Source organism: Eriocheir sinensis, chromosome 28 (genome assembly GCF_024679095.1).
Source record: "Eriocheir sinensis breed Jianghai 21 chromosome 28, ASM2467909v1, whole genome shotgun sequence".
Lineage (NCBI taxonomy): Eukaryota > Metazoa > Arthropoda > Malacostraca > Decapoda > Varunidae > Eriocheir > Eriocheir sinensis.
Window position 1 is genome coordinate 11,578,066 of NC_066536.1, and position 132,340 is coordinate 11,710,405.

The following is a 132,340-nucleotide window of genomic DNA, read 5'->3' on the forward strand; positions in this document are numbered from 1 at the left end:
TGAACCATCAGATGCCAAAGAACATGGGCTATGGGTAGTAATTAAGGTAGTTCCATTGCTACCGAAATGTGTCAATAGCTTTCATTTACTGTGGCGTGCAAACATAGTTCAGTGCAAGGATACAAGATTCGTGTAAAGTAGAAAAATCACTGGAAAACCATTACATAAATATTTTTTCACGATGCATATTTAACAATCACACAAGTATTGCCTGGGGGTTGGGACGGCATGTTCCTCCCTTCTCCTTTGTTGTATACCTGCAACAATAAACTATCAATCAATCAATCATCTAATGCAGTTCCTAAATTTCCTACTCAAAAAGGAACAACCAAGGAGAGAATAGAATAGTCTACTTTGTATATGAGGATTCGAAATGGGTCCTGAGGGAAAGGCTTAATCAAAACAATAAGGTTGCAGTGAGAATTTTTTGAAGAACACTGCACTACTTGTATGCCATTCATGACTTACGCTTCTTTCTCTCGGGCCAGTCCACCTCCTCCACCCTCTCGTCCGTGAAGGGGATGTTGCCGAAGTGCATGATCCAGCGGCTCACCTCGCCCAGCCCTCGCCCGATGAAGTAGGTCAGCTTGTATTCAGCCATATCGTGTTACCAAGGTCGGGAGTCGAGACAGATCTTGATCTTGCGTGCTACAATGAGGGACAGAAACGAAGGGATAAAATGTTAAACAGAGAACTATTATTATTATTATTATTATTATTATTATTATTATTATCATTATTATTATTATCATCATCGTTATTTAACACCGTGTCGTCGGCTGGCGTGGCGGATGCTCTGCCCGCCTGCCGGCCTGCCTTCCGCCAGCGCCGTGTGTTTTGCCCTCCCTGCAATGGGTAGGGAATAGCTGGTTTAATGTAAATTGGAACTTGCTAACTGACAGGACTAGAAAAAAAAAAGATCGTTTAAGAAAATATAGTAAGACATTCAGTTTAAGTAAAAGTAAAGTCAGGGACATAGACTATACCGGCCCTTATGCGCTGATCTCGGTGCTCATCTCCGCCTCAGCCCTTGAGCCTGCGGTGGGTAAAAATCCATTATCCTGGGACACAGGGCAGGTGTGACATCCGGGTTATCACAGCTTACTTTCCCCACATACCCTTTTGGGTAAACTGCGATAACCCGTATGTCATACTGGCAAGGTGGCCCGGGGTGACTCTTTTTATACCCACCATAGGCTCAAGGGCTAATATTGAGACGGATATGAGCACCGAGGCAACGCGCAGCTATTGCGTATGCCCCCATGTTAACTTTTTCCTTTTGACTTTTCTTAAACAACCCGAAAGAGGATAAACAGTTGGATGAGCTGGGCGTTGATGGAGGCATCGACTCCGGGCTCGCGGGTTCTTTAGTTCTACACACACACACATACATACACACACACACACACACACACACGGAGCTCCGTAGTCCGTAGTGCAATTAGTTAATTAGCGCGCTCGCTTCACAACCGAGCGATCCTATAGATTCGATTCTAGGTCAGAGAGGAGACGGATAGGTTCCCCCTGTCTACCCAGCAGTGAATGGACATCGGGTGTCAGTTGGAACTTTAGGATTGTGTTACGCAGGAATTGAATCTGGATTCGCTCTGTTTTGCTTTCTTTTTCTTTTTTCGGTGCTGCCTATATATAGCGCCGGTTGGCTCTCCTTAGGGGATTCTCGGACAACTCCAGCTCGTTAGTGGCGCAGGCGAATTTTATTTATAGTGAATGCTTTAGTAACATAAATGACTCGTGATTGGCCCATGCTACTCCCCGGTGCTCCACTTGAACGGAGTTGTTGAAGTTAGGGTTGACTGAAGATCTGACCAACAAGTGGGTAATCTTCAACCACTCGGCGATAACTGAAAACTGTCAGCGTCATTCGGTGGGACTTGACTTTGTCTTGGGGCTCTCTACGCCCGCACGCTGAGCACTCCGCCAGCGCGTTAACCATTGCACTACGGAGCTCCATATAATGTGTGTGTGTATGTGTGTGTGTGTGTGTCGGTCGGTCACGGTAGTTAAAGCACTTACATTGATGGAGCAATTATTGGTGATGACGAAGTGGTGGTAGCTATAAAGTGGAGTTCGTGGTGGTGGTGGCGAAAGCAGTGAGGGAGCGGACGTGTGTGTGGCACGCTTCTTGGGTTGGCTGTGGCGGGGAAGGGCATGAGGAGGAATATATAGGAGGCAGACCAGTAGGGGAGGAGCAAGTGGAAAGAGGAGGTAGATTGCGAATCATTATTATGGCGGTGAGGGCCTGAGGGGTTACGTAAAATGACAGTGCAAATCGAATTGGTGGCGTTGAGGAGGGGAGATGTCTTATCAGGGGTCATATAGGTGTTGGAGAAACTGATAGAGAATAAGTAGATTCTGAAACCTTCCCCTTCCTCCCACCCAACCATTAATTCCTTGCTGACACGTGATATAGCTGACGGTGAAAGCTTTGCATGAAGTTGTTATACTGTTCTTGATATATAGTAGTATAGACTAGTAGTAGTAGTAGCACCATGACATGTAAAAAAGGAGGCTTCGTCTGTATTCGACACGATGAAGTAAGGGATCTGACAGTCAGCATGCTCGGGGAGGTATGCCAAGACGTCACTGCCGAGCCGGCACTGCTTCCCCTGGACGGCGAACACCTTCGGTACAGGACGGCCAATACCTCACAGGAGGCACGGGTTGATGTAAGTGCCCGCGGATTCTGGGTACGCGGACAGCGGGCGTTCTTGGACATCCGCATATTCGACCCGATGGCTGCCTGTCACCGTGAGCTGCCCCTGGAAGCCGTCCACCACAGGAACGAGCAGGCGAAGACAAGGGCATACGGTGAAAGAATCCATCATGTGGATCAGGGCAGCTTCACCCCCCTCGTCTTCACCACATCCGGCGGGATGGGTCCCAGGGCCCAATGCTTCTACGCACGCCTCGCGGAACTAATCTCAAAAAAGAAGCATCAGCCAAGGAGCCACGTTGTCGCCTGGATGAGGTGTCGCCTCTCGTTCTCCCTGCTCAGGTCGGCCATCCTATGTCTCAGGGGCACCAGACACTCTTGCCCAAAAGCCACCAACATCTCCAATATGGAATATGAAGCCACAGTGGTGGAGAGTGACATTAGGGTGGGTCAGGAGTGACTTGAGTAGGGAAGGAAAGGGGGATCTGGACGTAATAGATGATAGGTGATTTAGTGCTAGGTAGTATTAGTGATATGGTTGGATGCCACAGTCATTAGTAGTAGTAGTAGTAGTAGTAGTAGTAGTATACATAGTAGCTGCCTTAATTTTCCTCCTCTTACTTTTCCGTCACTCAGAGGTCCTCCATATGGCATGTGTCCTTGAAACTGTACGTATCTATGGTCCACGACAGTGCTACTCCACACTTACGCGCAGTCATTGTGAGATGTGAAAGTATAATAGTAGTAGTGGTAGTAGTAGCTAGTAGGCCTAAGCCACAGAGCATGTTTTTAACATTACGAAAAGCGGTATACTGCCATATTATGACAATATAATTATACTCAATCATCGTGTGTGTGTGTGTGTGTGTGTGTGTGTGTGTGACAGTGACATAAACGGAGATGAATTGAGGAAAACCAATCATAAGTCACTGAAGACCAAATAAAGGAATATAGGACATGTATTTTTATTATTATTATTATTATTATTATTATTATTATTATTATTATTATTATTATTATTATAAGCAAACAATATTGATCTTGGCTACATTTGAGAGAGAGAGAGAATAGGGAAGGGTCGTGGCTTCAAGGCAGTCGTAATAAGGAGTCGCTTTTATTGCTCCTCGTGGATAAGGTCGTAGTTCCTCAGATTCTCGTGGGATTATCGACATAAAGATCAAAGGGAGCGGGGGAGGAGAGGGAAGGGAAAGGGGAGGAATGACCGAGGAAGCAGCGAGGGGAGATCTTGAATGGGGCTAGGGGATGCAAATGTTGCGCACAGTAATGCAAAGTCACGGTGATTATATAGTGTGAAATATAAAGGCGTCATCATTACTTCCAAATCATCGTGTACAAGAAACTCAGCATGATGCTCAAGAATCAAGGTTCAGGGCGAAGCTACACTACTAACGAGACAGGAAATCACCTATTATGTATTAAATAATTTTCTAATAGGATTAAAGTCTCTCTCTCTCTCTCTCTCTCTCTCTCTCTCTCTCTCTCTCTCTCTCTCTCTCTCTCTCTCGGGCAACGAAAATGATCCCTTCCTTGCGCAACAAATCCTACGAAGAAAGGCTTTCTACCCTTAACATGTTCTCTCTTGAGAAACGTCGCCTCCGAGGAAAACTGATCGAATGTTTTAAAATACTTAATGGTTTCACGAATGTAGACAGATCAACATTGTTTATGATCAATGACGTAAAACTCAGATGTAGACAAGTAAATTCAGACTGCACAAAATTTTTCTTCACCAACGTTGTAGTGCGAGAATGGAATAAGCTTCCACCATCAGTGGTCCAGTGTAACACGATTGACTCCTTCAAAAATAAGCTCGACCGTCACTTCCTTCAACTTAATATCAACTAGAGTAGAAGTGCAACGTTTTGGAGTCTTCTGATTAATGTAAAATCACTTAGGTTTAAGGACAGACCACCAAGTCTGGACCATGGGGTCTGTGTGGTCTGATTTTCTATGTAAATCTATGTAAATCTCTCTCTCTCTCTCTCTCTCTGAGTAATAAAGTACGTTAAAGCACGTTTTTTACCTACCCATTTGCGAATAAATAGAGTATAATATTATGTTCTTTAAATGGAATTTTTTCATGCACATTTTAGCATAAAAAGCAAGTAAAAAGTACTTAGGCTACCTTTTTTTACACCCACGCCAGATATAGGCAGACGGGGAGTGTAGGGTCCGTGTGAGTGAGGAGCTGGGCGTTATCGCGATAAGTTATCGCGATACTTTAATCATCGCTGATAACAAAATCGGGTTATCGGGCATCCGCTACTTATTTATTTATTTATTTTATTTATTTATTTATTATTATTATTATTATTATTATTATTATTATTTTTTTTTTTGTATTTCGTTGGGGATATACCCCAAGGGAGGAAGGCGGTGCATGCCGCGCAACCACCCAGACGGCTGGAGGAGAGATACCCAATTCTTTCAAGGAGGCCCAACAACGGGTGAGGTGTCGGAAAGACCCCACCTTTCCACTCCCATGGCACCGGACAGGTCTCGAACCCATACCTACGTTTCAGCACCCTGCCGGAACGCAAGGCGGAGACTCTACCACGGGACCACGGGAGTTAAAAGGGTGTACGTGAAAGTGTTAATTGATGGTCGGGTAGACCGCACGCTGAAGCGGCACCTAAGAAAGTATGCAGTTATGTGCATTTTTTATGAAAATTTTACCCACCTCGAGAAAATGATAGTGTCGAGGTAACTTTATTTTTATGGTTGCACACCCCTTCCAACTTGCCATCCTAAATTAAGTTTTCAATCTTTTTTTTTTCATTAGGCAATGAAAACAGAAGATCTAATTATAATTTATTGATTAATATTCACTTTTTCTGGCAGAGAAGTGTTGGTGTTAAGTGAGTGTTCTAAGCGCTAATTGGTTCACGGATAGAGAAAGTCAATATCCGTCAGGGTTGCTCTATTATAAAAAAAATCACACAGGTCATTAAGACAAACACAACACATAAAAGAGATGGTTGAGTGTATATGCGTTTGTATGAATGTTGTGTAGTGTAAGTGACAATGAAGTGTTGGTGTACGTGTGGAACAATATGGATGTGTAATGTGTAGCAAGACGTGGACAAACAGTCGAAGGTAAACAAGTAATGAGAAAGACAAACAATGAAGATGCGATACGGACAACAGGGAGCGCGACGGGAGACAAGAGCATCAAAACATTAAGTGTGTGCTGCAACACCCATTTTCTTTGGTCACCGGGAAGGAGAGCACACGGCCGTTTGTAGGGGGCACTGCTACAGAAATACAATGCAGTTAACTGCTTCTTTTAGCATCTGAGATAGGTCATGGAACCACAGCCTCCAGTGTTCCTATAAATACAGCGGGTAATATGCTTTTGGAGAAAGGACTGTTTCATGCATAGTGTCCTGTTCATGTACTGGGTAGCACACCTAGCTAGCAAAGAATCTGCAGGCCTGGGTTTGAACCCCATCCTGGGCAGTTGGCATGCAGCCCACCAAGTTGTTCATCCTCCCTTTTAGACTGGTCAACCTGGGGAGACCTGGAGAAGGTAAACTGTAGAAACATGGATGTTGCAATTGCCCTGTGTCCTGAAGTTATTACTATACCCACTACAGGCTCAAGGGCCAATGGAAGGAGATGAGCAGCAAGGCCTCTCACAATTATAGCGTGCTCCCAACTTTACCTTACATATTCTGCTGAGCTGGCCTGACTTCTGCAAGAAGGCTGTATGCTTGAGGATATTAGAAGGCAATGACAAGACTGAGGAAGCACTAATGGTGGGCACGATTCCGCTGATCTACTAACCGCTAATTAGCAAAGCTTACTTTTTTCGTTAGCTGTTTAGCGTTTTCGCTAACTTTGGAAACAGCTAGTGGACCAATTAGCTTTCGCTAAATGAAGTTCCTCATCCGCTAACTTAAGTCCGCCAAAAATTCATACAGGTTTGTTCTTGTCCGTTGTGGGCAGACACAGTACCAGTTGTGCCACATGGCACAATAATTCCAGGGCTTCCACTTTTGGGTAAATTATGCCTTAAAGTAGGGAAATTGGACAATTATTAGGGAAACTTTTGGGTATTTAGGGTAATGCATCTTCCATTTCCAACTCTTTGAACTCGGGATTTAATAACAAGAATTCAATATTTTCCACCTGACAAGAAGTAAACTTAAAATAATAAAAATAAAAGTGTCAGTTGAGGAAAAAAGTAAAAAATGCATAAATTTGTGGGAAATCTAGGATAAAATATACGGATTTAGGATAAACTGGAGGCTTCTTTCTCTTTTCTTCTTGTAGTTGCTTGTTGGGCTCTTTGTTCAGTTCAGCTGCGACGTTGTCATCGTGTAGTCGTCATGTTCATTATTGTTACTTTGTTTATTGTTATCGACGTCATGGAAGGTGACCCAAATGAGGACATTTTTGTTTCGCTTTAGGATGTTGACCCTGTTAAGGAGCCGGCAGCAGCTGTGGGTGAGGCGGAGGACACTCAAGCTGACGGCCAGGAGTTTCAGAACCCGTGGCCCCACCTGGAGAAGTACTTTGTCCTTAATTCAAGAGATATGACGAACGCCAATGTCTTGCACTTCCGGTGCGTCATGTGCCACCCCAAGAGGACCATCATTAATGGACAGATGGCAAGCCTTTACAACTTGAAGTCACATGTCAAGAGGACACACCCAGCGCATGCCACCCAGTTTGATCATCTGATTTGACATCCTATACAGTTCTGGAAAGCTCTATATCTAAGCTACAACATATTGAAATTTCAGGTCACTAGGTCTGTTTTTAAGGGTTTTAGAGCCAAAATACTAAACCGAAGCTAAATCCATACACCAAAAAAAGTGGTTAGTGTTTAGCTTTCACTAATTTCTTTATCAGTTTAGCTGTTTAGCATAAGCCAAGCTAACTTTTTACTTAGTGGATTACCAGTTAGCGAAGCTAACTTTTGGGTTAGCAGTGCCCACCACTGGGAAGCACCTGTCCCAGTAAATCTTGTACTGGTAGTGTTAGTCCTTTGTGGGACCATGATGTTGCAGGCAGGTGTTATGTCTTCTTCCTCTATTTATGAGGGGCTGGGTAGTCCACACAAGTTGCTAGAGACTGATTATGAGACTACAGAAGCCATGTTAGGTGCAAAGTCAGTGGCAGATGTCAATATTTATTGTTTTTAAACTGAACCAGAAAGGGGTGCGTGATGGTCAAAGTTCCGAACTCAGAAATTCATTTCCCATTTGTACAAAAAAATGCTAAACTTACTAAAACTTACTTACAGCTAGGTGAGCTGGGTGCCAACTGCCCCGGCCAGGCTCAAACCTCAGTGGATTTATAGCTAGGCATGATAACTACTATGCCAAATAAGTATATATTATCATATTATGGATTTTATTTCTGATTATACATATTACAAAGCACAGTAAATAATAATGTAAGATTAGGTAACCAAAGATTATGCTGATGTTGAACAAGTAAGTAAAAGCTTTGGACTTTTTTCTTGAAGATATCATTTATTAAAAACAGAAGTGCATCTTATATGCCAAAAAAATATAGCATTCATCTGAATGCTTTCTTTTCCTGAATATCCTATATATTTGATGCATTAACTCGTGAGTGAAGTATGTAAATATCATAACACTGGAATATAATTCAAATAATTGAATTTAAAACAATACTCACACAATAGTGTGAATAATAATAATGGACACAAATCTTGTGTCTTTCAGACAGAACCTCCTTGTTCTGGAACACTGAATTCCTAAATGACTGTTTTCCATCTCAGCTAATCTGAGCTTTCTTGTAGTCCCTCACTCGTCCACCAATGAGAATTTGTTTCTTGCATTCCTTGATCACATCATTCAGTTTATCCACAAGTGGGTCAATATAGCAGCCAACCCACTCCTCTACTGTGTCCTCAAAGAAAACATCCTGTAGCCATGGCACAAAGTGAGTCTTCAGCTCCAAAATGTTGTCCAAGACCCTAAAAATGGTCAAAGTCAGTTACTGTCATGCCCAAGTTTTATCCCAGTAATAAAGCTACTACCAAAATTTCATAACTGAGTCATAAGCAAGAAATATTTTAATGACTATTAATTGAAATTTTAATTTGGTTCTCAAATCACTGAAACATCATATGAATTCATAACACACAATAATCACAAACATTAATAATTTCATTATCCTTTTGGTAGTTTATGGCAAGTTTTTGATCCAAAGGAGAGAAATAAATGGAGATGCTTGGGAGAAACCTTAATACTTTAGTGGTATGATACAGTGTCATGGTGATGATGTAGATAATGAATCTCTCTCTCTGTACACACACACACACACACCAACGAACAAACAACAAGAATAACATGACAGCAAATACACACACACACACACACACACACACACACACACACACACACACACACACACACACACAGTTTGGATTCAGGAGAGGGAGATCTTATGTCACCAACTTATGTTATTACTCAAGGGTGACAGATTTAATACAAAAGAGAGAAGGCTGGGGGGAATGAGTGTACCTGGATTTGAAAAAGGCATTCGACAAAGTACTGCACAGAAGACTAATTTGGAAAATTAAAAATAGGGGTGGAGTGGGTGATGGACTTATTAAGTGGCTGGAGGACTTCCTAACTAACAGGGAAATTAGGACAATAATCAAAGACAAAGTTTCCAACTGGTGCCCAGTGAGGAGTGGGGTCCCACAAGGTTCAGTGCTGGCACCAATAATGTTTGCTGTTTTTATAAATGATAGGTGGACGGAGTAACCAGCTATGTGAGTTTGTTTGCAGATGATGCAAAGCTATTGAGACGAGTCAATGATGTGAAAGACTGTGAGGCATTGCAGAGGGACCTGGACAAAATATGGGAGTGGAGTGGTACATGGCAGATGGAATCCAACCTTGGGAAATGTAAAAAAATAGAGTTTGGTAGGAGTGGTAGAAGATGTGAATATGATTATAAGATGGGAAGTGACATATTATGCAGCGGAGTAGAAGAAAAAGATTTGGGAGTGACTATCTCAGAGAACATGTCACCCGACAAACACATCAACAGGATAACGGGACAAACTATGAATTTGCTGAGGAACATAAGGACGGCATTTGTGTATTTGGATGAAGAGATGATGAAGAAAATAATAGTTACAATGATAAGGCCAAGGTTGGAGTATGCAGCAGTGGTCTGGTCTCCTCACGAAAAGAAGAACATAAGAAAGCTGGAAAGAGTACAGAGAGCGGCAACTAAGATGGTACCGGAACTTAGGGATCGGACTTACGAGGGGAGACTCAATAGCATGGGGCTCACAACCCTCGAGAGAAGAAGAGAAAGAGGAGACCTGATAGTGGTGTACAGGGTGGCGAGTTGGGTGGAGAATCTGGACAGAGAGGACCTGTGTGCGAGAGAGAAACGAGAGGACATGGAAAGAAGTTGAGGGCGACCATGTGTAGGCGAGATGTGAAAAAGTTTAGCTTCCCAAACAGAAGCATTGAGCTATGGAATGGACTGGAGGAGGAGGTGGTTTGTGCAAGAAACATTCATGATTTTAAGGAAAAGTTGGATAAGAGAGGATATGGAGACGGGACAGCGCGAACGTAGCTCTTTTCCCGTATGTCACAACTAGGTAAATACACACACACACACACACACACACACACACACACATGGCCATACCATAAATCAACCCCTTCTTCTTCTCTTCAAGTACTCACAGTTAGAGCAGAGGTCTTGCCAACTTATTGTAGTGACCTCTCTCCCACTCAATAATAAGAAATATTTAATAAAGGCATCAATAAAAATTAAAAAATAAAAGCACTTACCATGTTTGCATGCAGGAATAAGGTACAATCCATGCATGGGGAGGCCTTTTGTTAAGATACAGAGGTGACAAAAAACAAAACCACTGGTCTTGGAACATTTTCTGCTTCATTAAAAATTCTTAATTTTCCTTGACATATTAATAATTAGTACAAATACAACAAATGAGCATGAGTACCATGATGACTAAAACCCCTGTCACACCATCATGACCAAGGATGGTGATTGTACCAAGGCCTGAGTCGTAACGGTTTTGTCGCTGACTGCCCCCTATTCTTGGCCAGTCACGAGCACGCCAAGACTGTCGGCAAGCACACTCCAACCGCCCACCGGCTGTGAGCTTGCCCATCGCCTTCTGTGAGCCGGCCCATCGCCTTCTGTGAGCCAGCCCATTGCCAAACAATCAGTGTATGGTCACCGGCTACAGCCGACAGGGCCACAAAATTAATCCCTTTGTCCATCCACCTTGACGTGGGGGAGGGGAGTGGACCTGAATCTCCTACTTGTGACCTGACGGATGAAATTTTTCTGCCTCTCCTTATCCCACCCTGCCCTCTCATGTTTATCTGTTTTCCCAGCATAAAATGATTTCTGTACAAATGTTCCTCACTGAAGATGGTGGCAGTGTCCACTGAAACTTTTTGGTAAATGTGGCGCTCCCTGCTGAAGTGAGGCAAACAACACACACAAGAAAATGAGAAAACTGCGATTGAAGTTGGGTGAGCATTGCTGATCTTTGCCGCAAATCGAAATCCAACCAGAAGTGTGGCAAGCAACACACAGGAGAAAACGAGCATATGGGGACTGTATTAATTTGGGTGATTATTGTTGTTTCATGCATTCTTTTGCCATGGTCTTCCCTATGTATGCAGACACATATTCTTCCCACAGATTATGCTTCTCTTTTGCCAAGTTTTCTTACACTTCATCTCCCTCCTAGCCCTCTCGTGAACACCATGAATGCAGAGGGTGAGGCAATGCCTTTATCATCGCTTAAAAGTCTCTGCCATGGAACCAAATAAATTTTAAAAATAAGAGCAAAAAGGAAGACAAGAGCACGATCTGGTGTAGAGAGATAATATTGGAGGAAGAGTAACCCTTGCCTTGCAGATGCGTGAAGGGAGAGTGAATGAAACCGGCCGTGCCAACAATACAATACATTACATGCATAGCAACGTACAATGTAGTTACAACCTATCTAACAAAGTAGTAGTTTGTTATTGACGCTAACTACAGTGGTTTCCTTCACTCACAAACTTCTTTCAACTTTAATCCCATTCCTTCTTGAGAGTGCATCCCTTGTTGACATATAATGCAAGTCTTCAAATAACTTGTTTTATTAATCTCTAAGATGTGCTGCTTAAATGTGCTGGACAAAGTATAGTAAAAGTCCGGCACAGGTACTGGATACTGGCAACTGCCAGACTGAGTATTGTAAATATCTGTGAATGGGCTGCTTACCCATACTGTAGCAATTTTTTTAAAAATCCTTGTCCAAAAAATGCTGCTTTTGACATAAAATGCACTGAACAAACATATGTTGGATGCGAGGCAGCAAACACGTTGGACGTGAGGCAACTGTACAAGGGGCTTATTCATTCCTGTACGAATCTATCCACAAAGATCTTTTGGACAGGGTAGTACAATCAAAGGCATTTTGTCACACAAGCTCCCCATCTTTTTATAACAATCTATCACTCCACTGCTGCTTCCTTTGCTATCTTTTATTCTTTTCTTCACACTAACTGTTCTTCTGAGCTTGCTAACTGCATGCCTCCAACCTTACCACAGCCTTGTTGCACAAGACTTTCTATGTAACTTATTTCTGTGCTGCCCAACTCTTGTAATGAAAGAGTTAAACAATATATCAATTCTTTCATTCCCTTCAATATTAAACTTTAGAACAGCTTCCTCCATCTTCATTTTCTCCTTTCTACTCTTTCTACTCATACTCTTTCTTACCATTTTTTGGCCTTTTTATATTTTTATACTTGGTCTGCCTCTTCTGCTGAAATAAATGGATAAAAAAAGAAAAAATATTAGAAATATTTCTACTTACTCAACTATCTGTGTCAAAATAGTTTCCACTTGGAGAGGGTTAGTGAAGTTTCTGGATCTTAAATAATCACTGAACCATCCCAGCATTCTGAAAATGGAGACAACACATACCTTCATTTATTGGATAAATTTGTTATCACATTTTGCATCAACTGTACATAAAACTGGTAACTCAGACAGAAGAAATGCATGCATAATGGACATGTTATGAGAACAACTGTATTTCACTAGACCTTACCCTTCTGAGTTACTTATTGCTTGGTATCTGCATACAAAATTTGACCACATCTGCACTCCAACATAAATCTTGTGGCCAGGGAAGGACATTTGCTGCTCTATCACTTGTGGTCTGAAGGAAAGGCAACAAAATCTCAATCATTCATACTGAAGTAAAAAAACTAATACATGGGTGAATCTATGATAAATGAGGTGGTGCAAGTGATGACAGTTGCAAAATTAGTGAACTTTCAACTCATATAACGTACAAAGTAAAGTTCAGATCCCTCAGATGTAACAGGTTTTCGAATATAACGTCGCCCCTTTCCTCCAATTGGTTCATTAAGGTGAGGTTTACTGTCAGGATGATGTGTATGAGAGTTTTGGTATGGGTGTAACAGTAACAGGAGTGGATTGTGGAGTGATTGTATGAGTAAAGCATGGTAACTCTGAGATGGAATGGACATGATTTATGAATGAGGATAACACTAAAGAGTTTATGAGAGTATGATTGGGAGGAATGGTCTCAAGAGGAAACCACTTGTAAAATAGATCAAGAGAGTGGAGAGCAAGAGCTGGCAGGTAAAGGATTGAAATGTGAGAAAGGAGTGCCAGAACAGGGAAAACTGGAGACTGCTGCCATGACCACCAAAATATCTGAGGTATAAATAGAGATAGACCCTTTCAAACTGACTGACTCTTTCTACCCTGTTATCTGATGAGTGTAATAGTACTGCATTTCTTAACATGCTCTTATAAGGACATTTTCTTGACAGTTATTAGCGCGTAACTGAGGAGAGTCACCTGGGGAAAGGTAGGACACTGATACGTTGGTGGAAGCCCATCTTCTGGGAGACATAATCATGGTCAGCCTCTGTGAAAGCTGCTTGGGACACCACGCAGAACACAGACACAGGCTGGGTAGGGCCACTGGTAATAACTCACACAGTACAGCATAGTGGTCATACCTAATGGAGGAAAGTACTAGTATAACTGAGCTACATTTATTTTTGACACATCATATCATAGGGTGATAATGAGTAATGCCACAACTAGTGAAGAATTTATCCTGTTTTAAATCCCAGGTAAGGACACCACACACACTGCCATGGGTTGAGGAAAATTACAAAGCACTCCCTAGTCTTTATGTGAATGTGGAGTCAGTCTCTAGGTCTAGGACATCCATTGCCTCATACACACTACTGATCATCACAATAGACAGTCATTCAACATAAATAGTAATAAAACAGAGAGGTAAATACATATATGATTAACTAATATAGTTTATATAAACAGTACTACCTTCATGGTTAACCAACAGATGACATAATTACAAATATCCCAATTTTGAAGAGAATAAAAACTATGTGTGGGAAAGTGTTATCAATCTTGAGTGAAAATGAAAATACTGTCACCAAAGGCTTGAAAGTCATGGCAAGAAGAATCAAACAAAAACTTTAAATACCCTGGGTTCTTGTTGTATGTGCATCTGGCATTTGCAAATTTGAATGTGTTTTATACAATAAGCATTGCAGATGTACTTTGTCATACATTTTATGAGATACTGTTTGTGCTTACCTTTGCCAACCAGTGAGAGCAATACCTTTGAATTTATTGATATGTTTCTTTTCTGATAATATACTCATCCACATCAGGTTGTTGTTGATGTGATGCTGAATGGGAGGCAGAAACTGTGTGCTTCCTGTTGCACCCTTAAAGGCACTTGCAACCCATATGTTTTGAAATACTGCAGCGTATCTTTCAAATAAATCTGAAAGCATTTATAAACATGTAACTATATTTACAGGAACATGACCCACAATGAGTATCTGCTTAACAGGAAATTCTATCCAAAATATTTGACAAACAATATTTTAAAGTTCTGTCCTACTTAAAGTGTTCAACTGAAAAAAAATGTAAAAGTGTTATTTGATATGCTATGATGCAAATTTGGCCATTAGCATATCATCAACAAACAAACTTATTTATGAGATTCAAATTAGTTATCACAGAGTATTAATTCAATCTGTAGGATTGCTCTTGTGACAATGAAGGAGATAATATACTTAGTATTATTACATAACTATGGAAAAGGCATATGATAGAGGTAACAACAATTAAGTAAGTGTTAAAGTTATCATGTATGATGTAAGTTGAGGTAAGGAGATGTATCAATTTTAGTTATCATATCTGCCTGGTTATGAAATAATTAAAAAAAGATTCATTCAAAATGCAGGCTTAAGGTATAGCCTTTGCATAAGATGATCCTCAAATCTGGAGTCACTGGGAGCTAGCTGTCCCAGTAACCCTAGTTCTTTATCACTCATCCCATGACCAGTGAATTAATAGTATTGACATTTAGCTAAACATCATTGCCTTTAGTTATGTTTTGCCTTCAAGCAGCTTCTTCTGTGGGTTTCACAGACAGTAATTGTAGTCGTAGCATTCGAGTCTGAGCTTTGAATTATCATGTTCTGACGACCTGCTGTCTCACATCAGGTTAAATTTTGAAAGTTGGAAAGTTTGGTTAAGTCGGCGCAACATCTGTGGTCATATGCCGGAGAGAGACATAAGGGTAAGGAATTATAGGAGAAGGGAACAGATCCCAGGAAACAGGACACAACCCCCGATTAACACCTGGTACCCATTCACTGCTGGGTGGACAGGGGCGTGGGGTAATGGAAAAGCCGCCCAAATTTTTCCACTCCGCCCAGGAATCGAACCTGGGCTCTCCCAGTTAAATTTCGAGGATAATATGATGGCCTACACATAGGAAATAGTCATCAGTATCAACAGGCAGGCAACAACAACAAATATAGTGAATCATAGTTGATTTTGTGTTGAAAATTATTAATATTGTTGCAGACAGTAGTTTTGTTAATCTATAAGATCACTGATTATGATTATTAAACAGCCCTGGCTGCTCTCTGCCCAGAAAAGTAGAAGGTTATAAATTAACAAAACAACTATCTGTGAGTTTTAATAATATTTAACTCAAAATCTACTATAATTGACAGTATTTGTAACTGCTGCCTGCATATTATTGATACTGATGACTGTCTCCTATGTATAGGCTATCATGTTACCACGAAATCAGACACGCTGTGGGACATCAGGTTGCCAGAGCATGATATTGCACACCTCAGACTCAAGCGCCACAACTGTCACACAAAATTCCTCAGTGATAAATATGATGAGGATAATGATTATGATGCTGGTGATGATGGTAATGACAACAAAAAAATCATGAAAGCAATATTCCACTTACCTGAAGGCAAGTCAAATGCTTTAGCCTGATACTGCCACACCATAGGTTCAACCAGATCACCGATGCCACTGCCTGAAACAAAGATAATTCATAGTATATACAATGGTGGGCACGGTTACGCTAATCCACTAACCAGTAATCAGCAGAACTGACTTTTCATTAGCAGATTAACATTATTGGTAACTTTTGAAACTGTTAGCGGACCGCTAAATTTATTTCCACTAACTTTAAGTCAGCTAACAGAATGTGGTGTGTGGGGTTTGGGATAAGGGGGAGAGGCTGGGTAGAATTTCAAATTACATTCATCAAAGAGCAATGAATTCCACTATGTTAAAAGCAATAGCTTAAAAGTAAAAATAGACATGTAAGAAATCATGTAATTTATATTTGGTAATGTATACTGACGAACAAGATAAAAATACTTTAGCTAAGAAGTTACTATAAATGTCATACGAGTAGCGGGCTTTTTTTTTATCATTTGTTTTCTTTTTTTGTGCCCTTGAGCTGTCTCCTTTGTTGTAAAAAAAAAAAAATCAAAATCAAAATTTTCAAATTATTTAAATTTCAAAGTTTATTGCATGAAGATAATTAAACAATCAAGTAATTTTTGCCCAGGCAATAGTATGAAGCATCAATTTCTTTAGAGAATTTCAAAATACAGTATCATTCAGGGCTCTGTGTGATAACACTTACTACATAATACATGGAATATAAGGTATTTCATTTATGCACTCATTGTTTCAGAACAAAGAAAAGAAAAATAACTCAGAACATGGATGGAATAAATGCAAATGGATAAGACATTAGACATGTAGGTAACATTATAAAGACAATTCTAATCAAGAAATAACAATGGTCAGGACATATTTTGGAGAGGGAACACCATATGGACAAAAAGAGTGACAGACTGGTAAATAACTGATGTAAAAAAGATCCAAGGTGAGGCCATCAATCAGACGGTGTGATTACAACAAAATTGGATACAATAGGCACAGAACATAGATACAGGGGAACCTCAGTTCATGAACTTAATTCATTCCAAAAGGCTTTTCAGAAAATTAATTGTCAAAAAACTGACACCAGATTTCCCGTAAAAATTAAAGTGATATGGATTAATCTGTTCCTGAACTCCTGGTGATTGCTTATTTAAACCTTTATAACAATACTTCATGCATAAATTTGTATTCGTATGCTTGTATAGCAGACTGTAGGTCCATAAACTGGCAAAGCAGCAACTGTAATGTGAGTAGTGCTTACATCACAAGCTCCACAGGCAACCGAGATGGAAGTGTGGGCAGGCTGGGGTCAACATTACCAGATTTTTGCACTTAGCACATTGTATTTTCTAGTTTCTGACTCATAATTTTTGCAAAAAACATCAGCAATTAATGGTTTCAATAACATTAATTGAATATTATTTGTGTATGCATTGTAGTTTTGGGACTGAAACTGATAAATGCAATGCTCTGAGTAAGGCAGTCTGGTGATGCTGCCTGGCTGGCTGGCAAAGTGATGTGTAAACAAACACACTCCTGTGACATGAATGCCATTTTCATGTTTGGCTATGATTTCTTTTTTCTGCCTTGTGTTAGTATAAATTTGTAACTGTAATGTAAGCTAAAATATACGAAAATGAGGGTCAATCCGTGCTCGGCTATCATCTGCAGAACCTCCATCCTTCCCGTCAGCATTGCTGGGCAGTTTCTGGTGAATAAGTAATGAGTTGCATTTGGTGCACACAAATTATAACTACTGTTGAATTTGAAAATTAATTATTTCCTGTGTGTCTCTACGATTGAGAAATAAAATCAAGCAGTGAGCAGCTGCACTGCTCTTGCCCTATGCCAATGTGGGCTCAGGAAGGATGTGAGACAGGCAGCCTTTGTTTTGAAATGATGCAGTCCCTACACACACCAAATTCCTAGCTATAAACCAGATCTTCATCCGATTTACAACATCCATTCCGATTCCCAGTTGTGTCTGGATATGCGTCATGTATCCCACATTGTGATCCAATTTATGAATATGTGTACGGAGCACTAACATGTACAATTTATCTGATACCCAAATTATAGAGGCCCAATTAGAGATGGTTTGCTGTATTTGAATGCTTTCTATAGAATGCAATCCTGTCAAGTAGAGGCTGTGTGTGTGTGTGTGTGTTTGGGTATATATAAATATAACCTATGAAACAACATACAAGCTGGATATATACAAACTTTTAATTCTTTCTGTAGATATATTTCTCATCATGTCATCCCACATGATAATTACAAGGTGAGGGTATTCCTTCTTGATCCATCCCACCACTTTGATTATCCATGCTTGGAAAATGTCATCTGTTGTCATAGCTTTTGAAGCCATTTCAACTTGACATCTTGGACATTTCCCAATGTGCCAAACCTGTAAATCACAGAAAATGTGAAAAGCCACATGTATCTTTAATATGAAATCTATCCCTTGATAAGCATGGAATTAAGTCCAGACTCAAGGTAAGGAAGCAGGGACTACACATGGTGATGAGTATCCAAATGAATATTGCATTGATGTAATCTTGATTTATTATCTTTCAGGACATGAGCTTCCAAAGACACAATTAAGCTGTGAGGCAAATTTTCAGTTCAAAAACTCAACTTCTTTAACTCCATGCAAATCTTGAAGCCTGCAGCCGCTATATTTAAATTCCACGGGCGAGGTATTTATAAAAATTCTGGCATCAACGCTCGCTGAGTGGCAGTAGGACGTGATAAAGCACTTCCTATAAAATTATTGAATTTTTTAATGCCCTAACTACTAGCTTTTCAAAACACTCATTACCTGTCTACATATGTTGCACAAAACAACACTTTTTCGCATTATTTGACCGTTTCATCATGGTAAAGCAAGGTTGTGACACTTTCTATTCATGAAAGAATTATTGACGAATCTAAGAATAGGTCTGGCACTTTAGTGAAAAATCTTCTTTGCATAAGATGACCTTTCCTGCACATGCTGGATGGCATCAAAGAATATTAAAAGTAATGTATATATGGTAATGTACAACATTTCCATACCTCATCAGCACCAATGTGAATGTACTTGTCATTGAGGTGCTGGCTCACCACTTGAGTGAGGAGCTCTGTCACAAGCGGGAAGGTGTCGGGGTGAGTGGGGCAGAGGCTGTTCGGGTAGCCCTCAATCTCCCTGAGTGCTCTGTTTTCATCATGTTTAAGCACAAACTGTAAAGTCCCTCAAATTAGATGGGTTAACTACTTTTTATTAATTTCAAGTTCATTTTTGTTTAATCAGTCTAGCAGAAAAAGTCCACATTTGTTTTCCTATATCTATAATTTGTAAAATTTAAGACCAAATTTTTACCTGGCAATGTTTTGTTATGCATAAGTAATCAGTGAATCATGGATACCAAAAAGCAGCTCCCTTCATGACTGGGAGTGAGTATTAGTAACCAATAATACACACAAAAACATTTCCCACTGATTCCCTATTTATTATGTTTACATAGGTATTTGAAGTCAAGTGACTACCATTTCTGTACTGAATTTGAATCAAACAATAAATACATCCTGCAATCACTTACCTCAAAGTGACCAAATGTCTGAATCAAGGGGATGACAGTAAGGTTGCTTTTTGCTGCAAGTTCATGTATTTTTGAGATATCCTCTTGTGTGTAGGCATGAGGCGCCTTCAAGTGTGCCAGCTTCCCATGGTATGGAAACATGTCCTCGTACTCCACCAAAAGCCCCGTGGCACCAAAAGACGATACGATAGGAAAGATCTGAATGAAAAGGTGAAATGCTGCATGATAATTTACAACAGTGAAGAACACAACAGTTTATTAGATACTGTACAATGCAGTCTCACTCAAACCATTAAAATGAAATATATTCTGTTTCAAATTGCAAAATAATGCTATTCAAAGAACACCAAAGTGGCCTTTTTCTCTTACTTGTTCATAGTAGCTTATTTTTGGAGGTGCTCCCTTCAAGTCGAGGTGGACCAACCTACAAGATTTCAGTATGACAAAATATTAATTGCATGCAGAATATGATGAAACAAGTATTATATCTATCTATCTCTATCTATCTATCTATAATATATATATATATATATATATATATATATATATATATATATATATATATATATATATATATATATATATATATATATATATATATATATTGTTACAAATAACGAAAGGGGCCTGCTCAGAATCAACTACCACTTCCGTCCGCCGACTCCAATCTCTGCAACAGACAGCACGGCCGCCGTTGCGACCCGAGCCGCAAACGCCTGAGTCCAGACCCTCTAGGAAGAGACAAGGTTATTCCCTGTTTTTTCTCTCTCTCTCTCTCTCGTTGCTCAGCGCAGGCTTGTACTTGCCAGCCGGCTTATGAGCGGGGCGAGAACCCTCGCTCGTCTCTTATGATACTTGAAGGAGTCTATTAATGCCGCTCCAACCCTACACCACGTATTAACTTGCTTATCATTTTGTATTTATTATTAATAATTAAATTGACAAGTTAGAACTTTAGCTTAAGAAATATCAATTAGCTGGTCTTGATATCATGCAGACCGATCAATGTTTGCTGTGAATATATTACATGATAATGAATCAATGGTCTTACCTGTGAAAATCTCTGGGTTGTTCCATTCTCAGTGGAGAACCTGAAACCCAATGAAAGTAGATTAAGAATAAGAGTAAGGCAATTCAAATAAGGCATTCCAATATTTGAAAAGAAAAACATCAGACTCGTGGTTGTGAGAGCGTTTAAGCATTCTTTAAACTAATTAACAGCATTGAGAACATTTTTCTTCAAATCAGGCTCAGCCTTTGAATGAACAGTGGAGGGCTTAAATTTGCCTTTGATCATAAACAACTCAAGAATAAATCTCCTCCTTCTTATTCTTATACATTACTGATCATGAATGAGCCTTATAGAAAAGCTTAAAAGCCATAATACCCAGAGGGGGGATGAACAGCATGGAAAAGATAAAAGGAAAGGAGAAAATGGAGCCAAGGAGTCACCTTAACTAACTAACTAATGGGGAGCATACACCATGGGGCATGATGAATCATGCACCCCTGACAGTCCCTCTAAGCAAGCCCCCACACAGTGACACTTCCCATTCAAAGCCACTTTTGGCAGGATTGATCAACTTGCCCCAACCATGAGTTATGTGGGCACCCCCTTGGTCTCTTCCACTCAATGTTGTCACAATCATAAACAACCCTATAAGCAGGATCAACGTCTGCAAAGTGTGTCAAGTGCTCATCTAGCCACAATTGCCGTTCATGGACTGAGCTAGTAACAGGCCTTGATTCAATTTCATCGAGTAATCACTGGTTCGGAACAAAGTTATTTCAGCAATACCCTATGATTCTGCGGAGGACGAAGGTACTTAGTACCAAAGGCATTGACACCTCTCGAAGTCACTATTTAGTGTCCATGTCTGACAGCAATATAGTAAGACAGGGAGCATAAATATTAACAATGCCTGTCAGTTAGCCTCTTTCACTAGGGCAACATATTTATAAAAAAAAGTAAATTTCTAGATTGACACCCATGGGACACTGTTGGATGAAACTATTTTTTTTTTTTAGTAGTTTTCGGTGTGCTATGAAATAATCTGTTAACTGTTTCTCTTGCAAATCATTAAATCACTAATAAAATGAGACTTTTCAAAGCTTGTTGAACACCCGCCGCCACAGCCGCAAAATATCTCGCAGAGAGGTTCAACTTGCTTACTGTTTTTATATTTCACTCACTGCACCACTCACAAAGATCATAAGTGAACAAACTAGAACAAAACCATGCAAATTAATGTTTGCCTGCTGTGCATTCCCCCAGTGCGCATTCGTGGTGGACAGCAGAGCGACTTATTTCAGCAAGAAGGTATTTCTCGCAGCATCCGCCACCGCCGCCACCATGTCCCGTCCTGGCGCTGTATTTCCATCGCACCCACACCGTGCCGAATAAATTTAAGTAATTGTGGAGATTGACTCCGCGCCTCCAAAATACGATATTACGCCTCCAAACTATACTTAAGGGACAAAATACATGTTCCTCAACCATAATATGAAAGAGCAAGTACTTAAAAGTAAAGAAAAAAGCCTAATCCTCTTCCCCTAATGATCTTGGGGGACAAGGGGGAAATCGGGTTTTTTGGGTGACAGCTCATTTGGCTCTCCAAATGTGTGAACAGACTGAACCGTGTCACCCAGCAAGCCTTCAAACAACTGGACCTTGCTTTGGTTTTAAATAATTGACCATTAACTCCAGTGACTGTCGTTAGAAAGCTTGGTAGAAGTTTCGGTATATGTTCAGAGAGTTGCCCATCTCACTGCAGTACTTCTCACCCTAACCATGGGTTAGATCTCATTATTCCATGCATTTTGAACCCCTTATATATGCATCACAAATTGAGAGAAACGCTGCTACCGATTTTTAAAAAGTTTGTGTTTTTTTGCGGGCCGCGGTGTTGTGGGCCCAGGGCGTTGGAGGGTTAGCATACGACTCTCAATAATTTGGCCCATACTCGCCTGGTACGGTTAGATTAATTATACGGTGTTCTACCTATTACAGTTGTTTCTCTAGTTTTACGAAATATTTACGGCTACCACTGTTTACGCCACCATATTTGACTACTCTGGCGACAGGCGCGGCGGCGGTGCAGCCGGTGTTGCGAGAAATACCTCCTCGCAGAAATAAGTCGCATATACATGTGGAGGGGGTCCAGGGGGCACAGCTGTTAGGTCGTAAAGTTCGGTTGGGATAGTTTAAATATGTTTCCCCACCCTAAACCCTCTGCGAGCTATTTTGCGGCTGTGGCGGCAGATGGTGAAATTGCAATAAGTCACTTTTTAGTAGTTTCCGAAGAAAAAAACTATCTCCAAATGTAAAAGCAAAATATTTAGGCCCGAAATAAATAGCCAGTGTATCAAATTTTGAGATGGGCAACTCTCTGAACATTTACCGAAGTTTCTTGAGTATTGCAGTATTAGAACGTATATTATCAAATACTAACAAGTTTATTGATGTTGAAGAGCTGTGACGGTCTAGGAGACACTACTCGTCCTGCAGGGTTGTGACAGGCGTTGTGGCTGGCCTGGCGCCCCTCTTCTTCTGACCTGTAATGCTTTGTATCGCTTCTTAGATCCTCCTTCTCAATACTTCTGCTGATACTTCAAACCATGCACTTCTCCTTTCTTCCCCTGGCTTTGCTTTTCTATGTCGTTTTGTTAGGTTTTCAATATTACACTTTTCTTTTCACTCCACTTTCACTGCTCGGTTCTTTTCGGTAAATTTGTAGCACTTCACCAGTCTCGCATTTCCGAACGAAACTAGTTTTTTTCGGTAGTTTTCGGCCTGTTTTGAATGAATATGCGTGTCATTTCTATCGCAAATCACATGGTTTTTTTTTACCCCCCCCCCTTCCAACCAAGAGACTAATGATTTGCGATAAAAAATTTAGAGCACATTCATTCAAAACAGACCGAAATCTACCAGAAAAAACTAGTTTCGTCCACACAGGTGCATTTAAACTAAACATAACCCTAACCTAACCTAACCTAACCTAAAACTAACCTAACCTAACACTAACCTAACCTAACACTAACCTAACCTAACCTAACCTAAAACTAACCTAACCTAACCTAACCTAACCTAACCTAAAACTAACCTAACCTAACCTAAAACTAACCTAACCTAACACTAACCTAACCTAAAACTAACCTAACCTAACGGCCTCCCTCCCTCCGTTATAAATGATTTCCGAGGGGTGTTTATGGGGATGAATTTACTCAGAATGCGGAGCTCTTTCTAATGGTCAGGGTAAGAAAAGCCATCTCTAGACTGGTGTACTCCTACAATAATACCTTCTTTTCTTCCCAACAGCATTCCAAGAAAACTTGTGTAAGGTATTAATTTCACTGCTTCCTCCTTACCAGTCCACTCCGTAGGCGTGGAATTGCCTTTGTAACGGCTCCCACTTATGTCTTATTCTTGATTCTTGATTGTTGATTTGGCGTTGTTGATGTACAGCTATATAGTCCTAACACGGTGCTTATTCCTCCGTCTTCTTCCTCCACTCTGCTATGCCACTCCTCTTTCCCAATGATCTCCACTACAGATGCTAATAGCCTATCCAGTCCAGTAGTAGGCGTGGGATTGCCTTTGTAACGGCTCCCACTTATGTTCTATTCTTGATTCTTGGGGCTAGTTAGGCTGTGTCCTCCCTCTCCTCGCTCAGCTGTGTGTGTTGTGGGGCGCCAGCTGGTCGGCCCTTACACGCGTTAACAGATTGTCGTACTTGGCACATTTAAATGGCGGTTTCTGACCCAAAACTGTCACAACCACACAAACAGCAGATATCTAGTCATACTCATTATTAAATTCGTTAATAATTGATGTTTTTTGCGAGTTTATAGCATAACCCTACGTTCCTAGAGCTGACCTGATTATCGAATTTTGGAATGGTTTGTCGCACATCGGAGGACGCTGCCCTGACGCGCTGCCTCTCCCCGTCACGCCGCAGGGACTCCACACACGTGCCAGCCAGCAACATGGTTTGATATTTTAACGTGTATTGGAAAATATAGGATATGTTCATACAATAGTCCGGGCACTTTCTATCTGCTGGAGTCAACATTGTAAAAACCTGAGAGTAGAATTATATAGTGTAGCCATGAGCCTGTGGTGGGTAAAACCCCAGTCACACATTCACGACAATGACTCCCGACATCAGACCACGCGCTGCCAGTTTTGGAATGTCGCGCTGCCAGACGTACGTAACGGCCATCGTAAGTCCATCTCCTTGAGTGCCGACCATAGCCGATGTCGAAACGACGTTAATTGTTACGACGTCGTTGAGATGACATCCGACGGCCGTAGCTTATTCGCGACGGGTGACAGATATCGGGGAGGGCCCCGATTGTTTTGAAAATGTCCAAAACTGTCGGCGTGCGGCCCGACGGTGGGAGGCGTGGTCTGAGTCGGGAGAGCGCCGGGAGATGGTCGTGAATGTGTGACTCGGGCTTAAGAACCACTGATCCAGCGACAGGAGCACACACACGCTGAACAATCATGGTTGGATGCCAAAACAGAGATTTTTAAAGACAGTGAAAAATACTCAGAAAAGATGCTGCTGATATGTCTGTGAAATTCATAAAATTAATGAGGATCTCAATATGATTCTTTTTTTTATTTTGACGTATTGTTTAGCATATATTGTCCTATGATAATGTATTTTTAACTTTGATATATGCTTAGGATATTTTATAGTTATGTTTTGATGGTTTTCATTGCTGCCTTATAATAATAAAACCTTTAATCAGCACCTTTCAGCTTGTTTTTCATTATCCTGCAGTATAAGCTAGGTTCCTGTAATGAGGTAGACCGCAAGCTATAAAGCAGAAATTAACGGCCGCGTAGATCGACCGCATACTAATTTTAAAGTACTGTACGTAGCACCGATTTTATGATGGTAAGCTTCATATCTCAGAAGGCTTATGCCACCTTAAAATTGATTTGGAAAGCGGTTAACAAAAGAAAAAAAACGTTTAATACATCTCATAAAGCCTCCCTTCGGCTAAACAAATAAGGCACGTACGCTAACCACTACATCACGGAGGAGGAGTTGAGGCAAGAATGCGAGTATGGTAGATTATTTAGTTTAAGATTTATTGGTTGACATGAATGACCACGATATTGCCCTAATTTAAAGCTATTGCCGCGAGTTGGAAAGGAGGTTGCGTCATAGCACAGCATCCCTCGGTCGCCGCGTTGCCAGAAGTTGTCGTACTCAAGGCCGTGGTCGTATTCAGCACATTGTTTTGGCCGATCTCTGACTCAAAGGTGTCGCACGGTCGCACCTTCACTAAAGAGAGATCACGAGGAGGAGGACTTAGTAAGCAATATAAGGGGATACAGGTCAAAAAGAAAAAGAGGAGGAAGAAGAAGAAGCCACTCGGTCACCCCTGCAAGTGGCGCTCCAGTCCCAGACAGACTGCCAGAGTGCCAGTGCCGGTATGGCTGCGGATGTAGAAGGATGGTCATTCTGCGGCTCCCGTCTGTGGGTGAGTAATCACTTGACTCGATTTTAAAAATTTGCCTTGTTTCTTGCACACAGTTCAAGGCCCGGGTGCCGTCCGTAAGTTGTATCGTTGGCTGGTAGGTGGACTACCTATTTATAGTGTTTCCAAACCTGCTGAGCTAATTTTTTCCAGCTAAGGCAGCGAGTTAATAATGTTCGGCGAATTAGTATCGTTCACTGAATTATTATTCCCTGTTCTTTTGAGTTGTTCCGCTGTGTATCGCTTCTTACTAGTTCTTAGGTCCTACTTGGTACTTCTTTACACTCAGATACTCATTATACGCACTCTTATTACTTCACTGTGTACACTTTTATACTTCACCCTGCACTGATCGAGGTCAGTCTGTTCACTTTGCTTCCACTGCTTTGCTTTTCTATGCAGTCGTTTCTACGGGAGGGCAGTCATCCAGCATCTCCAGTCACCCGTGATGTCAAAAAGCACACGTGCAAGCATGATGTAATAACATGATGATATCATGTCCGCCAAAACGTTTTCTTGCTCTACGTACGTTTCCTGTTGACTTTTCACTTCTGTAGACCTCTCAACACTTATTTGTATATTTTCTATGGTGTTTACACTGTAATCTTCCTTCCCATCCCTTTCCTTTCTCTTCGTTCCAGCTTTCAGCCAAGTATGTCGTCATGTCTCTATCTCCCGTGTGCCCCAGCAGTTCTTCCTCGCTGACAGTTCACATTGACAACGCTTCACGTCAGCCCAATTTACTGTTGATATGTAATGCAACTTTGACATGACCTAACCTAACCTGCCACCACTTAGGTTTTCCCCAACCAAGCCCCATGTAGTCTGACCCAGCAATCTGCATCCTCTTGGTGAAACTGACTTGCTACGGTGCAGGATTATGTTGCACTTGTCATGTAGATGCAGTCCATATTTCATATATTCTGTAATTATGTAACTATGGAGTGCTTGATTTCTTCATGGCTGATTCATTTGGCCCTGCTAATCAAGAACGAAAAACTAGTTTGTAGTCAAAATCACATGAATAAGGTGATGAAAATAACTGAGGCTGTGCCTCAAAACCTCCCTTCCGCACTTTGTAACCTTTATAGTGACTAATTGGTAATTATGAAGAATCACTCAAACCTCCACCATTACCCCCTGCTATAGGTATGGTACCCTTACTGAGGTCTCATAATTTCCCTTACTTTTCTAGTTTCACTGGAGTGTTCTACACAGTGTCCACAAAGTGATGTTATGAAACAAAAAGATATTGTTTCTGGCCACTCCAACCAACTCATATTATCTGGTAGTGGGTGGTAGAGAGAAATCACTCTTGACCCTCTCCACCTTGACCAAATGATTGCTAAATAACACATAAAGTTTGTTAATACATTTATTACCATCCCCTTAAATTGTATAAAATTCCATTGCTACACTGCTTCTTCTAAGTATATATTCAATACTTGTCATCCTGCTGACTTTCTCACTGCTTCTCCAAAGTAGGATTTCACACAGCTCCCTCACACTGATATGTTATTTATGACTGATTGCTTCCACCAAACAGTCTTAGATCTTTTTCTTTCCAGGATGCTAACCTCACCTGGTATGCAGACACGCCCCAGTTTCCACGATGCTTTGAGAGGACAGTATTGGCATGGGTTCCATGCGTCTTCCTATGGGTGCTGGCACCAGTTGAGACCCATTTCATTATCCGGAGCCATGATAGAGATGTGCCTTGGTCTTGGGTTAATGTCTCTAAATTGGTGAGTTGATGTAACCAGCAATAACCATAACAGCAAAGGAGGGGACTGGTGATACTAGGGCATGCACACACACATACAGACACACACACACACACTCACACACACACACACACACACACACACACACACACACACACACACATGAATAACTTTTTTTCTGGATCTGCTACTGTTTTATGTTTGGGTTGTCACCGATAGGCGACCGTGGTGTAACGGTTAGCACGTCCGCCCGGCAAGCGGAAGGTCCTGAGTTCGATCCCCGGGCGGTGGCAGCCTTTTCTGGTGAACCCCCTACCACCCCAATGTGGCGCAGTGAGTAGGATCCAGAGCAGCGATACACATTCCCCGGACTGGCCTTGCAGGGGGGCCTTAGGGGGAGATGTGTGGGTTCTCACCGAGAGGCGACCGTGGTGTAACAGTTAGCACGTCCTCCCGGCATGCAGAAGGTCCCAGGCTCAATCCCTGGGCGGTGCCTGCCTTTTCTGGTGAACCCCCTACCACCCCAACATGGCGCAGTGAGTAGGATCCAGAGCAGCGATACACATTCCCGGACTGGCCTTGCAGGGGGGCCTTAGGGGGAGATGTATGGGTTCTCACCGAGAGGCGACCATGTTGTAACAGTTAGCACGTCTGCCCGGCATGCAGAAGGTCCCGGGTTCAATCCCCGGGTGGTGCCTGCCTTTTCTGATGAACCCCCTACCACCCCAACATTTTGTATATTTCTGCTTGGTGAAATAATTATTTTTTTATTTATTCGCCATGTGTTCAGCGATTATAGTAGTTCAAACATAATTATTTTGCAGGCTGGGTCATTAGTGCTCCTGATGCTGCAGCTGATTGACTTTTTTCATGCCCTTTACCAATGGATGGTTGGGGAACCTGTTTATGGGGTGCATTTTGTGACTCCTGCTTTTCTCTTTGTCTCCTTGGTGAGTATTAGCCAAAATTCCCAGTTTATGAGCCAACATGAGTATCAGAGGCCTGCACAGTGATCTAAAACCTAAAATATGATTTATATCATTAAGTTGCAAAAGAAATATAAGATGCAGTAAAACTTAAGGTAAAATATTAGATAGCATAATGGCAAAAAAAAATCAAAATCACCAGATATTTTTTTGTATTATTTAGAAATAAGGCACACTTTTGAAAGACTAATAACAGTTTTTTATGTAAATAGCTCGGACACTGGCATCAGAATAAAATTGCTGTATAGTTTGGTGTAAAAGACTCTTAGATGCCTCATGCATTCTATACGTAATCTTTGCCATAATTTCCTCAAACTGAAAGATTACAGTGAATTAACTAAAAAATAATTGTAAAAACATTTTTAAGTGATATAGTTTATGTCCTAGTAATAGTGAGCATGTCAACATTACAGGGAAATTATTCGATTACTTTATCCATAAGGAATTAACACTCCTTTTTATTCAGTTTTTGCAGTTTTCACTGGTGATAGTTGAAAGAAAAAGAGGTTTCCAGAGTTCAGGCTACCTCTTCCTCTTTTGGGTGTTGGCTGTAGCGTGTTTTTTGCCAGAGTTTCTGTCTCACATCTATGCAGGTCCGCACCAGGTCAGTATATAGAATTTTCATCATTTTCATATATTATTGGGTTTATTACAATGTAGATCTTAAGTAATCTTAAATAAATTTTATATCTGTTACAAGAGCATTTGTGGAATGAGAAATTACCATAACAAATAAGTGATGTTGAAAGTAATATAGGAGTCTAAAATTTATCCAGTTGCTCTTTTCTGTAATAAGCAACAACAATTCAGTGTTTAAATCTAAAATATCTGCAAGGGGAACATCATGGAAGAGTGGGACACACTGATAGTGTCCAGATAAAAGTTAGGGCTGTAGAATCCAAACCCTTACTGCCTGGGTACTGTTATATGGCTTGCCACAACTCCAATGTGTTATAGCATAACCACCCAACTCACTGCTGCCAGTGCTGCTGATGCAGCCTTCTGCTGGGGTAGGACAGGCTCTCATGCCTGTAAAACACCTTGTCAGCATATATTTATTTTCTTTCGCATAACCTCACTAAGCAAATCAACTAGTGAGCATGACACTGTAAATTCATGTACTCGTCAGTACTTTAGGACTACTCTTTTTATGATTGAGAAATCTATGTATTTATATATAAAACACGGTGTCTTTATAAGTAAGCAATCAACAAGCTAGAATTACTGATAATAGTTAAGCTCATTCCAAGGGGGATATTTCCATATTAAACACTTGTCCTGGTAGGCTGAGTTTTGGGAAAAGGACCACATTGGCTATCATACCAGCCATCACAGCTATATATGCCTAACTGTAATTTGTATCTCTGTTAGAGAAAGCTGTCTTTTCTCTGAGAAATATATACAGTTTTTCACAGCAGTTGATTCTGTTGTGGCTTGACTTTTCACAAGTAAGATATGGAGCATCAACATCTAAAGGAAGAGGGTTTCAGTTCTCTAATAATTTAAACTAAGAAATTTTTGTTTGGCATCAGTAACAGTACAGAGATGGGCAATCTTGATGGCTTATCACTTAGTTCAAACAGCAGAAATAAAGGTAAACAGTATTTGTATATTTAACTGTCCCTCTTATCTATTTGTTCGTTTGACTGTTCATAGACTACTGGAATCTTGTACATTCAACACCTAAAATATGAAATATTTTAACACTTTTGTCTCACTGTTCTAACAAATAGAATTGAGTTAGATTGAGCTTTCCAAGTCCTAAGAGATGCTACACATTTGTCACCAGACACACTAGTCACTATGTGACAGAAAATGTTGAAACCTGTCTTAAAATAGTTTAACTATCAGGGTTAGCTTGAGTATGGGGAATGGGTTGGGTAACAACTGTTCACTTGTTTATTTAGATTATGATCAACCACTCCTGTAGAGTGGATATAGATTCCCTCACCCTTTCATTTACCTGATTGCTTTACAGGTTCTTATTATTTACCACTGAGTAATATTACAGGAGGGTGAAGGAGTGAGCTTTGGTACATTCATGGTGTTCTACCCTCTCACTGTGTTGATGCTTGTGTTCAACTGTTTTGGGGATGCTCCGCCACGCTATGTTCATTACCCACAGAGCCAGGTAATTATGATCTGCCAGTTTGGAGGAACAATTAAATTATGATTATATTAATGACTCAAATCAATATCAATAATTATATATAAGAATTCATACAAATTCATTCATATGCACAGAGTTTTAAATTGTAAGACAAAAAAGCTATTTTTTCTTATGAAGATCTTTATTGTCATTCACAAATTCTTTCTACCAGAAAAGCTGCCCTGAAACTGGTGCATCCTTCCTCAGTAAACTTACATTTTCATGGATGGACTCCCTCATTTGGAAGGGGTACAAACAGCCTTTGGAAAATTCTGATCTCTGGGATCTCTCCTATGAAAATTCTTCCAGCACAATTGTAGCAAACTGGAATAAAAACTGGAAGAAAGTCTCAGCTAAATCCTACAGGTGAGCAGATTGATCTTATTGTTTGAAAAGCTTCAGAGTAATACAGGGAGAAATATGCAAAGAAGTTTTGTGGTTGTGACAAATTAAGGATCTCTCATGACAATTCTTCCAGCACAATTGCAGTAGAGCAGAAAGAAAAATTGGAATAGAACCTTTGTCAAACTTTGTTGGGCATATATTAAAGCTTATTAATAAGGGGAATCATGAATATAAACAGCCAAGGGTTTTAGGTGTGTGAGATTAAGGTATCTTAGAGGAATCAAAAATATGATTCAGGGTAATATGAATAGAGAAACTGAGAAAAGAAGCTTTATAAAAATGATGCTGGAGGAAAGAATGTGAATGCTGATTAAGCAGTAAAGAAACTTGGTGAAGAGGGAAACTGTTTTAGTGAAACCACATATGTGTTTGATAAAAATTATAAGACCTTTTTTTCTGCAAGACATATTGAAATAGTGAAGAGATTAGAGAGTATTTATTGATACTGTATGATAATTTTTATTAAACATTATATTTTATTACCTCTCATGCTCTCAAGAAAATTTTGGGACAACTTTGGGTAAGTCTAATCTATTCTGTGGTAAAATGCTATATAATACAATATGCTGGTGATATATATTTGTTATTTACCCTGTCTATTTCCAAGGCATGTAAGGCGGCATCCAAGAAAGAAAATATATATATATATATATATATATATATATATATATATATATATATATATATATATATATATATATATATATATATATATATATATATATACATACAGTTGTCCCTCAAATAGTACGGGGGTTAGGGACCCAGGACTATTCGAAAATCCGTATAAAATTAGTGCCCCTCTTAGAAACACTCCCTGGGCTGTGTTTGAGAGAGGGAATCGGGACTCTCGGAACGTCCCGAGTGCTCTCGGATGTGTGATGCGGCACCACGGGTTGCCAACTTGGCATGTCCGCTGGCTTCCGGCTTTGAGAGGTGGAGTGCCTTCGTGCTGTGATGACGTCATCAGCAAACATGGCGGCGCAAACAAACACATATACATAAGAACATAAGAACGTAGAAGTCTGCAAGAGGCCAGTAGGCCTGTACAAGGCAGCTCCTTAAGTAAGCTCCGTAAGTGTTTCCATTGCATTCAACCTCTCTGTGCCACCATAACCACTGCAGCTTCCTTTTTATCTTCTGTTGTAAGGAATTCGTCAGCCTGGACAGCTAGTAATCCATATTAAACGTCGCCAGGAAGATCAGCGTACGCCATTTTGCTGCGAGTGAGACACCGTTACCATAACAACGACGAGGCTTAGTAAAAGGACGGCCTTTATTTCCACTCTTGCAGCACTTGGAGCACTGGCAGTTACTGCGGCAAGAATTTCTTTTACACTATGATTTTCAGGGTGTTGGCCCTGAGGGAGTAGGCCGTTTCAAAGGCTGTAGTTGGGACCGAAAGGGACAACTACCTCCCGAACCAAGACCAAGACCAAGATGATAGATACAGCGAACACTGCTCTCATTCACGTGGTATGCTCTTCCTACGGCAACGTAACTCATCCCAAAACGTAACTTCTCTGAAATCTGAATTCTTCTGCAAGGTGAACACCTATCTTGAATGCTTTGGGGTGCTTTCAGGAGGTGTTTTGGTAGAACAGTGTTGCCACTCACGCCATTGCCACTTGGTGCGATGAGTGGAAAATTTAAAAATCCTAAAAAAAATTCTTCCATAACAATCCGTATAAAACCGAAACCGTTCTATTGGAAACCGTACTATTTGAGGGCGACTGTATATATATATATATATATATATATATATATATATATATATATATATATATATATATATATATATATATATATATATATATATATATATATATATATAACTTTCTCTGTTGCGCTAGACATATCGAAAGCCTTCGATAAAGTCTGGCACCAGTCTTTGCCTTCTAAACTGCCCTCTTTTGGATTCTATCCCTCTGTCTGTTCCTTTATCTCCAGTTTCCCTTCCGGCCGTTCTATCTCTGCGGTGGTAGACAGTCACTGTTCTTCCCCTAAACCTATCAACAGTGGCATTCCACAGGGCTCTGTCCTATCACCCACTCTCTTCCTGTTATTCATCAATGATCTTCTTTGCATAACAAACTGTCCTGTCCACTCATACGCTGACGACTCCACTCTGCATTATTCAACTTCTTTCAATAGAAGGCCATCCCAACAGGAAGTACACGACTCCAGACTGGAGGCTGCAGAACGCTTAACCTCAGACCTTGCTATCATTTCCGATTGGGGCAGAAGGAACTTTGTTTCCTTCAATGCCTCAAAAACCCAATTTCTCCACCTATCAACTCGACATAATCTTCCAAACACCTATCCCCTATTCTTCGACTACACTCAGCTGTCACCATCTTCAACACTAAACATCCTCGGTCTATCCTTAACTCAAAATCTCAACTGGAAACTTCACATCTCCTCTCTCGCTAAATCAGTTTCCTCGAGGTTGGGCGTTCTGTATCGTCTCTGCCAGTTCTTCTCCCCCGTGCAGTTGCTATCTATATACAGGGGCCTTGTCCGTCCTCGTATGGAGTATGCATTTCACGTGTAGGGGGGCTCCACTCACACAGCTCTTCTGGACAGAGTGGAGTCTAAGGCTCTTCGTCTCATCAGCTCTCCTCCTCCTACTGATAGTCTTCTACCTCTTAAATTCCGCCGCGATGTTGCCTCTCTTTCTATCTTCTATCGATATTTCCACGCTGACTGCTCTTCTGAACTTGCTAACTGCATGCCTCCCCCCCTCCCACGGCCCTGCTGCACACGACTTTCTACTCATGCTCATCCCTATGCTGTCCAAATCCCTTATGCAAGAGTTAACCAGCATCTTCACTCTTTCATCCCTCACGCTGGTAAACTCTGGAACAATCTTCCTTCATCTGTATTTCCTCCTGCCTATGACTTGAACTCTTTCAAGAGGAGGGTATCAGGACGCCTCTCCTCCCGAAGTTGACCTTTCTTTCGGCCACCTCTTTTGATTCTTTCTTTTTTGGGGGGAGCAGCGAGTGGTGGGCATTTTTTTATTATTGTTTCCTTTTTTTGTGCCCTTGAGCTGTCTCCTTTGTTGTAAAAAAAAAATATATATATATATATATATATATATATATATATATATATATATATACATATATATATATATATATATATATATATATATATATAATATGGAATGGAGGCATACATTCCTCGTTCTTTCTCTACTCCTCACGCAAAAAAGCCTTGGTTTAATCACGCTTGTTCTCGTGCTTTCAATGATAGAGAGGTAGCTCACAAAAGATACCAGAGCCTTCAAACTAATGCTAATTTTGAACTTTACATTTCTGCCCGAAATCGTGCCAAATCTATTCTCCGACTAACCAAAAATTCTTTCATTAATAGAAAATGTCAAAACCTTGCTTTCTCTAACTCTTCCCGTGACTTCTGGCATCTAGCCAAAAACATCTCCTCCAACTTCACTTCTTCATCTTTCCCTCCACTCTTCAGTTCTGACGGCAACACTGCCGTCTCATCTATCTCTAAGGCTGAACTCTTCTCTCAAACTTTTCTAAAAACTCCCCGCGGGACGACTCGGGGCATCTTCCTCCTACTCCACCCCCCTCGGACTCCTTTATGCCTGTTATAAAGATTCTTCACAATGAGGTTTTCTATGCCCTCTCTGGCCTCAATCCTCAGAAGGCTTATGGACCTGATGGAGTGCCTCCTATTGTCCTTAACAACTGTGCCGCCGTGCGGTCACACTTCCTGGTCAAAATCTTTCTCCTCTGCCTTTAAACATCTACCTTTCATTCTTGCTTTAATTATGCCTTCATACAGCCTGTACCTAAGAAGGGTGACCGCCCAATCCCTCAAACTACCGTCCTATTGCTTTACTTTCTTGTCTATCTAAAGCTTTTGAATCAATCCTTAACCGGAAGATTCAAAAGCACCTTTCCACTTCTGACCTTCTATCTGATCACCAGTATGGGTTCCATGAGGCGTTCTACTGGTGATCTCCTAGCCTTCTTAACTGACTCTTGGTCATCCTCTCTTAGCCGTTTCGGTGAAACTTTTGCTATTGCGCTGGACATATCAAAAGCTTTTGATAGGGTCTGGCACAAATCTTTGCTTTCTAAACTACCCTCCTACGGTTTCTATCCTTCTCTCTGTACCTTTATCTCCAGTTTCCTTTCTGACCGTTCTATTTCTGCCGTGGTAGACGGTCACTGTTCTTCCCTAAATCTATTAACAGTGGTGTCCCACAGGGTTCTGTCCTATCTCCCACTCTTTTTCTGTTGTTCATTGATGATCTTCTTTCCAAAACGAACTGTCCTATCCATTCCTACGCCGATGATTCCACTCTGCATTATTCAACTTCTTTTAATAGAAGACCCACCTTTCAGGAACTTAACGACTCAAGGCTGGAGGCTGCAGAACGCTTAGCCTCAGACCTTACTATTATTTCCGATTGGGGCAAGAAGAACCTGGTGTCCTTCAACGCCTCAAAAACACAGTTTCTCCACCTATCCACTCGACACAATCTTCCAAACAACTATCCCCTATTCTTTGACAACACCCAGCTATCACCTTCCTCAACACTAAACATCCTCGGTCTATCCTTAACTCAAAATCTCAACTGGAAACTTCATATCTCATCTCTTACTAAATCAGCTTCCTCGAGGCTGGGCGTTCTGTACCTTCTCCGCCAGTTCTTCTCCCCTGCACAGTTGCTGTCCATATACAGGGGCCTTGTCCGCCCTCGTATGGAGTATGCATCTCATGTGTGGGGGGGCTCCACTCACACAGCTCTTCTGGACAGAGTCGAGGCAAAGGCTCTTCGTCTCATCAGCTCTCCTCCTCATACTGATAGTCTTCTACCTCTTAAATTCCGCCGCAATGATGCCTCTCTTTCTATCTTCTATCGATATTTCCACGCTGACTGCTCTTCTGAACTTGCTAACTGCATGCCTCCCCCACTCCCTTGGCCCCGCTGCACTCGACTTTCTACTCATGCTCATCCCTATACTGTCCAAACCCCTTATGCAAGAGTTAACCAGCATCTTCACTCTTTCATCCCTCACGCTGGTAAACTCTGGAACAATCTTCCTTCATCTGTATTTCCTCCTGCCTACGACTTGAACTCTTTCAAGAGGGTATCAGGACACCTCCTCCTGAAACTGACCTATCTTTCGGCCACCTCTTTGGATTCTTTTTAGGAGCAGCGAGTAGCGGGCTTTTTTATTAATGTTTACTTTTGTGCCCTTGAGCTGTCTCCTTTATATATATATATATATATATATATATATATATATATATATATATATATATATATATATATATATATATATATATATATATATATATATATATATATATATATATATATATATATATATATATATATATATATATATATATATATATATATATATATATATATATATATATATATATATATATATATATATATATATATATATATATATATATATATATATATATATATATATATATATACACACACACACACACACACACACACACCATATTTCCCACCATATAAGACACTTTTTTTTTTTCAAAAAAAGATTGAAAAAATCACCCTGCGTCTTATACGCCGATGGTTATGTTTTGGTAGGCCTAGGGGTTATTGTTACTGGTACGAAACCAACACCCAAAGCACCTCCGTTTGACACAATAGTTCCCAGATGTCCACAGAATGAAAAATACCATATTTTGTGGCATGTAATGGTCACCTTTTTTCACTCAGAAAATGCCAAAAAATTACCCCTGCGCGGTATAAGGCGAAGGGACAAATACTGATTGATTTAAATACTGAATAGTGTGATGCAATGGCAAAGGAAAGTGTGAATAAGCAGAAGAGAGGAGGAGGACATGACCATACAGGTCACAAGAAGAAGGCGCGCCACACATGGGAGCCGAGGCACGGCGTGAACATGAAACACAACACACAACACCCCTGGGGCGCACCAGTCACCAGTGTGCCGGGCACCTTAGCAGTAATGGTTAAAGCGGCTATTACACGGGAACAATATTGGTGGAGCAGGGTGCTGCCTGACATAACTGTTAGGCAATCGTGATGCAGACTTGGGTTGATTAGTCTGGAGGTATTTCTTTTGTGCAGCAGCCCGGTCAGCTGACGTTTTCTGTGATACATGTTCGAAAGAACAGATATCCATGAATGATTAAAATGTTTATTGTAAATGCATTTTTGTTTCTCATTGTAAAAATAACTGTATTAAAACCTAATATGATTGAAAAAAATAATCATCTATTTCTACTTGAAAGTAGGTATACGGTCCCTGCCTCTGGTCAGGCCCCTGTTCAGCATGAGCTGGGTTTGGTTGGAATTTCCCTATGACCCAAACTCATGCATACATCTCAGGAATATGTATCTGGAAGTTACTCGTTACATCTTCCTATTGTGCGCTTCTTGAAGTATAATATCTGTTTGTACATATGCTATCCCATATCTGGGAGCAATAACCTCAAGAGATGATAATATGGCTGATACTCCATGTTTGATGGAACCATCAAGGCTGGCAGTAGGGGAAGAACGGAGGGGAAGGCAGGCATCACAAGAACAGTTGGTCACATTTGAAGTGGTGGCACTCATTTAAGATGGGAATGTCATTTTTGCCTTACTTTGAATTATAAATCACATACTATGAATCTCAACTTGCAGATATGAAAGCTTGAATATAATGTAAGACCCTCTTGCATATTAGATGATTCACATACTACTCACATTTTGCTAAATCAAACATCTTAAAGAAAAATTAGAATACATTTAATTTTACTGACTAATGTATGGACAATATATTTTGTTATAACTCTTACTCACATATAATCTTTATATGAGTATTCTTTGTCATTACCATTTGACTGGGAACTTTGTATTAACTGAAGCAGTTTTTGGTGTGAGGATAATCAGTTGTATTAATATGGATGGTATCAGTAGCAGACAGATGATTTATGTCACATCTTGATGTTTATGTTCCCTTTAAATTCATATTCAAGATATGAGGATCAATGATCATGACAGTGATTACATTGCACTCAACAGGAAAGGTGAATCCCAAACCTACGCCACCTTCAGTGATGCAGATCATGTGGAGCTCTCTGGCCAGGCAGGCAACAAAGAGCATTACCTCTCCATTCTTCCCACCATGGTGAAAGTGTTTTCATCACCATTCCTTTTTGGAGCCTTGCTCAAGTTTCTTTATGATGTTCTACAGTTCATTAGTCCTCAGATTCTCAGGTTAGTCTCCAATATTTTTTTATAAATGTGTTGTTATAATCTGATTTTGTTTGATTTGTTCAATACTGAACTTAAAAGGAGAAAGAAGAACAATAGAAATCAGTAGTTATTATCTTGCTGTCCCAGCATCCTGTACTGGACCTTATTGCTGTCACATACATAATTACTAAATTGGATCTCCATAAGCAAAGTCTATATCAATTTTCTTGTTTGAATCTATCAGTTATTGCCATGATATTAAAAACAATAGGCGCACCTGACAATCACCAAATGGGGGGGGTACAAACTTGGCAGAGGGACTTTTTTGGCAGCCATAGCCGGTAACGGGCTAAAGAGTAGCCTATCCAGATATTTTGTTTTTATTTATTAATGATCCACGAGACATCCTAGAGTTAAAGTATGTGCTTATATTTGTATTCATTCATACACACACTGGTAATATTTCTGTGGTGTCTGATTCACTTATTAGAGTGAAATTCTATTGTGAAAAACAGTCACATATTCATGTCACTAGTAAAAATGAAACTAGTAATGAAAGTTTTGCCACCATGAAATATACACAAATAGATAAATATGAAAGCTCACTTAGTCACAATAAGTGACATCACCTGCTTTGCGCAGTAAAAATATGCTATTTGTGGTATTTGACACCCGCAAAATGGCGTGGGAGCAGCCTCGATCTTCGGGGCTACAGCCTCAACTTTGCCAGATTGTCATACTCAGCCGATTATATTTCCCGACTTCCTACCCCTAAACTGTCTTCTGGGCTCCAATAACGAAACTAATTTGTAGTTATCGTTAAAAGAGTTAGATCCTGATGTTTCTTGGCAATAGTTAGGCGTCAGAAACCGGTAAATACTGTGCTCTGAATACGATGACCTGGCAATCTTGGCTATACGTATTTTCATATTTTGTTCTGTTGTTTATTCAGTGCTCTGTTCAAGAAAAAGAATACCCATAATTTTAGTTAGGTTTTGGTTATAAGGATTCTTTACGAAATACAATTATAACATTACCTTCTACTAGTTAGGAAACGTACTAAATCCTGGATCGGCTACAGTGATGTTAGGTGCGCCTATTGTAATAATTTATTCATTGTGGTCATTACAACACATGTTTCAGTGCACTCATCACCTATACGGAGAGCACTGAGGAGGAAATGCCTGCCTGGCATGGTATTTTCTATGCTGTGTTGATGTGGGGGTGTGCACAGGGTCAGTCTCTCTTGCTTGCCCAGTATTTTGCCCGCATGATGGTAATGGGCATGCAGGTCCGTACTGGAATTATTTCAGCAGTTTACCGTAAGGTTAGTATGAAGCCTGAGTTCCCAGTACCAATGGAATTGCTCTTTGGGACCACATTTCAACATTTCTATTGTTCTCACATTTGAATACCATTGCATGAAACCTAATTTTTATTTATTTATTTATTTATTTTTTTTTTTTTTTTACTCACCTATAACTATATAATAAAAAATACTGTACATGATTACCATGCACTAGTTTTCATCACTCATCAGTGGCATTTGATGCTTTATTTTATTTTATTTATTTATTTATTTATTTATTTATTTTATTTTATTTTTTTATTTTATTTATTTATTTATTTATTTATTTATTTATTTATTTTTTTTTGTATGGCATCTAAATGGGATTTCATGTCCTGTCCTCTGTGAGGACATAATTTGGACGTGAGCAACACTGATGAAATATTGGTACTTTCACCATTGGAAAAAATACACCTCTCCCATCCATCAGCTTTCCATCAAAGATCTGCAATTCTAGTTTTCCCTTCACAATATTCATGCTTCCTTCTGTGTTCCTGTAATCTTATCATACTAGCATTTGTTCTTTATCCAACGTTTTCAGTAATCAAGTTTTCAAGCTATTCCTATCTGCCAGGTGTGTCATCTTTACTGGTGATCATGTCTCCATTTTACTGCTAACATACTTATATTGAGCCATATTCATATATACCTATTAATTATATCCTTGAAAAAGCATTTATTTATGTGCAGGCAATGAAAATATCCAGCTCGGCCAAGAAGGAATCAACTGTAGGCGAAATAGTGAATCTGATGTCTGTGGATGCCCAGCGCTTCATGGACATCACCACTTACATCAACATGATTTGGTCAGCTCCTTTGCAGATCATATTGGCCATCTATTTCCTCTGGGATCTCCTTGGTGAGCTTTCTCTGGTTATGTTCCTCATTAGTGGCCAATAACTCAGTGGTATGAACCCAAAGAAAGGGCATAAGTAGCTAGTCATTTACATAGTAAGAAAGAGGCTGTGAATGGTAAATGAAGTGTGTGAATAAGACGGAAGGTGGTTTTTGAGGCGGGATGGGAAGCTACTGAGCCGTTCCTCCTCCCTCCTCAACGCCGCCACCATCCCCACCTCTTGAGGCAAGATGTAAACACATGCTAGATAGGAATTAGGCCACTTAGAAAGCAGCAAGAAGCAGCTATACAACATGACATTATGTACGTATGGCGAGGACTGAGGTATAGAAGACTGGGGAGAGGCAGTGTGACGGGAGAGTGGACAACAATGACGTCACATACTTGTGCAAGGTGGCAGCTGATTTGAACCAAACACCTGGGATTTTTTTGTAAGATACAAGTATAGTTAGAGGTCCAAAAGTGTCACTAGATGCAAATTTGCAAGATGTTAACTTGTTGGATGTGAGTTCTCATTGCACTCATCTTCTCGAGATATTTTACACAATCTTCTTTCAAAATTCTCTTGCACAATTTTGCTACCACTGGTCTGTGATTCAAAGCTCTTGTATGTGTATATTTGTCTGTCTCTGCATGCATGTGTGAATGCTTTTATGTACATCTAATTTTTATTTTTATTTATTTATTTATTTATTTTCCCATACTGCAGGGCCTTCGGTTCTTGCTGGACTAGCAGTGATGGTGTTGCTGATCCCCATCAATGGATTCATTGCCAACAAGACAAAGAAACTTCAGATGAAGCAAATGAAATTGAAGGATGAGCGTGTGAAGCTCATGAATGAAATTCTCAATGGCATAAAGGTGCAGCATAATGTTTAAATCAAGATTGTGTTGCTAAAGGGAAAAATTTATGAATGACTCTGACTCAAGAAGTTTTTATGTGTACCACGGGACCCCATAAGTGTAGCCCATGTCCTGTATATCATGACTAGTTGAATGCCTCTAGTGAGAAAAAAAAATTCAAAGCCAAGTACAAAATTTTACCAAAAAGAAAGAACTCAAGTTAAAAGTCAATGTTGCAAGTTTACAACATGGAATTATTTTGCTGACTGACTAACTCCTCATCTCCAATAAGTGTCCACAAAAAAATTTCATTGCTTATAAACTTAGTGTTTGCTTTCTGTTTGAAGGTCCTGAAACTGTATGCCTGGGAACCATCCTTTGAGGATCAGGTGTTGGGAGTCCGCAGTAAGGAGGTGAAGGTCCTTAAAGAGGCAGCCTACTTCAATGCTGCCACCAACTTCCTCTGGAACTGTGCCCCATTTATGGTGAGAAGCTCTTGTCACATAGTTGGCACAAACATTGTGAAATAGACATGGTCATTTATTATTCATTACCACAAAATATTTCAAATGTTTTATGCTATAATGAGCTAAGTTTTTGCAAGAGTAAAGTCTTGGGGTTTAGTTTCAGATCCAGACTGGATCTATCCCAGGATCAAAAACCATTTCATTGCTGCTTAACATCTACATAGATAAGTTAATGTAGGAGACAAAGACCAAGGTTGTAGAAAGAGTTGTTTGGCCTAGACTTGGACTGTTGGGGCCTATAACAAGTGAAAGATTTACCATGGCTCATAATGTTGAAAAGCTGAATTGTAAAATGGTGAAATTGGTCAGATTCAGCACCATTAGGTTCCTTACTTATGGAGAAAGAATAGGTGAGAGATAGCAAAGGAGACAGATGTGAGCAATGGCATATAAGGTGAGGATAAGATGTCCCATTGAATTGACAGTGTAAAATGATGGGATCTTCATTTAATAAGTGGGAAAGTGAAAGGACTATATTATGCAGTGATAGAGGCACTGGTAGATGGTATAGAGGTGCAAGTAAGTTTTTTGGGACTTTAAAAGGATGGCCCAGAGAGGCAAAGCAGACAAGTATGCATGTTTTATAATGTTGGTTAGGGTAATCAGTTCTAATAATGTCTTCCCTCTCCTCAGGTATCCATTGCCACCTTTGCTGTGTACGTCAGCATTTCTCCTGATAACATACTGGATGCAAAGACAGCCTTTGTCTCCCTCTCCCTATTCAACCTTTTGCGTTTCCCGCTAGCAATGCTTCCCATGCTCATCACTAATATAGTACAGGTACAGTTCATTAAGTATATGACTAGAAATTACATGTTTGTGTTATATTGTTAGCAATTGTCATTACCAACATACTCTAACACTAAAGAGCTATGTCAAAAAAGTCTTGGATAAAAAAATATTTGGTGTTTAATAACATATAAATAATAACATATAAATGATAGTATGATTTAAATTATATACATATAGGCTATTTACTATTTTCAGGCACAAGTTTCCCTGAAAAGGATCAATAAATTCATGAATGCTGATGAACTGGATCCAAATTACATTTCTCAGGAAAACACACCCAGTGAGTGTTTAGGAATTCTTTCTTGCCCTATTACTATAGATACTTTGATATACCTCTGGCATTTTGCTTCATATAACCTTGGAAGTAACAGATGTTGGTGTGGCTCTTAAATGCCTTGCATTCAATAACAAATTTGTTCCATATGTATGATGACTTTCAGAGCATCCAGTGGTAATAGAGAATGGAACTTTTGCTTGGGGTCACGGAGAGGAAGATGGAAAGCCTGTGCTGAAAGATCTGAATCTGACGGTTGAGAAAGGCTCCCTGGTGGCTGTAGTGGGCACTGTAGGGGCTGGTAAATCCTCCCTCTGCTCAGCCATTTTGGGTGAGATGGAGAAGCAGAGTGGGAGAGTCAGTCTTAAGGTGAGAAGGGGAAGTTTTTATTTATTTATTTATCATTATTATTTTTATTATTATTATTTTTTTTTTTTTCTTTTGTGTGTGTGTGTGTGTTTACCTAGTTGTGATTTACAGGCAGCAAGGTACACTCATAGGGGTGGTTGGTTGGTAACCAAAATACCACGCAACTGCCCTGTTACCATTGTCTTTTACATAGTCTACAGCAAGTAGCTTAAATTTAGTATTGTAGCAATGCCTTCATAGCTTTTCTGCTGTGAGTTTGAACTCATTTGACAACTGAGGTGCCTGGAGCTCAAGGGGCGAACATGTCAACATGGCGGATTTTGAGTTTTCGTCAGTTTCTGCTAGATGGAAGCACTGTGCAACCCTCTGTGAATGTGAAAATGGGAAATCAGTCTCTATGGCCCAGTAGAAGGGTGGTGAGGGCAGCGTGTTTTTGCCTATCTGTAGAGTGTATGAAGTGTGCTCTAAGGACGAAGAGCACTAGTAAAACACTCATAAAACACCTAAATAGGGAATTTTTTTTTTTGAAATTTAAACTTAAATGTTAGTTACATCATGTTCTTAAATTTTCTGAGTTTGGATCAAATCGGATAATAAACATCCATTATAAAAAACACCCTTTCGTGTTTGTTTGTGTTTTTTAATAATTAACACAATTTCTCACAAACACTGATTCCATCAAATTTTTCTAGCTGAAAACATTCTATTGATGTATGATGATATTGCTATGTGTGTTTTTCATTATGTTTTTGCTATGCTTGACTTTGAAGGCCTGTAGCTCAAAACTAGGTAATTGGCTTGTTCACCCCTTGAGTACTAGACGCTTCAATTCACAGGAGTACACTAACATAATCCTACTCTATCTTCAACCAGATCAAAATGAGCACATTACTGTTTTTGAATCTCCACCCTACACTCAGGAAGTGGGGAGTGCCAGTAGTGCTGTGTACCATAGAAAGTGCCATTATTTTTCCTTTCTGCATATAGGGTAAGGTGGCCTATGTGTCCCAGCAAGCATGGATTCAAAATACCACCCTAGAGAACAACATACTCTTCAACCAACCCAAGGTGGAGGATCGTTACAGGGCATGTCTGCAAGCATGTGCCCTACAGAGTGACCTTGCCATCCTTCCAGGGGGTGACCAAACAGAGATTGGGGAGAAGGTGAAGGGTTATTGATGTTTTTTCCTTGTCTAGTCTTTTATGACAAATAAAAATAGTTTGCTATAGGTATCCTGTTTTGTTACATTCTTATTTAACAATGGATGATTCAAGCCTTCTCTGATGTGTTTCAGGGAATCAACTTGAGTGGTGGGCAGAAGCAGAGAGTCAGTTTGGCACGAGCCGTCTATTCTGATGCAGACATTTATCTGCTGGATGATCCCTTGAGTGCTGTTGACTCTCATGTTGGGAAACACATCTTTGACCAGGTCATAGGGCCTAAAGGGATGCTAAAAAATAAGGTGAGTGATAATGGTTAATTAATCTATACCTTAATTTATCTATATCTCAGATGCCCTGTTCCCTCACATGTAAAAGTTCCCTGCAAATGTAAAAGTTAGATTACCAAACTATTTATATTAACCCCTTCTTTTCCCATACCCCAAGACACGCCTCCTGGTCACTCATGGATTAACATACCTTCCAAAGATGGACAGGATTGTGGTACTGAAAGATAAAAAGATAAGTGAGCAAGGCACATACAAAGAGCTTCTTCAAAAGAAGGGACCTTTCCAGGAGTTTCTTCTCCAGTATCTCACTTCATATTCAGAGGACCTTGAGGATCTGGCCGGTGGGTACCTTTTATCATTGTTGCTGCTGTGTTGTTTCATGTGTTTTATAAGAACTTTTGCATGTTACCTTTATGCTTGCTTTTTTGTACACTCACTTAAATTTCACATTTAAAAGATTCCATAAAATCAGTGATAGTACCTGATACATGCCAGTGATAGGTACTACTTGCTTACATGCAAGTTGGTGCTAGTATACATAACTTCCTCCCAACGTGATGCTGTCATATCCTACATAGGACAACAAGGTAATTACAAAATCACAGTGGTGCCTAAACTAGCAAAGCATTTTTCCCCATTCACCCTGTAGAGTTTGAAGATATCAAGATTCAGCTCGAGAGTTCTCTTGGGCAAGAGGTTGTGCAGCAGTTGGGGCGTCAGAGGTTGGCAAGTGAGAGTGAGAGTGTTGCAGAATCAGAGAGCAGGTGGGTCCTGGTCATAGGTAATTTAAATATATATATACACACACACACACACACACACACACACACACACACATATCAAACATCAAATCTTTCTTCTCAGCCTACGACTTTAACAAGTCCAAAATGACAAAAATCCTTCTTGAATTCAGATCGTGATAAATTTTCATTCAAAATAGTCAAAACAGCATGAGATTTATATGGTTTTGCAGCACTCCAGTCTGAATCATACTGAATAAGAACAAAATTAGTGAATTTTAATACAATTAGCTCTTAGAACCAAAAAATTATCTGATATAAGCTGTATACATGTGGTATCTTTATAAGCAAATCAGCCTGAATTATGCATTGCCTTTAACATGAATGCATTATTGAATAAATACATGAAATATATTCTAAAAACTACTACATCTGATTTGCTCAAAAAGTATAAGTCCAGTTTGTCTTTTAGGTAGATTATTTTTATATACACAAAGAGGTAACAGCAGACAAATGAAGAAATGTCAAATGAATGACTTGAAACTTTTATTGCAGCAAAGGATTAGTGCATTATCGAAATAGCCACAGGATCAGCGAGTCATCAGTTGAGAAAGAATCAAAGAGCCAACCACCACAGAAGAAAGTGGAAAAGATCATCGAAGCAGAGAAGACAGAGACAGGCAGGGTAAGAAAACTTGTGGATTTTGCTTGTCCTATATCAATGGCTTCACAGCTATTCAAAATGGCCACTACCATAGCATTTAATCATGTAAGCCTTATTCCTTATATTTTATCTTATGTCTTTTTTTTCTGTGCAGTAGAACTGCTTAGCCTATATGATCCAGGAGGTTAAATATTTGGACTACCTATTCCCCTTCCAGCTAATTGATCTATCATAAAAAAGGATCCGGAAGCTTTAGATTTTGAGCCATTTTCTTTGGTCTTGTTAGAAGCCTTGTATGAAAATGCAGCTATGTGGCATAGTGAATGTTGGAGTTAATACTAAGTAAATGCATAAAAGAGAATTTCTATGGTCAAGGTATCAGCTTTCTGAATATTGATCAAAGGTCCCACATCAAATGCGTGTATATATTTAATTTTGCCTTAATATTATGCTGAGTCGCCCAGTCCAATGGTCTCTCTGCAGTTACCTGACTGTAAATGTTGTCTTGTATCATGGAGCTCTAATAAACCTCCTACCATACATTTTTGGGAACAATACCTGATCATAAAACTCATTTGGCCATTAATTTATATTTTTAGGTTCAGTCTGCAGTGTACAAGTACTACATCCAATCCATTGGGGTCTTGCTGCTTCTGTTGACCCTGAGTTGCTATGTAGTGGCCCAGAGCTGCATTGTGGGATCCAGTGTGTGGCTGTCCATTTGGTCTGAAGACACTGATAGAAACAGCACCAACACAGACATGTACCTTGGGGTTTATGGTGCCATGGGTGTTGGCCAAGGTAAGTGTGCTGCTGTTTTGAGGGCTAGATGCTATGTGCAGTTGTGGACAAAAATATTGATTCACCAAACATGGGTATTAGAAAGCCATAGGGACTGAATAGTGTGTAGGATTTTTTTTTCCCAGTAAAGGAGGATGCTCAAAGGTACAGGGAAATCTTCTCCAGGTTTCTCCATGTACCCATTTATTGACCTGTCTAAAAAGGAGGAGTAACAGCTGGGTTAGCTATGCTCTGACTGCCCATACTGGGATTCAAACCCAGGCCTGTAGCTAGGCATGGTAACCATTATACATAGAAGCTTTTGCAATACAGGAGTGAAAATGTGCATCCTTGCTCCTGGGCCCGTACTTATAAAGAAATTTATGTGAGACGTAAACTGAAACATATCCGAATATTAACAATGACGAGACATAACCCCCCTCCTTATGTTTCACCCCCTCAACATAACCAGCTCGACATAAGCGAGTATTAGTACAAGGGATACCAACTCAAAATAAAGTGTTGGAATTTGGTATAATTTTGATGTTAAAAGCATATTGACGTATTGGAAATATGTATAAAATAAAGAAAAGTATTTTCGGGTATTGTTGACGATGCATAGACCAACATCACATGGAATAATGATAAAATTAAGGACGTAGCCCCTCAAACATGTTAACAAACATTCCCGAGAGCTTCAAGCTAGCAGTCAGTAGCCATGGACAGCCAGCCACGACCTCTAGAGCCCCTCAGCAGCCAGCGAGGTCAGCAGCAACAGCAGCTACACCAGCAGCAGCAGCTACACCAGGAGCAGCAGCAGGAGGGACCACAGCCTCACCCCCAGCCACATCAGCAGCAGCAGCAGCAAGAACAGCTGCCGCAAGGGCGTACACAGTCTCCCGGGTGACCCTGCTGACGGTCTGTTGTGAAGGCCCCAAGTTGTTGCTGCTACACTGCTGCATTTTGCCCGTAGCAAGACACCTCAGTGTTATGAGGACCTTCATCTCAGGGGAGAGGGCTTGGTTCCTGTTTGTAGGAGCAGTCAAGGCCTCACGCACCAAATCGGTCACGAAGAGTATCCCTGCACGGTCCAGGCGGTACCTCTTGATCAATTCCGGGTCCGGAAGTTCATCAAGGACGTCTCTTCGTGCCCGAAAAGTCCTCAGCTGCCGCGGACGCGCACCCACTACCTCCGCCATCTTGACTGTTATGCCTCGCTTAGGTCGACATAAGGATTGCAATGTTACCTCCACCCCGCGCGTAGCTGGCGAGTCAGTTTATGTTCCGCTTAGTTGAAACCTAAGGGTTATGGTTCCCTTATGTCTCGGTGTCCGCCATTTTCTTGATTTATGCCTCACATAAGCAAAACATACTCTTTATAAGTACGGGCCCTGAAACACAGACAGTTTGAATTGAGAATATGTTTGAATAAATGACAATGTGGAAAGTAAGAGAAAGGATCCTCAGTGGAACAAATACAAAAGACATGGAAGTGACCAAGTCTTTGCCATTCACAAGAATTTTCAGAGTAACTACACTAGGAAATAAGATTTGAAAAGGAGATCATATTCAGTATAAATGACCAACCTAAATTATTGTGCAGTTACATAAAAAGGAAAACTGAAAATTAAAGAGTACCAAAGCATTTTGCCCGACTACAACTGCATGTTTTGAATGCTCATGTGTATCCAATCTTACTATTTGAGTGGTTCAGCTGTGGAGTTTTGGCCACTCATATATCTGGATTGCAAAGAGACAAAACATGGAAAGTATTTGTTTCGTAGTCTTAACTTTTTAAGCATAGGTATTGATCTGTTATACATGAAAAACCTGGGTCAACTCTTACTTACAGCACAAGGGAAATTACAGATTTATTTGTTTAAAGCTAGGGCTCCAGTTTTATGTGGTCAACCTTTTAATTAGTTTTTTTATTTTTTTTTTTATTAGTTTATATGGTACATTATTGCTATTGGATATCCTCAGTGGCAGTACAGCTCTGACTTTAAGTTCACTAACAAAACTCATACATGTCTGTTCCTGTCTGTTGTGGCCATGTCTCCAACAGTCAGGCACACTGTCAAGTGGCTACATGAAAATGTGACCATGATGTGATAGGTTGACACAGCAGCAAGTGAGCTGCATTGTGTAATTTTGCAGTTTTGAGTTCAGTTCACCTTCAACATTGCCATGTTAAAAGGCAGTGCCAGTGACTGCAATCTGATGTGGTTTCTGGGGATAGCCTTTGCAATGGCCCAGCAATGTACTCCATCACTTATTGTTATGGAAAGTAAAGACATTTTTGTTGTGCCAGGATAGCGGGCCCATTGAGGAGCTGTGGGTCTCTACTCAGACACTCAGACAGATTAGAGTGAGGTCTAGGAGTCTCAGAGCCCATGGCCTACTACTTTATCCTTAAGTCAAGGGATAAGAGGAATGGCAACCTTCATATTCATTTAATTATTTTTGTACGCCTTGATCATCATCTGATTAAGTCATGGTATACTTTTTTTAGGAAGCTCATTGCTTAAGCTACAACATTTAAAAAATTCAGCTCTAGGTCTGTTTTTAACAGTTTTAGATATGAGCCCCCTAAAAAAATTAGAGTTCAATTCATATAATAAAAGTTAATTGTTAGTATTAGCTTCTACTATTGCATCTGTGGTGCAGTGGTTAGCATGCCTAGCTATGAATCTGCAAGTCTAGCTTCAAATCCCAATCCATCCACCCAATTATTCATCCTCCCTGTTGGAATGGTTCATAAATGGGTACCTGGGGAAACCGGGGGAAGTTAAACTGTGGTAATCTAGATGTTGCATTGGCCTCGAGTTCCAGGGTACTGAGTTCTCACTAATCACAGGCTCAAGGGCTAATTTTATGGAGGCTTGCACCAAGGCCACATGCAGCTAATAGCATATGCTCCCAATCTTACGTTTTACCTTTATTAGCTTCGCTGGTTTAGTGGGATAGTGTTGAAGAAGCTATTTTAGTTTGTGAAGCAAAGCTAACCTCTCAGTTAGCTGTGCCCACTGCTGGGTGCCCCAGCTCAATGTAATAACTGGAAAGATCATACCAGTTTATTGACTGCTGTGATGGTTTTAAATTTTTCTACTTGTAATAACCTTGCCAAGTCGCATCAAGCTACAAGTGGATATCAACTTGTTTCTATGATTGCCCAGAACATACATTTTATTGGCCCACATAATAATTTGTACCTAAAACTTTTTTTGTGTTCTTGCTCCACAGCCATATTTGTCTTTGTTGGAGCTTTTTCCATGTCGTATGGCACACTTGGTGCTGGGGCCAGACTCCACTATCAAATCCTCCACAGTGTCATGCGCTTACCCATGCACTTCTTTGACACAAACCCAGTTGGCAGGATGATTAATCGTTTTGGTAAAGATATGGACACACTTGATACAGTTTTGCCAATGACTCTTCGTTCATGGACAGTTTGCTTCTTTACGGTATGTGCCAATGGTTTCTAACCATACATAGTGGTTTGCAGTTTGTTTCAATGGCTTGCAAGATGACTTACACCCCTTTCATTGCCCTTCGTCACTAATAATAGCTGTCATGTTGCAGTGGTTTTGGCTCTATGGTAACCAAAATTAATTGTTTGCATGATAACCTGCATTTTGTGTAACAAGCATTGTGATAGATACTAACACTAACCTTGCATGTAGATTTAGCTGGATGTTACTTTTATGCGTGTGGCTCCGCTTTATTGTATGCCCCCAACTTTGCCTTACTTTCTTTTAAGGTATCTTTCAACATCAATTAGTAGTCTCCTTGAATGATTACTTTTGACCCTCACTTTTATTTAATCCTGTCCCAACTTATTTTTGAAAGTTATGCAATATGATTTTGGAGTTTTTAGATGTTTTTGAAATATTAGATAAAAATAAGAGCTGAACCTTACACTAAGTGAATCTCTTGCTTCAAGTTCTGGACATATAATCATATGGTACATGTGGATCCTTTACCCACAAAAATAGGACTGGCGTTGCCATCTGAGTCACCAAAGTTTACTTTTACTAGCAGCAGATTTCTTCAAGTATCAAATTACCAACCAACCAACTCATCAGGGAAAATGAACAGCTGTGAGAGCTGTGTGTCTGTTGGCCAATTCAAACTAAGGCCCATAGATTTAGAGATAGAACAACCACTAGTCCACTACATGTTTCAGCTGTATCATTTTAGATTGTTTGTTGTAATTAATTGAATAGCAAAGGTAATATTTTTTCATGTTTATCAAGTAGGTAAAATTGCTTTGCCAATGAACATGGCTTCTTAAAAAAATAAAAAAAATGAAGTGACACAGAAATGTCAGTTACATATTCCGATGGTTTCTGCTGACATGTCGTGTCACCCTGTCTCTTCTTGGGATTTTTTTTATTTGCCCTTAGCTATTTGAATTTTCATAAACTCAAGGTTGTAATATCAGGAAGTTTAACTCATTTCATTTCAAATTCTTAACCTGCATATACTTTTGATACAATTTAGCTTGGTAAAGCACTTCACCCACCAATTACTTTGCTGAGGAAGCTGAATGTTATATAATATCACATTAACCACTTGGAAAGCCAAAGAAAGAGAACAAGATAAAGGTTAATTATGAACAAGAAAGAGGAAGCAAAGCAGAACACATTATTTATTTACACTTTTCAAACATATGCACCACAATTAGACACTTTGACTGGTGCCTTTAATAGTAATTAGTGAAGAGCTGGGTGCTTTATAAGGGAATGTTCCTCTAAATGGTTAGCATGAGGTATTTCCTCAGTTACAAAATTAATCTTGTTTTACCTTCTAGTCATTTCATTTTAACAAGAATGCAAAGGCAATTTATAAATTCCTAAATGAAAATTACAGCCCAAAGACCTATTAATACTTTTACTAGAACTAAGCTTATGCATTTGATAATTGATTTCCATTGATAATCAATCTATTTACCAGTTGCCTTTTATTGCTTATAGTGTCCAAATCGTAGCATTCTATTTGTTTGCTTGGATTGCTTTCTGAAATCTGTTTCTCTATATGTAATATTAGTCATCAAATTCTAGTCTTCCATGATATACCATATTTAGGAGTTTCATATTAGCTACTCTACAGTGCATAAGTTATATTTATAGTACATGTATATGCTTGTGCCACAGATAAGGCCTTCCTGAATTCAATTGGTGTCATTTCATTAACTGTGACAGGCCCCTGAATCAGGTATATATTATATCTTTTGATCTCTTACAGGTTGTATCAACTTTTACAGTGATCATCTATGCCACTCCAATCTTTACAACAGTGATAGTCCCAACAATTATCCTCTACACTTTTATTCAGGTAATTTATTTTGATTAGTTTTAAGTTCATAGTTAAGTAAAACCAAATAGATGGAAAAATCTAACAAAAGTTTAAAACGATCATCAGAAATTACAGACTCTTTATGTTGGAAAGAATAGTCATGAAAGTGCCACCTTGATGCCTGAGTGAGCAAGAGAGGACTCAGTTTGGTAGGTATACTAGGGATGGTGTATGATGAAGCTACGACTGAAAACTGCAGCTACAACAGAACAGAACAAGTTGCTGAAGGTATTAACTATCTGTATTAATATATCTATATATCCAGTGCCTTGTGCCCTCACCAAAATTTTCCCAACGGGAGTAGCTACAGCAGAAGCGCCTCTGATTTTCCCTGTTCTGGCATATGTCTCAGTACATTCAATCCCTTGCCTGGCAACTCTCTCTTCACAATATTTATCCACTATATTTATCCTTTTACTGGTGTGGTGCACCATGGCCACCTTCTAAAGGCAGGATTGTAGTTGGTTACTATTAGCAATGTAGTATATGGTAATCCTAGAAGTGCGGCTAGTTCCCAGCACTCCAGTGCTTAGCTTCGTGCAGTGTTACAACTTTTGCACACACCAAAAAATTGACCATTGGCTATGATGCTGCCACTACATAAAGCCATTTTGGTGCCCTGTTTGTTGCTTGCATTAATCTGAGTCATAATGCAGTGTCCGTTATGATATACAGTAAAACCCCGATTATCCGAAAGCGGATTATCCGAAAAACCGGATTATCCGAAATTGATCTGGATAATGCAATTAAAATTTAATTATTTTTCTATACTAAAACGTTATAAAACATCAAAAATAAATAAAAGTAACTACATATGTACTATATTAACACATTTAAAATTGATAAGAGCAGTTAAAATATATATGCTTTCTAATACGTATTGCCGAAATAGCTTGTAACGAATAGATCAATGTATTAGACAAAAAACATTAAACAAACTCTCAACAACACCACGTCCGCACCTTCGCCCCAGCAAGGACGTAGGTGCGGCGAACGAACAAACTACTGCACGACTACTCTCACACCGTACTCTCAAGACAACGACACAAACACGACTCCCCTCTCCACTCCATGCCACATTCCCCTTCCAACATTCGAGTTGCACGATAATATGAGTCATCATACTGTGTCTCCACCTGCACGATGCATCAAGGTCACACTTGCAAGCTTGCACAACCATTCACAATCGCACTCTGGAACATTCACAATTCAGATCTGCAACGCTCACAAGTATCAACATACACTGGTCCAGACAAGGAGACACACAGACAAACATACACTAAAACATTTACATCACATGTTTTAAGCGTACTACTTTGTTTAGCGTAGCGTGTGTTTGTTTGGTTTCATTGTTTACATCGTCAGTCGGCGGCAGTCGCAACGCCACAATGCCGACGATCAAACTGGCGGCGATCAAAATGGCGGCCATAAATCCGGATTATCCGAAAAATCGGCTTATCCGAAAGAGGCTTCCCCCCTTCCATTTCGGATAATCGGGGTTTTACTGTACTTACACCAGTTTAACCTTAAGGTGATCAGACAAAAGTTTGGTGATAATCTAAAGATTTATTTTCTTCAGATTTTATACGTGTCAACCTCTAGACAGCTCAAGCGCTTAGAATCAGTGTCTCGTTCTCCCATCTACTCCCACTTCCAAGAAAGTATTCAAGGTGAGTACACTCTTTACACGCATCAGCACCAGCAGCTGATTTAGATGATTTGGCAAGAGAAGAGATAAAAAGTTTCCGGTTAAGATTTTGAGTTAAGAATAGGCTAAGAATGTTTATAGTAGAAGAAGGGGACAGCTGTGTTTTATCGAAAAATAGAGTATAGGTGATTAGAAGATTGTATTGAGTTGATAAGTGGAGAAATCAAGTTTCTGAGGAATTGAAGGACACAAAGTTCCTTCTACCCTATTTAGAAATAATAGTTAGATCTGAGGTTGTGGTCTGTAGGGTCTAGCCTAGACATGTACTCCATGTCTTGAATTTTTACACAATTGAGTTTTTAAATGGCTGAATGCTCAAGAGTCAGTGATAATTTTCAGGTTGTTTTGAAATCCAGCTGTTTGATGTCCACATGTATGGAATGACAAAAGTGACAAATTTTATGATATTTTACAGGAGCCTCTACTATCCGGGCATTCGAAAGGCAGCACCAATTCATTAGGGAGTCAGAGTTGAAGGTAGACTCCAACCAGGTGTGCAACTACCCAAGTGTCATTGCAAATAGGTAAGCTGGTGAAATTATATATCTAAGATTCTTCAGTACTATAGTGAATCTTGTATTTTGAAGTTATGTTTGAGAAGACCTAAAACAAATGTAGCTTAATTTACCTCAGAATCCTTGGAAAGAAAGATTCTTGATGCAAAGGAGGAAGAATACTTCATAAACAAGTGTCAGCTCATCCAATGCATAAATGATACTATTTCATGGTATAAATTCTCATACATCAGTAACATGCATACATTTTTTATCACTAACTCTGTGTGTTAATTCAACAAACCTTTTGAGTTATGTCAATGGATCATATACTATAATGTTTTTTTTTGTGTGTGTGCAGATGGCTAGCGATGCGTCTAGAGTTTATTGGCAACATCATAACCTTCTTTGCTGCCCTCTTTGCTGTACAGAGCCGAGAAACTATTGATGGAGGGAAGGTTGGGCTGTCTGTCACATATGCCCTGTCAGTAAGTAGCTGAAACTGAGTGGAAACTTTGATGGAAAATGCACTTTGGAAAGAGCAGTCACTGCATAGTGAGGTGCAATATATTTAACACAAATAGAGGGTTTTCTTTGGTTTGCTTTAATTTTCATAATATTTCAGCAATTCTAGTATATGCATGTATTACTGAAACTTTGGGGACTCTGCAAAGGCAACAAATACCATCTTTATTTTGACTTATTGCATAAGTGCCTTTGATATAAGGTCTTGGAAGTTCTCAGCTGTTGTCCATGTTTGGTTGACAAGAAAAATATGAATATGGGAATGAGTATGGAAAAAGAAGAGAAAGTGGAATGAAGCCAATTCATTTAATGTTGCCTGAGCTGTAAAGATTTCTTAAAGTTCCAATTTTATACAAGTACCAAGAAACCCAGGAGAGACTTAAGAATTCCAGGAGGCAGAAGAGAAGCTAATTTATTGATTTTAATATTTACATTCACCTTTATCTGATACATCATGATCTCAATAGCTACTACTTTACACATTACAAAAGTTCACTCCAGTGTATATCAATAGTTAAATACATATTCTTTTTACTTTGATGTGAGTGAAGTATGTTGATTGAAAAGGGCCTTACTGTTTGAATTTCATGGAATAGATTCTGATTTATTTTTTTACCCCTAGGTTACACAAACCCTTAATTGGCTGGTGAGAATGTCTTCAGAGGTTGAGACCAATATTGTTGCTGTGGAGCGCATCAAGGAATACACAGAGAACCCACAGGAGGCACCATGGGAATTACCCAGCGACAAACCCCAAGAGGTGAGGGGCAAGCTTAATTTTCAAAATACCTAGGATGCATACAGGATGTGCTCTTGGGAAAATGTATTTAATAATTTTACACCTTGGCTTTCATTTCTTTTGTTATTCCTGTCATATACATGTTTATGTGTCTTGGTGACATGATTTCTCTTTCACAACTGAGTGTCATAGATTTCTCCTTTAATTTATACATAACCATTGGGCCTCTTGAATTTTATATCTTGGCTATCTTCTAGCAGTTGCCTACCCTTGCCAATCCTTTTTGTCTCACAAAATACCATTTTTTTTATTGGCATAGCCTCTCTCTTAATCTATTTCTATCCATTTTATGACAACTATATTATTTGTTTTCCTGATGTTTTTCCTGTCACAAATCTTTGTCTAACAATACTAGGAATTCATTTTTAGTGTTGAAAATAAACACTACCTAATATGAATCACCATTTTGCAATATGCAGAACTGGCCCCAGGAAGGAGTTGTGGAGTTCAACAATTACTCCACTAGGTACCGTGAAGGGTTGGACGTGGTGGTGAAAAACATAACTTTCAAAATCTCCAAAGGAGAAAAGGTAAAAATTTATTACTACCTGTAAAGGTTTTGGGAATTTCTGGTACATCAGCTTTCACAAAGACATATATGTAATTTTTTTGTTTATGCATCCATGAAATAATGGCGTATATTATTCATAATTTTACCAGTCCTATAAATACTAAAAAGAAAGAACTTCTGATTAGAAATAATCATGTATGACTGGAGAACCAATGTGAATGGTGTACAGATAGACATTTGGCTCATACCCTGAACATTGTGCTTTTTCCTGATCATAGTCTCCCATCTCCAGTGTGAATTTTCCAACAGACTAAATACAGGAGAGGGGTCATCGAGAATGGCCTTTATGTTTACAGCTGAGTGGTGATACGACTTTTAATTTTTGAGCCTTATTCCTGCAGATTGGCATTGTTGGAAGGACAGGTGCTGGAAAGTCCTCCCTAATGCTGGGTCTGTTCCGTATCATTGAAGCCACCGGAGGCAACATCACCATAGATGGCATCAACATTTCTAAAATTGGTCTGCATGACCTACGTGGCCGCCTCACAATAATTCCTCAGGTTTGTCAACTCTCCATTTTGATTTATCACAAAACCACCATTCTTATTTGTGGCAATCAAATATAGGGAATGTATCTCTTTACATGCCATTTGTAATGAGATAGAAAAGGCAATATTCACAGAGTAGTGCTGAGGATTTCATTAAACATGTGAATCATCCACATTAATGTATTATTACAGGATCCTGTGCTGTTCAGTGGCACACTGCGAATGAACCTGGACCCCTTCAACATATATAGTGATGAGAAAATATGGTCTGCATTGGAACATGCTCACCTCAAGGATTTTGCCTCCTCCCTCTCCTCTGGTCTCCAACATCAAGTCTCTGAGGGAGGAGACAACCTTAGGTAAATTAAATGTGAATGTGTGTGGTTGTCACCGAGAGGCGACCGTGGTGTAACGGGTAGCATGTCCGCCCAGCAAGCGGAAGGACTCGGGTTCGATCCCCGGGCGGTGCCTGCCTCTTCTGGTGAACCTCCTACCTCTAACATGGCGCAGTGAGTAGGATCCAGCAGCGATACACATTCCCCGGACTGGCCTTGCAGGAGGGGGCTTTAGGGGGGAGTTGTGTGGGTTGTCACCGAGAGGCGACCGTGGTGTAACGGGCAGCACGTCCTCCCGGCAAGTGGAACGACTCGGGTTCGATCCCCGGGCGGTGCCTGCCTTTTCTAGTGAACCCCCTACCTCTAACATGGCGCAGTGAGTAGGATCCAGAGCAGCGATACACATTCCCTGGGCTGGCCTTGCGGGAGGGGGCCTTAGGGGGGAGTTGTGTGGGTTGTCACCGAGAGGCGACTGTGGTGTAACGGGTAGCACGTCTGCCCGGCAAGCGGAAGGACTCAGGTTCGATCCCCAGGCGGTGCCTGCCTTTTCTGGTGAACCCCCAACCTCTAACAGAATGTAATGTTCACTTTAAGACAAAAATATTGATCTATCTTATTCTGAACTTATTGTGACTTGAATGCCCCTTGACTGACACTTCCTTCAGCTTAATATTTACTAAAGTAGAAATGCAGTCTTGGTTGCATATGATTTAATATAATTTCACTTAGGTTTAAGGGCAGACTACCTAGACCATAGGGTCTGTGTGGTCTAAATATCTATGTAAATCTTTTTAGATCTACATGGCAAGTCACATGGGGTAGAAGAGGGAGTGGAGGTTGGGGAAGGGAAAACATAGGGGAGGGATATAAACTGAGGGAGGAGGTGAGGAGACTTGCTGCTTATAAAGGAGTTACCATGTCACAGGTTTAAAGTAAGTGGACACTTTTTTTTCCATAATTGTACATATTTCCTTTCTCAATCAAGTCTTAGCCTCCCTTCCTGCATGAATACTTTTAAGGCTAATTTAAGTACAGGTTGAGCATCCCTTATCCAAAATCTCTGGGACCGAACATGTTGTGGATTTCAATTTTTTTCAGATTTTAGAATATGCAAACTCTTTTGACATTTTCAACAACATCTTTACACCACAGAGCACACAACACACGGTAATCACAATGAGTAACAAGCGAAGGTGTTATTGTGATGACTGCTGACAACAAACTAACGCTTAGCAGCACCAGAGTTGCTAGGTCGTGGACTATGTTCCCGCCCAATCCCTTCCCATAAGACGCCCAAAACCCACGGTGGTGGCGGACAGATGTTTTTACGCCCAAGGTGTCGATGCAGCAGTAGGTTTACCCATCCAATTGGGCAGGTAAACCACGGACCTGTTAACCCTGAGCAGCACAACAGCTGTACATGGTGGAACCTTCCCATCACTTTGTGGAATTTTCTATTTGTGACGTGTCATGTCAGCATTCAAAAAACTTTCGGAATTTGGAGGTTTTTGGATTTTGAAATTTCGGATAAAGGATTCTCAACCTGTAATACGAAAAACAATAAATCTCAAGAGTTCATTGAAAACTGCAGAGCCAAAAATGTAAGGGTTGACAGAAGTTACTTTGAGACTTTAGAATTGAATTCTGAAAAAAATATAAATTTTTAAGATTTAGTCAGTCCCATAATTACCTAAACCATTAAAGACTGAATAACATTGTAAATATCAATTAGGTGATTTAAGTAAGCACTTATTGATGCATTTAATGTCATAGTGGGGTGTTGTACTGCAAGTGACCTGATGTTAAGAGACTCGCCTGTCCAAAGAGTAACTAAAAGCTCCTGTTGTTGGTGCCTTAGTGTAGGCCAGAGGCAGCTGGTGTGTCTGGCCAGGGCTTTGCTGCGCAAGACCCGCGTGCTAATCCTGGATGAGGCAACAGCTGCCGTTGACATGGAGACTGATGACCTCATCCAGCAGACCATCCGGAAAGAGTTTATAAGCTGCACTGTGCTGACCATCGCACACCGCCTCAACACCATCATGGACTCCTCCAGGTCAGTACTTTTCATTTTCCACCACGATGGATCCTTTTCTGTACAAAAGGACCAGATTAATTTGTCAGATATTAATCTGATGGTAGATGAATGTACTGAGATATAATGTAATAACTACAAAAAATTAATCTGACTACGATTCAGTACAGTATGGGTGACCGTCCTTGTTATTTTCAGAGTTTTGGTCTTGGACAAAGGAGAGATTAAAGAGTTTGATGCACCAGCTGTTCTTCTGAGTAACACTTCTTCCCTATTTTATGGAATGGCTAAAGATGCTGGCATACTTTGAAGTTAGTTTTGCCTATAGCCTATAAATACTCCTCAGTTACTTACGTCTTTAGTCATGCATTGTTATGCATTTCAGGGTACATGTATAAAGATCCTTATGAACCATTGATTGATTTTATGTTTAACATTTCTAATTCATGATCGTGTGCATGCAGACATTCATGCATGTGTATTTACTCGGTACTTACCTAGTTTTAGTATGGAGGGTTTAAGTTAATCTTGTGTTTACCTGTCTCCATATCTAATTTTATATCTTAACTAATTTGAACATTGTTATCAAGTCCCCTCTCCCTCTTCTGTCTTCCAACTTAGCCAAGCTCAATCTATTTAACTTCTCCTCCTGGGATAGTTATGCTAAACTGGGCACCAATCTATCTGCAGCTCTTTGAATGCTTTGTTTTCTTTATGGGGTTCTTTCTCTATGGTGACCGTACCACAGATGCATATTCAAGCTTGCATCGCACCATAGACACTAATAATTCCTTTAACATTTATTTATCAATGAAATTAAATGCCACTTATGTGTATGAGGAATCTATGTTGCTCCTGTAATCATTTTGATGTGTCTTTTCCAGTGGTGGGCACTGCTAACCGAAAAGTTAGCTTTGCTGACTGGTAATCCACTAACTAAAAATTTAGTTTCACTTACGCTAAACCGCTTAACTGATAAAGAAATTAGTGGAAGCTAATGATAACCACAAACCGCTAACTTTTTTTATATATGGATTTTAGCTCCAGATTAGTATTTTGGCTCTAAAACCATTAAAAACAGACCTAGTGACCTGAAATTTCATTATGTTGTAGCTTAGACATAGAAATTTCCAAAAAGGCATATCATGCCAAAATCAGATGATGATAAAGGTGCACAGCCACAGCTGCTGCTGGCTCCTTAGCAAGGTCAGCATCTTCAGGCGAAATAAAAACGTCCTCACTCGGGGCACCTTCCATGACGTCGATAATGATAAACAAGGCGACAATAATAAACGCGACTACACAGTGACAACGTCGCAGCTGAACCGAACAAAGAGCAAGCAACAACAAGAGAAGAAAAAAAAGCCTCCAGTTTATCCTAAATCCGTATATTTTTTAAAGATTTCCATTAAAATTTCGCATTTTACTTTTTTCCATAACTGACACTTATTTTTATTATTTTAAGTTTATTTCATGTCAGATGGAAAATATTGAATTCTTGTTATTAAATCAAGAGTTCAGAGAGTTGGAAATAGAAGATGCATTACCCTAAAATACCAAAAAGTTTCCCTAATAATTGTCCAATTACCCTACTTTAAGGCGTAAATTACGCAAAAGTGAAAGCCCTGAAATTATTGCGCCATGTGGCTCAACTGGTGCTGTGTCTGCCCACAATGGACAAGAACAAACCTGTATGATTTTTCAGTGGACTTAAAGTTAGCGAAGAAGGAACTACATTTAGCGGAAGCTAATTGGTCCACTAATTGTTTCCAAAGTTAGTGAAAACACTAATCAGCTAACAAAAAAGTTAGCTTCGTTAAATAGTGGTTAGCGGATTAGTGGAACTGTACCCACCACTGGTCTTCTCAGTGATAGACTATCCCATATTATCTCTCCCAGGCCTTTTTCTTCCATTACTTTACCAATTTTTTCATTACTCATCTTATAATTCCATGTAGGCATCATTTTACGTTCTCCTATTTCCATAACATGGCATTTTTTGGCATTAAACTCCATCTCTTAGGTTAGGCTCCTTCTATATAGTTGATCCAAATCTTTTGGTAATTCTTTGCAGCTGTCATCGCTTACCAATTTTTTAATGATTTTTGCATCATTAGCAAACAAATTTGTATAGCTATTTATTTTTACCAACATATCATTGATTTAAACAAAAAATCTAATAGAGCTCAAAACTGCCCACTGGAAGGAAGTTAAATGACAACCGTTATGAAAGATAAACCTTCCTCATAGAAGAGTGACATGCACAGTGCCTCAAGGGTCAGTTGTGGCTCCAAATTTTGTTTTTATATGTATACCAATGATATCACAGAAGGAATAAATAATTGTATGAGCATATTAGCTGATGATGCAGAAATCATTAAGAAATTGGCAAGCGATGACTTGTGCAGATAATTATATGATGATTTAGACAAACTATACAGATGGAGCCAAACCTGGGAGATGGGGCTTAATGTCAAAAAGTGTCATTTTATGGAAATAGGACAGTAAAATGAAAAAAAGGGGTAAAATAAAAGAAGAAAAAGACCTGAGAGTGATAATACAAGACAGTCTATCACTAGAAAGACACTTAAACATGATTACTGGAATGACATAGAGATTACTCATAGAGAGTGGATTTCAAGTAGTCCTTTGATGAAGAAATCTGAAGGGAGTTGATAGTGTCTATAAGATCCAGGCTTGAATATGCAACTGTGGTATGGTCACTGTGCAGAAAGAAGTACATCAAGAAAATAGAGAATTTAAAAAGTTGCAACCAGATTTCCGTCTAGTCTAGTGCAGCTATCCTATGAGGATAGGTTAGAGAAATTGAACCTGACTTAATTGGAAGACAGAAGTGAGTGAGAAAACTTGATAGCAAGGTTTAAATCAGTTGAGGGATTAGAAAATTTGGATAGAGATCTGATCAGAGACATTGGAAGAACAAGAAGTCATGAGTACAGGTTAAGGAGGACTAGATTCAGAAAAAAATAAAAAGTTTAGTTTTCCATATAGAATTATTGCTTGTGGTGGTGCAGGCAAGGAACGAACATCCACAACTTTAGGTTTGACAAAAGTAGATATAAGCACAGGTAAACACAAGATAAACTGAAAACCTGTTTACTATAGCTAGGTAAATGCACACACAAACACAATGAAGGGAATGAACAGAAGGTCACTGTAGGGCTTTATGATTCTCACCATTTTCAGTATTATGAAAGGGCTCGTTTTTTGTCACAAAGTTACCAGTTTTAGGAAGGATACTACTTAGCTGCTGGTATATATCAGGATCTGCATCCAACTTGTTTCTATATTTGTTTTTAGTAGTAATATTATGTGAGAAACTATCTGTACACCTATGCTTTGTTGCATCACTTGTTTTTAGCTCATTTTGCAGTAGCAGGATACTTGTGCAAGAGAATTGCCCAGGAGTTAAGTTGTAAGTCTTAGTTAAAAATTATTTTGAGTTCTTGATCAGTTGAAATTTATATTTTCTCATCTCTTTCCTTGATGAGTAGGGTTCAACATACCTTTCGACTGTGAATGATGAAAACTCAATGGATGCTGATTTTATTTTGAAATTCAAGCAACCAATTATTTTTTACCTGTCACTGCAAGGTACCTAACAGCAATTATAGACATTCAAGTCAGACATATATTGGATGCAAGCCCTGTCACATGAAACCCTTGGCAGCCTATCATGAAACCTTGGGGTTCTGTGGAACGCAGTTTAGGAACCACTACTCTAGGTCATTGTTCTTCCAAAACAAAGTCTTTTCACACACTTTAGACCTACTAGTCTTAAAAGTTGCAATATTATCTTTTAAGTAATGTGACTGTTAATCATCCCTTGAAAGAGAGCTACCCTAGATTTTTTTTTTGTGTGTGTGTGTGTGTACTATTTACCTAGTTGTGATATATAGGTAATGAGCTAAACTCACTGGGTCCTCCTCTCCAAATCTCAGTTTATCTAATATAGCTTTAAATTCATTAATGTTTTTGACATGAACCATCATCATTTTGAGGTCATTTCAGGTGTCAATGCATTTATTGGGAAAGCTATATTTCTTGATATCTCTCAGAGAACCTTTTCTTCCTCATTTTCTTTCTGTGACCTCTTGTACTTCTAGTATTCTATATAAAAGTGTCATCCCTGTGAATTCTTTCCATATCCCTCATTGCCTTGTAGCCTACACTGCAATCGAATCTGCTCTTTCTCTTCTCCAAAGTAAGCAATCCCAATTTTTCCAATCTCTCCTCATGTGTTATGTCTGTGATGGTACCTTTGAATACTTAGGTTGAGGGTGAAATGAATGACAAAGCAACCTGCTACACTGAATAAATATGGAATGTGGAAATCAACATAACAGATGAGGAAGACAAGGCAACACTATTGGACAGATCGATGCTCTATGAGAAACAGAAGCCAGGTAAACCTGCAATACAAATACAAAAATGACCTCTCCACTCTAAGTGTCTCCCTTTAAACTCACTGATGCCAACACACCCACAATATAGTCTCGAGGATACACATCTCCCGAGGAAGGACTAGACTCTCACTCTACTCACTGCTCATTCCAGCAACGTCTTTTCTTTTAGCTGTTTCACACCCTTTTGAACCAGTAATTTTTCAGGTTTCTTTTCCAGTCATCCCTGCTCCATTTTTCCACTCCTTCATTGTATATTTTAGGAACTGCTCACATCTTTCATGTACATGCATTGCTTGCCTCATCTGATATACTTGCTCCAGTCTGTTTCCTCATAGAATTTCTTTAGTCCTCCTTCACTGTAATTAAATCTTTCTTTTGTAAAGTTCATCTCCCAGTTCTTTACTTCAGTGATATACTTGGAATTCATCCATCACATGGTTGCTCTTCCATAGCAAACACATAGATTTTTCCAATTATATATGGAGTAAAGTTGTAATACTACTTTACAATAGTTTAGTCAGACCTCACTTAGAGTATGCAGTACAGTTTTGGTCTCCCCACCATACAAAGGACATTTTTTATTTAATTAAGTGTTCACCGTAACGCAAAAAAAATTATCTGTTCCTTGCGCAACAAGCATTATAATGAAAGGCTCTCTTAACATATATGTTCTCTCTTAAGAAATGTTTCCTCCATGGAAAACTTATTAGTATATCAGATACTTAATGACTTTACGAATGTGGACAAAATTCAATCTAAATCAAGGCTCTTTGAAAAAACTTGGTCGCCGTGGGGAGACCGGTGTGTGTGTTTGTGTACTGTATATATATATATATATATATATATATATATATATATATATATATATATATATATATATATATATATATATATATATATATATATATCCTAGACACACACACACACACACACATCCTGTCAACTGTCAGCGGAAGCCCACATCCTTTCTTACGAGTCTCGTTTTATCCGTATAGGTGACGAGTGCTTCATGCTATGAACACCGTGTTAATATTGTGGCAATGCCATCACGTTAGTAAAGTGCAAATGAGATCAGGCAAAACACTAACTGGTCTGTTATCATATTTATATACAATTAAGAGATTTATTCATTGTTGACATCAAGAAAAACGAGAAGGCTTGGGTGGCCCCGTCACTTGATGACGCATGTATTGTGATCGTGTGGCGAAAATGATGTTTGAGCAGCTGTCACTCACCACGGATAAACAGGGTGGCAGAAAAAAAATCGACAGGGAGATGAATAATGGTATTACAATTAAGAAGGGGGATATCCATTTTGAAACCAAAATTACTTAAGGGTAGGTCGGCTGACCTTACAGGTGTGGTGATATTAGATTTCTTTTTGTTCTCGTTGTGTTGTATACATACTCACCCTTAACCACAAGCTGTTATTTGCCAAGTTCTACTTTCGGTATATATAGTACATAGTGAGGATACTGGAAATAGTGTTCATAATTTAAAACAACATGTAATTTATCATTTCTCCGTATTGGCCTGACCAAACCCTTTTTTTCTACATTTCAAATGAAAGATTAGACATCTAAAATCAATAATTCCAGAGTAGATTTAATGTAATTTGCATCTACAATTTATTGCGAATTTTTACATGTGAAGTACATATTTAAATGCCTTAAAATTATTAAAGAAAACTATAAAGATATTATAAATGAATGTTCCTTTTATTTGCTTTTGGAAAAATAAAAGACCACAAAATATAATTTAAAGTGCAAAAAGAATAATTAAAATCCGTTAATTCTAAGCAGAGTTATGTTGCGGCAAAGTATGAAAAAGTAAGTTTTCAGTAAATGGACATTTAAAGTTCGCCGGCATTAAAAGGCCGTCCATTTAAAGTTAAAACTGCCCGGCTACATATTCTTTTCAGTATCCCTTCACTCTCTTACGTTTTTTTGCCCTCCCACACTCTCCCGTTTTCTATCTTCTCTTTCGAGGGCAACTTTTCCTATATATGTATTTCGTAATCCAAGCAGTGGCTGAATATTTCCAACTTTGTAACCTGTGTTATAGTCATAAAGTCTTCAGCACAGCACGGACCTTCTCTGCACTTTTACGTAGTGCCTTCTTGCCTTTCTTGACACCACCCATGATGTAGAAAAGCAAGGTAAATAATGAGGTATGAGGAGACCTGAAACAATGGGAAGGGAGGCACAGCCTCTCGAAGCACACAAGAAATGGATCTTGGCCTGGAAAAGGACAAATTTTACGGTGCCGTAGAGAGACCGAGACCAGTCAAATTATTTATTATATCCAGCCTACTGAAGAGGTATACGTACAACCCTTCAGCTAGGTGGATATTAGCGCTAGGACACCCCATGGAGGCTGTGAGCCAAAGGTCCGTATTCTTAACGTATGGAACTCACATTACTACTATTTCATAAGGCCATTGAGAAGATTAGCCGAGTTTTCATGGGTGATTTTCCAGTTCAGGTTACAGAGGTCGTGTAAAACTACAACTATAGGATGGCAAAACAATCCATGGACATCCCAGCAACTTATACGGGAGACTTTTCAAACAGGCGAATACTGAGGCGCTGAAACCTTTTTAAGAAAACGACCCAAAGTTCGAGCGTTAACAATCCCTTCTCGAGCGCCGTGTTCGCCGCTGTTGCGATAAATACTTCCTCGCAGAAATAAGTCGCTCTACTGTTCACTATGCATGCGCACTGGGGAATACACCGCAAGAAAACATTAATTTGCCTGGTTTTGTTCTAGTTTGTCCACTTATGACAATTGTAATGCTTGATATTGCCCGCAACAACAACAACACACCAGACCAACAGACCAAACAAGCAGGAACTGAGTGAACGTCAAGACGGGGTATATAATTCTTTCTAAAATCTGCTCTGTTCATTTGCTGCAAAGCCTACTCTTAATTAAAAGTGTTTCTCTGATGTTTGTGCCATGTATTGAAGCCGAAACAGACAAAGTAAACGATACCGGTGAGTGAAATATAGAGTAATAAGGAAGTTTGAAGCTCTCTCTGCGAGTTATTCTGCGGCTGTGAGCTAATTCCCACAAGGCCGCCATGATGCCATCCACCGCAGAGGCTGAAGGAGAGGCGCCATTTCCAAGCCGGCGCAGGGAGGGCTATATATCAACAGACTCCGAGGACAACGATGAGTTTGATGTGGTCAGAACCTTGCAACATTACCGTCAAGGCCAGTCGTCGTCCTCCTCCGAGTGTTCGTGTGAGTCGTGCATCTCTGGCAGTGACGAGTCTTTCTTCGGGGGCGAGGAGGGGCCACCGCGAGGGGAGGCCACCACCCCTCGCCGCGCCTTCGTGTGGCTGGAGACGAGCAGAGAAAGGTAAGGCAGTATACACGTTTAACAAAAATAATAATAATGATACAGCTGGCTGGTGTGTATTCCCATTAGGCCATTTTCACAGTTCGTCATGATGGGTTAGTAAGCCCCCCAACTAATAATACTCAAGACTTCGAAAATTCCTTGGTGTTCATATTTAAGTTAAGAGATTTGAGGAAACCATACGGGAATTCTCCTGTGTATTTGGTGTTGCATTGAAAGCCTAACCATTACGGGGGAGTGTAGAAGAATGAATAGTTTGGTTCCGTCGATTACAAAGCCAATATGTCGGACTGTGGAATTGGCTCCTAGTTTTCATAGGTGTGGACAAGGCTATTGACGGTAAAGATTGATTTTTGGGGGAGGTGCAAGCCCCTCTCCCAAACCAGCGCAGATCAGGGGCTGGACTGACTGCTCACCATAGGCCAGGGACCAAGCACCCCCAGGAGGATAAATCTCCTGGTTTCCCAAAGAATAAAGCATGAACAGGAAGGAAAGAAAAAAAAGAAAACAGCTTGGGAAGGTTCAAGATGCTGCATTCCTCATCCAGATAGGCCTGCCCGTTCCAGATTCCTATCAATCCTGTCATTTCTGCTCCTCATGTTTACTGTTAGTGTTGATGAGGTTTCAGGCCTCGCTCCATTGCTAGTGCAGCGCTCTGCGAGGGCCGTCAACAATTATGATGTTAGCCTCGTAAATAATCCTTGATGCACTTTTCATTAACCCCTTCCCGGTGGAGGATCTATATATAGACGTTTTGAAATTGGGAGTTTTTGTTGGCGCGTCTATATATAGACGTTTGCTCTTATTTGCCCACATTAGATTGTAGCATGGTCTTTATATAGACGATTCCTTACTACTAACAAAATTAACAAAATAAATTGTTATTAGGCATCTCAAACCCCCTGACACTTACTGACAAGTGACATTGCCTCTCAAGGACAGTCACTGCTTGTGGTTTGTCGGCGGCGGATATGCAACGCACATTTGCATTTTTTTTCTAGTTTCTTTTATTATTATAGTTTATCATGTCAAGGAGAAAGAGACCTCGTAAGCCGGAAGAAATTACTTCTTTGGTAGCTGAGGATATAGTTGCTGATTTTTTGGATGATTTTGATGATCCTGACTCATGTACTGTCAGTGATTACACTCTAAACCTTCATATAAATAAATCAATATACATATAACCAATCTAACTTAAATAACATCTATATATAGATTCAAATGTTTGTTCAGTTTTGCGGCAGAGTCTATATATAGATGTCAATCTGGAATGCCCACTTGCGGGGAATCTATATATACACGTATGGATGAAAATCGACAGCGTCTATACATAGACGATTTTTTTTTTTGGTAGTACATACATCTGCCCTGCCGCCGGGAAGGGGTTAAGTACCATTTCATACCCCTTAATTTATAGTTGCATCTTTTGTGAATCAATTATTATTTGTCTATTTTCTTAATAGTTCTAGCATTACAATAAAATTTTATTCTAACACAACACTATCACTTTCATGGAATAAGATTGTCTTATCTGTAAATATCAACTATCAAAGATGGCTCACCTTTTCTATCTTTTTCTTACTCTCATACCTAATGTTTTGAGTACATAGAAATATTGGGTTAAGATTCGTTTTAGGTCCGTGCCAGTATCTCATTACCTACTTTATGAAACATCAGTATCTCTTCATATATCTTTTCTACAAACCTTCAACAGTCATGGAAATGCTTTGAAAATCCAATTCAAGGACTTTTTTTTACTCTTGAAAATAGGGGATAAATGTTTACGAAAGCGCGTCGCCTCCTCTGGTGCTGGCCGCAGCGGGTGTTGCGAGAAATACCTCCTCGCTGAAATAAGTCACATATACATGAGGGGGGGTCGAGGGGGGCGCAGCCCCCCCGTTAGTAGGTCGTAAAGTTCGGTTAGAGTAGTTTAAATATGCTCCCCGACCCTAAGCCCTCTGCGAGCTATTTTGCGGCTTCAGCGTCGCCGCGGCCAGCAGAGGAGGCGACGCGCTTTCGTAAACATTTTCCCCTATTTTCAAGAGTAAAAAAAAAGTCCTGGAATTGGATTTTCAAAGCGTTTCCATGACTGTTGAAGGTTTGTAGAAAAGATATATGAAGAGATAGTGATGTTTCATAAAGCAGATTATGAGATATTGGCACGGACCTAATACGAATCTTTACCAAATATTGTAGCAATTCTACGCACCTTCTAAAACACCTCCATTTGTATAAGCTCTTGTGTTATTCCAGTTTGCCTTGCTGTTTAAAGTTTAAGATTTCATTCTTATACATTATTTTCAAGACTAATATTATGGGTGCCCTTTACTGTATTCACATGCAGTGTTATAATGTGTGGATGCCTATGTCCTCATGTTGCATAGATGGGGGTTTGTGGTGCTTGGCTTGCTGATGACGAGCTGTGTTCTCTCTGCTGCTGGCTTGGTTGTGACCGAGATACTTCCCAGCTCAGAGATCGGTGGGCACATGCTGTACTGGACGTGAGTTGGTGTGATGTTGCTTTCCTAAGATTCATGTTGTTTGATTTTAAAGTTTATCCTTAAAGGTCTGTTGTTTGTTGATGTCTGCTTAGAAGGGTTTCTTCTGTTTAAGTGGTGAACACCTATTTTCAGCTCAAGATAGATCCACAGGCTTATGTAGGTAATGGGGGAATGAGACTAATAGAATATATAGCCATGGATAATAGGTTGAAGGAGGACGTATTTGATGCATAGGTTTAATAGTTCTGATCACTGTGAGGTACTGGTAAAAGTAAGGATGGGAAAAATGGGAATTCAAGGGAATGAGAAGGAAAATGAAAGGAAGGAACTGGAAAGTGAGAAATTGCATGACAGTGGTTACATTCATATTGTTAGAAGGAATGAGACAGGACTACTGGGAAGAGCAAGAGTAAGAACAGAATGCAGTGCTGGAGTAAGTAAGGCATTCAAGATTTTTAAGAAGGGTAACTGAAGAAGTAGTTGGATAGTACAAGATGTGAGGAAGAGGAAAACAAAAGAATACATGGTGAAGAGATGAGGTCTTATAAAAACTGTAGTCCCAGACCTGCCTGATGGGTGAGCCTCCCATAACTCACTCTGTGAGTGGGGTACCTCTTTGGCCAACTGGTTAAGGAGTGACTCCCATCTCGCTGGTCGGGGTTCGATCCCCCAGCGCGAGTAAAACCCTTTTGTGGTCTGGATTAATTTCTTGTGTGTTTTGTGACACACTGTGGTTGTGTGGAGATATAGTGAAGAGGAATTTGGGCAGTACAAAATGTTTAAGAGAAATGGGCTAGAAGTGGAGAGAGAGAGAGAGAGAGAGAGAGAGAGAGAGAGAGAGAGAGAGAGAGAGAGAGAGAGAGAATTTAATCACGCATAAATGTGTGGCAGGGAGAGCAGAAATGAACAATATATGAGTAAGTGTAGTAGACCCACCTGATGCAGAAAGTCCCCCCAAAACCCACTCAGCTACCTCTTCAGTCAGACTGATAGAGGAGTGGCTTCTCATCCAGCTGAGCTGTGGATGTAAGGGAAAGTGGAATTCAGGCATTCCTACTGCTGTCATCACATGCCTAAATTCCACTTTCCCATACAGCCACATAACTTTTGTGTGTCATAAAATGCACAAGAAATTTATTCAGACCCGGAAAGTGTTTTTGACACCAGAAATCAGACATCCGACAGATTGATGGAAAGCCACTCCTCCATCAGTCTGGCTAAAGAGAAATCCCGTAGCTGAGTGTTTTTCTGGGGGACTTTCTGCATCAGGTGGGGTTGGCTACATTTACTTTATTTGCAAAATTCACTTTCCATATTTTTGTTAGTTTGCCACTGGTGGTAGTGTGTGGACTGTGCATCTCAGTTTGGACAGCTGCAAGATACTTACTGGTGCGAGGTGGCTACAGCAAGGTAGGTGCTACTGCATGTTGGTGGTACTTTTAATCGCACAAATTGTATTATTATAGAGTAACGTAATCATTGCTGTTTAATATTGCAACTTTCACTTTAAAATAATAAGTACAGTTGACTTCACTAACGTGGTGCTTACCGCAGACTGCAGAAATGATATCCATATTAGAGAAACCACACTTTACCCATTGAAGTGCCGACTGGTGCTGAGGTTATTGATCACTTTTTTTTCCATTCTACTTGTACATTCATTGTTTGAATAGATTTTAACCCCATTTAACCGCAAAAGTTATTCTCGGGAGCCATAACTGTCATTTTTGCTTATTTCTTCATAATATTTTGCCACAAGCTAGCCGAGGCATGTACGAAGATGTGAATTTTTTCAATTTTATCAATTTTATCAATTTTTTTTAAAAATACATGGCGGACGCTCTCCTTAAGATGGTGTGGCTGCCTATCTGTCTAAAACCTGTAGTGAAGTGAATGTTCACTGTAGAGTTTAATATGGATATTTTATGGGTACTACATTGTGACAAGTGGTGATGAAACCCATGTTGGTGAAAGGCTGACTCTACCTAGTATTGTAAAGCTTTCCTTCTCAATATAACTTTATATTAACAAGTGATATTTTTTTGTGATATAGTAATGCATGGTGTGTGTGTGTGTGTGTGTGTGTATTCATGTGTGAATACATGCCATAGTAATGCATAGTGTGTGTGTGTGTGTGTGTGTATTCATGTGTGAATTCATGCCTGCATGTATGTGTATTGTCACCAGGGAGGCCACATCATTGAGCGAAGGAATCTCATCAGTGATGCCCAGGCAAAGGAGTTGGTGTACTCTGTGCAGGGAGCAATGTGAGTAGTATCCAGATTAATTTTTTTTGTCTTTGTCCACTATGCCTCTTTTGATACGTCTCTTCTGCTGTGGATTCTAACATGCATTTCTATTTCTTCATGGGATCTATTGTGTCCTCTCTCCATTTTATCCATGTATATTCCTGTTGAACCAAACCTTTCTCCTGGTCTCTCTCCTGTTTAATTTTACTAAAGATTTTTGTACACCAAAGTTAACTTATAAATGTTAAAAAAAATTCACACCTCTTTTGTGTCTTCTTCTTTTTCTTCTGGTCTCTACTACAAGCCAATTCCTCAAAATATTCCCTCAATCCCATAGTCCACCCAAAAATTGGATATACCATTTGTCATATTTTGATGTCTAAATTCTTCTATTCTTTGGAACTCAATCACTATTTTTTAGCACATCAAACCATGAACTCTGTATTTTTTATTACTTGCCACCAGATTGGTTATAATGGGACATAGAACTGCAGACAATATCTGACAGCTGAATGCGCTTGCTAAACACTCATAATTATTAATGTTTGCAGCTATGCTCCTACGCGCCACAACTCGCCTGGACACAACAGCCCACCTGTATACAATGTCGTTGCTTATGAAAATGAGTTTGACTCCAGTACTTACATCACTAGTGACCTGGAGCATGATGGCCAGTATTGTAAAAGGCTCGTACCAGGACAGGAAGCTGATGACTCCCACACAGAGAGGTGTAATATATACAGTCGGAGGGCATGGTTCAGGGATGTGCCCTTAGTGTGGTGGGAGCTGCTCCTCTCAAATCAAAAGGATCTCTAGCTCCACAACAGGTTAAAGTAATTGGATTTGTTACTTGATCATCAATTACTGGTAGAAGTGTAGTTTTAATTGTAAATGGATAATTTATTAGACATTTGCAGTAACAACTAGTGATCAGCATATTTGGTTTATTTGTTTTTTCGCATCATAATATACATCTTGAAGATCCAATTATGATTGCAGAAAATAAATAGGTTTAGAAAGGTCAGGGGCAATTGCAGCACTATGATTTTAGCTGGGTTCTTAACCATCCTTTGATTCAGAGCCTCATCCAAGACCACAAATCCATCTTTGACCACCACTTACACAAGGGAGGGTAACATTCAAACAGCTAAGTTAAATTATGTTGCACACACAATAGTGCTGATTAAATGTAAGTAAAGAGCTAAGGCTGGTTACTATGTAATAACTAGACTCAAGTATGCATTAGCTTTTAATTCTTTATCACAGGATTTCACTCTCTTAGAACAGTACCTCTTACCTTGAATTTTTTAATGGTAATATTAAATACAATTTATGCAACCTTTCCCCATACCAGAGTTCATGTAAAACTTGAACAAACTTTAATCTTAAAGCAACCAGCTCGACACTTAATTTTGTCAGATTGGCCACATGTGGTGTGCAACATGCTTTCACTTAACTATGCTGCCACACTTTGTCTTAAGACTTATGGATGCAATTAGAATAAAGAAGGTTCACATCATCCTTTTCTTGGTGCTTGCACCATTTAGTTAAAAGGTAATACAATAAGCACAATGTTTGGAGGAAGTTTGCCTCAAGAGTGATAATACTTGTTACTGTACTATTACAGGAGTAAATACTGCATGCACCATTGCAAGCAGTCATCCAGATCAGGGTGGTGTAAACCCACATGCTCATATTTGTTACAATGCTGACAAAATTAAGGAAAAGATGGTTGCTGCTGCATTACTTTAGTTGCAAAATGTATTTAATAGAAATTGTTTCGTTATCATTTGTTTTATGCACTGTGGAATGTAATCACACCAATTGTCACTTTTCTTGTGGGAATATGAAATAGAAAGTGTGATTTTCTAATTTTGATAGGTGGCAGAATTGCATCCAGTCCCAGAGTATGGAAGAGGAGTGAAATACAATACCCTTCTATTGATTCTCTAGAAAGACTGAGGAAAAGTACTATTATATTTAATTCAAATAATTTTATATGAAAAGATAGCAGAAAGTATTGCTCACCTCACTTTATTTCTTACAAAAGGAAACTATTCTAAGGAAATTCTGGCAACTCCAGCTCAGCTCCTTAACCCCTTTTGATCGCAAAAGTTTTTCTCAATAGATCCCCCTTGAATGCAAAAGTCAGCGGAAAATTAACTTTAAAACTGAGAAAACGTCATAAAAGACGTTTTATATAAAATTTTCTGGCGCAATCTGCTGTGAAATGAGTTTCTTTCTAGGTTGTCACATTTGCCTGGAATTCCATGATTTCCCCGAAATTACAACTTTTTACTGGTGCGACGTACAGGAAAATTTAATGAAGTTGCTTATTTTACATCAATGGAGTCGGAAAAATATAGTTTATGATCTTTTACCCGGAAATTTACTGCCTACAGAGAGCCAAAGTTGCAGTGAAACTTAAAAATTAATTTTTGAAGTTTTTTCATTCTGGAATGAATCTCTGTAGACCATCATCCGTATAACTCTGGATGAAGTCATTATACTACTTTGCCTCACAGCATTTTTAGAGAAGCAATGGAAAGGTATTACATTTGTCTCCATAATACTGAGGGACTGGATATCATGCTACTCCCTACTTAAATGGGGTTTGGAAAGTACCTCATTAACCCTCTCGTGCACCGTAAGTTTCCAATAAGTTTCTGTTCCACTCACCATGCATTTCTCAGGCCCGACCAGCCATTTTTTGACGCCACGATACTCTACATTTCCGGTCATATTTTACCCTCACAGATATATCATACCCCAATAAATTTGGTATCAATGGCTTCATAAAGACTTGTACTAGAACATGCACAAATAAAAATAGAGGAAAAAATAATATATAAACAATACAGTCTTGTTTCAAGTCTCCGTATAGAGTATTGTAGACAACAAATCCTAAGTATCAACTCTTCCCCACTCGCTAGCTCGAAATTTTGTGGGCCAAGTTTTTTGTTGAATATATGTTTTGAAGCGGAATTCTGTGAGGATTCTTATGGTATCCTCAAAATCCTCATATGCCTATTAGTTCCTGAGTTACACCGAGAAAACTCTATTTTTTTCCTCACATCAGAGTAGGCTCAAAGCTCCTCATCTACGCTCCTTAGAAAGGCTGCCATATGTTACCATTAAGAAACTTATCCCAACAAATGACGCTCCCAAATTTGACGCATTTTCACCGAAAACTTTAAAATTATCAGTTTTTTTGAAGTTTATGGTGCATTTTGCGTCATCGTGCGCGAGAGGGTTAACATGAACTACAAACAATGTAGTTAATTTTGCAAAATGGAATGCATAAATACTACTGCTCACTACAATTAGAAATCAAATAGAAAGGAGGAGTGTTTACTATAATTTTAGAAAGGAGGAGTGTTTACTATAATTTTCGAGTAAGCACACCCTCATCTTCCAATAAATTAACAAAGGCAGTAACTCTTTGGTGTGAAGGTACGTCCTTCATCACACGCAATGTATCTAACAGTCCCAACAACTTCTTTACACCAACAAACACTCTTCCTTGGCCAACTTCTTTCACCACTTCTGCAATCTGAAATTACAAAAACAGGATATATAGTTAAATTGGATAATTTTGTAATGGGGTATATTCATCCTTACCAGGTGTCACCACTGACTATGTCTTTGGGCCCACGAAGCTTGAACTATTTTGTCAATTATTGTAAATTACCTTTGTTTCTCTGGGACTTGTAACAATTACACCTCAATACAATAAATAATACTATTGTTAATAAAAATGTAGTTGATCATTCTCGTTTTATTCATTGGTAAAAGAGAGAAAATAAATGACCGATGCAAGGTTCTCCTCATTAATTCTTGCATGAAAGCCCTGCAAAATCTAGCAGAATAGGACTTTAAAAAAATTATTTTTATATATATTACAATATTTGCTGAGTATGTGCTTAGGGTGTATCAGTCTCACCTTTGACAAAATTTATCAAAAACATTGAGGCGTCAAGCATCTCAACAGAAAGCTTAACATCTATTGTTTGATCTCCGTGGAGGACACTGGCTTCTGCTTCCAGTGTTACGCTCTGCCCTCAACTCCTGGCCTTAAATGTCATCACCTTTGACCTGCCCACCCTCCTGGTAGTGGCAGGCATCCACCCAAGGTCTTGCTCCACCCCACACAACAAGCAGCAGTCAGTTGGGGGCAGAGTGTAACATGCTGGAAGTGGAAGTTAGTGACCTCACAGACACCCAAACACATGCTAGTCCTAGTGTATGTGTGTGTGGGGGGGTCGAGTTGTTTGATTCCCTGTTTTTTTTTTGATAAATTTCTTCAAAGGCAAGACTGATCCACTAAGCAGGTACTCAGTAAATATTGTAATATAAATAGATTTTTTTAAAAGTCCAATTCTGCTTGATTTTGCAGGGCTTTCATGCAAGAAAGATTTTTAATGAGGAGAACCTTGCAACGGTCATTTATTTTCGCTCATTTACCAATAAATAAAGCAACGAGAATGATCAACTACATTTTTTTCAAAAATAGTATAACTTACTGTATTGAAGTGTAATTGTTACAAGTCCCAGAGAAACAACGGTAATTTATGATAATTGAAAGAATAATTCAGCTTCTTGGGCACAAAGATATAATTGGTGGTGACACCCGTTGACTGGCAACTTTGAATGTACCCAACAGGTGCACCTAACATTACCAAATGTGGGGTACAAACTTGGTGGAGGGACTGTTTTTTGGGTGCCATTAAAGGTAATCGGCTAAAGAGTAGCTTTGCCGGATATTTTGTTTTTATTTATTAATGATCCACGAGACATCCTAGAGTTAAATCAAAGTATGTGCTTATTTTTGTATTCATTCATACACACACTGGTAATATTTCTGTGGAGTCTGATTCACTTATTAGAGTGAAATTCTATTGTGATAAACATTCACAAATTTGTGTCACTGGTAAAAATGAAACTAGTAATGAAAGTTTTGCCACCATGAAATATACACAAAGATAAATATGAAAGCTCACGAAGTCACAATAAGTGACATCACTTGCTTTGCACAGTAAAAGTATGCTATTTTAGGTATCTGATACCCGCAATATAGCGGGCAGCTGCTGCCTCGGCCACAGATTATTGCCACTGCCCGCTGCCTCGGCCACAGATTATTGCCAGATTGTCATACTCAGCCGCTTATATTTCCCGACTTCCTGCCCCAAAACTGAAACTGATTTATAGTTATCGTTAAAAGAGTAAGATCCTGATGTTTCTTGGCAATAGTTAGGTGTCAGAAACCGGTAAATACTGTGCTCTGAGTACGACAATCTGGCAATGGTGGCTATACGTATTTTCATATTGTTGTTCTGTTGTTTATTCAATGTTGTGTTCAAGAAAAAGAATACTCATAATTTAAGTTAGTTTTTGGTTAAAAGGATTCTTTACGATATACAAGTACAGGTAACTCTCGATTTACACGAGTATTGCGTCCCTGAAGAGAGCATATAAATCAAAAACAATGTAAATCAAACGAGAGATAGGTTTTTGTCAAAAAATAAATACCGTATTTTGCGGTGTATAACACGCACCCCAAACTTTAAGACAACAATTTTTTGGGGGGGGGGAAAAAAAAAAAAAAAAAAAAAATTAAAATGCTCAGAAATATGTATGGGTTAAAGAACATTGACAATGTAAAGTTTCCCGAAATTTATATATTTTTGGTGTAATCTTTACAGTTTGAATTGACAAGTGTCCTTGAGTAAAGCAATGAAAATGGCGGCCGGGCTGGTGTTGTGAAAAATACATCCCCGTAAACATACTGATGATGCACAGCTTCTGATATCATAATAAGCATATTATTCCCACCATCACTCGTAGGTTATGACAGACAACTAGGGAAGACACAATTCACATGGTTCTAGTGACACGCGGCATGCAGCTGTTTGTTGTATGGGTGTAATTGTGTGGTTTTCAAACAATGCAAATGGCGGCCAGGCTGGTGTTACGAGAAACATCTCCTCGTACATACTGATTATGTACAGCTTCTGAGATCAAAATTAGCATATTATTCTTACCATCACTCGTAGGGCAAGACACAATTCACGCAGCTCTGGTGACACGCGGCTGTTTGCTGTGTGGGTGTGGTTGTGTGGTTTGTAAACAATGCAAATGGCGGCCAGGCTGGTACTGCATGAAATAACTCCTCGTACAAGACTCATGATGTACAGTTTCTGATATCATATTTACCCCATTATTCTCACTAATATTAATAATTAATAATGAACACATGGATATTTATTTTCTAATATGATTTTTTTATGTAGCTTGTACTGCTACTTAGTCATACAATCGTAAGCCACCTGTGACATCAAGATCATACAAATGGCACCCGACGGAATAATGGGATAACAGCAAGGCATGGGCGATCCTCCACCGATTTAATTTTTGTATAGTAGTTATTTGATCGCCCTGTATTCTATGGTAACGCATTATAAGACAGCTACGGACTATGAAGGATCATTAACAAGAATACAGGTAAGTTTGCAGTTGTTATTGGATAAGACGAAAAACAGACCCGTAAAAACACTCCAAAGAAGAAAAAAAATTAAAAATTTGTACATTCGGCATATAACGCGCAGGGCTAAACTTTCAGGCATTTTTTTATGTGAAAAGGTGCGCGTTAAACGCCAGAGAATACTATTCACTTCGTTCAGTGGAGAGAGAATATTCATATCACCAAGATATCCACTCTGGCACTCGGTCTCAGCCTCACTCGTCTGAGAAAGAAATGAGGGACATCATGAGCGACTGGCTAGTATTAGTACCGGTACCGAGCAGTCTGGTACCGGTACCGTACCATATAGCTGGTACCGTTAGTACCGGTACTGATACCATTACCTGCCCACCCCTATTATTGAGTAGCGTGGCAGCATGGGTACTGTATTGTTGTTCAAGTGGCACGCAGGAAGAACTGAGCTCAGCTGTGTGGCCGCAGCGCCGTGTCAGTCCAGTTGCGTGAGACATATGGTGGCCACTCCATAAAATATCGCGTATAAGTGGAAAAAACGTGTAAATTAAACATTTATTTGGATTTTGGACCCCGCGTTATTTAAAAAACGCGTCAAACAAACTCGCGTAAATAGAGAATTACCTGTATAACATTACCTTCTTTTACTTAGGAAACGTCCTGAATCCTGGATCGGCTATGGTATTGTTAGGTGCGCCTATTGGCAACTAGAAATACCAAATCTCTCTCTCTCAAGCACACACACACACACTTTACACTGCATTGCACCACACCTATCCCTCTGTATTTGAAGGTTTACTATTAATGAATTTGCACATTCACAGATTTAACCCATTATTCATGGATTTACATGTTGGCACAGTTCCCCTAAAATGCACAAATGAATTTAAGCTGTGCTACTCCAAACATTCATCAACATCAGTTGAATTTAATTCCTTTCTCAATATCATATTTTGTGTATCTCTAACAAAATCACTCCTAAGCATCCCTACCCTTCGAATAATAGTATGTAGCTATTATTTGAATGAAAGTCATTGCAAACTGTCTCAACACTTCGTAGCGCGACTATGCCTGCCTAGCCCTACTGCCAACACGCCTGTTTGTTTACGTTTATCAGCCTGCATTATCCAGTTCTTTGAGTTTGGACATGGTAATAACCTCACTCCATGTGACGTCACCACTACCAGCATTTTGACATGACATTACACATGCAAACAAGAGGAAAATGTAATGTTCTTGCACCCATGTTTTGGTGAATATCACACATGAACATTTGAATGGAGACTACCATGGGAAGTTATTTGTACATTTTCACATATTGAAGGTGAATGTTTTTCAATAAAGTTCTTATATATAGTCACATCTGGATTCTTACTTGTTACTCTGGCCCGCGGACTGCCCCCGAAAGTCTCACCTGGCCCTAACTCGGATAACTCTTGATTGCCAACAACACGTTGAGCTTAGTAACTAAACTTCAGTTGATCAACCTGTGATCAGTGAAAGGAGCTGTTTAGGTCTGTACACTCCAGGTGGCACAGGAAAGGGCAGCAGGTGGCCCAGTTAGTTTTATTAGTGTTTTACAGCAAGTATAACAATAATGTCTCTTGATTATGGGGTGCTGGTGCAGTGCAGTGTCAGCACTGCACTCTTGTGTCAAACATATCATAAAATATCAACAAACATGTAAACACATACCTCATCTGGGCTCATTGCTTGCGACTCTTCCAGGACCAGTCTGACATCCTCCACATGTGCAATGTATGGAACCCTGATGACAGCTGTGAAGGCGGAGAGGAGACCCAGCTCTTCTAGCACTGAGCGGCGTTTAGAAGTGCAAACAACAAGGAGCTTGCGACCAGGAGGAGGGGAAGCCGACAGAAGAGAGTACATGGCATCCAAAACAAGGGACTGGTATCGGGGACCAATTGGTGAATAACCCATCAAGTGTTCAAGGTCGTTCATAAAGATGCAGCTCAACTCAGAGCGATATGCATCATCAAATATTTTCTTGATTCTCAAACATTTAGAAGATTCTAAGAATCCAACCATGTCTCGAGAGCTAATTACTTTGATGAAGGGGAAGTCTGAGTTTTTGCACAAATAGGCTGCCAGTGCAGAGGAACCAGCACTTGGGGCTCCTTCAAGCAATATGCAGAGACGACTACTAGTTTCAGGGGATCTTGCCTGCTTCACAAACATTAGTCCCTTTTCCAACAGTTCCCTAGTTGGTCCCCAGTTAACAATTCCTCGCTCAATAAACTGCGACAGGTCTTCATCACTGCTACCAAAAGCAGGCTTCACATCATTTTCAAGGGAATATATAAAGTCTGATCTTGTAATTTTTAGCTTGTCAATGGCCTGTGGATCAACTTCAATTTTATTTCCAAGATGAATGTAGCGCTTCAGGGCTGAGGATGAGGCAGCCTTAACCAGGCCCTCAAGTTCTGCTCCTGAGAAGTTCTTTGTCAAGGTAGCAACCTCTGCAAGATCAACATCATGGTCCAGCTTATTGCTCTCCACCATCTTTGCTGTTTTAATCTTCAGGATGTCAAAACGACCCTGTTCATCAGGAAGTCCAATTTCTACTTGAATTTCCAATCTGCCCGGCCTCAATAGAGCTTCATCCATCATGTCCTTTCTGTTGGTCATGCCAATAACCAGAATATTGTTGAGTTGCTCCACACCATCAATCTTGGACAGCAGTTGGTTGACAACAGTGTCATTGACACCAGTGCTGCCAGCAACAGAACCTCTTTGTCTGCAGATGGCATCAATTTCATCAAAGATGATGATATGAAGCCCAGAGTTTGGTCCCATCCGTTTTTCCTCTTCCTCAGCCTCAGCAAAAAGCCGGCGCACATTGGCCTCAGACTCTCCCACATACTTGTCAAGGATTTCTGGGCCATTGATGATTTTTGGCTCTCGAGCATTGAGCATTTTCCCTATTTGGCGGGCCATCAAGGTTTTGCCAGTACCTGGAACACGAGAATGTTAAAAAGCATAAATAAAGAATTTTTTCATAAATTATTTTACTTGAGCTTCATTCTATTGTAATACAGAAATATAGACCTCTAATTACAATATGAAAGTTGGTTCATGGTAATATCAGTTTTCACTTTAAGTGTTACTTGAGTGATGAGCCTTTTTTAAAAAGCTTTGAGTAAATAAAAACATAACTAGAACTATCATAATCATCAGAGGGAAATATGCTGAACTATGTGTTGCCTCACCCAACCATCAACTCCATTCTACTTGCCCAGATAACTGCCACACTGTACAACACCCAAATTCTTTCCCCTAGGCATTGCCCATGTTCTACACTAAAACCTCACCCAATTTATATCTCCCCTGAGTAATATTAAACTTAGATTTAGAAGCAAGCTGTACAATGTCAAGGAGCAGTTTTGTGGGAAACCAGTGCTCTGCCATTCCCATTTATGCAGTTTTCAAGATAATTCCTCTTCTCCCGTTAGTTTAACTTTTTTTCTTCATAAGACACCCTATTATCCAAAACTATTTTATTCATCAGATCAACAAAGAACCACCAACTGAGTAGTACCTGGAGGTCCAAATAACAGAAGACCTTTAACGTGATTCACGCCCAACTCCTCAATTACTTCTGTTGGAAATACTCTGGAGGCAAAGGCTCTTCTCAGGATATGAATGAATTCCTCATCGAGGCCACCAATTCCCATCTTCTGGAAGTCCCAATCGGCAGAGAAGAGGCTGCTATGGCTTGATCGGGCCTGTAGATATATTTGAAATTAGGTGGATAAAAGCAGGATTGACTGAATACTTTGTTCTAAATAACAATTATTAATGTTTGGTTCCCACAGTATGTTTTCAAATCATTACAAGGTACAGTCTCTGAAACCATTAATACTACAAGTTCCAATATCTGGTAATTTAATAACTTTATAACATGCTTTTATCATTATCCTTTCTCTTTTGCCCACCTTCACCATGCCTCCGAAACATGGGCATGGAATTGAGTCACAGCAAGGGAGAGATATGTACAGCAAAGATGAAATAATTGAGAATAGCATGTGAATGAACTAAACTAAAGCATAGAGACAGCAAGGAAGAATTCCAATTTCCTATTTTGACATTCAAGTATATTATGTTGAATGTTAGTAGCTAAATAGAATTTAAGTAAATATCCAAAATAAAACATAATAATAGTAATAAAAATAATAATAATAATCTTAAACCAACAAAATTACTCTCAAAATTTAAAACAAGACACTTCTTACACAGTTCCTCATGATGACCACTTGACTGACTGTGTCCACATCACAGCTTCATACGTCCATGGGTAGTGAAAGCATGAAAATGATTTTGACAATGTGAATCATTTTCCAGTAATGAAGTAATTTATAATTATGAAACCCAGAGTAAACCTTTTAGCGATCAATATAATATAAATTATGGAGTTTTGACAATATGCTATGCACTAATGCAAATGCATATATCCATATGATTGAGTATATAATACCTTTGCTCTGCCTGTTAGTATGAGGACAGAAGTTGCAGCTTTCTCAAAAATGACAGTAGAATTTGGTTGTAGAACCCCGAAGCTTATCTTCTTAGGTTCACTTTTTGTTCTGCCAAGTAGAGATTCTGGATCAGCAGCTATGGGTAAATAAAAAAAATTATGCTGTATTTCCTGTTCCTAATTAGGTGGCGGTATGTGCTACACCCCATGAAAAAGGAAACACTCGCTTAGTCAGAAGTTACTAAAATGGCCTGCATTTCAAAGTTAAAGGTCTCTCAATCAAATATTTGTCTTGGTAACAGACCAATATCAATTACTCCAATCTTATCGAAAGTCTGAGCATTTCGTGTCCACTAATTTTCTAGGTTTATTGAAAGGTTTGGTTTGTTTTCACCTTGCCAGTTTGCATACCAGAAAAACCTAATGGCCACTGATACACTTCTGAAATTGCACTAGATGAGGGATCCGAAGCCAGACTATTGGTGCAGCATCATGCACAGAAATGTTCACATCGCTCAAGGGTCATATGACTATATTAACCTGTTCCAAACCATGATGTATATACGATGTCATGTCCTGCCACGGGCAGTAAACCATGACATACATATGACGTCATGCCTTAAATAGTTTACCATGGAAAAAACATTTATTTTCTGTGGTTTATCATAGCTTCAGAAAACTTGTGGATGGCTAACCATATTATTTTTACAAGACAAAAAAGAGTTAGAGTTGGAGAGAGAGAGAGAGAGAGAGAGAGAGAGAGAGAGAGAGAGAGAGAGTATGTGTGCATGCATGCGTGTGTGTGAGTATTTACCTAGTTGCCTAGTTGTATTTACCTAGTTGTGAAATACAGGAAAAGAGCCATACTAGGCTTGTACTAGGTGTGTGTGTGTGTGTGTGTGTGTGTGTGTGTGTGTGTGTGTGTGTGTGTATTTGGCATGCTGATTACTGAGTGACAATAATACTTTCCTGCCAATAATTTATATTTTCCGTCAAAACAGTATTTCCAGCGATCGCCACCTCGTTTATGTTTGTGGAGAGGTTTGCAGTTTAAGGCCAGGGTTCGGGTTCAGGAGTGACAATTTTTTTTTTTTTCAAAAAACATTTAAAGTTGTTCTATAAACTCTTAAAAACAAGTTATGTGTAATGAATATGGTAGAAAAAAATCTTGGGGTGGCAACATCAGCAGTATATGAGAAGGATGTATGCCATGGATGTCAGAGGGTGAGGCGTTTTAACTCTTATTTACTCGCTCCAGAAGGGTGATAACTGAACAGTGAAACTTTTACAAGTTATCCTACTTATGGCACGTTGACAGGGGAGGGGTGGAGACACACAGTCACTCCTCAAGGCCAGTGCTTGCTGACATAGCGACGTGCAAGTGTCGCGCGGCGCTGGCTATGAAGTGTATGAAGCTAAGAAGGAAAAAAGAAGGCAGAAAAGGCAGAAGAAGAGAGCAAGAAAAGACAAGAAGGCATCACCTATGAGGCAGGAGGAGGTGACCTGTAGCTGACACGTGCGACACGAACCAAGTAGTTTTGTTTTTTTTATTATTTTTTTTTTGGGGGGGGGGGAATTGGACAATGGATATATTTATTTTTCTATATTTCAATGAAGAAGTGTTTACTTTTTGTTTATTGTGTAAATATCACTATATACTGGAAAAAGCTCATCCAGAGGGAATAAAAATGAGTTACTACCAACCAAAGTGTTTGATGGCCAATATCTCAAAACATGAATCTTCAGCTTCAAAATTTTTTGTACATTTCAAATCAGATGATATTTCCATGAAACTGTGTGCATACATGGATAATTTTATGCTCTTGAAAGTTACGGTCTTTAATTTGAATCATTTCTTAATGTAAAATAAAGAAAAATAAATTTATGTAAAACGTGGATACGGAATCATACAGAGTTCAGATATAATTTCAATTTTTTTTTTTAAATAGATAAATTATAATTTTTAAAAACTGACACCTTAACTTGTTTAGGCAACCATTAAACCATTACCACCTATAATTTCGTACATCTAAGATGAAAAATATTTAATGTAGAACAATTATTTTGCCTGACATGTCATGTCATCGAGTATGACATGACATGACATACCAACAGCATTCTAATCCAGGGAGAACAAAGATACCCAAAAGTGCAAGTTAGCTGCAAAGTTTGAACTCTATATTTCCAATAGTTTATTTTTGACAAATATTTCTTGGAAAACCCAAACTACCACCTTAATATAAGTGCCATTGCTGCTCTAAAACTTCACTAGCCAGTGACCCATAGCTGAACCTTGACCTTATAAGACACAGGGTGATTTTCAAGGTCATTTTTTGGGGGGGGAAAAAAAGTGCGTCTTATAAGCCATCAAATACGGTAAATGGGATTTTTTGGTTTCTTAATTTAAGGTTAACATTTAAAATTGAAATCTACCCTTTCAGAGCCTCAGCTAAATATTTGTTTTAAACAAAATCTCTCTCTCTCTCTCTCTCTCTCTCTCTCTCTCTCTCTCTCTCTCTCTCTCTCTCTCTCTCTCTCTCTCTCTCTCTCTAATATAAATATATATATATATATATATATATATATATATATATATATATATATATATATATATATATATATATATATATATATTGTGTGTTCACTTACTAACCTTCAATTTCTTTGGGAATTATTGAAAGAGCCTTTTTGTCCTGAAACTTCAAAACCATTGGCATCCCAACAGTGAAGCAGTGCCTGTTGAACTGTTCATTGACACACTTTGCCAGCTGATCAGTGTTGAAGGTTTCTGGTGCCATGTTCCTCTTCTGTAGCATGTCAATTTCCAGCACCAGTGTTCCAATCAAGTCTTTGTGAGGATTTGGTACATGAGGCTCAACTGTAATCTGTCAAAATAAACTGAATAAGTTAACACACAGTGTCAGATTAACCTCTTTGGAGCATTACGCCTGACTTGATATGGGGCCCATAACCTATTACAGGTTGAGAATCCTTTATCCAAAATCAGAAAGTCTTTTGAATGCTGACATGATACGTCACAAATGGAAAATTCCACAAAGTGATGGGTAGGTTCCACCACATACAGCTGTTGTGTGCCGCTCAGGGTTGCCAGGTCTATGGTTTACCCGCCCAGCTGGGTCGGTAAACCTACTGCTGCGTCGACACCTTGGGCGTAAAAACATCTGCCCGCCACCACCGCGAGTTTTGGGTGGCTTTTGGGATGGGATTGGGCGGGAACACAGTCCACGACCTGGCAACTCTGGTACTGCTATGCGTTAGTTTGTTGTCAGCAGGTGTCACATCAACACCTTCGCTCATTACTCATTGTGATCACCGCGTGCTGTAAAGATAGTGTTGAAAATGTCAAAAGGGCCGCCAGATTCCAAAATCCAAAAAAATCTAAAATCTGCAACACTTTCGCTCCCAGGGATTTCGGATAAAGGATTATAATCCTGTAAAAGGAAAATCATTAAGTAACCTCCATGCTTTCAGGAATTTTCAGGTATACATCAATATGTCTACTTGAATCATACTGTATGTATTAAAGGCAAACAAAGCAAATAAAAGTCTGAAAATGAGAGAAAAGAATGAAGAACATAGAGCTACAACAACCATACATGGAAAACAATGGAGACACAATAGGAAGATCATTATTCATTCATTGTACATGTGAAAAACGAATCTCTTTGCAATATGTGGAAAACCTGAGATCACAGAGAAGCTATGCATCCTTAATGTACAGAAAAGAAACTAGACATGCCCTCCCCCTTACTTGAGAGCAATCTCAATACACTGCAAACATGTTAAATTAGCATTTTTTCACAGTATTCAATATCATGTCAATCAGTACTAACTAGCAATAACAACAGCATATATGTAAATTCCATTCATGCCCTGCTGAAGTCAGCAGAAAAGACATGAAGTGAAAATACACAAGTAAAAAATATTTTGAGATAAAAGTGGGCTTAAGACAGGGGTGTGTCATGTCACCATGGTTATTCAATATTTATATGGATGGTGTTATTAGAGAAATGAAGGGCAAAGGTGAAGTTGGAGTAAGAATGTTTGATGAGGGAAGGAAGTGGGTACTGAATTCGATACTGTTTGCTGATGACACGGTGCTCATTGCAGAAAATAAAAGTGACCTACAAAATTTGGTCAGTGTTTTTGATAGTGTCTGTAACAGGAGAAAGCTGAAAGTAAATGTCAACAAAAGTAAAGTGATGGTTTGTGAGCGAAGTAGAAGTGAGGTTGTAGATTTTGTATGCCCAAACAGAGTGGGAATTAAATGTGAAAAAGAATGCAAAATAATTTTGAATGGTGAAGAAATGGAGAAGGTCAATGAGTTTAAGTACCTTGGATCAGTTATGTGTAAGCATGGTGGTATGGAGGGAGAGATAAGAGAAAGGGCATTGCAAGGAAGGGTGGTAGGGTCTTTGGGACGAATCATGAATGGCAGAAGTGTGAGCATGGAAGTAAAGAGGGATTTGAGAAATACAATAGTACCAACCCTCACATATGCATGTGAAATGTGGGCCTGGAATGAAAGTCAGAGGTCTAGAGTGCAGGCAGTGGAAATGAGTTATCTGAGGAATGCTTGTGGTGTGAGTAGAATGGCTGGAATGAGTAATGAAAGTGTGTACGAGCATTTTGGAATGTGTCACAGGGATGAAGGGAAGAAGTGTGGAGTGGTGGAAGAAGTGAGCGACAGACTTTAAAGTGGTTTGGCCTTGTGGAGCGAATGAAGGAGAGTAAGATGACCAGAAGGGTGTATGTGAGTGAGATAGAGAGAGGGAATGCTAGAGGATGACCTCCAGTGAAACGGAGGGATAGGGTGCAAGAGTATGTTAGGGAGAGGGGGGAAAGATCTTTCAGAAACTTTGAGCAGGCAAGGAGGGAGTGTCTGGATAGAGAAAGTTGGAAGCTCTTCTGCCGTGGCCATCCCCTGGTGGGAGCTCCTAGGAGCAGGCGTCGATGAAATGATGATGATGAATGAAATTATTATTTTTTTTTTTAAGAGGAGGTAGTGGCAGAATTATTATCCTATGACACCTGACGGTGGGCTCATATCACCGATTAGTAATGACTTCCTTCTTACCTCCTGCTCCAAAGAGAGGTATGCATGCTTGCGCTGGATGGCATTGAATCCCACATAGCCAGGTTTGACCCCTTGATGACGGATGATGGTATAGACAAAGGATCCCTGGCCAGTGTTCACCTTTACATATCTGCAAAGTGAACGGTACACCTCAGCCTTTGTTTTCTTTTGGGTTGTTTTTTTATTTCTTGAAACACAGATCCTCAGTGTTATATATTTACCTCTTATTTGCAGTAGGCCCTGGGACTTTCACCCATTTTTCCATCACTATCCTTTTCAACATGAGTAATATATAACTCCCCTTAGAGAAGTTAATCATGATACATCATACAGCAGACAGAGAATCAAAAACAATGAAATAAGGTCTCAAGCTATTGTTGTAAAGTTTAAATTATCATGTTTTGTGGCAACCAAAATTCACTTACTGAACATGCTGAGGAAAGTCACTGCCACAGACAATAACACAGTTAGTATAAGACAGTTCCTCTGCTGGGCATTTTGCAACCTTCATCTTTGTTCTGAAAAGAAAAAATGAATAATGAATAAAGTATAAGTACCCAAGTTACATAGATTTCCTGGACAAAATCAACATTATAACCAGATTCTCTATTTGCACAATGGGAACACAGTAAAAAGAAGACTAAACTGCACGTTTTGTGAATAACCATTAGGGTGGCTTTACATTTTGTTCATTTTGAGTTTTTCAAAAATTTATGTATCCATTAAGCTCAGTAAAGGGAATTTCTCTGGTTTAGAGAAAATCTCATGAATTTAATAGGTTTGCATATTAGTAATACTATGTACTATTTTCCTGACCGACTTTTAAATTCTGACCATGTGCCAGTAAAACTATCTGGATGAGATACACTCTACCAGCCAAACTAGTCTTTCTCCAGCCCATCCATTTGCATACCTGGTCGGCATATCTGTCAATGTGTTATGGGTCAACCCCCTCCCATGTTCTGTCTTAGTTGGCCAGACCCCAGATTGGTGGTGGCCCCACCAGGTAAGAGAACCAGGTATGAAATCCCCCAAAATCCATATTCCTTCAGGTCTCAAAGTTTGGGTAAATAGTATCTGTAGCTTCACCTGTCTCACAATAGCATACAAATTCTTTATTGCTGGGAAGTTTTGATGTTTTAACCCTCTCCCGCACTGTAAGTTTCTATTCCACTCACCATGCATTTCTCAGGCCCGACCGGCCTTTTTTTCCGCCATGATACTCTACATTCCCGGACGTATTTTACCCTCACAAATATATTGTACCCCAATAAATTTGGTATCAATGGCTTCACAAAGACTTGTACTAGAACATGCGCAAATAAAAATAGAGGAAAATAAAAAATACAAACTCATTTCAGGTCTCCGTATAGAGTATTGTAGACAATAAATCCTAAGTACTATCTCTTTCCTAGCTAGCTAGCTCAAAATTTTGTGGGCCAATTTTTTTGCTGAATATATGTTTCGAAGTAGAATTTAGTGAGAATTCTTATGATATCCTCAAAATCCTAATACGCCTATTCGTTCACGAGTTACACCAAGAAAACTTTATTTTTTTCGAGGTGACCGACCCCTCCTCCCTCCTCCTCATCTACACTCCTAAGAAAGGTTGCCATATGTTACCATTAAGAAACTTATCCTAACAAATGAAACTCCCAAATTTGACACACTTTCACCAAAAAAAATTTAATAAATTTTTTGTTTTTATTTTGCGTCATCGTGTGCCAGGACCTTTTTACCCATGATGACATGAAACGCATCATCATGCGCAAGAGGGTTTATTAATCTGCTAACTTTTCCTTGTGGAAATCACTATGTAGATTCCTGAGTTTCCCTAACCTCTTCTCAAAACTAGTATTTTTTGTGAAAACTAACATAAATTCATAGCTAACACACCAAAACTCATAAAAAATAAAGCAGATTTATCCTCACAATATGCAGAAATGAGGAAATATATGCACTCATGCCTACAAAACCATGAGGAAGGTGGTGGCCTGTGCTGCTACTGGAGTTGAACCCTTGCATTGACCACTGTAGTGAAAACTGCACATTGCAAGGTGTATAACAAGAATTTATCATTAACAATTAAACTAAAGAAATCTAACCAAAACTAACATCGGGGAAAATTTACGAAACCTTAGCCACCTCTGGCAAAGTTAATACATACATAATGGATTTCTTTTTGGTCCCTGAATGCAGTGCAGTAACAAGTGACTTCCAGAAAGGAAAAAGAATCCAATTCAGGGACTATTTATTGTTGAAAATAGGGGATAATAATTCACAAAAGCGTCGCCTCCTCTGGCGACGGTGCCGCCGACACAGCCGCAAAATAGCTTGCAGAGGGTTTGGGGTGGGGAGCATATTTAAACTACCAACCGAACTTTATGACCTAACAGCTAACGGGGGGGCTTTGCCCCCCTTGACCCCCCTTCTAACCAGGGGGGGAAGAGCCCCCCTGGACCCCCCCTCATGTATATGCGAATTATTTCTGCAAGGAGGTATTTATCGCAACACCGACAGCACCGTCGCCATGGCGGCCGCCGCCAGAAGAGGCGACGCTTTTGTGAATTATTATCCCCTATTTTCAACAATAAATAGTCCCTGAACTGGATTCTTTCTCCTTTCTGGAAGTCATTTGTTATTGCACTGCATTCAGGGACCAAAAAGGGTAAAATTCTAGTGTTTGCCCATACTCCCCCCTCCCCCCCATATAAGCCTGGGGACCTGGTGGGAACACGGGGTTTCAGGTGGGGGACACGAAATCCGTCGCAATCGCGTATTTTTTTAGTGGGGTGGGGGGGTGCGGGGGGATAAAAACTCCCTAGATCTAGGGAAATTCCCTAAATTTAGGGATTTATCCTCCCACCACCACTAAAATAAGAGTTTGCGACAAATTTAGTGTTTCCCATACGGAAACCACGCACTCACTGGATCCCCAAGCTTATTTTGGGAGAGAAGCGTAGTGAACCCACCAAACGATGCTCACCTCACCATCTGGTGTGGCGCCGGAGGCCATCTGCCCTCACATAAACCGCCTACACTACACTCATGCCCTCTCTCTCTCGTAGGTTGTCACCTCATCGCAAGGTTTCTGTCCTCCAAGTAGAGTACGTGGCACCAAACACAGTGTATCTTCATTGTTTATCACTGACACAAGCAAAACCACCGGCATCCATGATCTGTCCAACGCCGCGCTTTAAACAGTACTGCGGGTTCTACAGCAAGTGCAGGCTCTCGAACCTCCTGCCCGAGCTGTTCGAACACGTGAATCCTTACTGACCGCATTTTGAATCTGCTTCACGGGTTCGTATTCCCAGTATACAAGGTGATTGTGGATATTGACTCCGCGCCTCCAGAATACGATAATACGCCTCCATATATCATAGTTAAAAAAACAAAGTACTACTTAAAAGTAAAGAAGAAGCCAAATTAATCCCCTTCTCCCAACGATCTTGGGGGACCCGCGGGAAGTCGGGGTATTTGGGTGGGGAAGCATATTTAAACTACTCCAACCGAACTTTGCCCCTCTCGACCCCCTCCTCTTAAAGTACCCCATCCGAACTTTACGACCTAACAGCTAACTGAAGGACATTGAACACAGGTAACCTGCGTTCGAACCTGCTTCATGCGTTCGTATGTGATACCAAACCTGCTTCACGCGTCCGTACGTGCTACCAGTAAGTAAATACATAGTCGTATATGACGGTTGCAAGATTCCTATGACGTAAATTACTTAACATTTAGATGCTTCATTATGATCTTAATGCTGTAATGGGGGGGCTTCGCCCCCTCGAACCCCCCTTTGGTATGGAGAGTGAGTGAAATTGCGTGGTTTCCGTACGTTGTAAAAAAAAACCGGAATGTATGAAGTTTCCCTACATCTAAGTAATTGTAAGGAATTTCCCTACATCTAGGGTATTTTTCAACCCCCCATACCTCAAAAACTATGCATTTACGACGCATTTCATGTTTACCACTGCATTCCCCAAAGTCTCAATGGCCCCCTAGCCAATTTTGGTTGCGAGGGGTGAGTATGGGCAAACACTAGAATAATACCCCAAAAAGAAATCCATGATGTAAGTATTAACTTTGCCAGAGGTGGCTAAGGTTTAGTAAATATTATCCCTAACATCACCTAATGAGGGGGTCTGTCACCCTTGACTTTTTATTTTAAACCAACCATGCCTAACATCATCGAATGGGGATGGCTTCCCCCATTCACCCCCTCAGGGTAGCCATTTCAATGGGAAATGGTTATCGAGAGAGGAATAGTATGACATAAGACGTCAGAAAAAGGTAATTGTGGAGATTCACTACACGCCTCCAAAATACAATATCACGCCTCCATATTATACTTAAGGGACGAAATACATGTCCCTTAACCATAATATGAAGGCGGAAAAACTTAAAAGTAAAGAAAAAGTGGTAAAGGTATTGAAAAGGCATATTATAAATACATACGCGCGCTGTTTTTGCTGGTGTCGGCAGCGGTGGCAGTGTTGCCAACGATCCGGTAAGCGATGGCACGCTAGGTTAGTGATGGTACGTTTAATTAGCGATAGCCCACACATGTGAGACCACCTTTACCCAAAGGGTTTTGTGAAGGTTTGGGCCGGGTATAGTATTGGGTAAGGGTGCGTGTTAAAAAAAAAAAAATAACCACGCATGGTGGACCTGGTCTCACATGCGTGGGCTAATCGCTAACTAAACGTGTAGTGCGGCGACGGCCTGATGAACGAGCCTCCCATAACCCACTTAGCCAGTGGGGTACCTCTTTGGCCGACTCGGTAAGGAGTGGCTCTCCCGTCACGCTGGTTGCGGGTTCAATCCCAGGCAGCCGGGGAATACCCTCACTTTGTCTTGATTAATTTCTCGTGTTATTTCGATACACGCAGAGGCCGTGTTGAGAAATAGGAAGGATAGAAAATAAGCTCGTCGGGTCATTACACTGGTGGCATAGCGGTGGGCATCCTCTCCTGCAGTTCTGTTGAGTTTCCCCGAAGGGGTAACATGTAGGATGGCCCATGCTCCGAGGGTAATAGAAAATGGGAGAGTTGGAGGTATGTCTCAAAGGGACATTGTGGAGTTATGTCTCAAAGGGACATTGCCAACACACAGAAATTAATCTACATAGGGGGGAAAGCCGTGTAGTGCGGCGACGGCCTGATGAACGAGCCTCCCATAACCCACTTAGCCAGTGGGGTACCTCTTTGGCCGACTCGATAAGGAGTGGCTCTCCCGTCACGCTGGTCGCGGGTTCAATCCCAGGCAGCCGGGGAATACCCTCACTTTGTCTTGATTAATTTCTCGTGTTATTTCGATAAACGCAGAGGCCGTGTTGAGAAATAGGAAGGATAGAAAATAAGCTCGTCGGGTCATTACAAACGTACCATCGCTAACCGGATCGTTGGCAACACTGCCACCGCCGCCAACACCAAAACAGCGTGCGTATGTATAATATGCCTTTTCACTACCTTTACCACTTTTTCTTTACTTTGAAGTTTTTCCGCCCTCATATTATGGTTAAGGGACATGTATTTTGTCTCTTAAGTATAATATGGAGGCGTAATATCGTATTTTGAAGGCGCGTAGTGAATCTCCACAATTACCCAGAAAAAAAAGTGTCAAACTTCAGAGAAGAGGTAGAGTTGGAGACTTGGAGGCATATGCTATAGCTACCCGTGGCCTTAATGCTCATTTCTGTCTCATTGGCCCTCGAGACTGTGGTAGGTAAGAACCCATGTCCCCGGGCCAGAAGGCAGGTGTGACATCCGGGTTACCATTGTTTACCTTCCCCAGGCATCCATTTATTGCCACCCCAAAAGGAAGGATTAACAGCTGGGTGAGATGGGTGCCAACTGCCCAGGCCGGGATTTGAACCCAGACCTGCGGATTCATAGGTAAGCACGAAAACCACTACACCACACTGCAATGGGTGTAAAACTAGATAAATACCTAAGTGTGAAAGTGATGTGGAAATAAGAAAATGACTGAAGGAATTGTTGCTCAAATAAACGGAGATCGTAATGCATTGCGTTGGTAGAGGCAGAGGAAGGTAGGGGCAAGTCATGTTACGGACAGAGGTAGGGTCAGGTCACGTTACTGGCAGAGGTAGGGTCAGGTCACATTACGGCAGCCACGTCACCGCCTGTCCCTCCCATCCCCGCCCACCAAACACAATAACTAGGAGGCGGTTCCCGTTGATCTAGGAGGTTGGACCACACTTACCTTGAGATAGAGGGGTGATTGGACTTTACCGACGAGCTCAACGATTCTCACATGCGTCAGTGTCAGCAGTTAAAGCAAAGACAACACATGATCAGCTGGGTGAGACAGCAGCGGGGACTGGGCTAGAATGGGTACAGGTTCACAACTTCACACGCTTGGTCCGAGTCTTGATCTCGGCTCGGGGGAGGTATGAGGTAGAGTCTCTTGATAGATCTCTATAAAGGGACTCTAGTATGAGGGAAACTTGAGTCCCTTGATCTATAAAGGAACTCTAAGGGAAGCCTGCTGGAAGGTGATCTTCTTTTCCGAGCTAGAGTAGAACTAAAGCTCCCTTGGGGTATATCCCCAACGAAATACACACAAAAAAAAAAAAAAAAAAAAAAGATGGTGTTTGCCTGTTTGGATGTGCACTGTCAGATGTGTGACAAGGGTGTGGATTCGATGAGACTGCGGAGCATGTCGTGTGTGAGAAGCATGACAGAGAAAGAACGAAAATAATGCTTGTGTTTTTTACTGAAATGGGACGTGAAGTGGATGTGTTTGCTGAGAGTGGATGGTGCTGATGGCTGGAATGAGGGGTCATGAATGAGTGATTGAAACAATGAAAGAGTTTTGGAATTGTGACATCAATATCAGGATCAAGTGGAGGAACAATAGTGGACAATTTTACCTAGAATTACATATAATTTCAGGACCCAGACTAAGTGTGCCAGATGTGTGATAGGGGTGTGGACAAGACTGTGCAGCATGTAGTGCTGGAATGCAAGAAGTATGACAGGGAGAGAACGAAGATGATGCATGTGTTTCTGAGTGAGATGGGACGTGGAGTAAACGGGAGGACTGGAAGGGAGTGGATGGTGCTGCTGCTGGGGCTCAGTGGAGAGACGAGTGGACGAGTGATTGAGGCATGCAGTGAAAGAGTTCTTGGAAGGCATGTGGCGTGCAAGATGTAGGGAATGATATCTTGCCCCGAGAACATTGACTTCCCGCAGTTTTTTTTTTTTTTTTTTTTCACAGGAGCTGCCGATATAAAGGCCTGGCTGGGGAGAAATCCCGAGCCACCTGTGTCATCAAGATCAAGATCAAGATTGATCTGTCAATGTACCCATTCTAGCAAGGCCCCTGCGGAACGCCCCCACAGGCAGGTTGAATGTCAGAAGTAGACGTTTCACAACAACACTCCTTCAGTTTCTTCAAGCTAAGAATTATTACATTGTATATATATATATATATATATATATATATTTATATATATATATATATATATATATATATTTATATATTGTCGATTCTAAAACAATCTCCCACTCCCAAGTCGCCCGTGGTGATTGTCACCTTAACTACAAGACAAGACTTCATATATATATATATATATATATATATATATATATATATATATATATATATAGATATATATATAGATATAGATATATATAGTCTGTTTCACTTAATCTGTCCACCACCAAAGCGGGAATTTTTATGGAGGTGGCACCAGCGCACTTCTAGTTCGTGAATACCTTCTTAATTCCTCCAAGGTGAATAAGTGAAAATCAACTATTGATTGATAGTTTATTGTTGCAGGTAAACAACAAGGGAGAAGGGAGGAACATGCCGTCCCAACCCCCAGGCAGGATGTTGTCATAGACATTCAAGCTTATTTTTCAATTATATATTTGAATGTTTATGTATAAAAAAAAGTCCTTTGCTTCGAATCTAACATACATGAACAGAGAGACTTGTATCAAGTAACATGGTCACGTTATGCTCGAACGATGTATGGGTTTTCAAATTCATTAATTGATAGCTCATTTCAAGTATATTAAAAGACATCTGGCTCTGCAAATGCAAATAAAGGGTATCTTAATAATTTGCTGCATGTAAATAACGCTTAATAATCGAAATAATAACTGTTGAATGCGATGGTAGGCTATTTCGCATATTAATTAGGCTACCCATGTTATTTACATATTGCAACACATCAAAATTCCTTATGTATAGACACTTGCAGAGCCCGATATCACTTGATATACCTGAATGAGATGAAATATGGGTATCTAGAAGGCTATAGAATAGATCGTTCAAGTATGATCAGACTGTACTGTATTAATATATCGCTGCAAATCGGCATGTTTGCGGTTCATATAAGAGGGCTTGAGGGTTTTTTGTATACACAAATATTCAAATATATCACTGAAAATATAAAGTTGATCTTCCACGCAATCACGAACAAACAATGCGCAGGTGCCATATGCACATCTACGTTTGCGAGTGGACAGACGGAATGAAACGGACTATAGAAATCGAATCACCATTGCCATCACGCGGAACCCAACTGGAAACAGACGTGAGAAAAAATGCACTCTTCCACCTCCGTAACACTATTATACGTTTGCGCGTTTCTCCACAAAAATGGGAAGCACGATGCAAAGTTGCGCGCAACATGACTGGTTCATCTCATCACTCGCATACAAGTTTTATGTTGTGAGGCATGATAAACCTTGTCACTATATATATATATATATATATATATATATATATATATATATATATATATATATATATATATATATATATATATATATATATATATATATCAGTTCATTATTTATCAATTTACCACAATTATAAGTTTTGCCCCTTCACCTTTTCCTAGTCTCTTAATTTTTCAATGTTAAAAAGAAATCAGTTTTCAAAGTATTGATTGATTGATAAGTTTATTGTTGCAGGCACAACAAAGGAGAAGGGAGGAGCATGTCATCCCTACCCCCAGGCAGTACAGAGTGAAGTTAGTACAATGAGATGGAGAAAAGTACATACAACACTAGGGGCCAGTCACAAGGGACTGTACACAGGAGTTATAAACTAATGGCAAATTTAGAAGACTTGGTTAAGGCAAGAGACAGGAGTTGTTTGGCTTCCCTCACATGAAATGCCAGAATTTTTCTCTTTACAACACTCACACACGGCCACTGTGTGTAACGAAACACACGAGGAATTAATCCAGACAAGGAAAGGTTTGCTGGTGCCGGGGATCGAACCCGCAACCAGCATAACGGGAGAGCCACTCCTTTACCAGTCAGCCAAAGAGGTACCCTGCTGGCTAAGTGGGTTATGGGAGGCTCACCCATCAGGCAAGTCGTGTCATTACACGGCTCCCCATTCCAATTTAGATTAATTTCTGTGTGTTGAGTTCCCGTTTTCCATGAACTTCAGAGAGCATGGGCCATCACTCTACCTGTTACCCTCTCGGGGTGACACAACAGAACCACAGGAGAGGATGCCCACCGCTTTTGCCACCAGTGAAATGCCTGAATTTTTTCTCTTTTCTACACTCCAACACGACCACCGTGTGTAACGAAACAAACGAGAAATTAATCCAGACAAGGAAAGGTTTGCCGGTGCCGGGGATCGAACCCGCGACCAGCGAGACGGGAGAGCCACTCCTTAACCAGTCGGCCAAAGAGGTACCCCACTGGCTAAGTGGGTTATGGGAGGCTCGCCCATCAGGCAAGTCGTGTCATTACACACAACTGACGAGGTCCGCAGACGGAGAGGCATGTCCGGCAGTCTCCACAGCCTGGGAACCGCAGCTGGAGCTGGATGTAGCTACTCGTAGAGAACAGGGCCTGCCATCAACAGTCACATAGCCATGCCAGGAGGGGGAAGCAGGTGAGGCAGCAACAGGAGCAGAGCTTGAGTCTACCTGGCCCCCAGCGGGGACTGCAGGGGCAGGTGAGGACTCACGGCCAGAGCCAGGGGAGAGGTGGGGGGGTCCAGAGGAAGGTGGGGCAGTCTGCAAGGCATGATGAGCAGGGGACTGGGGGCCGCTGGCTGACTGGAGAGGCGGAGGACGGGACCCGCCATCAGCAGCCGCAGGACTCGTGCCAGGAGGATGACAAGGTGCAGGAGTAGCAAGCTGAGCTTCCACAGCAGTGAGGCACTTCACAACTTGAATCAGTACAGCCGAGATGTTGGCCATATCCTTCTGGAGGATGAGCAGGAGACTAGCAGAAGGATCAGGAGCAGGAGCAGAGGCTGACTGTCACCCAACGGGGCCAGTAGGGGCGGGAGAAGACTCACGGTAAGTGCCAGGGGCAGGAGAGGACTCACAGCCAGCGCCCAGAGAGGGGTGGTGAGGTCCAGAGCCAAGTGAGGGACGTTTCCAGGCATTGTAGGCAGGAGGCAGTGCAGGGTGATAAGTAGGAGTGACATGCTGATGGGTACTGAAGAAGGGTGCAGGTTTTTTGGGACACGCAGTGGAGGAAGCATTATGTGGGCCACCACAGTTACAGCAACGCGCTGGAAACTTGACACCTTCCTGGATCTGTTTTCTACACTCTTCCGAATGGTGGCGGCCAGCACAGTACCTACACTGAGGCAATGACCTACACTTCCACTTCTTATGGCCCCACCAACTACAGCGTTGACACAGGTTCGGCTCAGGTGTGTAAGGGAGGTCGCCCTCTACCGAGCCAAGGAGTTGTGGGCCCGCTGTCTGCCCCACAAATGGTCTCTTCACAAACAGAAAACCAGGAGGTGTAGCCAAGCAGGTAACAGACACATAAGTAGGCACATCAAAGACAATAACCGCCCTCGGGACTGCCTCCAGCAGACCAGGACCTCCCCTTGAAAATCTTCCATGACCAGCATATCAAACACAGGCCCATCATCCAACGTAATGTAGGGGACGTTCCTACCTTCTTTGAACAGCGGGGAGGCCTCAGGGTGTTGTTGGAGGAGAGACATGAACCAGTGATGCTTGGAAGCAGTTGACTGTTGTTGTGTTGTAAGTGGCCACAACAAGCGACGCCGCGGCGTCTCCAACGAAGCCTGAGTGTGAACAGGAGCACCCACAACCTCCGACGTCTCCATTACGGTGTCCTGACCCCCCCCCCCCTCTCCTCCCCGGGGTCAGAAGTAACGGGGTCCACATCTGCAGCAGGTGATGGAGCAGCCACTTCTGAGCGCAGGTTCTTCTGGGCATGGGGTACGATGGCAGCTTGTAGCAGACAACCATCAGAATTGGCAGTCAACACTGCCAGTGCTGACTGAAGCAGGACTCTGTGAGCGCTCTCCGAGGTCCTTCCCAGAGAGTGAAGAGGCATATGCTCCTGCTGAGGGACAAGCCGACTGGAGTAGGCAAGGCGGCATTTGTGAACCTTGGGCCTCATGGGAACCTCAAGGCGAGGAGGCGCGTGAGGCACAGCCGACTCACATGCTAGCAAGAGGGTTTTCAATGTATGGTGAATCAGCTTCAACTAATCTGGACAGCCTGTTTCCTTTTCTTCGGTTCTTGTCCCTCTCCCTGAAGCATACCTTGATAGATACTCTTCCACCCTTTCGCCTTCTTTTTTCAGGGGGGTGGGAGGTGAGGGCCACACTTAATCAGCATTTCTATAAAATATAGTAAATTCCAAAACTGCTTTGCCCTTTAACTCATATAATGTAATTGTGTTTTGCCTTTCAGTCTATCCATTGCTACTCTGTTTTCTACATCAATTTTGATACTTCCTGCTGCATGAGTTGGGTTACTGCATGCATGCCTTCTCCCCTCCTACAGCAACAAACAAGACTTCTCAAGTTCTCTCAAGTTTAATGTCTTGATCTTTCATCATGGGTGCAGGGATCACTGGTAACTCAAGCTGCAATAATTTAAAAGAAAAAATACTTTAATTCAAAATAAGGCAAGTCACCTATACTTTCTGATCATTCAAGAAATTTTCATATAGAATAATCCATTTTAGTAACTTGGGACACTATAAATAAGTAATCAAATGTAATTCACACATTTATTACAGTCTAACAAAAGTCCTTGAAGACTTTAAATAACTGGTTGTCATTTCAACAATGATCAAGTAACAGCTTGCAGTATACTTTTACAGACACTTCAGATAAAAACATTGTATGGTAACATTCAACAATAAATTACCATAAAATATAAATACATATAATAGTGAACAAAATGTGAACAGTCATGAGTAACTTCAAGACCACAGCACATGTTACTCATGACACATCCCAAAGGTCAAGTCAGGCTACTGGCTGCTGTATTTCAGCCTACCCCAGAATTTCTTTCATTGGTATGTACCACAGATCTCTACAATCAAACTATAAGTGATATATATATAATATAATACAAAAAACAGGTCACCCCCCCTCTAACCCCTCCTCCACACACAAAACCACATTTGCTGTAAATTTTTAATTTATTTCATGGACAGACCAAGACGCAATTTAGAAAATCAAAATCAAATTGGGACACTTCTTAGATTCAGTTCACAAAGAAATTTGAATACTTGATTTACTTGCAAACATACGTTTCATTCTTTAAGTTCTTAATTCATATTGCTATTATCAGCTAAATCAATAAACTAGTCACATTAGTTTATGACAGACACTGTAGGATAATGCTCATACAATGGCATTAAAATTTATATATCTACTCCTTTCGTTAAGCTGGGCTATAGTAAAATTTAATGGAATCAACAAGCAGGACTTCTCAAGAGCACTGTTTAACTTCCTTTAAATATATTTTTAACAAGACTAAACAACACCACAATTCTCCACAGATTTGTTGAAGATGATAGTATTTATGGTCTAGATATATATTTTCTATAGGAAGAATACATAAACACCTCTAGCATGTACATTATATTGCAATAAACTCCAGCATATAAGTCAATTCAGGCTATAAGCTCACTTCCCTTTCAGCAGTTAAAATTCCAGATCACATTCAGTTTCCAGCAAATTCATTGACCCTAAAACTCAATATGAGAATGCAAATAAAACTCTTGGTTTTAGATTTCTAATTGCTTCTTCACAAAGCTTCATGCATTGTGACTACAGCAGTAATGAAAGTAAAGGTAATGGTAAATATGATGACAGATACAACGTAGAGTAAATCTTGGTTCTTGGAAACTATGAGTTTAAGTGAAATGGAATCCACTTCGCTATATCTCCACACAACCACAAAGTGTGCACTTAAGAAATTAATCCAGACCAGGAAATTGTTTTACCGGCACCGATCGAATCTATGACCAGCGAGATGGGAAAGTCACTCCTTAACCAGTCGGCCAAAGAGGTACCCCCCTCACAGAGTGAGTTTGAGACTTTCCCATCAGGCAGGTCATGCACTACATAACAAAACCAATTTTTTATAGGATAATTGATATCAATAAGAGTTAGTTTCCTGCAGCTTTCTCCTAGTAAGAAAATACATACATTATTAAACTTCTAAATAGTGACAAAAACAAAAAAACAAAAAAACAAATTTAATACTTAACTAACTAATTTAACAAATAGAATATTTAACACTTTCTTTGAACGTTCAATTCAGCTTGCCATAACAAATATGAAAATTATTGAAGATTATTTCCTCAGAATAAGACATTCTTTTGCATTTCTAAAGATGCTGCACAAACTTTTACACCTTCCATACAAAAAAAAGAGGGAGTGCCTATCACGGCCAAGTCTGGGTAGCCTGAGCATGTCTTTACCTAGTTTACCTAGTTGTAGTTTTACAGGGCCTGGGCTTACGCTCGTGTGGTCCCGTCTCCATATCTGTACTTGTCCAGCTTTTCCTTAATGTTGTGCACACTCTTTGCCGATACAACATCCTCACTTAGTCTGTTCCAAACCTCTATGTTTCTTTTATGGAAGCTATATTTCTTTATGTCTCTCAAGCATCTTCCTTTCCTCAACTTTTACTGTGCCCTCATGTGTTGCTGACGTTTCTTCCTTCTCTAGTAGTAACAGCTCATTGTCTACTTCCTCCATTTTAATCAATAGTTTATAAATTTGTATCAGGTCTCCTTTCTCTTTTTGTTCCAGTGTTGGTAGGTCCATTTCTTTGACCTTTCTTCATATGACAATCCCTCCAGTTCTGGAACCATTTTTGTTGCCATCCATTGTATTCTTTCTATTTTTTGGGGGGGTTCTTCTTATGGGGAGACCACACCGTTTCTGCATATTCCAATTTTGGTCTAATCATAGTGGTTATTATCTTTATCATCATATCCTTATCCATGTATATAGTGGAATGTTAATCCTATTTCTTACCATTCTATAAGTACCATCGAATATCCTATTAACATGACTCTCAGGCTGTTGATTATCCTGAATTGTCACTCCCAGGTCTCTTTCTTCTTGAACTTTTTTTAATATCAGGTATTTCTCCATCTCCCATTCTATATGTCCATTTTGGTCTTCCTTTACTCTTTCCCATTTCCATTACATGACATTTCTTCACATTGAACTCCATCTCCCATTTCATACTCCAGTCCCATCGCCAGCTGTGTTGTCCACACATCACCTGTGGATTGTTTTCTATCACATCCTCAATTTCATTCCAGCTTCCTTCTATCCTTCTCTCTCTGGCCTTCCTTTTTACTAAGATCCATCTATCAACAAGAGTGGTGGCAAACCAGGTGGTATCTGCTCCACAGATGGTGGAAAACATAACATTCCTCCTCTTTCCTTTCCTTATCACTAAGACTCATCAATACAAGGGGGACCAGACTGAAGGAAAAATAATAATCACAATAAATAGATAAATAAATAAATCGTACCAACTTATTGTTCATACATGTACTACCACCCAATAGTCCAGCATATCTGATAATGCAGCATGAGGCTGGTTCGCTGCAAAATGGATTAACAAACTTTTACTGAATATGGTAATGATATGACTAAGAAATTAATAATGAAGTCTGCCATGTAATTACCTGTGCTTTACAAACCAGTGCAAACAAAGACATCCAAAACACTTATAATCATAATGTTATTCCCATGAGTCTTCTGCAAAATAGTGCTATATTATCAATTACAATAAAGAAATAAAGGCAAGTGATATAATCCTTCTGAAATTAATTCAAGAAATTACAGAAGTGGGAATTATAAATTTCTCATTTGTTGTCATGATAACACAGAATTAGCTCAAACATATATTATGGGTTTAGTTTATGCTAAAATGTTTCATTTTCAGATACTTTGTTGCTTCACACATCCCTTTCATCCAATGCTCTGTTCAAATCAGAGATTATTGTCTTTATTTAATTCTACACAGACTTCAGAATATTTAACACTTTAACTCAAATTTGCATTTTATAAAATAATACCGGTATTTCAAATACACTGCAATATAAATAACACTCCTATACTTTGTGTTTGAACATCTGTCTGATAAGTTTGCTACAATATTCATTTATAATCCTGCATAGAAACAATATGCCTATCATTATTCTTAATACTACTGAGATGCCAACATGATATTATATGATACTCTACAAAACACTTGGTGAAATGAGGGATACAGATGAGAACACCTACTCCCTTCACACACTTAATCAAAAATAGAGACAGCACTGAAATAAAACAATCAGTATAATGTTATTTATATGACTCGTGCATCAATGCTGCATGTTCTTGGTCCAGATCAGGGGTTATAACAATTACATTATCTGAATACACAAGTTATTAACAAAAATAAGATCAAGAACAAGCATCATCATTGGTCCACAAGGTACCTCAGACTTCTATAACTTTACTTTCATTGTCATGCAACATTATTGGTATTATTTTTCAATAGGCAAGGCTACTGCAACCACAGAATGCATTCAGTTCTTCATACAGTATCAGTTATTCTTCTAATGTTTAGCAATGAATTCTATGATTCTGGAACATCAGCATTCTGGAATTCCAGAGGTAAAGTGAATCCATTTTATGTATGGAAGTAAAATTCTCATGTTCCATGATTTTGGAACTGAGCACTCTGGATTTTAGGGGTTGGAGCACATACATTTTGTGGTCATCTACATCAATATTATTTACCTTACACATCATGAGGCATGCACAGCTATAGCATATCCCCCTAACTTTACCTTTACCTTTACATCAATTTACTATCACTAAATTGTGATGCGATATTATTCCTAATTTAAAACTAGGATTGCAGTAAGGAAATAAATTACTAAGTTTTGTACCAGTGCTTTGGTACAGAGATATGTGCCTGTGCATTTATAGAATAATTTCATGAGTTCTACACGGTAATGGGCCGACTCCATGATTTATTTCGACCAAATTTCTTGCATATATACATATGATCATTTCATTTTTTTTGTCAATTGTTCCCTTATCAAGGAATAAGACATTCCAGGAAAGACAATTCAAAGTTGGAACAAGAAATAAGAAGTTTGATTATGAAATGCGCGGCGTTAAACTCAAAAGCATTCAATGCGTTAAGAACCTGGGGGTCAAAATCGCGTCAAACCTCAAATTCTCACAGCAATGCATCGATGCAGCAAATAAAGCGAACAGAATGTTGGGCTTCATTAAAAGAAACTTTTTATTCAAGAATAAATATGTAATACTTCCACTCTACAATAGTATAGTCAGACCCCACTTGAAATATGCAGTACAGTTTCAGTCTCCCCACCATGCAAAGGACATTGCTAAATTAGGTGTTCAGCATTGGGCAACAAAAATGATCCCTTCCTTGCGCAACAAATCCTACGAAGAAAGGCTTTCCACCCTTAACATGTTCTCTCTTGAGAAACGTCGCCTCCGAGGAACACTGATCAAATGTTTTAAAATACTTAATGGTTTCACGAATGTAGACAGATCAGAATTGTTTATGATCGATGACACTTTGCGAACGAGGAAGAATGGCATAAAATTCAAATGTAAACAAGTAAATTCAGATTGCACCAAATTTTTCTTCACCAATGTTGTAGTGCGAGAATGGAATAAGCTCCCACCTTCAGTGGTCCAGTGTAACACGATTGACGCCTTTAAAAACAAACTCGACCATCACTTCCTTGAACTTAATATTAGCTAGAGTTGAAGTGCAACGTTTCAGAGCCATCTGATTAGTGTAGAATCACTTAGGTTTAAGGACAGAGCACCTAGTCTGGACCATGGGTTTTGTGTGGTCTGATTTTCTATGTAAATTTATGTAAATCTTGCCTGGTATTTATCCATATACTTCTTTTCCATCTTACAATATATTACCCTTCAATTATTTCTGGGAGCATTCAGTTGAATCAATCTTTTCACCAAACCATTTTTCAAACTCATTCCTTGATTCCCCATCCTTCAAATTCCACAACCTAATCCTTTTTGATATTGTTATTGATACTGGTATCTTACTCTCATACATATGATGGTTATATAAAGAGGTTTTGTGATTATTATTAATTTCAGTGATATTATGAGTGATGATAATTTTAAATACCACACCAATTTTCCAATGTAGTAAATCTATATTGATATACATACATATGGGTACAGATGTATTTGAATGATTAATATGGAAGCTAGAATTATTAGTAATATCTAGATTTCATCTATTATTTTATATGGCTACCATTACCTTCTCCACAGCTGGGTAAATAAAAATCAGCAGCAGATGATAAACTCAAGCTACTTGTACTTACAAAGTAAAGGAATCCATAGCAGCAGCACAGGGCCGCCTATGTGCAAAGGCCCTGTCCCCTTATTAAAGGGGTAAATCTTAAAGAAGAGGAAGAAGCTCACTATGAATGATTAAGGATATGTCTGACATCTTATGTACATTATATTTTGCTCATTTATTATGCCAAAGCAAGTGAGTAACTAAGACACCACAGTGGAGGGAACTATAATTTTGTATATTTACCTCAATGTGGAGAAAAAAAATCAGCTGACATATCTGCATCATGTTCTATATTTAGTACTAAAGCCAAGCCAAACAATTAGACGACCACTTTTCCCATGCATTACTACTGCACCTTGATTTCAGAACTTGTCAAATCAATTTTCATGTAACTCACAAGAACTGCTTATACATGATGGTAGCATGGTACCCAGTTTATCTCAGTTTATTCACTGTTTATTATATACGTAATTGAAAATTCATATTCAACAATGAGAAAATAATCATACTGGTACTCACCATGTATACTTTCTTCTTATCACAAGATATCTTGTTCCACTTATATGGCCATGGGTCAGCTCAAATTGCTTCATCTTTCTAATTATAGTTCTTGTGTGTATACTCCTCATCTTCTAACAAGTTGACAAATGCAGCTACTCTCTTGCGGCAATCAACTCCTTTCATGACACGCATACTGTCTAGGAGACCCAGCAACTTTTTAACTCCAACAAAGACTTTTCCATGACGAATGTGTTTCATGACAGCATCAATCTGAAACAAAAATCTGCTTAGTCTTTCTATTTCAGTTAAGAATATGAACACATTGTATATAGAAATTATAAGCTTGCAATCTTCATTGTCTTTGGCAAAACATGCAATGCATAAGGGTTTATATACTATAGTCAGTGTCACAAGAGCTGGTGGGGATAATCCTTAAGGGATGGATTCACAGACTTGGCATCATTGCTTGGGTGATAGTCTCTGCGCCGCTCATTGGCCTGTAATTTACTAGGTCCAACCTGCGGGAATTTCCGTTTGCTATGACATAGCCTCCTCTCTCTGGCTTTCTACAACCTCTTTGAATCAGCACTGTTGGTATCTAAATGTAGTTACAGTCATACTTTGGTTTTACGTGTTTAATTCGTTCTAGAATTTTGCTCGCAAACAAAAAAACTTGTAAACCAAAACAAATTTCCCCATTTAAATTAATGTAAATCCCATTAATGCATCTCATATCCCCCAAAATATTAACATAAAAATCATTTTACGTTATTTTATACAGAATAATAGTAATTTTACTAACAAGTAGCAATGATAAATAATATATATAATATAATATAATAATATAAATGTAAATACATGTTGAGAAGCCTTTATCTAAAATTCCAAAATCCAAAAACCTCCAAAATCCAATTTTTTTTAATGCTGACATGATACTCTTTTTTTTTTTTTTTTTTTTTTTTAATTTTTTTAATCGCCACCTCATGGGTGGGGACACGGGCTATATGGAGGCTTTCAAGGTCAAGCCCATACGTCCCTCCGAGGAGGGACCACAGACCCTTGCCGGGTGAGGGCTCATGAAGGGGAGGGGAGGATGCTGATAGACCGACTCTATCGGCTGACTAAGTTGCTCTTTCGACGAGGACTGGCGTGCCTCTTTGAACAAGTCGAAGACGTGAGCGTGGGTTCCCTTTGTTCGCTGCAAGACGAGAATGCTCAAAGCGGAAAACAATAGGAATACATGTAGTCTCAGTTAGGACTGCCACCTTAAGCTAAAAAATAAATAAATAAATAAGGAACGGCAACATCCCATTCTCCAATACAGAACGAATCCATATCTTAAGGAACAAGTGGCAACCACAAAATTTCCCTAGCCTGCCATGACTGACAGCTGCTGCCCGCTGCTGGTGAAGGCAGGAGGAAGGGGAGAGGGATGTTACGACGCATATTTTATACGTATGTATTTCAGGACGACCCTTGACAAACATAATTTTATGGACTGGTTTTGTGGTTCACCCCAAAATGCACTCACTACAGTTTATCTGCTTAACCATTCAGACAGCCAAATACGAAACAAATGGTGTTCCATATTTTAAGGAAAGGGTGGAAAGTTGGCAACCCTAGTCTCAGTCCGCGTTGTAAAGTTGTAGAGATAATGTCCATGCGCTCATATCCGATTGCATTTATGCTTTGGTGTGTGAACTTTGTGTTTTCAGCATTACATCATGTTTTTATGTACAGTAAGTAGCCTACGAAACATTATTTTTATGTGAGATCTGAATTTCATCTCCATGTATGAGTGTGACATGACTAGCGTCATTACTTGTACATTACACTCGGCCCTCGATTTAACGAATTAAAAGGGGGGAAGGGTGGTCCGTTGCTTGAAAAATTCCGTTGCTTGAAAATACTTACATACGATAAATAAATACCGGTGTGCAATTAGTCATCCACGGATATCCGTTCTTTCCAACATATACCACAGAAAGCGTCAGCTGACTGGGACGCTGCACAGCAGAAATACCCCAGACTTATCCACCCATGTCCACCCCACGATCGCCAAAGAGCCCTGTCAGGCAGCACCCTGCTCCACCAATATTGTTCCCAGTAATAGCCGCTTAGGGGGCGCAACACCTGGGGGTGTTTTGGTCAAAATATAGCATTTTGCAAAACTGGGTTAAAAATGTTCTTATACCATCTAGAAATAATCCCCGAGCAATGTTTCCCTCAGAGCCATTAAAAATTATTTTGCAGTCTTTTTCACATTCAATTCCCACTCTATATGGGCATACAAAATCCACGATCTTACTTCTACTCCGCCACAAACCATCACTTTACTTTTGTTGACATTTACTTTCAGCTTTCTCCTTTTACGTACACTATCAAAAACACTGACCAAATTTTGTAAGTCACTTTCATTTTCTGCAATGAGCACTGTGTCATCAGCAAGTAAGATTGAATTCAGCACCCACTTCCTTCCCTCACCATACATTTTTACTCCAACTTCCCCAACTTTGCCCTTCATTTTTCCCATAACACCATAAATATAAATATTGAACAACCATGGTGACATGACACACTCCTGCCTTAAGCCCACTTTTATCTCAAAATGTTCACTTGTTTCTCTACTAATTTTGACACATGCAAATGCATCCTCATAGAAGATTTTATTGCATTAAGCAGTTTTCCTCCCACACCATATATCTTTAAAACATCCCACAATGCCATCCAGTCAACTCTGTCATAAGCCTTTTCTAAATAAATGAAAGTAGCGTATAGTTTTTTTCCTTTTGCTAATATTTTTTCTACTACCATCCTGAAGGCAAATATCTGATCCACACATCCCCTTTCCTTCCTGAAGCCTCTTTGTTCTTCACTGATTTTCTCTTCTGTAAGTCTTTGCACCCTCTCTATTATGACTTTTCTATATACCTTTCCGGGTATAGCTCCCCCACTCCCCTCTCCTGCCCTTCCCCTTGTAAACTGGGACAATGATGGCTTTTGTCTAGTCTGCTGGCACCACCACCCCCTCCCATGCCACTTCACATATCTTGACCATCCATTTAGTAACTACATCTCCTCCACACTTCAACATTTCTGCTGTGATTCCATCAATTCCTGCTGCCTTTCCATTTTTTAATCTTCTTATTGCTTGATTTACTTCTTCATAAGCTATACTTCCTTCTTTATATACTCCTCCTCTACCTTCACCCAAAACTGTTGGCGTTACAGCTGCTGGACGTCCATCCTCAAAATTCATTAAGTTTTTGAAACATTCTCTTTCACAGCTTCCCCGTCTTTCAACATCTTTCCATTCTCATCCATAACTTCATTTATTTTACTTGGGGAGATATTTTCTGCATTATTTTCATTTTTTACTTCTTTCCAATATGATTTTCTGTTCCCTTTATTTTTTTCACTTAATCTTTTTCCAAAGTTTTCATCAACTCTCTCCTTACTTTCTTTTATTATTTGTTTTAATTTCATTTTGCATTCTCTATATTTCTTTTTCCTCTCCCTTTTTACTTGCTCAGCCATATTTCTTTCTTGAGTTTTCTTAAAAAGTTCCCTTTTCTCTTTTACTATCCTTCTTATCTCTTCTGTCCACCATAGATTGCCTTTTCTTTTTCCATCCCTCACCACTTTCATCCCTAACACTTTTGTTGTTGTCATTAACATTACTTCTTGAAATGTTCCAAAAACTTTTTCAATATCTGTACCATCTTTTACACTTTCCCATTTTTCACTTAAGGCCTCTGCCATTTCACATTTATACTCATCTTTTATTTCATTTTCTTGTAACTTTTCTATCTTCAATATTACCTTTTTTACTTCACCTTTCTTTTCAAACACCCACTTTTCCTTCAACTTTAATTTTGCCAGCACTGCAAGATGGTCAGAGCCATCGAACATTCCCCTTACTACCTTCAAGGCCACAAATATCTTTTCTAAGTCTTCCATCTACTGCCACATAATCAATCAATCCTTTCTGCTCATAACCTACCCCCCCCCCCCAACCCCCTCCATGTGCATCAGTGGATATTCTTGTGCTGAAAGAAGGTGTTCGCTAGGAACAGCCCCCTCTCAGCACAGACGTCCACAAGGCACTCTCCCTTTTCAATCTTTCCCGAGATCCCTCATTTTCACACCACATCCGTCACACATTCATCATCCACTTTAATATTCATATCTCCCATCATAATAAGTTTCCTTTCTTTCTCAAAACTCTTCAGACATACATTCACTTCCTCCCAAAAAGCTTCCCTTTCCCTCAGTCCTTTTTTACTTTTCACATTTATTGGTGCATAAATACACACCCATGCATATTTTACTAAACATACTTTTCCTTTCACCGCACAATTCTTGATCCCCTCCAACCATAATCAGTCACACCATTCCACACTCTTTCAGACATAACAATAGCACATCCTTCCTTACTCCTGCCACCCCCGTCCATACAACCCCCTCAGGCACACCCTCCCATATACCCTCTCTACCATCACTCATACCTGTTCCTCTAATTTGCGTTTCACTCACTCCCAACACATCCACTCTACCATTCACAACATTTTCTATCATTCCTCTCCTCTTTTCTTCATCACCTAACTCACTCACATTAAATCATAAAATAGAAACAAACATGTAAACACATACCTCCTCTGGGCTCATTGCTTGCGACTCTTCCAGGACCAGTCTGACATCCTCCACATGTGCAATGTATGGAACCCTGATGACAGCTGTGAAGGCGGAGAGGAGACCCAGCTCTTCTAGCACTGAGCGGCGTTTAGAAGTGCAAATGACAAGGAGCTTGCGACCAGGAGGAGGGGATGCCGACAGAAGAGAGTACATGGCATCCAAAACAAGGGACTGGTATCGGGGACCAATTGGTGAATACCCCATCAAGTGTTCAAGGTCGTTCATAAAGATGCAGCTCAATTCAGAGCGATATGCATCATCAAATATTTTACTAATTTTAAAACACTTGGAAGACTCCATAAAACCAACCATGTCTCGAGAATTAAGTACTTTGATGAAAGGGAAGTCGGAGTTTTTGCATAAATAGGCTGCCATTGCAGATGTACCTGCAGTTGGTGCTCCTTCAAGCAAAAGGCAAAGGCGATTGCTAGTTTCAGGAGACCTTGCCTGTTTGACAAACATCAACCCCTTCTCCACTAGTTCTCTGGTTGCTCCCCAATTAATAATTCCTCGTTCAATAAACTTTGACAAAGCTTCATCACTGGTGCCTAAAGAAGGCTTCACATCATTTTCAAGAGAATATATAAAGTCTGATCTTGTAATTTTTAGCTTGTCAATGGCATTTGGATCAACTTCAATTTTATTTCCAAGATGAATGTAGCGCTTCAGGGCTGAGGATGAGGCAGCCTTAACCAGGCCCTCAAGTTCTGCTCCTGAGAAGTTCTTTGTCAAAGATGCAACCTCTGCAAGATCAACATCACGGTCCAGCTTATTGTGCTCCTCCATCTTTGCTGTTTTAATCTTCAGGATGTCAAAACGACCCTGTTCATCAGGAAGTCCAATTTCTACTTGAATTTCCAATCTGCCCGGCCTCAATAGAGCTTCATCCATCATGTCCTTTCTGTTGGTCATGCCAATAACCAGAATATTGTTGAGTTGCTCCACACCATCAATCTTGGACAGCAGTTGGTTGACAACAGTATCGTTGACACCAGTGCTGCCAGCAACAGAACCTCTCTGTTTGCAGATGGCATCAATCTCATCAAAGATGATGATGTGAAGCCCAGAGTTTGGTCCCATCCTCTTTTCCTCTTCCTCAGCCTCAGCAAAAAGGCGGCGCACATTGGCCTCAGACTCTCCCACATACTTGTCTAGGATTTCTGGGCCATTGACGATTTTTGGCTCTCGAGCATTGAGCATCTTCCCTATTTGGCGGGCCATCAAGGTTTTGCCGGTACCTGGAAAATTGAACATTTGAAAACATTCTGCAATAAGTACCTGAATGCTTAACTAAAGTTTATAATAACCACTCTTTCACATTGGTATACTTTGTAAAGTTTCAAGGCATGTTTTAAAATGGTAATTTAGTAAATACATGAATGAATAATCTAAATATTCATTCAAAATATCTACCTACAGATTTATCCATGCTTTTACTGAGTAGTAGTGGGAGGTAATCCACTTCACATGTTCTGTGTGGTAATGTGATAAATTACTATTTACCAACACAGTAAGATAAAAAGAGAAAAATAAAAGCGACTAGTTTCTTGCAAATATTCCTACCCATACCTGACTTCTTTAACATCATGCTTTTTGCTTTACTGGACTTTATTGCACAAATATGCCAAGTATAATAACATAGTAAACCATACCTGGAGGTCCATACAACAGAAGACCTTTAACATGCTTTACTCCCAACTGTTCTGTCACTTCTGGTGGGAAGACTCTGGAAGCAAAGGCTCTTCTCAGGATCTGAATAAATTGTTCATCTAGACCACCAATACCCATCTTCTGAAAGTCCCAGTCAGCTGAAAACAGGCTGGTGTGAGATGAGCGGGCCTGAAAATAGAAGTTTGTAATTACTTACAAGGCATATGAAGGCGACATATATACTAGAAGAGTACACGTATTTTATTTATTGTAATAAGATTTTATTGTATATTTGTCCTCTCCCTTTTTTGAAGAATTATTATTTCACATTTTAATTGAGATAACTATGATGTTGACAGCATGAATGATGATTTATATTTAAATCTTATTAATTAAAAATTTGCTCATTTGATAGAAGTATAGATGACATTTCGACTGCTCTAATTCAACATACATAAATGATAAATAATTATAGGTATTTAAACTAGAAAAAGATTGAACTGTTCTAAATGTGCCCTGACCTAATTGTAGGACTAATAAGTAAATTTCATTCTCATTTCATAAGAATAACACAAAATATATTTAATATGTATTCAAAAGACTGGGTCAATGCAATGGTCTTTTAAAACAAGAGGAATTTGTCTACACCTTTTTATGAAGTAATTAAATTATAATGATGATAGTAATATTAATAATAATAATAATAATAATAATAATAATAATAATAATAATAATAATAATAATAATAATAATAAAAATAATGATAATAATAACAACAATGCTGAAGTGACAACATAGTATAGATATCTATAAATTTTTACCCTTTCAAAATGTAGTTTTTTAAACATTAGTTCAGTGTTAAGAAAACTGACATAATTCTTTGAACTTAGAGGGTATACACAATCTGAAATATATTTTGTCCAACTGTCTCTCTCATATACAGTCTTGATATATGGAAACCAGTGTCTATTTCCCCATCTACCTTTGTTTTAGTACATACTTATCAAGTTGAATACTATAATAATTTGAACAATTTCCTTAGAGAAGAACAAATGGATGGATGGTATACATTCTATTTACGTGAAAAAATGACATCTAGTGTTGAACACACATTAAAGAAAAACAAAACAAAACATGCTTCTACTCCAAGAACATTATACCTTTGCTTTGCCAGTAAGAATCAAAAAGGAGCCTTCACTCTTTTCGAAAATAAGTGAAGAATTGGGCTGCAACACTCCAAAGTCTATCTTGCGGGGTTCCCTTTTCTTTCCTGATGCAACTGCCTCTGGATCTGCAGCTACAAAAGAAAAAAAAACAACATATTGAATGAAAGACCTGTAACACACACACACACACACACACACACACACACACACGCAGAGAGAGAGAGAGAGAGAGAGAGAGAGAGAGAGAGAGAGAGAGAGAGAGAGAGAGAGAGAGAGAGAGAGAGAGAGAGAGAGAGAGAGAGAGAGAGAGAGAGAGAGAGAGATGGAAATGACATATACCTTCAATTTCTTTGATGGTGAGGGACAGTGTCTTTTTATCCTGGAACTTGAATACAAGAGGCTGGCCAACAGTAAACCCATTCTTGGCAAACTGCTCCATGAAGGCCATCGACATCTGGTCTGTGTTGTAAGGCTCATTGGTAGTGCTCTTTTTTTGCAGGAAGTCAGCCTCTATCACCATTGTGCCAATTAGCTGCCTCTGTGGGTCATGTACGTAGGGCTCCACTCGGATCTGAAAAGCAATTGAAAAATGTTATACTGAGCAGTTTGAAATTTTTGTCTTCAGACTAGCACACATAACTTTTTTTTATCTTGCAATATTTGTAATATGTCTTATAACTACACAGTATCTCATGTAAAAACTATTAATGAGATCATATAATTTTACTACAAGTTTGATAATAGCAAATCTCCTGTGTCTCACCTCTTGGTCAAGGGAAAGCATTGCCTGTTTGCGCTGGATGGCATTGAAGCCCATGTGACCAGGCTTCACCCCCCGGTCATGTCTGATGGTGTAGATATACTGCCGCCCTTGCTCAGCTGTAACCTGAATGTACCTAGAGAAATTAAAATAGTGATGGCTGTTACATTCTTTTTAGAAAATTAATAATTCTGATAATCTATTGTATAATCAAACATTCAGATCACAATTTTTTTTCTTTTTTGCACATGTTCATATTATAGTAGCCTCTCCACATACATGTTTTTAGGTATGGAACTGGTTATACATGGTTCAGGATGAAAAGTTAAATTTAAAGTTATCAGAATAAAAAATGAAGACATATTTACTATGTTAGACATTTAATATTTATATACAGCATACATATTAATATATAAATAAAATTGCTAAATGAAAACTTCAAACGGTAGTAAAAAGTGGATCATTTAAATACATGCAGTTGCTCAGCTAATACATGTAAATAAAGTCCCAGATTGAGCTGGGACAAGTTTTCAATTCGATCTCAGGGTATGTATAGGGTTGGTTTTATCAACTTGACCTCAGGTTAAGTTTACTATAATATATACTAGGTTCAGGGTTGAGCTGGGTCGAGTTTTCAACTCAACCTCAGGTTGAATTGGGTTAAGTCAGTTTATCTCAAATAAAATTAATTATATGCAAGAGCATGATTGAAACATACTCTAGAAAAACCTAAACAGTGTCTTATTTTTAAATAAATTATGACTGACCATCAAATAAAGGTGATGATTGATCAACTTACTTGACTTTGAGAGGGAAATCATTCTCGTTGACTATCACGCAATTGGTGAAGGAGAGTTCCTCGTTGGGACACTTGGCAACCCTCATCATCTGAAGAGAGAATTTATGAATTAATTCCCTAATACATAAGCAAACTATATACTCTGTCCACATTACCATGGCTAATATACTCAGAAAACACCAATAAGATTTGTCCTATCCCAGCATCTACTCATAACAACCAGTCCCGGCTTGCTTGACGGGTGGTCAGTTAATGCTGAAGGGGGATGCCTTTCTTTTCAATTTTAATGTGGCAAAGTATTACTACTATTTTTCTGCAAAGTTGCTGATCTGCAAGCATCATTTATAAGCCACTAATCTTTAAATGTCTTACATGGGACTCTACAGGTAAGCTGCAGGTGCTTAACCCGGTAGCAGCGGGGATCATGTTTTTTAATGGTCCCTCCAAGCGAGAAAAATGAGAAAAAAACACCCCTCACACAAACCATTTCATAATATATATCAAAGCAATTGTGATCAGATTATGTATGATCTATTTTGGGGGGTTTAAATCATGGCACAAATTTGGCTCGTCGCTGCTACACGGCAAAGCCACAAATTTGGCCCGTCACTGCTACCGGGTTAATTGCTTATTGCAACTTGATGACAATCAATATCAAACACTGAATATATATATATATATATATATATATATATATATATATATATATATATATATATATATATATATATATATACACACACACACACACACACACACAGTACACTCCCGAGTTTCGCGATCCTCGAGTTAAATCATAAATTATTAAAATCCCGACTTTCGAGCATTATCTCCCAGAGTTTCGAGTTGCTTTGACATAAACGGGTCACGTCTACCTACCGTCGGCGTCACGCGCGATTCCTTAGGGCGTTTTGCTCCAACCGTTGGGGCTACTGCCAACCGCGGTTGCCCGTGCGCCCAACCGGGAGCGAATTGTCGGTTGTCCGTACGGATGGAAAACGGTTGGGGGTACGAGCAACCGCGCTGCTTTATGTTAAAAAACAGACGACGGCAGTGGCTGAGGAGTAATTTAAGGAGCATGCAGTGGAAAATGACCAACCAAGAAACTCGTAAAGTAGACTGGCAGAGCTGCTTTGTTCACTATTTAATCGATATAGGGCAACTGCTTTGTTTACGTTGTGAATACGGACAACCGACCCTGGCCATGCGTGACGCACACCCGGAAAAGCTTGAGTTGCCGATCGCCCCTAACGCCAACGCGGTTGGAGGAGAAAGGCCCACTGTGACACCAGCAGCTTAAAGGCGCGGTCACACAAGCTAGTTTCTCGGGAATTTCCCACCGAAATTATCTCCAAACAAATTTCTGCCTCGAATTTATCTTCAAGTTTGGTCACACGGAGGATTGTTGCATTCTGGGATATATCAGCTGGAAAAAAGATCCAGATGTTTCAGAGTTTACTAAAGAAAAGAAAAAAAATGAAAAGAAAGCATTTGTTGGTTCGTGAGTGGTTAGCTCGGAGACAAAGGGAGTGTGTTACAGCTTGCTACCGTTAATTAAATGCCACGAGAACTTAGCAGTGAGGACCCAGACATGATAATGCAATGGCTACGTTTGGACAAGACTCAAGTCCAAGACCTGCTCAACCTGGTTACTCCAAGCTTATCTAGCTTCGTGGAACTCATTGTGGTACTGGAAAAAACACACGGATAGCTACTAAACCGATCAGCTGATACGCTCTTCTTCTTGTGACCACAACTTACCGACCTCATGAGAAAATAACCGACATGCTGGTGACTGAGTTTCTGACTAGAATTTCAATGAGTTTCCCGTGAAATGCAGCCGACTTTGAATCTCTGTACAAAATTCTCGAGAAACTAGCGATTGGGTGACCGTATTCATACGTGATGGGGCGAGATAGAGTGTAGAGATGCGTGGTAATGGCCTGCGGTATAAGCTATGAACTAATGATTTAACTGTCAACGTTGACTTCAGACACACAAAGCTTTCGTTTCATCATAGTTAGAGGCCGCTGACTGGATGAGCGCCGTCGATGACTTCATCGGACTAGACCAATGACAAGCGTGTATTCAGAACTGTCAGCCAATCGTAAGGCAGCCAGCCGCTTTCAGCTGCGGCTTCAAAACGACCCGTTTTCTCTTCACATTTTCTTCCTTTTTACACCGAGATAACAAGGGAGTCAAGTGGAAAAAAAAAGTCAGCTTCTCCACGAGCCGGAACAATTAAGCGCTTATTCAGTGTTTTCAATACCCCGAGTTTCGCCATCCGCGAGTTTAGCGTTATAACTGCAGAACGAAGCAAGCGCGAAACTCGGGAGGGTACTTTATATATATATATATATATATATATATATATATATATATATATATATATATATATATATATATATATACACACACACACACACACACACACACACATGCAAGAGGAACTTATTTAAGTTATCTTGATTTATTGAGTATTGATATAAAATCAATAATTATTACAAATACTAGACTGAAATTGTTGTTGCAAAGGCATTTTAAATATGGACCCATCGGTTTCCAATAAAATAAAATGTCAAAGGACTACTTAATTTGGATAATTTACAGCAACTATAGACTACAACTTGACAGAAACCTATTGCTGATTACTTTTGTAAACAAAAGTTTTAAGAATAACATTATTAAGAATTTAAGACAAATTGATTTGCATCATTAATACATCAAAACAGTGCATGTAACCATTACTTTGTTGAGTGTTTCTGCGGAGTGGATAAAATAATTTCATAATACACATCAACGTAAATATAATATATACAAATTTACATACATTAAATTGATCTGATATTCAAAGCACAGTTTAAAATGCATATTTGTTGTTGTATGTGTGTGTGTGTGTGTGTGTGTGTGTATATATATATATATATATATATATATATATATATATATATATATATATATATATATATATATATATATATATATATATATATATATATATATATATATATATATATATATATATATATATATATATATTTTTTTTTTTTCTTTCTTTTACCTCTAGTAGACTACTAGGTAGCAGGTCTTGATTCAGTCGCACGGCTCTGTCACTGGTTTGCTACATAGTCACTTGAGACAAACGCATATAGTCCGCAAACGTAGCATAAATTCGATTTTTCATATCACCGTTCAGTCTCAATGTTGCATTTCAAATTTATATATTTGTTAGGCAATATATAACCAAACTGTGTAATGCTTTGAAGATTCCATTCATGTTTGTCACATGCACTAAGCGAATGTGCTGCTTGATTTCGCAAGCCACCAAATACTTTTCTCTAGAAATTCGGAGGAAACCATACGACCCAGCGTTATTTCTTCCTCATTATTAGCATCGAATACCATCAACAGTATTCGGGAAAAAGCTAAGTCAGTGACCTGTCTCATTCCTGAATTCACAATGAAAATTCCATCCATTTCCCCCATACCTCACAAGTAACAAATCTTAGGATACCTCACGCGGTGCTGTGAATCCCTTACCTTTCACAAATCAAAACATGCTTCAAGGAACACTTGATAATGCTCATGTTGGCGTCCCACGTAAATGGTCAATATTGTTGTTGCCTCGCTACAGGACCCTGGGCTCGCTAAAGGTGAACTCAAGGCTGTTCGTGTTTCTGACTCTATACAACAGGTGACCGCGAGTTTGCAGAATCAACAGATGATCATTATTATCAACAAAATAATAAAGTATGCCTCGCCTTCAACTCGAGTTATTGAGTCGTTATACATTCTTTGCTTTCTTGAAGATAACTAAAAGTAAAGAATTGCAATCAGTTCCGAACTCGAAAGTTACGCAACAGGGAGCGTGGAGTCGAAGCTTCTATACATGTTAGGAAGTGAGGAAGGTAAAGGATGAAAGGCAGGGAGAGGGACGAAGAAGAGATGAAGACAAACAAGTGCGACAGGAGCCAAGCAGGCAACTACAGATCGGCTCTCCGAGCGTGCCAGAAATTCTTCTAAAAAGTGCCCTCAGTATGAAGGCCATCTAGCGTTCTAAGCTCTTCTTATTTGTTCTATGACTAAGGCGAGGCAGGGCAGGGCACTGATAGACAGGACACACTTACCCCCCCGTACATGGCGGCGGCAAAGGCGATGTACACAGACACAACACAACGCAAGGCTTGCGAAACCCGCAGCGAGGAAGGCGGCGCGGGAACCTCCAACTCGGCTGCTGCCGTGACCTGTGTGTATGTTGATGTCTGCGTATGTTAGTGCTCCGAGGGTCATGCGGGTGCACAGGGCCGATGGAGCGGTGGAAGCCATCCACTCTTTAGTGTGGTCTCTTCCTTATGACTTATAAACTCAGTGTGACTACGTAACATTACCTAGATAAGCAGATACGGACTGCACACAAAAACGAGATGAATATTGATTTTCTACCTACACTGAAGTGTAATATACATATATATATATATATATATATATATATATATATATATATATATATATATATATATATATATATATATATATATATATATATATATATATATATATATATATATATATATATATATATATATATATATATATATATATATATATATATATATATAAAGGTAACCCCTATTTCACGGACGACAAATTTTGGTGACTAAATATTCTGATCACCCTCGCAAATAACGATTACAATTACTGGTTGAAAGAATCATTATACCAACACTCCATCACCCTCCGACATGCGCTGGGTAGCATCATTTCGGAAAAAAACCTATCCTACCCTGACATAGCCCAACACCCATTTCTAACCCGAAGCCTCATTATGGCGCTTCTTGATATACCGACGTATATCGTAAACTTTCATGTAAATTATGGAAAAGGTGTAGCCTACACGGGCGTTTTGCCTGCCGCGTGAAAAATTGTATAAAATGGGTGGGAGATGACCAGGGTGAATCCGTAGGTATACAAGTGGTAGCGGAAAAATGAGTAATTGATTGGAATAATCGCAGAGAGCATAACAATACTATTATAGACACGAAAAGTAGTTTAATATGAAACTCCTGACTGATACGCCGCACCTCCGTAAGGAGGGAGAAGGGCGTCGTCGTGAAGATCATTTGTTGCAGACCTTCAAATATTAAGTGTGCTGTTCGTGCATGCTTGTGAGTTGAAAACATTCTGCGGAACCTACCGCGTGAAACAAAGTAGATGATGTAATGCGTTACAGTAGTTTTAGAAATGTCATAATCATATGTGTGCATACTTGACTTGCGTGATGCAATGAACGTTCAGATTGTGAAACACGACACCTGACTTTTTGAGAGTAACTGGTCATCCCATGAGATGATGAACGAGAGAGATTATAAAGAGGTGCACGTGTAATGGGGCGTACACTTAATTAGCGTGTATAGCCTCGGAGCTCATCTCCGTCACAATGGCCCTGTGGTGGGAAATAGCCCATTATTCCCGGACAAAGGGCCAGTGTGACATCCGCGTTACCACATCTACCTTCCCCAGGCACTGGTACAGCATATTTAGTGTGATTAAAGCAAAATGAGTTTCCTTTTAGCCTCTAAGAAAAAAAGCAACCAGACTAGGGCGGATCGACACAATAGGCCATTTAGACTAACACCACCTTCAACACCAAAATAAGTACAATGGAGAATACATTCATCTGCATTTTTACTGTATTTTCTGCATGATGTTCCAGTATATAAAGAGAATACAGAAATATGGTATAACGGAAGATAGTCTGCTTGCTCCTGCCTGGCGTGGCTTTGGGTTGGCTGGAGACAGCAGAATCTATCACCAATGGCGACTTACAAGGTGTTTGCCTGGCTATCGAGGAGTAACAGGGTGCCAGGCAGAGACTTCCACAATCCAATGGGGAGTGTCAAGATTGGGCTGCTCGGCCGTGTGTCTGGGAATTGTGACAACAGCCACAACCTTGGGGTCTTGGAGTAGACTGGCCGTCACTGCGCCTCGCTGCAAAGCTCCTGTCACACTGCGCCGCCGCAACCGCCCTTCGCTCAATACTGATCTTCATTCACCTCCGCACCCTTGCAGGTTTCTCATCGGGTTTGTAGGGGCGTGTGGCAGCAATTGCATTGCCTGTAGTGTAGTGCATTTGGAATGTAAATAATATAATCGTGTTTTTATTGGGAATGAGGTACTATACCCACACTTTATTTTTGACAACCCCTTCTGACCCTTAGGGAGGTAGTTAATACTGCTGTGCTTTGACAGATGCCAGGCTGGAATTTGGTTATTATCTCTTCACAGGAATCACACAAGCTATATTTCTGTCCTCAACACAAGAGGCAGTGTTCGCAGTGCGCACGACGACACTTTCTGGCCACACCACTTGATCGATCAAAAAACATCGACCCGTGGAGGCCGCGTTTACGGTGCCGACCAGTGCCGACATGGGTCAATCGGTGGCACACGTTCCTACGGTCTGGCTTTAGCTCATGTTCCTTAGAACAATCTAGTTGTTTCAATGACTCCTTCCTTTTTCAATGTTATGTGTAGATTTAATGTCCTCTTTCTGTGTAATAATAACTAATTATCTCTATAATAATTTTGCATTACTATAATAATTTTTCAAACAAAAAATATGATGCTAAAGGTAAAGATGACAATAACAACAATAATAATAATAATAATAATAATAATAATAATAATAATAATAATAATACAATTAAGATAAATAATAATAATAATAATAATAATAATAATAATAATAATAACAGTATGTTATTAATGAAAATAATAATAATAATAAATAAATAATAATAATAATAATAATAATAATAATAATAATAATAATAATAATAATAATATTAATAATTTTTAATAATAATAATAATAATAATAATAATAATAATAATAATAATAATAATAATAATATTAACAATAATAATAATAATCATAATAATAATCAGCAGAATTAAAGGGAACAATAATAATATGAATGGTGATGATGATGATGATGATGATACTAATGATGAAAATAATAATGATAATTATAATGATAAAAGTAATAATAATCTTACCACTTACGACATTCTGCACTCCCTACTCCCCCTTCACTACCTCTTAACACCGGAGTGAGTTTGGTGTACTACTTGAGTATTACCGCGTCTTTGGCAGACCCTTGCACCTGCGACTGGCTAAACTTACCTTGGAAACTCAAATTGAGAGGCACATGAGCACCTCTGCCTTCAAGGAAATTCTGTGGACTACACTAAAACCTTCACAGTTCACAGATGTATTCCACAAAGAAGTCGCCGTGAGCTGGGGTTGAAGCCTTGAACTCAAACGGTCAAACCTCTCGGTCGCTAGCTAAGCAACTCTCTCAAGGGACTATAAACAAAGATCTATATAGATCTTGCTATAGCACCATACCTGCCGAGCCACCCGCCCTTCCGCTGAAGATAAGACCTCGATTACGACCACGCTCTACTCAGTACTAAGTCTATATATACCAAGCCAATTAAGTCACTCTGCTTCAAAACTGCGACCGGTACGCGCAGGAGGCGGTTTTGGAGCGGAGCAGCGGAATGACGTCAGTTGAAGCGACAAAAAAAAAAAAAACGCCAGTTCAGGGGTGACTAAAGTTGGGGCCGTATGTGCACTCTAGATGTGCATTCTCACCTCCTTTCACAGCGCGTTCAGGCAAGCCACTGACGAAAAAACGGTGGTGTGGGGTGTGATCGAGGGAAGGCATGATGAAGTGATTGATTTAAATTAGTCCACCTTCCTTCGTTTTCTCTAAATCCCTGTTTCTACATTCTCTAGTTTGGCTCCAAGCAGTGTTATGCTTAAACCACGCCTCTGCCGTGTCTCCTCCCACAAACGTGCGTATGACTTGACTTGGTGTATATAGACTTGGACTCAGTAAATACCTACCTCCGTATTGTCATAATATATATATATATATATATATATATATATATATATATATATATATATGGTTAAGATTCGATTTAGTACCGTGCCAGTATTTCATTACCTACCTTATGAAACATCACAAGCTAGTTCTTCATATATCTTTTCTACAAACGTTTGACTATAATGGAAACGCTTTCAAAATTCAATTCAAGGACTATTTATTGTTGAAAATAGGGGATAATATTCACGAAAGCTTAGCCTCCTCTGGCGGTGGGCGCGGCGGCGGTGTTGCGAAAAAAAATAAATAAATAAAAAAAACTCGAAGAAATAAGTTGCACATATATGTGGGGGGGTCCAGGGAGGGCTACGCCCCCCCCCCTGGTTAGAAGGGGGGTGGAACCCGTTAGCAGGTCGTAAAGTTCGGTTGGAGTAGTTTAAATATGCTCCCCCACCCTAATTAAACCCTCTGCGAGCTATTTTACGACTGCGGCGGCGGCACCGTCGCCGCGGCCGCCGCCAGGGGAGGCTAAACTTTCGTGAATATTAACCCTATTTTCAACAATAAATAGTCCTTGAATTGGATTTTGAAAGCGTTTCCATTATTGTTGAACGTTTGTAGAAAAGATATATAAAGAGCTAGCTAGTGATGTTTCATAAGGTAGGTAATGAAATACTGGCACGGTACTAAAATTAATCTTTACCTCAACTACCCCTGCTGCTGGGATGATGAACACAAATAACGTTTAGCACTTAACTGCACTCTCACCGAGGGGGAAGGTGGTCACATTCCGTGGGGAAGACAACGGCGCTGCGGCATGGCCAACCACTCGGTGGGAGACTCCTTGGCGGGAGCCGTGAAGCAACTCGTTCACGTTTCTCCACAAATCTCACCAAACACCTGATCATCCGACGCTATGCTTTCGTTTTTCTGAATTTCTAAGTCTTTGGTTGTGAGGTAAGTCTGAGGAGTGCACACAAATCAGATTAGTCTCGTTCTTTCAGTGAATTTGTGAAAGTCGAGAAAATTCGTCACGCTCGGCATGTGGCGGCGCCCGGCGATGAATGGAATGCCTGCCGGCTAGGTGGAAAGATTTTCACGGCGTACTAATACACGCACAATACAATGCATAATAAAAAATAGCGCCTTGTATATTTGTATAATACAAATATTTGAGTCATTACTTAGCTTCGATGTAAAGGGTATATTAACGTTGAGCGAAGAGAAAAGCCGAGACATTCTTTGCTGTTCTCAAATTTATAATCAAATGGCCCTCTAACTTAGGGCCGCTTTCACAGTCATTTTGTTTGTTTTGATCATTACCAATGGCGGCGATCGACACTACAGCATTTCCACGTAAAACTGGCCAATGGGGTAGTGGCGGCTGCGGGGTTAGCCAAGCCCCGCAAATTGGCACACACTCAACACCTCTCGCTTCCTCTGCAGCCGCCACTACCCCATAGGCCAGTTTCACGTGGAAAACTATATCGTCGATCGCCGCCATTGGTAACGATCAAATCAAACAAAGTGACTGTGAAAGCGGCCCAAAGTCCTTTACCAATTTGAGTATAGACCATGTCAATGTAAATTGCTTGCACAATTAACTTAATTTTGTAAAAGACTTTATATCAGAAAAAGCTTTGAATATTAATTATTGGTAGCTATAAGTGTGCGTACCTAATTCTTATGTATCAGTTAAAGGGTATCAGTTGTTTAGATGTGATTCTAATAGTACAATCAACAAGCATGGTGTGTGTCTTTTTGTTTCTAACTCTTTGAAATGCACAGTTCATGATTTGTCCTAATGTAATTATAATGTTCTCTCGAGGGACTTAAATGTACTACATATTATGATGATATACCGCCCTCCTTCAAACACAGCAGCTCTGGATGATGATCTTACAATCTTACTATTGTCTACCTCCTACCTCGTGTCAGGAGCGTGCACAGTAATGCTGGCATATCCCTTCATCAAGCTCCGAGTGTCAAATGGCTTCAACCAGAACCACAACTCGCATATGGCTACCACTTTGGGAGAAGAACTCGAATATCAAAAAGTTGAGACAGCGTGGGTCCGACCGGACCCAGCGATACAGTTCTAGGGTTAATTGGGCCACTTTAGTTAGGAGATCCCAGTGGCATGGTGGAGTGTCTTGCAAACACTTATAGCCATATATACACAACCTCGCCCCCAACCCTTCCTGCAACCCACCAGATGTCTGATAAGCAGTTTTCTTTTATTCCACCATCTCTGGAAAGAGTTAAATTGGCTATCAACAATTTGGATAAAGACACTATAGTGTCCTTATCCAAATTGTGGTTATGGGTCCAGATGGTATTCATCCACTGGTTCGGAAATCTTGTCAAAATCATCTGGCTTACCCTATATACTACCTTATTTTTACAAAATTGTTAAATAATGGACATGTGCCCTCAGCATGGAAAAGTTCTACCATAGTCCCTATATTTAAGAAAGGTTTGCACTCGGACCCTTTGAATTAGCGTCCTGTGAGTCTAAAACATCTGTATGCCGCAAGATGCTTTGAAAGAATTATTGTGGAACAACTTAATCTTTACTTGGATAATAATTTAATTTTGTCTGACTCCCAGTTTGGCTTTAGAGCAGGAAGGAGTGTCAAGGATCAATTACTCTTGACTTATGATGAATTAAGTCAAAGTGTTGATGCAGGAGGTAGAGTTGACCTGATCTTACTTGATTTCTCAAAAGCCTTTGACACACTTTGCCATTCCATTTTGATCACTAAGTTATATCAGTTGGTGATTTCTAGTAACATATTGTCTTGGATCCACAACTTTCTTACCGGGAGGAAAATGTCAGTTGTTGTTGACGGTTATCCAAGTGCCTGCAAAAGTGTGATGAGTGGTGTTCCTCAAGGTTCAGTTCTGGGTCCCGTTCTTTTTCTTATTTACATTAACCATCTGGCCTCATCACTTAGCTGTCAATATAAAATCTTTGCTGACGACTTAAAAATCTATATGAAGGTTCAGAGTAATAATATTTACTCTATAATCAACTGTACATAGCTACTTTCCAGCAAGATATTGATGTACTGAATGGAATGGCAAAATCATGTGGTCTTAACCTTCACCCAGACAAATGTGTGGCTCTAAGATTAGGCAGAGATCTCCCTCTTGCTGGCCTTTACGACCAGTACTTCATTAGTGATATTCCTATCCCATTTACCACTGAGCAGAGATTTAGGGGTAATGATTGATACTAAACTGAAATTTCATGACCATATTCGTTCTGTAGCTTCCAAAGCAGGCGGTGTGGCTTCCAATTTATTGAAATCAACACTATGCTGTTCTCATGATTTTATGATTGCACTGTACACTACTCATGTTTGTCCTCCACATGAATTCAGCTGTTGTGTGGAACACTGGCTATATTGGGGACATTAAGTTACTGGAGTCAGTCCAGCGAAGGTGGACCAAAACCATAGATGGCCTAGAGAACTTGTCCTATGCAGACAGGCTTTCTGCTCTTAATCATTTTTCGGTTTGTGGGAGGTTATTGAGAGCTGATTTGATCGAGTGCTGGAAGATCACGCATGGTGTTGCCCCCTTTGACTCGACTAGACCATTTCATCTTGCTCCAGTTGTGGGTACAAGAGGTCATGTCTTCAAACTTGCTCATATTCGTTGTTCCCTTGAGTGTCGGTGTCGTTTCTTCCCAGTTCATGTTGTTGGCTCCTGGAATTCTCATCCCTCTGCAGTTGTTGAGCTGAGAGACCTTGGTGTTTTCAAAGCTGCTCTAAAAGATTTTCTTGGCCACAAGCTTTACAACTATTATCCCTGACCATATGAAATGAATTCCCAATGCACCTTCCAGCCTATGTCTTATTGGATTATGTTCTGTTGTTTGATGAGCTTGGATAGACTGGCGCATTGGTTGGTGAGACCTTTCGGTTCTTTGCCTGACGGTTTACTCTAGCATGGCACATAGGGAAAGGTCATCCAGGTAAGAAATTCTCTCGCTGGTGGGCATGAACGGTGGTGTGTGCTTGGGTGTGTGGGCGTCCGGGCGTGATATTTGAGAGGCTGTAATTTCCTCAACACTGTTTTTCCTCGAGATTCTGTGTGTCGTCTGCCTGGCTGGCAGCTAAGAATACCAATTTGGCACGACTCAAGGGATAAATATTTAGAGTGATTATTGTAATAGTATATTTGTGAGCTGACTTGACTCCTGCTGAAATTCTGCCGCAAAATTTCATCCCTTTCTATCTTCTAGCAACATATTCGTGGTAACTGCTCTTCTAAACTTGCTAACTGCAATCTCTACTACCCACAGCCTTGTTGCAAAAGACTTTCTCCTCTAGCTTATCCCTATGATGTCCAAATTCCTATTGCGAGAGTTAATCAATACCTACCTTTCTTCTTTCATCCCTTCCACTAGTAAACTCCGGAATAGCTTTCAAGAGGATTTTTTTTTTATTTTTTTTTTTTACGTTGTTGCCTATTGCGCCGGTAGGCATCTTCGCGGTGGGGCCTGATGGTCGGCCCAAGGCGTCTTCCAGGTGGGGCCTGATGGTCGGCCCAGCCCGTTCTGGCGCAGGCGAGTGTTTATAGTGGCGCCATCTTGCATTGGCTCATGCTGCCCCCCCGGAACTCATTCTTGATTCGCTTGGACGGCTTCCTCTAGAGTCCGGGTTGATGGGTGGTCTTCAGGACAGCATGTGGGTAGTTTTAAGTCACTCGGCGGTGACTGAAAAACCCGAGTGGTAGCGTGGGGATTCGAACCCGCGTCGTCCATCACACGGTGAATGTGGGCCCAGTACGCTACCAGTTCAGCCACCACCTACCCAGGATAGTATCAAGACACCGCCAAGACCAAAATTGACCCTCATTTTTGTCTTTGTTTCCTATTATTTTTACAGGGGCAGTGCATAGTGGGATTTTATCTACTTTTGTTTGCTTTAGAGCCATCTCCTTTGATATATATATATATATATATATATATATATATATATATATATATATATATATATATATATATATATACATATATATATATATATATATATATATATATATATATATATATATATATATATATATATATATATATATATATATATATATATATATATATATATATATAGAGAGAGATAGAGAGAGAGAGAGAGAGAGAGAGAGAGAGAGAGAGAGAGAGAGAGAGAGAGAGAGAGAGAGAGAGAGAGAGAGAGAGAGAGAGAGAGAATGTTTGATGGAAAATAATACATTTTATTACCAGCAGTTCTGGAATAAGTATAGTTTGCTGACTCCTAACCAAATATGAGAACTCTGTAGAAAGACACATCAAGTTTTGTGGGTGTGTTTGAGTAGAGGCTGAAAAGTTCATGTATGAATGAGTAAGGCTTGAGTTCAGGAAAGGAAGCAAAAAAGAATACTTTCAAAAGTTTATACATAAATGTGCAAAGTGAAAAGATATATAGATATATACTCTGGTGAGGTGTAAAAAGAACATCATAAAAAAGCTGGAGCTATGGAGATCTTGCTCAATAAAAAAGAAAAGTAGACATGAATACAGTAAGGCAATTTCATGACATGATCCTAGTGTTAACTTTGCTGTATAGAAGTGGGGCACTTCATAGCCATTAACTGGAAAATCAGGACTTAAAGAAGAGGAAAGAAAAATCCTTTGGAGCATTTAGAGTAAGAAGAGAATTGAAGGGTAACAGGCATGTAATATCAAATTGATGGGAAAGTTAATAAATTCACCCGAGACGATTATTTTTTTTACAGGAAAGGAGGCAGCTTAAGGGCAAAATAAAAGTACAAGACAAAAATGATTGCATTCATGCTGCTCCTACAAAGATGATAGTGGAAGCATTCTGAATGGGTAGATGGATGCTAATGAGAATTTGGAAATGCAACAAGTGTGAAAAAATATTCACTAATGATTGTAAAGAGGAGAGCAGACAAGACTGACCACGAGGAATGCTGAATATGGTGAATGAGATCAAACATGGAATGGAAATTGTGAATGAAAGAGAACTAATCCCTATTAGCAGTGGTGGCTTCATTTCTTTCATACGGAAAGCTTCCTGGGCCTAGGGGAGAGCTGCAGTTGTGGAAAGATAGGGGAACAATTTGTTTAAAACTCAAGGGAGGGATAAAGGGGGGATGAGAAGATTTATGTGGATGGTTAAACTTCTTCAACCCCCTCCCTTCGTGCAAGCAGTGCCTGGTCCTAAGCTGAAAAAGTTTGTGAGGTGGTGCATGAACCAAATTTTTAGTCTGATTCAACTTAAGGGCCAATGTCTAATGGACTGGTCTTCAATGGACTGTGGGACATCAGTGTCAGTGTTGAATAATGCAGTAAAAATAAACAATAACCTATGCCATAAGTGGTTCACTGCTTAAGGTAATCTTGAATATGAGTATTTACCCCTTTCATAAGGCTCAGCTCTCCTCAACTCTGTATATCTAGAAAATATAATGATGACAGTGATGATGGTTATAAAATAGATCACCACCATCAAGACTCTGCAAAGGCAAGGGAGGGGTTAAGTCTCAAAAAAAAAAAAAAAAAAAAAAAAAAATATATATATATATATATATATATATATATATATATATATATATATATATATATATATATATATATGTATATATTTTCAAAGGATGAAAACTTCCTACTAATGATACTATCCACACTGCACATTCACACATCAATCAAGTGCTGTTATTATGTAAAAAAATCAGTGTTAATGATTCTGAAAATCAAAAATAAAATAACATTTCAGAATTTATTTCCATGAAAGTCTCTCATTTCCTCTGAATTTCAAAGGGAAAATGATAAAGCACAAATGACACACATAACAGCATGTTATAAATTTGTAATGGCAATTAAATGTTTAGATGAATCCAATTTGTGATATATTATAGGGAAATTCGATGGAGTTAAACATTCTTTGCTTTAATACACTGACTACACAACACATGTGATCTTGTTAACGTCTTAAAATAGTTCATCTTAGATCAAAAATCTATATGAAAAATTAAGAAACAGCTGGAGGGTAGCCAACAACCATGTCCCGTCCCATGAGTATATCCATTTCAAGGGTCCCAAACTCTTAGCCATCAAATGAGATTATTTTTACATGCAGTTACTTTACAAACTGTCTATTCTTAAATGACTAAACCTCACCTCATTAGCCCTAAGAATTTGGGATAATCCTGGTAATAAGAGGACGGCCACTTCTAGGGTTACCCTTCAACCTCACACTTGAGGACATGCAAGCCTGCCTTTCACAAAGCTCTTGAGTAGACTAAATAACAAGTCTACCTACAGTTAGAAATGATAAATACATAAATAAATATTTAAATAATTAAACAAATGATAAAAAAAATCCTCTCGGTTTTAGAGATGAATACTTGAAGCAGGCTTAGGAAAAGGCAGGGTGGAAAATGGTACAGAAAACTGCAGGCAACAACATACTTTTTATGTAAACCATCAAATATGACACTGAATAAAAAGTAGTGGTAATTCTTGTACACCATTATAGTACCTGAACTTGCGCTCAACTCACTTATGCCCAAATATTGTGACAGAATTAACTTTTACAGAAGTTTGCCCTCCTACAATTTGGTTGCCAATCAATACTTGAGCAAAATCACACAACCAGGCGCAAAAGATGATCAATCACAAGCATAACAAGAGCAGGGAGGTGGCAGAAATCTCACCAGACCCTGCTTGGCTGGTTGCTGTGCTGTTTGCTTCTTACCTTCCACATAAAGTGGTAGCAGCAGCTACAGCAGTATCAGCAGCAGTGGCAGCAGTGATGACAGGACAGTGTTGAACATGAGAAGACACCAACAGGTTTGGCTTACAATAACATGCATTATATGCAGGAGTCCAGGACCCAAGCTCTATATCCAGGAAAGAAGACCTTATGCACATAGCAAAGGTTTCATGACAGATCCATAGTACTGAGAACTTGGATCTAAGTTAAGTAGTCCTAAGTGTGATCCATCTTATAAAGTTTACATTTAAATTATTAGGCCAGAATTTTGATCAGTTTTGTTTTGATACATAAAATCAAGATAAGTATAGAAGGTAATCAGAGAGTTTAAGATGTTAACTATCACACACACACATCATTTTCATAAGTAATAGTAGACTGAAGAGACTATGTGTAAATTATGCTTCAAGTCTTCATGACAAATCAGCTGTTTCTTTTAGATATCTGACATTTGCAAAGTGATTTGACATTAAATTTATGATTATGAGAACAAGAGAAGTGGTCTGCCTGACTCAGTTGATTTAAAAGTATGATATACAATACTGAGGCCTGGAGTCAGCTTCAGGGTCTCAATGTATAGGCCATAAGACACTCAGCAATTAAGGAATACCTTGTATAGAAGTTAATAAATCTGTTTAAAAGCATGATATAAATATATTAAATGCCTGTCAAGCTGCAACAACAAGATCACGGCACCAGAGACACACAGGACCTATCCCTTAGGAATCTAAAAAGATATCAAACATTCTCTCAAGCTCTTTAAAAGGCTTATCATTACAAATATACAAATTCAAACAAACCACAAATATGACTTGGGAACTATTCTTACCATAGAGTCTGATAAAAATCAATGTAAGAAAAGTCAAGAGCAAAGCAAATGACTAGATATACACCGGTCATTTGGCCCGCCTGGCCCTCACTCCCTGTAAGCACCAGGCCACACGTGCAGTTCATCTCTCAGCCACAGGTATGAATCACAAAGTGACTAAGTATAAATATGAAAAGATATGGGTTGGTACACCTCTGAGAATCAACTTTATTTTAACCCTAAAAGAATTAAGTTTGACATTTCATTAACAATGTATGTCTCACATGAATAAGCAATTATAAACTGCATTAAGTAATGGCTTTAGAGATGTATTGAAAGAAGCAGATGATGCCCACCTACCTTCAATAAAGGTACTATGGGACTCCCTGTTACAGTTAATGTTGCTCGTTAGGTTACCAAAATCCAAATACATGAGTTCAGTTAGATTGGATTCAACAGTAATACAGTTT

At 39.6% G+C, this 132,340-nt stretch overlaps 5 protein-coding genes, 1 non-coding gene and 1 pseudogene across 18 annotated transcripts in view; 3 read left to right on the top strand and 4 right to left on the bottom strand.

Annotated features, from left to right (window-relative positions):
* The window catches only part of LOC127004511 (hematopoietic prostaglandin D synthase-like), a 4,631-nt gene extending 2,431 nt beyond the window's left edge, over positions 1–2,200 (bottom strand). The window contains exons 1-2 of the mRNA XM_050872318.1: positions 2,035–2,200; positions 469–648 (exon numbers count right to left, since the gene is read on the bottom strand). Of these exons, the coding sequence (XP_050728275.1) occupies positions 469–601 (133 nt within the window). The 5' untranslated portion in view covers positions 602–648; positions 2,035–2,200. The remainder of the gene's footprint in view (positions 1–468; positions 649–2,034) is intronic.
* Positions 2,201–7,818: 5,618 nt separating this feature from the next.
* LOC127004514 (hexosaminidase D-like) lies at positions 7,819–23,936 on the bottom strand (annotated as a pseudogene).
* Positions 23,937–25,875: 1,939 nt separating this feature from the next.
* LOC127004512 (multidrug resistance-associated protein 1-like) lies at positions 25,876–59,978 on the top strand. Of its 4 annotated transcripts, XM_050872319.1 has the most exons (32): positions 25,876–26,112; positions 27,678–27,854; positions 28,658–28,783; positions 29,286–29,423; positions 30,831–30,950; positions 31,141–31,334; positions 31,873–31,893; positions 38,437–38,631; positions 39,754–39,937; positions 40,649–40,817; positions 41,524–41,675; positions 42,005–42,142; positions 42,818–42,964; positions 43,172–43,256; positions 43,417–43,619; positions 44,607–44,783; positions 44,915–45,082; positions 45,228–45,411; positions 45,720–45,834; positions 46,366–46,495; positions 47,074–47,275; positions 50,498–50,718; positions 52,502–52,591; positions 54,192–54,282; positions 54,736–54,844; positions 55,176–55,302; positions 55,962–56,099; positions 56,558–56,668; positions 57,051–57,209; positions 57,390–57,556; positions 59,391–59,585; positions 59,763–59,978. In XM_050872319.1, exons 1-32 carry the CDS (start codon positions 26,065–26,067, stop codon positions 59,872–59,874), a joined length of 4,593 nt encoding a protein of 1,530 aa, XP_050728276.1. In that variant the 5' UTR covers positions 25,876–26,064; the 3' UTR covers positions 59,875–59,978. The 4 variants fall into 4 exon arrangements, with proteins under 4 accessions (XP_050728276.1, XP_050728277.1, XP_050728278.1 ...); XM_050872320.1 differs by lacking the exon at positions 31,873–31,893 and having other exon boundaries at positions 25,877–26,112; XM_050872321.1 differs by lacking the exons at positions 25,876–26,112; positions 27,678–27,854; positions 28,658–28,783; ... (2 more) ...; positions 31,141–31,334; positions 31,873–31,893 and adding an exon at positions 32,294–32,447.
* Trnaa-ggc (transfer RNA alanine (anticodon GGC)) lies at positions 28,053–28,126 on the top strand. The gene has a single exon. It is a non-coding gene; the product is annotated as a tRNA-Ala (tRNA).
* A 4,922-nt stretch (positions 59,979–64,900) lies between the features above and the next one.
* LOC127004517 (uncharacterized) lies at positions 64,901–111,124 on the top strand. Of its 8 annotated transcripts, none has more exons than XM_050872329.1 (7): positions 64,911–65,066; positions 66,961–67,354; positions 69,739–69,855; positions 71,181–71,265; positions 72,043–72,122; positions 72,656–72,931; positions 80,326–80,473. In XM_050872329.1, the coding sequence occupies exons 2-6, from the start codon at positions 67,074–67,076 to the stop codon at positions 72,918–72,920; spliced, it is 828 nt and encodes a 275-aa protein (XP_050728286.1). In that variant the 5' UTR covers positions 64,911–65,066; positions 66,961–67,073; the 3' UTR covers positions 72,921–72,931; positions 80,326–80,473. The 8 variants fall into 8 exon arrangements, 6 of the variants coding, with proteins under 6 accessions (XP_050728291.1, XP_050728288.1, XP_050728287.1 ...); XM_050872333.1 differs by having other exon boundaries at positions 64,977–65,041; XM_050872331.1 differs by lacking the exon at positions 80,326–80,473 and adding an exon at positions 111,016–111,124 and having other exon boundaries at positions 64,904–67,354; positions 72,656–72,937.
* On the bottom strand, positions 73,035–94,613 carry LOC127004516 (vesicle-fusing ATPase 1-like). 2 transcript variants are annotated; one of them, XM_050872326.1, is made up of 8 exons: positions 94,419–94,613; positions 88,616–88,708; positions 88,191–88,320; positions 85,746–85,977; positions 83,093–83,229; positions 82,157–82,343; positions 80,293–81,572; positions 73,035–75,657 (listed from the first exon to the last, which is right to left on the bottom strand). In XM_050872326.1, the coding sequence occupies exons 2-8, from the start codon at positions 88,699–88,701 to the stop codon at positions 75,487–75,489; spliced, it is 2,223 nt and encodes a 740-aa protein (XP_050728283.1). In that variant the 5' UTR covers positions 88,702–88,708; positions 94,419–94,613; the 3' UTR covers positions 73,035–75,486. The 2 variants fall into 2 exon arrangements, with proteins under 2 accessions (XP_050728283.1, XP_050728284.1); XM_050872327.1 differs by lacking the exon at positions 94,419–94,613 and adding an exon at positions 94,270–94,291.
* Positions 102,284–121,530, bottom strand: LOC127004515 (vesicle-fusing ATPase 1-like). 2 transcript variants are annotated; one of them, XM_050872324.1, is made up of 9 exons: positions 121,226–121,530; positions 119,527–119,643; positions 115,400–115,488; positions 114,604–114,736; positions 114,180–114,411; positions 113,835–113,971; positions 112,677–112,863; positions 110,983–112,262; positions 102,284–106,599 (listed from the first exon to the last, which is right to left on the bottom strand). In XM_050872324.1, the coding sequence occupies exons 2-9, from the start codon at positions 119,536–119,538 to the stop codon at positions 106,426–106,428; spliced, it is 2,244 nt and encodes a 747-aa protein (XP_050728281.1). In that variant the 5' UTR covers positions 119,539–119,643; positions 121,226–121,530; the 3' UTR covers positions 102,284–106,425. The 2 variants fall into 2 exon arrangements, with proteins under 2 accessions (XP_050728281.1, XP_050728282.1); XM_050872325.1 differs by lacking the exon at positions 119,527–119,643 and having other exon boundaries at positions 102,285–106,599; positions 121,226–121,502.
* Positions 121,531–132,340: the final 10,810 nt, after the last annotated feature.

Coding starts and splice junctions, on each gene's coding strand:
- LOC127004512 (XM_050872319.1), top strand. CDS start 26,065: ATGGCTGCGGATGTAGAAGGATGGTCATTCTGCGGCTCCCGTCTGTGG. Junction 26,113..27,677: donor TCTGCGGCTCCCGTCTGTGG/GTGAGTAATCAC, acceptor TTTTCTTTCCAG/GATGCTAACCTCACCTGGTA. Junction 30,951..31,140: donor TTCATTACCCACAGAGCCAG/GTAATTATGATC, acceptor TCTTTCTACCAG/AAAAGCTGCCCTGAAACTGG.
- LOC127004517 (XM_050872331.1), top strand. CDS start 67,074: ATGATGCCATCCACCGCAGAGGCTGAAGGAGAGGCGCCATTTCCAAGC. Junction 67,355..69,738: donor CTGGAGACGAGCAGAGAAAG/GTAAGGCAGTAT, acceptor CATGTTGCATAG/ATGGGGGTTTGTGGTGCTTG. Junction 71,266..72,042: donor TGCGAGGTGGCTACAGCAAG/GTAGGTGCTACT, acceptor TATTGTCACCAG/GGAGGCCACATCATTGAGCG.
- LOC127004516 (XM_050872326.1), bottom strand. CDS start 88,701: ATGAAGGTTGCAAAATGCCCAGCAGAGGAACTGTCTTATACTAACTGT. Junction 88,321..88,615: donor GACTTTCCTCAGCATGTTCA/GTAAGTGAATTT, acceptor TTCACTTTGCAG/ATATGTAAAGGTGAACACTG. Junction 81,573..82,156: donor TCTGTTATTTGGACCTCCAG/GTACTACTCAGT, acceptor CTCGTGTTCCAG/GTACTGGCAAAACCTTGATG.
- LOC127004515 (XM_050872324.1), bottom strand. Junction 112,263..112,676: donor TCTGTTGTATGGACCTCCAG/GTATGGTTTACT, acceptor TCAATTTTCCAG/GTACCGGCAAAACCTTGATG. Junction 106,600..110,982: donor AAGCAATGAGCCCAGAGGAG/GTATGTGTTTAC, acceptor TTTTTGTTTCAG/ATTGATGCTGTCATGAAACA.